The 107,873-nt window shown below is 41.7% G+C and overlaps 1 protein-coding gene and 1 long non-coding RNA gene across 6 annotated transcripts; one reads left to right on the top strand and one right to left on the bottom strand.

Annotated features, from left to right (window-relative positions):
- Positions 1-25,203: 25,203 nt before the first annotated feature.
- On the bottom strand, positions 25,204-97,414 carry USP15 (ubiquitin specific peptidase 15). Of its 4 annotated transcripts, none has more exons than XM_075274326.1 (22): positions 97,315-97,414; positions 85,793-85,920; positions 85,013-85,155; positions 79,523-79,649; positions 78,258-78,403; positions 77,166-77,224; positions 73,522-73,608; positions 63,680-63,824; positions 62,047-62,220; positions 57,293-57,451; positions 55,262-55,486; positions 52,931-53,014; positions 52,754-52,848; positions 46,264-46,455; positions 44,693-44,808; positions 43,875-44,147; positions 43,534-43,604; positions 42,024-42,139; positions 33,962-34,111; positions 33,316-33,419; positions 31,238-31,326; positions 25,204-27,173 (listed from the first exon to the last, which is right to left on the bottom strand). In XM_075274326.1, exons 1-22 carry the CDS (start codon positions 97,401-97,403, stop codon positions 26,988-26,990), a joined length of 2,958 nt encoding a protein of 985 aa, XP_075130427.1. In that variant the 5' UTR covers positions 97,404-97,414; the 3' UTR covers positions 25,204-26,987. The 4 variants fall into 4 exon arrangements, with proteins under 4 accessions (XP_075130427.1, XP_075130428.1, XP_075130429.1 ...); XM_075274327.1 differs by having other exon boundaries at positions 85,013-85,143; XM_075274328.1 differs by lacking the exon at positions 73,522-73,608.
- Positions 96,199-96,827, top strand: LOC142204968 (uncharacterized). Of its 2 annotated transcripts, XR_012716166.1 has the most exons (6): positions 96,199-96,297; positions 96,336-96,429; positions 96,468-96,514; positions 96,553-96,599; positions 96,638-96,731; positions 96,779-96,827. It is a non-coding gene; the product is annotated as an uncharacterized LOC142204968 (long non-coding RNA). The 2 variants fall into 2 exon arrangements; XR_012716165.1 differs by lacking the exons at positions 96,199-96,297; positions 96,336-96,429; positions 96,468-96,514 and having other exon boundaries at positions 96,529-96,599.
- Positions 97,415-107,873: the final 10,459 nt, after the last annotated feature.

The raw sequence follows: 107,873 nt of genomic DNA, 5'->3' as shown, positions 1-107,873 counted from the left end.
ATCTTCAACAATAACTGTTGTATTCTAAGATCATAGGGGGTACAATCTAACAAAGAGAGATGCTACCTAGAATAAAGGAGAAGCCATCTCAGTTTCTGCTGCTACCAAGTTGAAATCTGAAGAGTGCTGGAGTGAGATGTTTAAATTACCAGCAGTTGCCCTGTTCAATTTTCTGAATTTCGCCTCATGAACAGAAGGAACTATAAGGGTATACCAGGTAACATTTGTTAAATGAGGGTTGTAATAGATGCCTAACTGTCATCTGTTGCTCAAGCGGTACACTGGTTTTAACCCTTTGAATTTGAACACCCTGTGGATCTGAACTCATACCTGTAGGACCTGTAGACAGCTTACCCAGGCAGGACAACAGGCCTAGCATGACACCAAATGAATAGATAAAATGAGGTAATTGGATAAGCCAAGGTCAGGACAAGCAGAGTTTGTTCAATCTGATATGAAGTCAGTGGGTTAGGGGAAGCAGAACAGGATCACAGTCAGGTAAACAAGTCAAAGTGAAACACAGGTAGTCAAGAAATATAGCAACAGAAAAAAACAACAACTTCAAAGCACCTAGGAATTTTGGAACCTTTTGCTCAGGTACCCTCTTGTAAGGTAAGGTATATTAAATAGCACACAGGTACTGAACACTGATCTATAGGTCCAAAAGGATAGTAGTGTAGAGGAAAGGTTCAATAGAAGGTTATCTATCAATGGAAGAGATGACCAGAGATCTCTCAAGTTGAATTATGTGTATATTGTGACTAGCATCTACAGATAGATGTAGAACATTATCCTCAGTGCCAGAGTCCAGAAAAGCTTCTTCTGTGAAGTGGAGGTTTCCAAAGCAGAGTCACTGGAAAAGTCAAAACTCAGGATACTCTCTCCCACAAGCCCTAGACACTGGAGTTTTCCAGCTTGACTAGACAATACTGAACATTGTGGACTTAGCCACCACAGTATAGACAATAGTTATTGCTGCCACTGCCTACAGTAACTCATCTGGAGACATTTTTAACCTGTCCACCAGCATAGGTTTCCATGAAGAAACTGATAGAGCTCTAGCCACCTTTGGAAAGGAACCTTCTGTCATTAATAGATTTTCTTTGACGCTCTAGGATGTGTAGGTCAATTTTGGTAGTCAATCCAATTACATCATCCATTGTTGTGGGTAGATCACACCCTTTCAGCTTGTCTTTGATGCAACATGCCAGATCCTCCCAAAATGCTGCTACTGAGGTCTTGTTATTCCAGGAAATTTCTTAGGTAAGAATGTCAACCTGAATGGATTACTAACAATCAAAGTACCCTGGCAGACGCACAGCAGAGCAGATGCAGGAGAAAAGGTTCAGCTGGGTTCTTCAAAATCTCATTGGAATGTGGGCAAGAACTCCTGCAGGTTGCACATCACAGGATCTGTGTACTCCAAAAACAGTGTGTCCCAAGCTAAAGCCTCTCCAGAAAGTAAAGACACTAGGAGGATGGTGCCCTTGGCATGTTCTGTCTGAAACTGGTAGAGTTAAGTTGCCATTCAAAGTGAATTGTACGCTGATTGAGGAAGCCATGACAGGTCTTGGGATCTCTCTCATAGCAAGGCTATAAAAGGCAGATGTAGGCTGATGCCACTGGTATGTGAATGTAACTGTAGCTGAGGTACTTGAGCTATGGGTAGAGGTGGAGTAAGTGCAGGTGTAGCCAGACTGTCCAGAAGTGCAGGAATAGTGTTTATGTACTGGAGCAATGGATTCTGTGGCCTTTCTGTCTGGTAAGCTTCTGCAGGTCTTGTATCTCAAGGTTGTAGGTACCAGCAGGTTTCATGGCCTATGGACCACCATGTCACTGAATGAATTTGGCTTGGAGCTACTCCTGAGGGTATTGTGTGATTCCCTGTTGTTTACTCTTTAATCCCTGGACTTATTCAAGGAACCACAAGTTTGCCACTTCTAGGTATAGTCTCCATTTATTGACAGCTGATCCAAAGGGATCAACAGACATTAGTGTGTGATACCAAAGGGATAGGCAAAGACGAGGTAACTAGAACCAAGAACTTGGCGAGCGATTAAGGGGAGATTTTTGGCAGCCTTTTCTGACCAGTGGTGCTTATGGAGCCACGGTAAGTGGGAGAGAGCAAAGAGTCCTCTCTAGGGCAACCCAAAATTTGGAGTGGGCAGAATGATGCCAATACAATATGCGCGCAGTGACCGCAACCAAGTACTAATGTGTACAATCAGGACCCGAATAAGATATGTTTGGCAATTCTAGGGGGCTTTTGGGGGGATATAAATCTGGATAAAGGTCTTTTGGATTGTGGTGAGAAATTCCGTGGGTAGAACAATGGGGGATCGTTTGAAAGAGATAAAGAAGCCTAGGAAGTATGTTTATTTTCAAAAGGTTTATGTGGCCAAGCCATGAAAAGCCTCTCATATCCCATCGATTAAGGTTAGATTGGAGTGTACAAAATATGGGAAGGAAATTTAAAGAGGACCTTTCATCATATTGGGCACAGGCAGTTTTATATACTGCTGGAAAGCTGACAGTGCGCTGAATTCAGCACACTGTCGGCTTTCCCGATCTGTGCCCGGGGTAAAGCGCTATCGGTCCCTTACCGTAGAGCTTCACAGTCAGAAGGGCGTTTCTGACACTTAGCCAGGGATGCCCTTCTGCCCAGCAGCGCCTATCGTGCTGTACTGTGGAGCGGGGAGGAACTCCCCCCTCCCGCTCCTGATAATACTCGTCTATGGACGAGCTGAGGGAGGGGGCGTTCCTCCCCGCTCACATTGTACAGCGCAATAGGCGCTGCTGGGCAGAAGGGCATCCCTGGCTAACTGTCAGAAACGCCCTTCTGACACTAAAGCGCTACGGTAACGGGACCGATTTACACCGGGCACAGATCGGGAAAGCCGATAGTGCGCTGAATTCAGCGCACTGTCAGCTTTCCAGCAGTATATAAAACTGCCTGTGCTCGATATGATGAAAGGTCCTCTTTAATGAGTAGGTATCTAGAAGAGAGTTTGGGAGATACAGGCCTAGACTGAAAATGCTACAGATTTATCACAGTGTTTGATGCAGAACAATAAATCTTAGACTTACTTTATATCTCCAGTTAATTGTCTTAGTGTAACTTCAGAAAAGGGCACCAACATTTTGCATATTAAGTCACGCATTTTAAGCCACATCCATGATTATTGAGCCATGGCCTTTGATTACTGAGGCACAAAAAGTGTCTAAAAACTAAAACACCTAACAAATAATGAGGTATGTATGCCAAAGTCCACCCGAATTCTGGCACATTCAGCTTAGTAATCCTCCCCCATTGTGCTTCACATCTAACCATGGAATAACATTTGGCGCACTGCATCAGATAATATAGCTCAGCTGTAAATATATATTTAAAAAGTCATCACTGCAAAATGCGGGACCTATTTTCATCTAAAATAAAAAATTACAAGGTGGACAATGACGTGTAGTGTAAGCTGAATAACTATCTGTTAAGTTTTCTTAATAAATGAAAAGCATCTTTGTAATGAATAAGTATTACAGTTATGCTATTAGTACTTATTAATGTCAGGAGCAGGGCTGGACTCTCCACAACACTGTGCAGAGGTTTCCAGTCCTCTCCTGCTTGCACTCCTGCGTCCCCTGCTTCCAAGTCTCAGAAGGCAGGTCGTAACCTCTGCAGGACGTTAGGTTTTCTGCCTAGCGGCGGAGCCTATTTAAGGAGGGCTCTGGCTCCGGACCGCCGCTGGCTATTCAGTTGTACTTGCTAGTCCTGGCAGTAAGCGTTCTCTTGTTCTGTTTGCCTGTGCTCTCTCTCTTTTGCCTTGACCTCTGACCCTGTCGTGATTTTGTACTGTGCCTGTTCCTGTTTATGACCCCTGCTTGCCTTTAGACCTCTGCTTCCTTAATACTGATTTTGTACTGCTCCACCGCTCCTGTTAACGACTTGACTTGCCTGACATTCCCCTTGGATTTCCCACTGTACTGCATTGCCCTTTTGTTGACGACCTGCACCGTATGACTACGATTTGACTCTCTGCTCCCATCTTCTGACCACCTGTCACAGCCTTCTGGATCCTTGGACCTACACCGCTAACTCAAACATCCGCTAGTAAGAGATCTCAGTGTCTGGTTTACTGTGATTTGTGGTGCGCTGTGCGCTTGGCGTTTTCCCGACTTGTACCGCTCTGCCCAGCAGTGCAGCCAAGTCCATCCCCACCATCTGGGGCTCTGGTGAACACCATTGTGGGGTTGGAGTGGGTGCGGTTTCAAGTTAACTATTTTGATCAGTGTATCTAGTACTGGTTCTCACTATTGGCTGAGATATGTATCTGTTATCCTAACAATTAGGTCATGAATCCAATTAGAACAAAGCCAGGATAAGATCTGTTTTCCTGCTTGTTGATAGTTTCAAGTATAGATTTCTTTCTTATACAACATTATGAAAATGTATAAAATAATGGTGTTAGGATTCTATATTACACCTTAGTTAGTTCCATTCTAGGCACATTTAGTGACACGTTGGTATTCAGGTTATTTCATACATTAGCCTGGAGATTCCATTTTGGGTTGCTGACCTGTCCCTGTTTTATTTGGCTTCTCCTTTTGGGCGCACATGATAATACAATGTAGAAATAGAATGTCACAGGCCACATGACTGTGCCACAAAGAGAACACAGTTTTATGATATGAACATGGAATGCCTTTAGGACAGTGTCATTCTCTCCCGACCTTTCTTGCTCACAGAAGGTCATAGTGTTGCTGTGCATTGAAATGTTTATATTCGTGTGAATAATAATGTGGCACAGTTTTAGAAGATCACTCAGTAGTTTACAGCTTGATGTATGAAAAGCTCTTCTTATTGTAGGATATAAAATGATCTATACCTACAGAATGTAAATTGGAGTTCATAATTTTATCTACAAACGTCCCAGCTTGTTAAATGCATAAAGGTTGTATATACCCATTTGCTTTCAAGTAACAGAGATTTACACATAGACCTTTTGGGGGCCAAATTATCATCTAAGCATATTTGGTAACAGGACTTAAAATGTGCCAAGATTTAGGATTTAAAGGTTGTTAGTATACATTTAAAAGGGGCTGTTAGCAAATGATTGGTATGTTCGCATAGAACTGAAATGATACAGAATTTTTCCAGAAAAATGGTGCATTTATTGTTGCAGATTTGCTTCAGATAACAATCTTGTATTACAGTGGGTGAAATCAAGATTAAAAATTCATAGCTTAAGTTGAAATGTATACCAAGGGGTTGTAGACACTACCGTTTTTAATGTCTGTTGCTGTCTTGACATCAGCAGACATTAAACTGTTGCAGAGAATGGACACATTTTGATTCTGTGTACGTTCCCATTGACATTAATGTTATCAATATGATGGAAGCTATTTTATAAAGTTCTGCATGCACAATTTTATCTTCCGTTACAAAAACCTCGTTGACCACCTTTTTGAAGGCCGTCCCTATATATTAATGCATGGTGTGAGAAGGTGACTGACATATGTGGGGTCAGTCCAGTGCGGGTCTTGAGTAGACCTCATCCCTAGGTGTGGGTCCTGGGCTCATTACTGGGCCATAAAAGGTTTCAGAGCCTACACTTCAGGGCAGATCCTAGGAGTGAGAGGAAGCACCTGAGTCTGTCCTGAAATACTGAGAGACTGTTGAGATTGTACTGTGCTATTTTGTTTGTTTGTGTGGCTGGTAGGAAGCCACACATATAGTTAGCGTTATATTGTTTAGTTAGTGCTCAGACGAGCAGCGTTTTGTTTGCCTGAAGTTAAAGCAGTATTTTATTTTTCTTATTCTGTGCCTGAAGTGAAGGTTTATTTATTTATATTTATTTCAAATAAACCTGTTTACACCAGATATTGTGCCCCTGTCTCTGACAGGTTGGGCCCGCACCATTGCTGCTACCGAGCTACCTTCCCAACAATGGTTTTCAAAGAAACCTAAGGGCATAATCTGGGAACAATAGGCAAGCCAGAATAGCTCCATCAAAAGAAATTGGGACCCATCCACAGACAGTTGTCTTAAGGTTTTTGCCTCTCATCAGTGCAGGGCACTATACTATCTGGTGGTGTCAGAGGTCTTGACGTGGGTCAGAATGGGTACTATGTCTCATTAGGAGGAGACGGTACTGGACTTATAAAACATGTATGCACTATAAAGAATTCTGGATAAGGAATATACAAATAAGAGGAACTTGCTCCTAGTATCACCTTTTGAAAGGTAGCTCTCTATAGTTTAATGCTTGTTTTCCAAATTGAAATCTTCCCTATATCCCATTTTAAAGTTTTCTGCTTTCTGCTTGTAAATTAAATGTGAAAGCTGCAAATCTTAATGTGAGAAAATCAAAATGAATGGAGCATATGGAGATATGAATAGTAAAGTTATTTTGAGCATGTATGAATTGAAAGATGTTGTTTCACAACAGTTGGTCAGATATCAACTTAGTTCACTAAAAGGACAAAATGTTAAAGTATTGTCCAGTGGCTTCTTCTGTATCAGATATGAGTAGAACTAAAAGTGATATTTTACTCACCATGTACTGCCACAGTTGACCATTTGCTCCTTTCTGTGTCATGTATAAGCAGCTATAAGGTCTGATGGGCTCTTTCGTGGATTCCATTATTTCAATGGAAAGAATATTGCTGTATTCTGGGATATAGGATTTGAGGGTTTATTTGTAATTGAGGATATATTCCTACACATTTTAAGGAAACTTGCACTGGAAATGCAGAGCAGTTTCCAGCTTCAATATGTCATTTTTACTATTTAGCTCAGATGATGAGCTAATGGGCAAATAAATACAATGTGGATAGCTGTGGTAGTATGGAAAAATGCATCACTGACTGTTCCAAAGAAAGCAAAGGGCAATGGAACCACTTCACTGCCTTTCTTTTCATGCTTCGAGTGCATAACTAAAAATGTTTAAGTCACTTGGAAAAAACAAAAGACAATCTGGTGTCTTGGACTTGTTCCTGGAAATAATGATATCATAGTCAAGTTGTCTTCCTTCTGCTGGCTCTGGAAAAATATCAGACAAGGGAAGGATAAGTGTTCCTTCTACAAGCATGACATTCTGTGTGTTTGATACAGAATATGATGTATGCAAATTCCTGATTGCTATTATTTCACAATGCCATCTACACAATTCAATTACGTCTTCTCATGAGCCTTAGCAGGGCTTACAGTTTAGCACACACTCAAAACCATTGAAAATGTCATTATATTATTAAACTGTGTGAAATGACAAAAATACTAATAGGTGGCTTTGTGATATGGCTAGATCCTGGATGCCGATGCCATGCATTTGGTCCCTTGAGCAGATTGTAACCCTTGTCCACAAGCAGCAGAGCAAACCACTGTGATGCTATTCTGCACTAATATACTGCAAAAATACCATGAAAATGACTTATCTATAATACATGCGGATAACTGCTGAGTCAGCACAATTAATAGGAACGCATGCCTCCAGTCCGCAGTGTACACATGTAATCTAAGTAATGTGTTTACACTATGATCAGTGGTGCAGATGTTAGTAAATATGTGAATAACCTTTTGCTGATGCTATACTATAATACTATGCACATTCGATATACTGCTTGGGAACCTGTCAGAATTTTAAAGAGGTATGTTTAACCACTTCAGTACCGGGCCAATTTGTGGTCCAGGACCAGACACATTTTAGGTTTATTATGTATGTGCGGTTTTGAGGTCTGTAAAATTTTTCTCATATGTCTTAGTCAACTAATTTTTGCGTCTTTTTTCGGGGACACATAGGGCTTTATTTTTATGTTATTTTTATTTTCAAATGTGTTTTAATTTTTTTTTATATCCAGGAAAATATAAACAAAATAGGAGGGAAATTGTGTCTGGTTTTCAATTTATAATTGTTTTTCAAAGTGTCACTGAAAAACTTTATAATATAGTTTTTCCTCTCTGTTACGGTAATTTTTATTTTGTATGGTGTCGTCGGGGGTGGGGCTATAACCTTTAATAACGGCGTTTTATTAGCGTATTATTTATTTATTTTTTTATTATTATTTTATTTACATTTTTTTTTAAAACTTTTTTATTATGTTTTTATTTTATTTTTTTCCCAGATTGTGTCCCCATAAGGTGATAAGAGACCTTTGGGGACATCTGATCACTTTTTTTTTGTACTGGAGGCTGATTTCTCCTATAACTGAGGCTGCTACATTTAATCTCAGTTACAGGAGAAATCCAACCTCTTGCACACTGCTACATGGTATACAGAGCTGATCTGAGTCCTGTAGGACCCAGAAGCTCTGGCAGGACACTGCTCCCGGCAGATCACATGTCTGCCGGGTCAGAGGGCAGCTGATTTATGGCTGCGTCCATAGCTGTGTATACAGCGCTCATTGAGTTACAGCCGGCTCCTAGTGAAAGCAGCTGAACGATCTTGTGCAGCTGCTGTGTTCTGGCTTGGACGTACAGGTACGTCCTGGCAGAACTAGACAACCACTATCCGGACGGACGGATGGGCGGTCCGGAAGTGGTTAAAGAGGACCTCTTCACCACCTCCTCCAGGTTCAGTTCTTTGAATCATTTCATAGGTTCTGCTTCCCTGATTCTGGCATATTTGATTTTTTTTCCTCTGGTTCCCACCCTTCCTGAGCAATCAGTGCAGTTTAGTTTTTGTGCCATACATGCTATTTAAGTAGCGTGTCAGACACTAAAACTAACTGCACTGATTGCGGGGGAGCAGTGAGCTAGAGAAATCATTCCAACTGCGCTGGAATCAACATATGCTAGACTGGGGTAGGTGGAGATGGTGAGACATTATCTATAAACTGTTCTCTGTGTAGTGGCCATGCTGAGTTACTGCAGTTCAGCACGCATTCAGTTGTATAAGAGCTGAGCTGCAGTTATTCTGTACATTCACTACACAGAGCAGTTATTTGCTTCCGAATCTGTTCTCCATATTACCCCGCTTATCTGATAATGATGACCTATTCTATGCATAGGTCAGCAATATCATTTTCCCAGAAAACTCCTTTAGGCCGGGGGCTCACAGGCTGGAAACAACGCGATTTGCCTGGGCGTTTTACAGTACTCGCAAAATGGATGGGATTCATGCGAATCCCATCCCTACTTTGTGGAAGAAATCACAGCGCGGACACGCTGCGATTTCCAAAACCGCCACGGTTTTGAAAATCGCAGCATGTCAATTATATCTACAGAAATGCCGGCGGCTTCCCTGTAGATATAATTGTAACAAAAAGTCCGCGGAGGAAAACTCTGTGAACTTGCTGTTCAAAGTGCTGCGGAAAGAACCGCGATGTGTTCATGCTGCGTTTTTTCCTTAAGGCTAAAGCCCCACGTTGCGGAAACACAGCTTTTTTTGTGGCAGATGACATGTAAATTATATATTGTAGGTGTAGTTCATTATTGTTCAACTTACTGTGATTTTTCTTCATACCATCTCTTGTGACAATAACACCTACATCGCCGGGGTACTGTGTGCTCTGCAACCAACAACTACTTCTACCACCATTGTCCACACCATGTCTATAATCCTTACACCAAGGCCACTATAAAGTATTTACACACTGTAAAATACACAAATAAAATAAACATATGAAACGCATTGAACTATTCTGTATACTGTAGATTAGGCTCTGTTTACTCTATAGTGGAGGTATATGGTTATAGAAAAAAAAGTGCCCTTCAAAAACAGGCAAACTTTTGCTTTTGTACATTGTACAGAGTAGAGTAAGTTTACCCTGTATGTGGCTGCCATATCACTACAGCACTAGCTCTATTATTATCTGTGGTTAATTGACAAAGTTTCAAACGTATACAATACATCCACACACTGTATACATTATATAACTACATAAACTCTCATCTGTGTATACTGTACCATGTGCCCTGTACTTTGTTGGTAGATGGCTGATATAAAACTTTGAGTACTTGGGCCAGGGGCTTTATTAAAGTTTGATTGCCCCTATCATATAGTGTTATTGTATGTCCTGTGTTGGTTAGAAGTGGGAGGGAGATATTGGACTGGGGCTGTTCTGAGGAGGTAGTGTGGCAAATGGGAAGGGAAAGCAATTAGTGAATAGAGAAAAAAAAAATCTTGCTGAGTGGCTAGGATAGTAAAGAAGCATTTCAATGGTTTTTTTTTCTATTTTCTAGCCAGTTAGAAGGGTATGTTGTAAATTGTAGCAAAGGTATTGTTATTGTCAGCATCTGTGAGTTATTCACTCCCTTTTGGTCCTCAGTTGTGTCATGTGATCAGTACCCTAACTTATCACTAACAGAGTATCTTATGTGTGGATGGAAAGTCCCTTTCTCTATCCATTCCAGATTCACAACAAGGCCGTCGTAGAAATGAATAGAGAACTAACTTACTAAAATACTATGTAATTTAGAGAGCCAGACTGTCACATGACACAGCTGAGGACTAGATATGAGCGAATGGCATTCGATCAAATTGATATTCGAATCGAATACCACGAGGCAAACACATCTCTGGTGTAGCAGAGCTCAGCGCACGGCCAGCTCTGCTACATCTCTGGTGTAGCAGAGCTCAGCGCACCCTCAGCTCTGTTACATCTCGGGTGTAGCAGAGCTCAGCGCACAATCAGCTCTGCTACATCTCCGGTGTAGCAGAGCTGTGCACTCAACACTGCTACATCTGAGATCAGACCAGAATGGAGACTGCTGTGGACTGATCTTAGACTCCGCCTCCTCCGGCAGAACCAGCGTTGATTGGGCGAATGCTGTACTCTGTATGCATTCGGGCCAATCAACACTGGTCAATGCATTCCTATGGGAAAAAGTCAGCTCCCGCATATCGCAAGCTGACAGGAATCCCGACGAGACAGTGGCATAATACAGGTACTTGGGCTTGTTAGATGCCCCCAGGCATGCTTCCCCTGCTGTCCCAGTTGCATTCCAGGGCATCATTTCCTGGGGTGTCATAGTGGACTTGGTGACTCTCCTGAGTAGAAGTGTGGCTTCAACTACTGAAACAAAGCATTTTTCCCCATAGACTATAATGGGGTTCGATATTCGTTCAAATAGTCAAATATTGAGGGGCTATTCGAAACGAATATCGAATCTCGAATATTTCACTGTTCGCTCATTTCTACTGAGGACCAGAAGTGAGTGGTTAACTCACAATTTCAGCCTCCAATAACAAGATTACATTCACTGCAACTGACGTCATAACACTTTCTAATGGGCCAGAGAATATATTTTTTGAGAGTGTCCTTCACAGATCAAACACCTCTAAGATTGCCCTGCATATACTGTATATACAACTAAGATAACCTGACAAGTCAACAATACACATCTTGGAATGGGGTACAGTCAAACAATGTGATCAGGGACTGGGGTCAACAAACAACTAAAATCACAGACCTAGACATCAGATACCAGTGAGAACAAACATTCAACAATAGAGACTAGGGGCAATAAACAAAGCAAAAACCAAATGGGACACACAGCTATTTCATCAAATAGATTTGGACCTATTCAATAAAACCATATGACAAGGTTACAGAAAGTCTCTATGGAGAGGTTAAGCCATGTACAGGGACAGCACTGGCATTAAGGGTGGGGGTGATGAAATAGAAGAAATGACCCTATTTCGAATTTTCACTGGGTATGAACACATCAAAGCCATTCATGTTCTAAAATATGTGAAAGTACATAATATACTATGAATACGTGGTCCCAAAGAAAATATTGCCCTGCAGCCATTGTAAATATAATGTAATAATGCACTGCCTATATCCACTCACACAATCTTCTGACCTACCCTTTGAACTACAGCCTGGGAAAGTTTTACTGGCTACTGTACAAGTTTAGTCAGTGAAGTTTTAGAGGAATGGCAGGCAGCTCCTACCAAGGCTGACTGCCAGAAGTTCCTGGAGGACCGAGCTAAGACCTAGAGAGAAACAAGGTGATCCTTGCCAGGGCATGTGTAGTTGCTAATCATGAATATTTTCACATAGATATGACAATTGATATAAATAGCTCTATTTATTAGTATAGATATCAATATATATATATATATATATATATATATTGTAAATATTTATGCTGTTATTGTTACATAATATTGAATTCAGAATTTTATGATACAGAAATATAATTAGGAAGAAACACGTCAACCATAACAGCCAATGGCCAATTGTCACAAGAACAGAGGAACATGGGAAGAATATGCAAATCTGACTTCCATGATGTAATTAGGATACCAGTGCCTCAAGTATGCACACCAATAGAGGGCGCCCACTGAGGATGTGAAAGTCTATCTTCCATGATGTAATTAGGAAGACAGAGTCTCAGTCAAACAAATCTATAGAGGGCGCTCCCTTTAACATCATGCCGACCTTCTCAGAGGCCTTTGTTTGCAATGATGTTTGCAATGATGTTGGGATTATACCAGATACAGTCTTCTCTGGTTATAACATCATTGCAAACAAAGGCCTCTGAGAAGGTCGGCATGATGTTAAAGGGAGCACCCTCTATAGCAGACCTGGGCAAAGTCCGGCCCCCGGGCCATATCCGGCCCTCTGACTGATTCAGTCCGGCCCGCACAGCTCTGTCTAGGGAGGCGTGTCTAGGGGGGCGTGTCTAGGGGGCGTGTCTTAGTGCCGGCCGAAGATGGAGATGTGGAGCGTGTCATAAAGTAGTGAGAGATGTAAGGTGAGCTGCAGGGGGGAGAGAGAGAGAGAGAGTGTGTGTCTGTATGTGTGTGTGTCTATATGTGTGTGTGTCTGTATGTGTGTGTGTCTATATGTGTGTGTGTCTATATGTGTGTGTGTGTCTATATGTGTGTCTGTCTGTCTATGTGTCTGTCTATATGTGTGTGTGTGTCTATATGTGTCTATCTGTATGTGTGTGTCTCAGCAACCTAGAGGCAGAGATGGAAGGGGAATGTTATACTAGGGCAGAGATGGCAGATGGAGGGAGGGGGGGGGGACATGAAATGGGGAAAATAAAGGGGGATATGAAACTGAGGGAGAAATGGAGGGAGGGGGGGGGACATGAAACTGGGGGTTGATGAAGAGGGCACTTAGACTGGGGGGGACATTAAACCATGGAGGTAGCTGGAGGGGGACCTGTCTGCCTCTAGTTGCCCCCAGTTTAATGTCACCCTCCAGCTACCCCTACGGTTTAATGTCTGCTTCCCGATTTTAATGTCCCCCTCTAGTTGCCCCCAGTTTCATGTCCCGCTCCAGCTGTCAATTTATTGCCCTCCTCCAACTACCCCCACTGTTTAATGTCCCCTCTAGTTTCCACCAGTTTATACTGAGGCACCAGGAGGGGGACTTAATACTGTGGGGCAGTTGGAAGGGAACATTACAATGTGGAGACATATAATGTACGGGTGACTGTAGGAGGATTATACTGTGTGGAGGCACATGGAAAGATGATGGGGAATGGGCGGAGTCAACGTAGAAGTGGGTGGAGCTAAATTTGCCGTGACGCGGCCCTCTAGCATAGTTTCAATTTCTTATGCGGCCCCATGGGAAAATTAATTGCCCACCCCTGCTCTATAGGATTGTTTGACTGAGACTCTGTCTTACTAATTACATCATGGAAGATAGACTTGCACAGTCTCAGTCAGCGCCCTCTATTGGTGTGCATACTTGAGGCAGTGGCATCCTAATTACATCATGGAAGTCAGATTTGCATATTCTTCCCATGTTCCTTTGCACAGTGGAGCGCTCATGGCTTAATAAGACTCCACACACCTAAATGGTGGTTCTCTTCTTATGGAGTGACGATATCCCCTCAAGAACAGAGGACTGAAAGTTCCCTTGTTCTCCATACGGATAGAGCGATGGTGCACTTATGTGACCATTCAATGTTATGGGACTGGCCATGTATGTGTGTCACTGCTCCATTTACGTGAAGCAAAGAGGTGAATTTTTGGGCCCCTGATCTCTGTGGTCCCAGTGGTCAGATCTCCAGCAATCGGACACTGAGTATCCCTTTAACTCTTTCCCAATATAATAGAAATAATATGGTGAATCAACATTCAACGTCTTTAAACAAGATGGCCGCTCAGGAGCTGTGAGGCCACCATAGCTGCCGCATCTCTGCTGTAGCAAGACAGGGAGTAAAAAAAACTAAAACTGAAAAATGACTGCACAAGGAAGGGGATAAAGATCATCTATGAGTATTTCAGTTTTTTTTAACCCCTTCCCGCCGATGGCATTTTTTTATTTTCGTTTTTGACTCCCCTCCTTCTAAACCCTATAACTTTTTTATTTCTCCGCTCCCAGAGCCATATTAGGTCCTAATTTTTGCGGGACAAATTTTTCTTCATGATGCTACCATTAATTATTCTATATAATGTACTGGGAAGCAGGGAAAAAATTCAGAATGGGGTGGATTTGAAGAAAAAATGCATTTCTGCGACTTTCTTACGGGCTTTGGTTTTACGGCGCTCACTGTGCAGCCAAAATGACATGTCCCCTATATTCTGTGTTTCGGTACGGTTCCAGGGATACCAAATTTATATGGTTTTATTTACATTTTGACCCCTAAAAAAAATTCCAAAACGGTGTTAAAAATTTTTTTTTCTAAAAGACGCCATATTCCGACGGCCGTAACTTTTTTATACGTAAGTGTACGGGGATGCATAGGGCGTCTTTTTTTGCGGGGTCGGGTGTACTTTTTAGTTCTACCATTTTCGGGAAATGTTATTGCTTTGATCACTTTTTATTCAAATTTTTATCAGAATCAAAACAGTGAAAAAACGGCGGTTTGGCACTTTCGACTATTTTTCCCGCTACGGCGTTTACCGAACAGGAAAAATATTTTTATAGATTTGTAGAGCGGGCGATTTCGGACGCGGGGATACCTAACATGTTATGTTTCACAGTTTTTAACTACTTTTATATGTGTTCTAGGGAAAGGGGGGTGATTTGAACTTTTAATTCTTTTTATATTTTTTTATATTTTTTTTAACTTTTTTAATTTTTTTTTTTTGCATTTATTAGACCCCCTAGGGGTGTTGAACCCCAGGGGTCTGATCACTAATGCAATGCATTACAATGCTAATGCATTGCAATGCATTGCAAAAAAGCATCCTTTCTTTTGCAGGCTGCATAGACCAGCCTGCAAAAGAGAGGCTTTGCAGACAAGCCTGGGAGCCTGTACAAGGCTCCCGGCTGTCATGGCAACGGGACGTCAGCCCTGGAGCATGCTCCAGGAGCCGGCGATCCCGGCCAAAATGGCAGCGCCCATGCGCCGCCGGGAAAATGGCGCCTCCGGCGCCTTTGCCCGCGGTGCCGGAGGGGTTAATGCCTCCGATCGGTCCGGGGACCGATCGGAGGTATTAGAGCCGGTTGTCTACTGCTTAAAGCAGTAGACACCCGGCGGCTATGGCGGCTGCCCGGCTCCCGGGCGGTCGCCATAGTTACAGACCCGACATGCGCCGTACTATTACGGCGCATGTCGGGAAGGGGTTAATGGTTATTTATTATATTTTATGTCCTGTTTGAGTCTTTTTCAGGAATTTTCTTTACTGTGGAGTAAAAGAGTGTAAGGGACTAAAGCCCCTTGTTGCGAAAACACAGCTTTTTTTTGCACCAATTTCAACCAGGGCATAAAACATGCCTCTTTTTTCATATGTGCAACAGGTTGAAAAATCACAGTGACAAATCGCCTTTCATGTTATATCTTTAAAAAAACACTAAGTCTAGGTTCACATCTGCATTCGGGTTTCCATTGAGGGGATCCGCTGAACGGAAACCTAATCTGCATAAAAAAGTGGTTACCTTAGGAAACCTACAGACCCTATAGACTATAATGGGTCCATGTGGTTTCCACCCAATAAGGGCAAAAATGCGCTTTTCTCTCCTGATTTTACATGCAGAGAGGGGAATGGAATCCCCCAACGTAATGCCAGCACTGGTGTGAACCGAGTGTAAAAAGCGCTACAGCTTTATCTATGACCCTATAGTTTCTTTCTATATATCCCTACATAGTTTGTCACTGCCCGATCAGTGCTGTCAGGGACAAGGTGAATGGCACAAAAACACTTTGGCTCAAATAAACACAGCAAAATCGGCAACAAAAAAACGACGTTTCTGTAGTGTGGGGCCTTAGTTGTAATAACATTAAGGAAAGTCCCAAAGCTTCCATAAAGTTTCATGTTGTCTGTTGTGTACTGTCATGTAACATATTATATTGTGTTCTCACACTTGTCTTGCATTTTGTCTTACTGTGCACCTGAAACATAAAGTAATCTTTCCAACACTCATCCAAGAGACAAACGTGAATTTAACATGGTTGTATTTGAGCAATGACTGACTTCAGCTTGCTTTAAATAGAAAGGGGACTGACCAAAATAGATTTTATCCCACTCACTTTTTAAAATAATGTGCCATCTGGCAGGAGATAAAACTTGTCCATCGACTGTCAGCTCCTTCAGGTTATCGCTGGCTTCCACACATCTATTCTGGGAACTGTAGTGTAACCCATTCTGTCCCACTGGTCACTTCATATTTATGGCAGAACATTGAGACAGCAGGTTGTACAACAAATAAAACGACATAACATAACACAACACGATCTTTAACACACAACACTGGAGTTTCTTGATTCTTGGGATTGGCCATGTTCTATGGACTCATAAAGTTATAGATCATTACATGCAAAAATATGGAACCTGCTAATGGCTGTTTGGCATGCTGGGAGTTATTGTAATACAACAGCAGGAGGTCTTATAGGTACAGATCACAAACCACATCGGGGAGCTGGTAAGTATGGAGCAGTTCCCACTCAGATGGACCTGGCCTTTCCATCTATTTCGGGTAGATAAAACTTTCCAGAGATAACAACCATGATAACAGATAAGACCTGGTTCATATCTGCTTTCGGTATTCCGTTTGGGGAGTTCACATGGGGACTCCCCCCTAATGGAATACCAAATGCATTGACAAGCGGTGAGCTTATGAAAGCACATGGACCCCATAGACCAGTGGTTCTCAACCTTTCTAATGCCGCGACCCCGCAATACAGTTCCTCATGTTGCGATGACCCTAAACCAAAAAATAATTTTGGAGGCTACTTCAAAACTGTAATTTTGCTACAGTTATGATTCAGAATGTACCTGGTATGCATTATGTATTCTCATTGCTACAAATCAAACATAAATTAACCCCCCCCACTGTATTATGTACTCTTCAGTACGCCCCCCCCACCCCACTGTATTATATGCACCTCAGTACACCCCACTATATTATATGCTCTTCAGTACGCCCCCCCCACCCCACTGTATTATATGCTCTTCAGTACGACCCCCCACCTCACTGTATTATATGCACCTCAGTATGACCCCCCACCCCACTGTATTATATGCTCCTCAATACGGCCCCACAGCTCACTGTATTATATACTCCTAAGTATCACCCCCCACACTGTATTATATGCTCCTCAGTACGCCCTCCCACCCCACTGTATTATATGCTCCTCAGTACGGCCTCACAGCCCACTGTATTATATACTCCTAAGTATCACCCCCCCACTGTATTATATACTCCTCAGTACCTACACCCCCCCCCACTGTATTATATGCTCCTCAATACCTCCCCCCACACACACTGTATTATATACTCTTCGGTACCACCTCCCTCACTGTATTATATGCTCCTCAGTACAAAACACACACACTCTATCATACATACCCTTGAAGACCCGCCGCCGCTGTGCGTCCTCCTCCTTCAGACTGCAGGAGCGATGACGTCATCGCGCCTGCGTCGAGGGCAGAGGTAACTCTCTATAGTCAGTGTAGGCCACGGTCGCGCGGCCTAAACTGACAACTTTCAGTTGTATGTGCATTTGCACATACAACTGAAATCAGTGATCCGCTCACTAACAGGGAATCGGGTTCCCTGTTAGAGAGCGATCCAGACGACGGATAAATGTCCTCGGCGGGCCGCAGTTTGAGGACCCCTGGGCTAAAGCCATTGGAAATATGTATTTTCCGATGGCTTTAGGCGACCCCTGTGTTTTGGTCGTTCGACCTCCACTTCGGTTGCGACCCACAGGTTGAGAACCGCTGCCATAGACTATAATGGGGTCCAGGTGGTTTCTGCACGGAACATGCGGAGAGAAAAGTACTTCATGAACTACTTTCCTCTCCACACGACTCGTGTGGACACTGCACGGAAAACACAGACCCCATGCAGACTCCCCGAACAGAATACAGAACACAGATTTGAACCAGGCCTAAGTGTAAAGATGCAACAGATTTATTATGCAGGATCAGCCACTTCAGTAAATCTGGTGCAGGGGTGAACCTACCCCTTTTGCCGCCCGAGGCGAACTACAGAAAGCCCCCCCCCCCCCTGGGAGGAGGGGGCGGAGTGAAGGGGGGTGGCCGAGCGAATGGGGGCGTGGCAGAGCGAAGGGGGTGGGGCTTAGCACCGTTTGCAGGCACGGAGATGACCTGCTCTCGCCTGAGTGTGAGGGGAGGCTGCTCCAGTGGCCTCCCCAAACCACCGCTCGGTGCTAAGCCAGTCCAGGACAGCTTGTCCTGGACTGGCTTAGGTAATCAAAAATGCCGCCCTCCTTGGGGTCCTGACATAGTGCCGCCTGAAGCGCTCGCTTCAGGTCGCCTCATGGGAGGTGCGGCGCTGATCTGGTGCTTTTTAAGACTGTCAAAATGTACACTTATTTACTATCCAGGGTCACGCATGTCGAATGACAATGAAGAAATATTATTTCCTTGGTATGATGATTAAAACTAGCAACCATTCACTTCTAGGTGCAGCTACTCTAGGTTCTGATGCTGGCTAGTGCCAGGAACTTTCATACCAGGTTGAGTGGCCCAGGCAGTCATTTTATCTAGCTGGCCTAAATGAACAGCCTACCTAGAATTTGGGGGTCTGGGACTGAATATACATCTGGAGTATATGAGTGCAAATTGTTTTAAACTGTCCTGCGGCACAGAATAATACCGCCATGTGAACCTAGTCTTTTCCTGCACTGCAGAAGGATAGGTTAATAAACAATACATAAATGCAATTTAATGTGACTATTCCAATAAATAGATCAATATTAATTCTGAGAGTCTTAATCTTCTTAGATCATCATGCCAATGAAGAAGAGAGCTCATACTCCTGAAATGAGTTTGCTAATTTCCAAGGATCATTCATGTGGCCATGTAACAGATTCAACACAGAAATGTGAAAAAAAAAATAGATTTCATACCTGTGATATGGACCAGTGGTTTAGTATCCCAAATATGTGCTGTGGTTAGGTCACTGAGACCCTTACACCCATTTTAAGAGCATGTTGCTTGTCACAAGATGGTCACTTATTCTATTTACCATTAGAACCAATTAGTGTTTTTTTTTGTCTTGCTGGGACATTTCATGAGTGACAAGGCCTCAGTAACATGGCTGTGAAAGAAACTTATTGTACGAGATGATTAAAATCTCATTTTATGAAACATTCTTCAGACTTCTAGGGTAGCACGGTTTATTTGCAGTTGTCACTTTGATATGCTTTGCCTTAGTGCTGATACGTTGGTATAATAAATGATAACTCTAATATATGGTCTGCATAGACGGGAAATTTACTCTGGCCTGGGTGCTGACAACAAATCAAAGAGCCGCGCCACCAGTGTACTGGTGTGAACATGAAATGTGTGCTAGGTGAAGATGACCGGCCAGCTGCTAGAAGAGACTGCCGATACAATGATCTCTCACATTCAGATTCCTTTTTTCTTTTATGCTTTGTGAGTCTGCAGTTTTAACACTTGATATTAAACCTGGCCAATTTCAAGTACACAAAGTTGATTTGAGAGGTTAAAAAGGGAAAAACAAGGCTTAGAAGTACAATCTTTGCACTTTATTGCTAATATATATGCTGGTTCCCCGTAGCCTCGATGATTGTCTCTTCAGCGCCCAGCTAGCAAGGCCAAAAATATCAATCCTATTGCCTTACAGCGATACAAAATTTATATAATTTTAACCCCTTCCTACTGCAAGCATATTTCTATTTTTGTTTTGTCGATTTTCAATCTCTTGGTGATTGTTGACTGCTAAACATGCCTCTATGACGCATTCAAATACATGTTACCCAGTTGATAGAAGGGACACATCACTGGACTGAGAGAAGCATGCTGGTCATTTTGATAAATTGCCTGACATCTAGGCTATTGTAACCTAGTTGTTAGGAGATGTTGGGAGCAGAGGTTATGTGAGGGCATGTACACTTGGTGAACAAGATTTTTATGGCCCAAACAGACCACCAATAGAGAGGGTCATTTGATCTGCTGACAAGCATGAGCAGCTCTTAGTTTCCTTATTCCTCATTCAGACACAGGTGGGACCTTCATTGAACACCCCTGTATAGGCCAAGACCATTTCCGAAAGCTTAACAGAAGAAAATTTGGAGTTACCGCACTGATTATGGGACCTGATAGCAACAACCAGTCACCATCTTCATTATTTTGCACTGGTGCCGTGAACAAGAAACCTGGACTTCTACAGAATGGAACTGTATAATATTTAGTGACAATCAGGTTCATATATGGAGGCCTTGTGGTGAGCGCTACAGTCTTTGCTGTGGAACAACCCTCTTCCCCAACTGCTGATGTGACGCTCTAAGCACCCATCACATATGACAATCGGTCACTCCTAGTAGTGATACAAGCGGCCTGCGCTGAGCGACGTACGCAGGGCATCCAGTGAAGCTTCCAAGATCAAGGAAGCAAAGGAAGTGTTAAAAACGGTCAGGGACAATCCTGGGAAACCCTTGCTATGTTGAACCCTGCTGAAAAATGGCAGTTGGGAGTCCTGGCATGAGAGGCAAAACATATTGCTGAACTGAGATTGTCCCTTGTATCACTAGTGGAGTAGAATTACTGCTGTATGCAATTGCTTTTTGGTGGATCTAAGGATCTTCTCTACCGGTGGTCTTCCTGGGCCATCTGGAGCCTATTCATGGTCTCTGTGTTCTTTCATTTCATCATGGCTACCACTATCTCCTATCTTATCGACACGACCACCCTGCTTTATTCAGTCCAACGATACACCCAAAATCTGTCAACTGAACAAAATGTTGATTGCATCATATAGGCATGACTAGCACTTAATAACCCCTCACTAAGAGGTATACTACCCAAAAATAGCCTCAGAGTCCTTTTATATCTTCCCAAGACATCTATCCAGTTTTGCAGCAATCTGACATTTGAATCTGGGTGCATTTCCTTATAGCTTTTACGCAGATCTATTTGTCTCCATGGTGAAAAAAAAAAAAAAAAGTCATGTGGTGTGATCCTTTAGCTATATTGCCATGTATCTGTTTGCTACTTAAGTACCACACATAATTTGGTCACAAATAATAATAGAATAAAGCATGTACGACTGCAGGATCAGGCAACACTAAGGCTTGTCTGTAGTCTGTTACAACGAAAAAACAAATCTTCAAAGGAGATATTGCAAATTTAATTGCTTTTTTATATATATATATATATATATATATATATATATATATTTTAGATACGTTCAAAAAAGGTGAACTGTCCCTTTAAGATGTGTAAACTGTAATCATCACCTACCATAGTTGTGGACACCAAAATACCGTATTTTTCGGACTATAAGACGAACTGGACTATAAGACGCACCTAGGTTTTAGAGGAGGAAAATAAGGAAAAAAAATTTTGAAGCAAAAAAAATGGTAAAATATTTAATATATGGGAGTTGTAGTTTTGCAACAGCTGCAAGGCCACATTGACAGGTGACCCTGCAGCTGTGCGGGGATGCATAGAGTGTTTTTTTTGCGGGGCCAGCTGTACTTTTTAGTTATACCATTTTGGGGAATATCTATTGCTTAGATCACCTTGTATTGAAAAAAACCCCGGTGGTTTATGATATATGATTTTCTACTTTTATATATATATTCTAGGGACAGGAGGTGATTTAGAACTTTTATTTATATTTTTAAAGCTTTTTTTTTTTTTTTTACTATTTTATTCCCTCCCGGGGGCTTGAACCTGCGGTCACTTGATTGCAAGTCCCATAGACGGCAATACAACTGTATTGCCGTCTATGGGACATTCTGTCTATTAGTATTACGGCTGGTCATAGACCCAGCTGCAATACTAATATATAGCAGTGACAGGCCTGGGAGCCTCATTAGTCACCCGAACAGGTCGGCTCCTGCGATATCGCCGCGCAGGAGCCGGCCTGCAACTTCACAGGTATGGGGCCGGTGGGGACCGGCCCCGGGGGAAAAGGGGCCACCGATACTGACCTGGCATCCGCTCTACTAGAGAGGCGGAAGCCGGCAAGTGATAGACGCCGGCACAGGTGCCGGGGCCTGCGACATCGCTACACTCCTCTGCCCTGCATGAAGCCAGCGGGGGGACGGAGGAGCGGAATAGCATCGCCCCTGCCGGCTTCATGCAGGGCAGAGGAGCGCATCGATGTCTCAGGCCCCGGCACCTGCATCTATCCCTTGCCGGCATCCGCCTCTCTATTACAGCGGGTGCCAGGCGTCACATTCGGACTATAAGACGCACCCTTCTTTTCCCCCCAAATTTTGGGGAAAAAAAGTGCGTCTTATAGTCCGAAAAATACGGTAGGTAGTAACAAACGTTGGACAACATTGTTACTAAATTACTTTTTCTTAATATTTTGATGTTTTATTATGTTTATTAAGCAAAATAATAAGCCTGTGTTTCCATTTATGGAATATTTTATTTTCTGTATGTAACTAATACATTTGTGTACAAATAAGGCAATACTAGGACTTTTTCTTTTGTAGTTAAGCCAAACTGAGTAGAAGGTTTCTCCTTATACCTGGTAAGTCAATAGACATGTTATATTACATTCCATGTTAAAGGGAATCTACCCCCTTCCTTAAACATACTCAAATGTCACCTTTGTATTACAGATACGCATCATAGCTTTGTCATATGTCACTTTTGTAAATTTGGAGAAAATTAGGTAGTTGGTGCACTGGAGCCTGGCTTTCAGTTCCCTGTAACACTGCTCTTGCCTACCATCTCCTGTCTGCAATGTGACCCCCAGTCACACAGAAGCTGTGATCGCCATTAATCATGGCATCCAGGGGTGGAAGGGAAGCGTTGAACCAGATTATTATACAGCCGAGATCTAGAAGTAATGCCTCAGGCACAGCCATACCATTGCAGTACTACTGTACACACTCAGCGTGGTGCAATAATATGGCACAGAGCAGGAAGGGGTTAAATAAAAATTCTCAAGATACTCATCATAAATCAGTAAAATACTATAACAACAATAATAATCTACAGAGAGTTTCCAGCATCAGTAACAAAAATTATATAAAACATTTAAAATATCTCGTATGACATATTCTAGCTATTAAATACTGCCACATCCTGGGGAGCATGAAAACGACAGTCACACATTGAATAGGTAAAGTAGGTAATATATTCCCAAACCCTTCAATTTGCATGGAGGATAAAGGGTATGCTCACATGCACCAGAGTCATTGCAGATAACTGTCTTTGGAGAAATCATTACTCTACAATGTCGATATCCTCTCATAAAGCCTTCACGGGACAAATCTTCTTACGTGTTAATAGAATGCATAGTTATCCAGAAAAGTGTTGGAAGTAAGGATATTTTGCCAATACACATGAAAATATGATATTGAACACATATTTTCTAAGTAAATAATGTATGTTGAGTTGTTATTGACATGATAGGTGTAACAACCCATCCGGTCCACAAAAGGTAAAAAAAGCAAATCATAGATGTCCATAAATTAAGTTATTATGTGTGATAATGAGAAATGACACAGGGAAAAAGTATTGAACACATGAAGAAAAAGGTAAAATCCAAGGAAAGTTCTGACACCTACTGAAATGTATCAGGAATTAGAAAGCAATCCTGACACTTGGTGATAAATAATATCAGCGGGTTCAACGAATGGCCAATAAAAGGAGTCTCAATACTAAAGTGCCACATAAGTAGCATCTCATGATGGGTAAAACCAGTGAGCTGTCTCAAGACCTTATTGTTGCAAAACACTCTGATGCCATTGGTTGCAGAAGAATTTCTAAACTACTGAAGGTTCCCGTGAGCGCTGTTAGAGCCATAATACAGAAGTGGAAAGAATATAATTTCACCATAAACCAGCCTCGACCAGAGGCTGCTGGCAAGTTTTAAGACAGAGGAGTGATAAGAATTATCAGAAGACTTGTCCAAGAGACACTGTAAATGGAAGCCACAAGGCTAATGTGAATGGACCCTAAATCAATAGACTTGCTGTAAACGAAATAAAAACACGATTCCAGCGTCTCCAGATTTTCTTATAAAAATTAACTTTTATTCATCCATTAAAAAAGGCTTCAGAGCATACCGTAGGTTGCAAATATACACGTACAGAAAGGTTTTGCTACGTGTTTCGGAACACTAACTTGGTTCCTTCATCATAGTGTTCCGAAACGCGTAGCAAAACCTTTCTGTACGTGTATATTTGCAACCTACGGTATGCTCTGAAGCCTTTTTTAATGGATGAATAAAAGTTAATTTTTATAAGAAAATCTGGAGACGCTGGAATCGTGTTTTTTTTCGTTTATCCAAGCATTGGTGGAGTCGAGTCCGTCCACATCTGAGCAGCCCAGGATTAGGATTGATACAACGAGGGGTGAGCTGGACTTTGTTTGTTTACAAGACTTGCTGTAAGGCTGGTCTTACACGGCCGTCATGATTTTATGGTCCGCAAGTTGCTGATCAGCAAGACTAGTTGCTCATCATCAACATAGACTCCGCAGACACCCATAAACTGCCGCACTCGCCCATAGAGTTCTATGGGCGAGTCTGTGCAGTGTCGCATTTCACGGCCATTTTCTATAAATTGTGGACCACGGTTGCGGCCCAGCATCACCACAGATCAAATATCCGGTGGTGTAAGAGGCCACATTGAATATAATGTGTCCGCAAATGGACCGCAATTGAAAATACTGAATTGCGGACTTACATTAGGGCCGTGTAAGACCAGCCTAATACTAGTTTTTTATGCTGAGACTTTAGAGTCACTTGGCCATCTCCCACACTTGCTTCTACCTCCCTATCACAGCCGCATAGGATAGGGCAGATTAATATGAAAACTGCCAAGAAGAAAAATCTGCAATTTTGCCACAATAAAATGCGCCCTTGGTTGAAAATAAAAACCAACGACATAAGGCCTTCAACAACTTTATTTAAATTTATATAAATAAATTAATCATGCACATCTTAAATGTAAACCCAAGTGAACGTAAAGTGCAGACAAACCTGTAACCTCCGTCATGCAGAAGGTTAACATTTGACATTAAAAAATGAAAAACAAAGCAGCTTTAAAATACCAGGATATAAATCACATCAGCTTTAATATTGAGCTAGGAAGCAAAGCCATACCCTCAAGTCTCCTGGTCTTATACATTTATTTGTATTCTTAATGCTAATGTATAAATAAAATAATTTACCAAAATGTGCACTCACAGAGTGAACTTTTATTTACAATACACAATTTAAAACCTATTGTATTTTTATTACATTGGTTCAAGTGAAGAACGTTACTTTTTTTTGTTGTTGTTTTTTTTTTTTTTTTTTTTACTCTTTTTGTTAATTATTTTTTTTCTCTGCCGGGACAGTAAAGAAATTTCTCAGGTAGTCGATATGTAAAGCATGTCCCACCATTTACATAGTCCTGTCATAGGCAGTGTACAAAACAACGATACATTCTTCAAACAATATCACAGGTAAAGCAGCAAATAAACAACTTTTCTTACAAAATGTTCAATGTTTTCTAGTTTTCTTTTTTTTTGGCATCCTGGACCCTTGAATGCAGTTAGCCAACATTAAATCCAAGGCTTGTTTGCAATACACACAGTACAGGTTCGGATAATTGAACATGCAAATGTCAGTTTTCCTATTTTTAGAACGATTTACCCTTTTGAGATGAGTTGTAAGGCCATGGTGACTTTTAAAGGGAACACACGAAATTCCACAGACCTACCTTGGATAAAGTCAAACATTGTAAAAATTCATAGGAACTAAAAAGATCGTCATCATTAAAGATTATTCCACAGTCATTGTCAGCGGCGCAGAGCGCCATTATAGATGGTCTTTTTTACATTTACAGTGTCACGAGAGCGTCATGCTCCTTAAAAGAAAAATGGGTAAAACAACACAAAGTTAAACGCTTGACTGACAGAAGATCAGAAAATGTACCAGTTCTAAGCAAATATAACAGGAATTCAACAAGTGACAAGGGAAACTTACATTCAGTCCAAACTCATTTTTGACACAGCATTGTGAACTCCAAAATCCTTTACACAGCTTTAAATATATTGAAAACTAGATCATAAAAGGCTAAAACACCTTTGCTATCCCCATGTCATTTTTTTTTTAGATGGTAAGTGGTTTACACTGATTCCAGAGCGAGTCAAAGACATTAAGTAAATACATACTGGAAATAACTGAACTATAGATCAAGCATAACTAAATAAAAACTTCAAAAAGGCTCTAGTTCTGCCTTGGAAATGAAGCGAAAGAAAAAAATCTCTAAAAATAAACACTAGAGTAACTGATAACACAGTATCTGTTGCTCTTTCTACCCTCAAGGGCTCAGCAGATGACATGCCTTACACTTAACATCCAGCACTGCGAGCCTTGGAGGATTTAAGAGATGTCATGTAACAGCAGAAATAGCAAGAGCAGCAAAAAATGACAATTTTTCTATCTCCTTAACTATGAGGAGCTTGCTGAAACAAGTCTACATGGAGCAGTGATTGTTCATAGTTTTCATTGCACCGTCCTGTCATAGAACACTGCAATAAAAAAAAAAAAAAGTTAAAAAAAAAAAAACACAAAAAGTTTACATTCTGCCAGCTGAAATTCACCTTCTTTAATTTGGTAAAGAAAAAATAGTGGCTACTTCATCTTATGAAAGGTGATTGCCATTCCTGGATGTGATGACAGGCCCTTTCAGTTTAGTTGGTATGCATACAGTTCTCATTCTCTATGTCGTTCTCATTCTCATTCGTCTCCTCATCGCTCTCCAGTGGGGCACCAGTGGCAGCTGAAGCACCTTGCTTGATTTCTCTGTCTAGAGGGAAGAAGCCAGTTCCGCTAATAGTGTCTTGCCGTTGATAAAAAAGAACATATGCTGCTTTGGACTGTGCAAAAATAAAAAAATAATAATAAAAAAAAAAAAAAAAAAGTAAATTATCATGTTAAATCATGTAGAACATTTTCAATTAGAGCCATCAAAAAACACTTCTATGCTAGATACTGCTGTTAACGGGGTTGTCCCATCTCAAGGATCCTATCTATACTGCTAGCTTATGTGGATTTAAGACTTTTCCTAAATATATTGCTTCATCAAAACTGCTTTGTTTGGCTGCTGTCTGAGATTATTCACTTAATGGTTTATACTGTGTTCCCATAACCACAGACCTGAGGATGGTCTTATCTCTCCGCCCAGGACAAGTGACTTAGCTCCCTGCTCTCAGGGAGGAGAGCTGAGTGCTCGGGACTCGGGAGCAGCTTGTATTTCTGAGCTGTTTATCTCCCGCTCTTCCAGATATCTGGTCTGCTAATTGAATTTTGCTGATAAGGGCTGAGACAGGGAATCTGTTACCTCTGTATGTAACACAGACCTAAGACCAGAGTTTATTGCAAGCTGACTCTTGGTCCTGTACCATGTAAGTTTGGGATTCTCATCACCTATCAAATCCAGCTCTGCTACATCAGCTTCATATTGTTCATCTTTCAGTGATACTGTGCTAATTTATTTACAACCATCCCTCATTACTGGCTGCAAACATGTACTGCTATAAAGAGAAATAGCAGAGCTGGCTTTGTCTGGGAGACAGCAAATGAAACCCCGCCCACCAATTTACAGAGAAAACCAGGAACTGAACAAAGCATACAGCATGCAAGTTGGTGAACAGGAGAGTTGGGAATACCATTTAAGTATTTATTATTGTTGTTTTTTTTTCCAGAACATCCTCCTGATGTTGTTTATTGGAGGGAAGGAGCAGCTAAATTGTAATCCATCAATTGTTGGAATGGAACATGGATATGTCTGCACAGTAACAAACATGAAACCATTATGTACACACAGGATAACTAAAATATATTTCAAATGAAATTAGAAGGGTGCGTCTTATAGTCCAAATGTGGCCGCAATACAGAACCGGCATCCGCTGTAATAGGCGGATGTCGGGGAGGGTTAGACGCCAGCACATGTGCTGGGGCCTGAGACATCGCTATGCTCCTGCCCTGCATGAAGCCAGCAGCGGCAGGAGCGATGCTGCTATTCCACTCCTCCGCCCCTCCCCGCAATAACTGCATCGCTCCTGCCGCTGCTGGCTTCATGCAGGGCAGGAACATAGCGATGTCTCAGGCCCTGGCACATGTGCCGGCGTCTAACCCTCCTGGATGCCGCGTTTACCCCCCCCCCGGTCCCCACCGGCCTCATACCTGTATAGTTGCAGGCCAGCTCCTGTGTGGCGATATCGCAGGAGCCAACCTGTTCGGGTGACATCTGGGAGCCTAATGAAGGCTCCCAAGTCTTTCATTGCTATATTACCATTGCGGCTAGTCTATTACCAGCCGTAATAGTAATATACAGAATGTCCCATAGACGACAATACAGTTGTATTGCCGTCTATGGGACTTGCAATCAAATGACCGCAGGTTCAAGCCCCCTAGGAACTAATAAAATAGTTTAACCCCTTCCCGACATGCGCCGTAATAGTACGGCGCACGTCGGGTCTGTAACTATGGCGACCGCCCGGGAGTCGGGCGGCCGCCATAGCCGCCGGGTGTCTACTGCTTTAAGCAGTAGACAACCTGCTCTAATGCCTCCGATCGGTCCCCGGCGCATGGGCGCCGCCATTTTGCCAGTGATCACCGGGTCCTGGAGCATGCTCCAGGGCCGACGTCATGTTGGCATGACAACCGGGAGCCTTTACAAGGCTCCCAGGCTTGTCTGCAAATTCTCTCTTTTGCAGGCTGGTCTATGCAGCCTGCAAAAGAAAGGATGATTTTTTGCAATGCATTGCAATGTATTAGCATTGTAATGCATTGCATTAGTGATCAGACCCCCTGGGGTTCAACACCCCTAGGGGGTCTAATAAATGCAAAAAAAAATAGTTTAAAAAAAGTAAAAAAAAATATAAAAAAAAATAAAAAGTATTAAAAATTCAAATCACCCCCCTTTCCCTAGAACACATATAATAGTAGTTAAAAACTGTGAAACACATACATGTTAGGTATCCCCGTGTCCGAAATCGCCCGCTCTACAAATCTATAAAAATATTTTTCCTGTTCGGTAAACGCCGTAGCAGGAAAAATAGTCAAAAGTGCCAAACCGCCGTTTTTTCACTGTTTTGATTCTGATAAAAATTTGAATAAAAAGTGATTAAAGCAATAACATTTCCCGAAAATGGTAGAACTAAAAAGTACACCTGGCCCCGCAAAAAATGACGCCCTATGCATCCCCGTACACTGACGTATAAAAAAGTTACGGCTGTCGGAATATGGCGACTTTTAGAAAAATAATTTTTTAACACAGTTTTGGATTTTTTTTTAAGGGGTCAAAATGTAATTAAAACCATATAAATTTGGTATCCCTGGAACCGTACCGAAACACAGAATACAGGGGACATGTCATTTTGGCTGCACAGTGAACACCGTAAAACCAAAGCCTGTAAGAATGTCGCAGAAATGCATTTTTTCTTCAAATCCACCCCATTCTGAATTTTTTCCCTGCTTCCCAGTACATTATATAGAATAATTAATGGTGGCATCATGAAGAAAAATTTGTCCCGCAAAAATTAAGACCTCATATGGTTCTGGGAGCGGAGAAATAAAAAAGTTATGGGGTTTAGAAGGAGGGGAGTCAAAAACGAAAAACGAAAATCAAAAAATGCCATCAGCGGGAAAGAGTTAAAAAAAAAAAAAAAACTTTAAAAATATATAATAAAAAAATGAAATAAATAAGAGTTCTACATCACCTCCTTTCCCTAGAATACAATGTGGCCTTGCAGCTGTTGCAAAACTACAACTCCCATATATTAAATATTTTACCATTTTTTTGCTTAAAATTTTTTCCCCCCATTTTTCTCCTCTAAAACCTAGGTGCGTCTTATAGTCCGGTATATCTTGCATGATACGTTATATCTTGCATGATTTCTGGATTTTCACACCACATTAGCAGTGTCCATCATAGCTTTTCAGGAAAAGACCTCAAATGTGATGGATATACAAATGTATTTATTTTATTGAAGGTATCTGTATGGAACAGTGGAGTCTACAACTGCACTATTACATATAGTATAAAATGGAAACCCCGACATATCCTGATCTAGACTCAAAGAAGCTTTCCAGTACATATGGTAAATGTACTGCAGACAAAATATGAAAAAAAATATTAAAATGATAGATAATCCACTTAACCATTCTGTAATTCCTCATGCGTGATTTGTCTGAGCATGAGAAATTACCAATACATTTATTATGTCACGAATCTTATAAAATAAAACTCATCAGATCCAGAGTCAAAAGGTGAAGCTGAAAACTACAGACCAGTTCTGGTCCTGTCAGACTAATAAAGTCAGCTGTTATGAGGATGTAAGTTCCAAACTGTACATGAGGGAGCCTGAAGATATAGTGAATATAAATCCTTCCTTCCCCCCATCCCAATAAGTAGACCTTTCAAAGATTTGAAAAACGGTATCAAATTAAAGGTTGCCATATACCATGAGTATACTAGGACTAGGGGAAATAAGTGTAATGGGCTAAGAACTGCCTCCCAGGATGTAGTCATGGCTGTTATCTTGTACAAGTTCAACAGGGGCTATGTCGACTTTCTTGAAATTAAAATGATCACAGGTTAGGAGATGTAGAATTTTTTGGATCTTTACATCTGTCTGTTCATACTTCACAAAATGAAGACGAATTTGAGGCGAAAATCTAACTCCGATTCCTCTTCATTTTCTCTCCCAGTCTCCCCATGGCATTCTGCCATGACTTTCTGCTGTAGATTAGGCTCAGATGAATGGGCCAAATCATTAGGATGCTCTCATATGGAGTAAATGGCATCTGCATTTTTTTTCTTTAACTTTTAACAACAGGGGTTAGAGGTTGGACTTTATGAACTTGTATCTTTAACTGAACGCATCAACTATGTTACTTGACTGCAGAAATCACATTGTACATAGAGAATACTCACCACTATCTGATCTTCAGAGGCAGTGGAAACACTACTGTCATCAAAATAATACCATTTCCCATCATCTTTATTTTTTGCAAAGGCTGTGTCTAAGAGAAAAGCCAAAATGAAGATCCATTAAACATCCCATTCCCATGCCTGTTCTTTTTTAGATTACATGGATAATGTTCCTCCATAGGGAGAAACCACCTATTAGGCGTGTGGAGACTTATACAGCCATATGGTCTCCACACACCTAATAGGTGGTTTCTCCCTAAGGAGGAACATTATCCACGTAATCTGGTCTCTCAGTTTCTCACTTCTACCAAGTCAGTTCTCTCTAGGCTGCGCTGACGAGGTCCAACCAGACCGAAATGGCCGTCTGCAGCTGAGAAATTGACTTGGTAAAAATCCCACATTATGTAGTAAAGGCTTCTGGAAAAGTCTGGCATGATGTTCAGGGTGCTTCCTATAGAGGGCAGCATAACAGAGGCACCGTCTCCCTATTTACATCTTGGGAGACAGATTTGCATATTCCTCCCATGTTCTTTTTTAGTGGAAGAGGATATTTTCCCATCATTCATAGAGTACTGAATGTGGTCGCTGTGTTGTGATGGTGGCTGTCACCATGTGGCATTAAATGGTTAGTGGACTTATTCACATTGATCAATATGTATACTAAGAACAGCTACACTGTGGGTTCTCAAAGGACTCATGACATTTATAAATGAACATCTCAAAAAATCATGGAATGCTGTTTCAAATGCCAGATGGTATTCTACAATGCCATATAGAATAACATCTAGGCACAAGGAATACCTCGGGCAGAGGTCCTCAAACTTTTTTAACAGGGGACCAGTTCGCTGCCCTCAGACCACTGGAGTGCCGAAATATAGTTTAAAAAAAATATTTAAGAATATACGCTCCACAGCAGCCCCCCCACAGTAGAGATGAGCGAACACTGTTCGGATCAGCCAATCCGAACAGCACGCTCCCATAGAAATGAATGGAAGCACCTGTGACGCTGACTTTGCCGGCGGCTAGCCGGCGTCACAGGTGCTTCCATTCATTTCTATGGGAGCGTGCTGTTCGGATTGGCTGATCCGAACAGTGTTCGCTTATCTCTACCCCACAGTATTATATGCTCCTCAGTATGCCCCCACAACTGTATTATATGCTCCTCAATATGATATTTGACTTTGCACATACAACTGAAAGCAGTGATTGCTCACTAATGGGGAATCCTGTACCAGACAACAGCGCGCCCTGGGCCGAAAAAACGCCCTCAGTGGGCCCGCGGGATGTAGTTTGAGGACCTCTGACCTAGGGCTATGTAATAAAGAGCCCACAAAGACTCTATGTACCTGTATCCAACTTTTGAGCAAAGCAGCAAGTGATGCACTGCAAGCAAACCTTTACTTATTTTTTATAAGCTCCATAAAACATACCAATATATTCCATGATATTTATCTGTAGAACACACTCCATTGTATTAACATTGAAATTGCAAAAAGAAGCAGTAAGTGTCTTGGAATTGCTGTGTCTTGCTGTGCACCATGATAGCCTTTGAGACCAGTGGTGTGATTTCAACTGAACACCTGTAGTTGGATGACTGGCTAATAGCCCAACGTTACACAAACACATTCTGATGGTTTGCTGTCCTAGGATTGGGACATGACCTCCGATTTCGCTTCCAGTACAGGATGGGTCAATATGACACCTCTGCTCACCTCTTAGGGTCATTCCAGTTCATTGTTGTTCTCCCAACCAGTAGGACCCACAACGTTGAACAGCGCTGACATCTTTACCTAATGAGGGTTCTGCGCCTCTCAGTTTGCAATAAGTGGTAACAGCGAGGAACAGAAGACATCGCACAATAATCCCACACCACTTGATCTGATATTTGAGGTTCCATGTGACTACCTTTGCTTCCAATCTGGCTTTTAGATCTCTCCTGTAAACCACAGATTGGTGCTTGGTGTTTAGCGATACCAGCTAATTCCTTGATTTGCATGACTTTACAGCTTGTCCTTCTTGGTATTGCAATTTCAATGTTCAGAAGTGTATTAATAAGAGGAAAAGAAAAGTCTGTGACTTACAATGACCACCTCCCATCCCTCCGTAGTGGTTTGACACAGCAATTAAGTTGTAGCAACAAGGCCCAGCATTTGGATTGATGAGGAATTTTGACATATCCAAATCACTGTTGAGAAAAAAACCCCAATAGGAATACAATAAAATACACCTCAAAAATATTTCACACAACATACATTAGGAAACACAAAAGATATTATTTAGGACAGCTAGTGAAAACAGCCAGCACAGTTGCAGAAGTTGGGGGAGATTATATTAACCATTAAAGGGAACCTGTCCCCAGGAAAATACAACCTACTACAAACCTACAGGCAGAATATTATAGAGCAGGAGGAGCAGTGAAGATTGATGTATAGCTTACGCTAGGTTCACACGTGTGTTTGGGTCCACTTGGGGACCCCATGAATGGGAACCTAGTCTGCTTAAAAAGAGGTTACCCGCAGATCCCATAGGCTATAATGAAATGCACCAGGTTTCCACTCAAGAAGGGTGAAAAAGGCAGAGAAAAGCACTGCTCTATAACACGCTAAGTGGATGTGCCTGGATTTTCATGGTGACAAGTTCTCTTTAACAGATAGTGAAACGTGAACTGAATGTTCCTTATAGTTATTAGGAAACTACATCCTAACAGAACATTTCCATATCACTTACCTTACAGGAAAATCAACTAATGTATCCAGTTTATCCCTCATGTATCTGCTATATGAAAAACGTTTCAAGTGCACCACAAGAACTGGAGGCAACGACCAGAGGTCTAATTTTTTGGTTGCTTGCTGATGTTCCTTGCAATTTGGGCAATACCTGTAAAATAAAACACACAATTCAAGTTCTTCCATAATAGTCTATAATAATATAAGGTTATTAATGATGACTGAACATCATCCCTAACTGTTGGCTATGAAACTGGCCCAATGTAGTAGACTGTGATATATACACATCCTTTCTAATGCTAGGATACCAAATAGAGATTACATCTAAATCATCCAGCTAAATTGGGACGTTGACTAAACTCTAGATCAAGGGTAAGTAACCTTTTTGGTATTGATTTTGGAAAAAAAAAAAAAAGGATACTCAGGCTCGGTTCACATCTAAGGAAACCCACGGACTCCATAAACTGTAATGGGGTCCGTGTGGTTTCTGCACAAAAAAATGAGGAGAGAAAAGTGTTGCTTGCAGGACTTTTCTCTCCGCATATTTCATGCGGATAGGGGAACGGAATGGCCCAAACGCAGATGCCATTCCGTTCCCCTATCCGCATGAAATATGCGGCGAGAAAAGTCCTGCAAGCAACACTTTTCTCTCCTCATTTTTCGTGCGGAAACCACGCGGACCCCATTACAGTTTATGGGCTTCAGTGTGCCATGCAATCATTGTAAAAATGCTGACCCTCTACATCAGGGGTCTCAAACTTGCGGCCCGCGGGCCAACTGCGACCCTCGGGACGAAAGTTTGCGGCCCCCGCGCAGCTCCCTGCATGTCCCGCTATAGTCATCTTTCGGCCGGCACACTAAGACACGCCTCCAATAGTCAGGTGACATCTGACGTCACACACAGGTCCTTGAGTCTTAAACTGCAGCAGTACTAGCTTTTCACTGATCACCTATCTGTTATAACAGCAATAAAAGCGATGGGTGATCAGTGGAAAGCTAGTACTGCTGAAGTTTAAGACTCAAGGACCTGTGTGTGATGTCAGACGTCACCTGACTATTGGAGGCGTGTCTTAGTGTGCCGGCCGAAAGATGAAGAGATGTAGTACTGAGAGGAATGCGAGATGGAGAGTGTGTGTGTCAGTAACCTAGGGGCAGAGATGGAGGGGGGGACATGAACCTGGGGTCACAGATGGAAGGGGGACATGAAAATGGGGGCAGATGAAGGGGGTATCTGAAATTGGGGCAGATGGAGGGGAATATGAAACTGGGGGCAGATGGATTGGGCACATGAAACTGGGGCAGATGGAGGGACGACATAAAACTGGGAACAGATGGAGGGGGGGACATACAATGGGGCAAATGAAGGGGGATATCAAACTGGGGGAGAAATGGTGGGGGGAGATGAAACTGAGGGTAGATGAAGGGGGGCACTTAAACTGGGGACAACTGGAGGGGGCATTAAACCGTGGGAGTAGCTGGAGGGGGAGCTGTCTTCCTCTAGTTGTCCCCAGTTTATTGCCACCGTCCACCTACCCCTACAGTTTAATGTCTGCTTCTAGCCTCCTGAGTTTAATGTCCCCCTCTAGTTGCCCCCAGTTTAAACTAGGGCACCAGGAGAGGGACCTAATACTGTGGGGCAGTTGGAAGGGAACATTATAATGTGGGGACATATAGTGTACGGGTGACTGTAGGATTATACTGTGTGGTGGCACATGAAAAATGAATAAGAATGGGTGGAGTCATCATAAATTTGGGTGGGGCTAAATTTGCTGCGGCGAGCATAGCTTGTGGAAAACCTGATGTGGCCCAGGCTCATCCAGACTCTACCTCCAGCGGCTCCCATGTAAATTGAGTTTGAGACCCCTGCTCTATATGAAAGTCATATAACACACACCATATCAGTAACCGATTAGTTAAACTTACATTTCAGTGTGATCCTTGTCATTGACTTTTTATTTTATAGCAAAGATGATCCTTATCAGGTGGACCTTTGGTTGAACATGGGGCTAAGAGTACTCTGCAGTAAGCCTGCTGTGTGGGGGACAGAGGATGCCCCTCAAACAGCCCAGTCTTTTTAAGCCTGGGGTGCCGATGGTTGCTGAACCCTACACAGAGGAAATCAAGAGTGGACTATGAAACACCAGTCTTGACAAATCTCCCCCAGACTGTTCATTCTACTAACAGAGTACACACTGTATTTTTTGTGAAAGTCCTGAAATAGTCCCCTGTCTTGCTCTCATCTTTACAAGCAAAATGATGCATTTTTATGGCTATGTATATCTCAACAGGATTCCACCACATTCCTGCACGTGCATAATAAGAACCACAGGCTGGGGATTCACTGATCTTCACCAGTCCAGAAAGCCTAAGCCTAGAAAGTTCATCTGAGTACCTTTAAAAGCAATGGTTGATTACGCAAATGTATTCAGATGGCAGTACACTACATTGCGAGGTTGCCAATAGTGCAGAGTCATGCGTATAACAACCACAAACAAAGATGTAAAAAGCAACACAGGAATAAGTTAATATCATTCACAGTCTATCCATCGCCAAATATTGCTTAATTAATCCTCAGTGCTCAACTAATGTTCCCTCGGATAATTTATTAATACATTAAAGCTGCCATTCAGTGTCTAAATAATACAACATGCCTTCAGTGCTCACTGTGATCTGACTGGGTCAGACACCCTGTTCTGGCAGCCTCTAGGTCAGTGGTTCTTAACCTTGTTTGAGGTACCGGACCCACCAGTTTCATATGCACATTTACCGAACCCTTCTTTAGTGATGAATCAAATATGATTTTTTTCCAAATTCAAGACATAGGTATATGTTTTTTTACGGCAAAAACAAATTTCTCCGGCAACTCTCCGATGATAAAATATAACTTTTAATCAGAAAACATCATAAAATGACAAAAAATTTGATGTCGATCACAAAATAAAGAAAAGAAATGTAAACCCCCTAAAAAACGCAGACGCGTTGCGGAACCATCGTTCCTTCCTCAGTGCATGCTCTGAATAGAATGACCTGGGTTAATATAGGTTTCTCACCCATCTCAATTTCCGGTGTTAGGGAACCACCCTAGTCATCTTTGTAAATTATTCATCACCTGGACCTGAAGCTCCACTAGTTATAACATATACATATATACCTAAATATATCTATTTTACTCCTGAACCCTAATTTATTATAAGGATACAAAAGAAGAACATTCAACTTTCTCTACATGTCATCCAAAAGAATTTTTTAACCCATCAAGATTGTCAATGGATAAGTATGAATTCACACTGCCTGCGTTTAAAGAAAAAAACCAAAAAAAAAACCTGATTCTAATCCTAGGACATATTTAATGGTGTATGCATCTCATCCAAAGAATCACTTCAACCAGATAAATGGGTAAGTATGAGTGAATTTACTTCTGGTTGAAGTGACTCTTTGGATGATATGTAGACACTACTAAATATGTTTCAGGATTATAATCAGTTTTTTTTTTTTTTTTTTTTTTATAAATGCAGGCAGGGTGAATTCACTCATACTTACCCATTTACCTGGTTGAAATGATTCTTTGGATGATATGCATACACCATTAAATATGTCCTAGGATTAGAATCAGTTTTGTTTTTTTTTGTTTTTTTTTAATTTCTTCTCTAAACGCAGGCAGTGTGAATTCATACTTATCCATTTACAATCTTGATGGGTTAAAAAATTCTTTTGGATGACATGTAGAGAAGGTTGAATATTCTTCTTTTGTATCCTTATAATAAATTAGGGTTCAGGAGTAAAATAGATATATTTAGGTATATATGAATATGTAATAACTAGTGGAGCTTCAGGTCCAGGTGACGAATAATTTACAAAGATGACTAGGGTGGTTCCCTAACACCGGAAATTGAGATGGGTGAGAAACCTATATTAACCCAGGTCATTCTATTCAGAGCATGCACTGAGGAAGGAACGATGGTTCCGCAACGTGTCTGCGTTTTTTAGGGGGTTTACATTTCTTTTCTTTATTTTGTGATCGACATCAAATTTTTTGTCATTTTATGATGTTTTCTGATTAAAAGTTATATTTTATCATCGGAGAGTTGCCGGAGAAATTTGTTTTTGCCGTGGAGATATTACACTCAAGGAATAGAGTGTGTTGCTGTGCACCCCGAAGAATTTAACCATTGAAAAGCCGATGTCTGAAATCAACCTGTGGGGGAGCTGAACCTTTTTTTGATATGTTTTTTTTACTGGTACACAAAATGAACCGTACATAGGGCCTAGGGTTCGATTGAACCCTGGTTAAGAACCACTTCTCTAGGTGCAACGTCTCCCTTATTCAAGTAATAAGAGTAAAGTTGTAATTCCCTGGAACCACCGCTATACAGTACGGTAGAAAGGACTGCTGCACGGCTCCTATTACTTGAGTAGGAGAGGTGCTGCACACATTGCCCATCTACTAGCACACAGCCGAGTGTCAGACAGTTAACATACTGATGACCTATCCTCTGGAAAGGTTATCAGTATAAAAAATGGAGTCAGTCAACCCCTTTAATGCCACAATACACCTGCAGTAGAGGTAGTCCAGTTACACATGGTACAAGTAAAGTACAGGAAATGGCATAATGGAATGGGTGTCTAACCCTGAGACCCCATATATAGCAGAATGTTTGACCACTGACAGGTTCACCATGCATGTGCATGGCAATCCCTATCGAAATGGTGCAGAGTGGTAGAAACACTTGATAAACACTAAAGTCTATATTTATTTCAAACATTTTACAGCACATCGTTCATACAATATCTGTGAGGTAAGACTACAACTGTAAGACATTTATGGCATATATTGTGGATATGCAACCAATTTCTCTGTCATGGGCATTCCCTAGTACAGGTCATATAGGCCCTTCTCTTTTTTCATTGTACCTGCTCAGCTTCGGCTCAGCTCAGCTCTCCCCATCCCTTCTTCCCCTTTCACTGTGTAGTCAGCATAACCATGTTCACACTTCTCTCTGCATACTAGTGGCACTTCTGAACCTTGTGTATGGGTTAACCATCACAACACTGTATGTCGGGTAATAATGGTCTGTGTGTATGCACAGTGATGGCGTGCCAAGCTGTATAAGGTGTCCTATGTCTCCTTAGTGAGACTACACACTGAAAGGCAGAGTCTAACAGACCATGTGCTTTCTACTAGGAAAGGAAAATACAAATACGTTTTCCTGAGTTGTACAAAGCATAGCATGCCTAGCACAGGCTTGTTTAAAGAAGAGAATGGGGAAGTTCCTATCTGTCTAAGGTCTTCTTGGATGGATTTGCTGAGATCATAGATAACTTACAGTATATAGAAACCATTTTTATTAAAACATGTACGCAACAGGTAAAAAAAAAGTTGACAAAAGGTGTCCAAGGCCTTTAAAGGGGCTGTCCCGTTTCAGACAAATATTGTTTGTATAATAAAGAGTTACACAATGTTCCAATATACGGTTTTGTTTGAATCAATTCCTCATTTTATAGATCTCTACTTAGTCATTCATTGTGCTTACTTCTAGAGAATAAGAATCACACCATGGTCATGTGATGGACACATGCACCTGGAATGTATATCACGTGACCATGGACTGTGCGTCACGTGACCATGAACTGATTTTTATCCACTGGAAGTAAGTACAATGAATGACAGCAAGCAAGGATCTAGAAAACCACAAGGAACTGATCCAAAAAGTATATATGGGAAAATTGTAGACTGTTTCACTATACAAACAATAACATTTGACTCAATATCTGAAACTAGACAACCCCTTTAACTACTCTACACAACAGTACTATAAAACCATCTTTACAAAGTCCATTAGACAGGGGTGAAAAAAAGTTTCAAACACATCTCTATAATGTCGCAGTCATCATTTTGTCCATAATGAGGTCACCAATTCTTTCCCTGAGAAGTCCTTATGTTATTCTAGCAATGCTTTTAGACACAGGATGCTGGACATAGTCAGACATCTTGTGACCTTCCTCTAGCATGGGACACATAACCATTATACTAATTAGAAACTTCAAAGACACATTGTTTGAGGCAAGGAAAATCTACTCAAAAAATGAAGGAAAAAAAAAGAAAAATGTTGCATGAAATCTGCCAAAGAATATAGAACATGATGTAATGCTGCCGAGCACAGACGGCTGGTGCCTCTCCCAACAGGCGCTGCTGCCAAGTTACCCTTTCAACACGTACGGCAGGTGTAAGCTACCACCCACAAATCTCATGTCCTAGAGTCTGATATATTCTATACTGCTGCTCCAAGTTGACAACATTGTCTGTTCTTTCTCTTGGTTACAGATATATCAGTGCTGGTAGTTTTGCTACCTCTGTCCTGTTAGAGGGCCGGCACAGTATCATGGCTGAGCAGTAAAGAACGACACCCTTTACAGTACAAGTCTATAGAAGAATAACATTAGGGAACATTTCTTGCCGCCCCGCAATAAGGCTAAACTGTGAGGCTAGCACAATTGACAGGGTCAGGAAATCAGTATCCAAATCTAATGGCACTAATATCTCTAGAACATACCTGCAAAACTGACAGTGCGCTGAGCTCAATGCACTGTTATTTTTATAGCATTATAGGTCACATCCTAGAGGACATGAAAGATCCTCCTTAAAGGGAATCTGTTGCTAGAATCCAGCATATCCACCAAGCCCAGCAAATTGGTATTTAGTAGTTTTTGTCAATATGCAAATAAGCTCTTGGAAGCAATGGCGGTATTATAACTACTTGAAAGAGGTAAGCAGAAACCTTGTTGCTCCAAACAGCTCATTAGCACAGTGATAAAAAGAGCAACAGAGGTGGTCTGATCACATATACAATGCATTGCAAAATATTGGCTTATTACAGGCAGCATCGAGCAGCCTGCAATAGAAGTGCATTGTGAACAAACCTGTAAGCCTTCAATAGGCTCCAAGCTGACATGAAAATGGATCGCCTTTCACGGTTATGCCGTTTAGGCTTAGGCCCGGTTCACATCTGCGTTCGGTATTCCATTCGGGAAGTCTGCTTGGGGACCTCCTGAACGCATTAAAAAGCGGTTAGCAAGGAAACCACACGGACCTCATGGACTATAACGGGGTCCGTGTGTTTTCCCCATGAATCTTGCGGAGAGAAGAGAACTGCAAGCAGCACGTTTCTCTCCATATGATTCGTGCGGACCCCGCGTGGAAAACACCCGGCCCCCATTATAGTCTATGGGGTCCGTGTAGTTTCTTAGCTAATCGCTTTTTAAATGCGTTCTTTATTCTCTTAGGCGGGACTCCACGTTCAGAATACCAAATACCGATGTGAACCAGGCCTTAGGAGGGCAGTGTCAGACAGAAACGGAGGCATGAGGTCTACTATGTCTGCTCCTGCTGACATTGCTCACATGACAGTACAGAGCCTAAATATCATATCAGGCACCAAAACTAACAGTAATTTGTTACTCAAGAATGGGGAGGCTAGAGAAAAAAAAAACTGTGTTGGAATCAGCAGAGCAGCACCTTTCAACAGATACTAACAACTGGAGTTGGTGAAAGGTCCTCTTTAAGATGCATTAGACAATGTATCACTTAAACATGCCATATGCATAAGATGATGATCAGCCAATGATCGTATTTCAAGGTAACCTGTCAGTTCTCCAGAGCTTGCCCGTTTGTTTTAGTGAACACTTGTATTCTCCATGAAATAAGAATTCTGGAGCAATATATCCTATAACTCTGCCATTTTCTGTTAATTGCTGAACAACATTGGCCAGTTTGACGGACTTATCTTCCCATGTATAGGCAGAAGGAAACTTGAGGTGCAATATGGAACCCACACATTAGGAGAGAATGGCCATATTGCAAATTTGAAAATTCCTACAAATCCCATGCAGTTTTTTTTTTCCACTAGATGGGTTTTTGAAAGCAACATTTTTAGCATTATTCAGTTATTTTTTGTTTTCTTCCGGTCATGGGGTTATGTAGTCTTATTTGCAGCACATTAATAAAATTTGCTTGATAATTAAAATGACTAGTCTTCCTTACAGACTTCTACACTTATTAAACTTACCACGGATCCTCAGCACCTAACTTTTCCTTTGTGGTAAACAGTTCAATGCAATCTTTTAATTTCATGAAGGACTTTTTCTGGGGAGTAAAATCAACACTTTCATGCTTTTCAAAGTCCTGAAAAATATAAAAATGATTGTTTTGTTTTTTGTTTTTTACCTTGCAGGCATCAAGAGAAATTATGCAGACACAAACACATTATATATTTAAACATATATTAAAATATACATTATTACTGCTCATAAAAGTAACTGCCCTATCCCTGGGAATCTTACTGAAAGTCCTAAACAATGAGAATAAAACGATAAGCTCAGTTCCAAAAAGGTGTAAAGGGAGCACATTTTTTTTTGCTTTTACCCCATAAGCTTAAATTGAGAATTTTGAACTCTATTTTAAGCACCATAGTGGCCCTTGCCACAGTATTATGCCTCATTGTGGACACCTATGAACAAATATTTTATCTTTTCAGACCCCAGAGTATAATAATCGGAGACCCATGGGGAGATACAAACACAAAAAAACCACTGCTACTTTCCTCTCCCTGGCTCTGGCGTACTCCGCACTGATATCAGCCATTTTCAATGAGGTAGAGGACGTCACGAGAGCAGGGGCTTGTGTCACGATGCATAAGGACACAAACTCCAGCCTATGTCACATCTGGGTCGTCACCAAGTAGGCCTGAAGCTTTCCGAAGCCAGAAGAGATAAGTAACCTTGTTTTTTATGTCCCACACTGCAGGTCAGACAATTTCTTAGTTTATACCGAAACGGTGACATTTTTTAAATTATGCCGGAACAGAGTTCCGGTGCGTTCCAGTCTAATGTAAGCCCTCTTTCTTGGACTTGCACATCCCTTTTTACAGAAGTGAGTAAAGCAGTGAAGACCAAGGCAGGCATAAGCTATATAGAAAATCTATGCCAGTTCCTGACTAGTGGCGTAGATTTCCATTTTGGTATACAGAAGTGCACCTGTATTATTAAGAGTCCAGCGCTTACGCGGGTCCTTCAGTGATCAGGACGAGAAACAAAGTCCTCAAACTAAAATAGTTGTTGAAAACAATGGCATTTTAGTGTGAATACTTTTTGAAGTGATTTTTGGGATGTTAAAAAACAAACAAAAAAAACCCCCTAAACAAACAAACAAAAAAAAAACCAAACACTCAGTGTGAATGTACCTTAGCAGCTATTGAAACAATTTGGATGTCACACTGGTAAAATTGGATTTACTGTCCAATTCTTGAAGGAATGTGGTTTTTAACCTACTAGACTATGCAGCAGAACTCCACGAGGAATTCTTAAAAGAATATCTTCCACTATTTCTGCAGTTATAACCCCATATATTGCAGTACTATTTTAGGAGCAATATACAATAGATGGGGACAGAAAATCTTAGAAAACCATTTTTGACCACATCAACCATTTTCAATTTAACGTTTAGATGTAAAATATTCTAGAGGGCAAGAAGCTACCACAACAATTGTCTGTACTGTACTATACTGGACAAATGCTTACCTCTGCTGCATTTTCGTCAAAGTACTTCTTCTTCATTTTGGGATCCCAGTCCAAGGCAAGGTAGGAGCTTTCTATAAGATAACATTATAGACTATGAGCCTTTTCTTTTACACAGTTAATTCTATAGTTGTAGTGCAGTTTTTACAAATAAAGTAACCAGTAGTGATGCATGTAATTGGCCGAACACCAAGGGGTTAAATGCATCGAATATTCGAAGCGTTTAACCCCTTGGTGCTCGGCTGATTACACACATTCCTATCCGGCGAGGTATTCGATCGAATACTACTCGCTCATCACTAGTAACCACATATCACACGCTTACTATATAGCAACAAACTTACCATCTAGCCTGAGTTGTCTGTCATCAAATCTGATATATCGTGTATCATCTTTGATGTAACTGATGTCAGCGTTGCCCAAATTAGTAAATTGGAATGTAAACAAGCGTTTTTTCTGCCCAGTGACTGATTGTCCTTTGCAGGTTTCTTCGCACAATCCATTTTCCGAGTCATTATCTCCACCAACAGAGTCCTCGGACTGACTGTTCTCATTCTCTGAAGGAAGCTCCTGATCCTGGCTAGACTCATCATCAGGTTCATCAGTTTCCATTTCACCTTAGAAAGCAGTCACAGTTTATCACACTATCCATAAAATGCCACTTTGTACTGAGTACACTATAAAACTCCTTTAAAAGGAAAAAGCTGGCACTGTGTTCAGTTCACGCTCAAGATCTATTTTCCCCCACAAATCACAATGGCTATTCAGTATTGTTTTTTAGTTTAAATTACACTGGTTAAGGGTAAAATGCTACTAAATATATTAAAGGCAATTAATGTTGATCACTTTGTATCATGTAAATATCAGACAAATGTGTGAACACGAGGCTCTCCTAATACGTAATTTGGATGGAAAGCTAGGAGTAGTATCCTTTATATAGAGCTCTGTTTGTCATATCGGCTTATAAATCTGTATACCAACCTGATATAAGCCAAAAGGACACTCTTTTGGCCTCTGTTGGGTGAATGGCACAATACTGATCGCTTATACACCGGGGGCTTCTTCCGGTGTATGTCATAAACATCATGTGAATAGAGCCTAGGTGACCAATTAAGTCATTATTTTTTATGTGAAATCTTTCCCTTTATTTTACACTACTTACTTGGGGAACCCTCTTCATGGATACCATTTGGGCCATTCCCATTTATTGTATGTTCTTTATTACAGTGTAAAGGGCCATCATTTTCTTCACTGTCATTTGTGATTTTTACATAACGGCTACACCAAGCAGAAAAGAAAAAGAGAAGTCACACACAGAAAGTAGTAGGCTGCCATTTTTACATAGACCAACTACAGAACAGCACAACAAGTTGGATTGTAAGAAAATGCTTAATGGGGTTATCCAATACATCTTTAGATCTTTAGTAGAGATGCTAAACAGGCCATGAACATTTAAAAAAAAAAAAATTAAAAAATTACTCATCTCTCCCCAGCACTGGCAGGTCCCCTGGTTGCCGTCAGCAGCATAATATGCCGTCAGCATTTGTATTAGGTCACCCCTGTAGCCAGTCCTAGGCCTCAGCAGTCATCCAGCACATGCAACCAAAATGCTTGTAACAGTGAAGGCTGACCTGCCAGAGCTGGAGAGGGCGGAAAAGTTTAGGAAAGTTTTTTTTTTTTTTTTTTAAAAATGTTCATGACCGCCTCAAAAGCAGTATTATAGAAAACATGTTGGATCAGGGCTGGGCGAATAATCAAATTAATTTGCCTAGTAGATTCTGATATTTAACAGAATTGCCTAATTCAATTTTTCCAACATTAAACACAACTTTACAGTGGATGACGGGCTTTAAACATGGCACCAGCGTCAGGAGCTGTGAGCTGAGTGGGTGCCATAACTGTGAGGTCTCTGCCGTTTCACACAGCAGAAACCAGGCACCAGTGTTATGATCAGAGACATCTCTGGCACCTGAGGGGTTAGGTGTCTGTGATCAGAGTCAGATTTGCTTTCTCACCCCCCACCAACATATCAAAATGGCTCCCACACTTTAAGATCTTGCGGTGGCAACAGGGAACCTTCTGGAGGCTGTTATGCCTTCTGTATTATATAACTATTGAGCCCTGCCTGTAGCAGGCACCAATAGTTATACAAGAATTTTACCACAGTCATATTGCAGTCTATGGTAGAAGTAATCTAATGATTACTGTTTCAAGCTCCTAGAGGGAGCCTGAAAAAAAAAAATTAAAGTCAAATCAGCATCCCTCTTTGCTATTACGCATATAAAAATAAATAAAAACACCTTAGGGATCCCTGTGTCACTAAATTCTCAACTAGAAAAATATAAATGATTTTATCCCATACGGTGATTTATGCCTTAGCGGCAAAGAAGAAAAAAAAAACAAAAAACCTGAATTACAGTTTAACACACCAGTTCAGCTCTCAAGGAAAAAAACACCCCAAAAACAAACTTAAAATGGCTGTGCTAATAAGGGGTTAAAATGGTTAACTGCAAGATGAAGCATTACTACATGGCACCATTTAAAAGGGTTATTCATTTGAGGACACATCCCTATCCACAGGACAGGTGTTGTGTCTGATGGCTAGAGACACAAATACCACCCATATCCATATTGAGATTTTCCATTTTTGGCAAAATAGCCCAGCCCTATGTTGGGTAACCCCTTTAAACACAAGGTGAAATTTATTTGAAGTTCCAGCTTTCAAACACCTACCACATCCTTGCTAAAAGCAAGTTATACAGCTTATCTTCAGTGATGTTTCTAGGCACGGTTAAAAGAAAAGGTTGGCCAAACAACGTTGATCCATGGTGATGGCTGTAACTGGTGTGACGGAACTTCTCTCGCAAATATATAGGAATTATAACTTGCTCTGTATCTTCTGTCCTGTTGATGGATGTTTCAAATCTAAGAACAGAAAGTATATAGGGTAATCAACCGGAGTGTTGCAGTATAGAGGGGATGCAATTCATCATGGCTACAGAGTATGTTACAATGACCAGCCACACTCTAATGAGCAAAAAAACAAAACAAAAGAACCCCTAATAAAGAGACAAAAAAGGTGAAACTGTAAATATGGGGAAAAGGGAAAGTAATTCATGCAAGTACCCCCTGTCCCCAATGTGGGCCTGTCAAGGAAGTTTAACTCAAGGATCAATCAGAGAAGGGGACAGTTTAGTTATAGCATTATAGAGGTGCAATTGTTTGCCTATTGTAGCAGGTAAATAAGGAGATGCACAATCTTTTGTGTTATTGTTATTATAGTTCCTGAAAAAAGTGAATTATTGAGGGAAAAATAAAATGTAAGGAAAAAAAAAATCATTATTTCCATTCACCTAAAGATGCAAAGAAGATCTAGTGCTTCAAAAGCAGTAGAAGGTAAAACACTGTATTTAGTAGTGAAGATAAAAACATTCCAGCCAATTATGTGTTTCAAGTACACAGGCTCTTAGTCATAGCATGCAAGCTTGAAACGCATTAGTGACTGAAATGGTTTTATCTTGAGTGCCGGATTTTCTCAGCTCTTTGAACCAACAGAGGATCTTCCACTTTCATGTTGGAATACTACAGCTGAAGGGTGAGGTGAATACTGGCTGTTCGCTTACAATACTGATTCCTGTTTTTAACTCTGTTAGTCTAAGGTCACACGGTGTAAAAGTAACAAGTAAAACACCCAACATCAGTTCATTGCTCTGGCTGGCCTGCAGATATCCCCTATGTTTTAATCTTTGCATGGCAAAGGCTGAAATCTTCAGATAAAACTGAGCAATAATTGACAAGCCACAGCCCAAGTCATGCCACAATCATATGTACACTGCTGCACCTAGGTAAACAATAGAGGGAATGCACTGATGAAATGTGATGGCCTATCCTATTAAGTGTGTGTATTTATAGTCAGAAATGTTACAATTCCAGGAAAAGACAGAACATGATTAGAGATGAGCGAACAGTGTTCTATCGAACACATGTTCGATCGGATATCAGGGTGTTCGCCATGTTCGAATCGAATCGAACACCACGTGGTAAAGTGCGCCAAAATTCGATTCCCCTCCCACCTTCCCTGGCGCCTTTTTTGCACCAATAACAGCGCAGGGGAGGTGGGACAGGAACTACGACACTGGGGGCATTGAAAAAAATTGGAAAAAGTCATTGGCTGCCGAAATCAGGTGACCTCCATTTTAGACGAATAGTGGATTTCAAATCCGGGTCATATGAGAATGTGAACTTTGTGACTATGAGACAGGGATAGCTGTACAGGCAGGGATAGCTAGGGATAACCTTTATTTAGGGGGGAATGTTATTAAAAATAACTTTTTGGGGCTCTATCGGGTGTGTAATTGTGATTTTTGTGAGATAAACTTTTTCCCATAGGGATGCATTGGCCAGCGCTGATTGGCCGAATTCCGTACTCTGGCCAATCAGTGCTGGCCAATGCATTCTATTAGCTTGATGAAGCAGAGTGTGCACAAGGGTTCAAGCGCACCCTCGGCTCTGATGTAGCAGAGCCGAGGCTGCACAAGGGTTCAAGCGCACCCTCGGCTCTGATGTAGGAGAGCCGAGGGTGCACTTGAACCCTTGTGCACCCTCAGCTCTGCTACATCAGAGCCGAGGGTGCGCTTGAACCCTTGTGCACACTCTGCTTCATCAAGCTAATAGAATGCATTGGCCAGCGCTGATTGGCCAATGTATTCTATTAGCCTGATGAAGTAGAGCTGAATGTGTGTGCTAAGCACACACATTCAGCTCTACTTCATCGGGCTAATAGAATGCATTGGCCAGCGCTGATTGGCCAGAGTACGGAACTCGACCAATCAGCGCTGGCTCTGCTGGAGGAGGCGGAGTCTAAGATCGCTCCACACCAGTCTCCATTCAGGTCCGACCTTAGACTCCGCCTCCTCCGGCAGAGCCAGCGCTGATTGGCCGAAGGCTGGCCAATGCATTCCTATGCGAATGCAGAGACTTAGCAGTGCTGAGTCAGTTTTGCTCAACTACACATCTGATGCACACTCGGCACTACTACATCAGATGTAGCAATCTGATGTAGCAGAGCCGAGGGTGCACTAGAACCCCTGTGCAAACTCAGTTCACGCTAATAGAATGCATTGGCCAGCGCTGATTGGCCAATGCATTCTATTAGCCCGATGAAGTAGAGCTGAATGTGTGTGCTAAGCACACACATTCAGCACTGCTTCATCAAGCCAATACAATGCATTAGCCAGTGCTGATTGGCCAGAGTACGGAATTCGGCCAATCAGCGCTGGCTCTGCTGGAGGAGGCGGAGTCTAAGGTCGCTCCACACCAGTCTCCATTCAGGTCCGACCTTAGACTCCGCCTCCTCCGGCAGAGCCAGCGCTGATTGGCCGAAGGCTGGCCAATGCATTCCTATGCGAATGCATACTTAGCAGTGCTGAGTCAGTTTTGCTCAACTACACATCTGATGCACACTCGGCACTGCTACATCAGATGTAGCAATCTGATGTAGCAGAGCCGAGGGTGCACTAGAACCCCTGTGCAAACTCAGTTCACGCTAATAGAATGCATTGGCCAGCGCTGATTGGCCAATGCATTCTATTAGCCCGATGAAGTAGAGCTGAATGTGTGTGCTAAGCACACACATTCAGCACTGCTTCATCAAGCCAATACAATGCATTAGCCAGTGCTGATTGGCCAGAGTACGGAATTCGGCCAATCAGCGCTGGCTCTGCTGGAGGAGGCGGAGTCTAAGGTCGGACCTGAATGGAGACTGGTGTGGAGCGATCTTAGACTCCGCCTCCTCCAGCAGAGCCAGCGCTGATTGGTCGAGTTCCGTACTCTGGCCAATCAGCGCTGGCCAATGCATTCTATTAGCCCGATGAAGTAGAGCTGAATGTGTGTGCTTAGCACACACATTCAGCTCTACTTCATCAGGCTAATAGAATACATTGGCCAATCAGCGCTGGCCAATGCATTCTATTAGCTTGATGAAGCAGAGTGTGCACAAGGGTTCAAGCGCACCCTCGGCTCTGATGTAGCAGAGCTGAGGGTGCACAAGGGTTCAAGTGCACCCTCGGCTCTCCTACATCAGAGCCGAGGGTGCGCTTGAACCCTTGTGCACACTCTGCTTCATCAAGCTAATAGAATGCATTGGCCAGCACTGATTGGCCAGAGTACGGAATTCGGCCAATCAGCGCTGGCCAATGCATTCTATTAGCCCGATGAAGTAGAGCTGAATGTGTGTGCTAAGCACACACATTCAGCACTGCTTCATCACGCCAATACAATGCATTAGCCAGTGCTGATTGGCCAGAGTACGGAATTCGGCCAATCAGCGCTGGCTCTGCTGGAGGAGGCGGAGTCTAAGATCGCTCCACACCAGTCTCCATTCAGGTCCGACCTTAGACTCCGCCTCCTCCAGCAGAGCCAGCGCTGATTGGTCGAGTTCCGTACTCTGGCCAATCAGCGCTGGCCAATGCATTCTATTAGCCCGATGAAGTAGAGCTGAATGTGTGTGCTTAGCACACACATTCAGCTCTACTTCATCGGGCTAATAGAATGCATTGGCCAGCGCTGATTGGCCGAATTCCGTACTCTGGCCAATCAGCACTGGCTAATGCATTGTATTGGCTTGATGAAGCAGTGCTGAATGTGTGTGCTTAGCACACACATTCAGCTCTACTTCATCGGGCTAATAGAATGCATTGGCCAATCAGCGCTGGCCAATGCATTCTATTAGCGTGAACTGAGTTTGCACAGGGGTTCTAGTGCACCCTCGGCTCTGCTACATCAGATTGCTACATCTGATGTAGCAGTGCCGAGTGTGCATCAGATGTGTAGTTGAGCAAAACTGACTCAGCACTGCTAAGTCTGCATTCGCATAGGAATGCATTGGCCAGCCTTCGGCCAATCAGCGCTGGCTCTGCCGGAGGAGGCGGAGTCTAAGGTCGGACCTGAATGGAGACTGGTGTGGAGCGACCTTAGACTCCGCCTCCTCCAGCAGAGCCAGCGCTGATTGGCCGAATTCCGTACTCTGGCCAATCAGCACTGGCTAATGCATTGTATTGGCTTGATGAAGCAGTGCTGAATGTGTGTGCTTAGCACACACATTCAGCTCTACTTCATCGGGCTAATAGAATGCATTGGCCAGCGCTGATTGGCCGAATTCCGTACTCTGGCCAATCAGCACTGGCTAATGCATTGTATTGGCTTGATGAAGCAGTGCTGAATGTGTGTGCTTAGCACACACATTCAGCTCTACTTCATCGGGCTAATAGAATGCATTGGCCAATCAGCGCTGGCCAATGCATTCTATTAGCGTGAACTGAGTTTGCACAGGGGTTCTAGTGCACCCTCGGCTCTGCTACATCAGATTGCTACATCTGATGTAGCAGTGCCGAGTGTGCATCAGATGTGTAGTTGAGCAAAACTGACTCAGCACTGCTAAGTCTGCATTCGCATAGGAATGCATTGGCCAGCCTTCGGCCAATCAGCGCTGGCTCTGCCGGAGGAGGCGGAGTCTAAGGTCGGACCTGAATGGAGACTGGTGTGGAGCGACCTTAGACTCCGCCTCCTCCAGCAGAGCCAGCGCTGATTGGCCGAATTCCGTACTCTGGCCAATCAGCACTGGCTAATGCATTGTATTGGCTTGATGAAGCAGTGCTGAATGTGTGTGCTTAGCACACACATTCAGCTCTACTTCATCGGGCTAATAGAATGCATTGGCCAGCGCTGATTGGCCGAATTCCGTACTCTGGCCAATCAGCACTGGCTAATGCATTGTATTGGCTTGATGAAGCAGTGCTGAATGTGTGTGCTTAGCACACACATTAAGCTCTACTTCATCGGGCTAATAGAATGCATTGGCCAATCAGCGCTGGCCAATGCATTCTATTAGCGTGAACTGAGTTTGCACAGGGGTTCTAGTGCACCCTCGGCTCTGCTACATCAGATTGCTACATCTGATGTAGCAGTGCCGAGTGTGCATCAGATGTGTAGTTGAGCAAAACTGACTCAGCACTGCTAAGTCTGCATTCGCATAGGAATGCATTGGCCAGCCTTCGGCCAATCAGCGCTGGCTCTGCCGGAGGAGGCGGAGTCTAAGGTCGGACCTGAATGGAGACTGGTGTGGAGCTATCTTAGACTCCGCCTCCTCCAGCAGAGCCAGCGCTGATTGGTCGAGTTCCGTACTCTGGCCAATCAGCACTGGCCAATGCATTTCTATGGGGAAAAGTTAGCTTGCGAAAATCGCAAACTGACAGGGATTTCCATGAAATAAAGTGACTTTTATGCCCCCAGACATGCTTCCCCTGCTGTCCCAGTGTCATTCCAGGGTGTTGGTATCATTTCCTGGGGTGTCATAGTGGACTTGGTGACCCTCCAGACACGAATTTGGGTTTCCCCCTTAACGAGTTTATGTTCCCCATAGACTATAATGGGGTTCGAAACCCATTCGAACACTCGAACAGTGAGCGGCTGTTCGAATCGAATTTCGAACCTCGAACATTTTAGTGTTCGCTCATCTCTAAACATGATGTATTTTCAGTCTGCTGGATCAGTACAACTAGATCTTATACAAGATCTGTATTGTTGTCAGGGATGGGCAAATACGATCTGAATAAAGATTACAATTATTCAGGTATTTTACCTCAATTACCATTGATGGTGATTATTTAGGTCATGCCCCTATCAAACCATACCCCTTTTACCGTACGAGTATGTTTTGATTGAACTTTGCAAGATGTGTCTAGCGAGATTGGCCTGGTTGTTTTGTTCGAACTGAACTCAGCCGGATTGGAATTGCTCTCTTCAGATCCCAGAGTATAATGACCGGAGGCCCAGGGAATGTAATCAAACCTAAAAAACAGTTTTATTTACCTCTCCTAGGCTCTGGAGCAACTCCCTGCTGTTTGTGCGTCTCCTGGCTGACATCTGGGACTGCTGAGGCCAATATTGGGTCTCAGTTGTCACATGGGTCATGTAGTGCTGTGATGGCTGCATTCATGCGTCACGGGACCTGGGTTTCTGACGTCAGTCAGTAGACTGGAGGAGAGTGAGTGACGCTGTAGCCCAGGATAGGGAAGTTACACTGTTTTTTGATTGATCAGACCCCAGAATATAGTAAGTGGAGTACCAGGGGGTAAAGACCAAAACATGTTTGGTCCAAACGAAACTTCAAACGCGTTTATAACCAAACCTAATATGAATACACACAGCATACTTATAAACTTACACATAAATATCATCACGCTCCATAATGCTACTCAAGTTTTCATCCATAGCAAATATTCTGTGAAATCTATGATTGTAAATATCTGTGACCACCATCTGAAAAGCAGAAGTAAAAATGTATAGTCAGATTCATTAGAGTATAAAAATGCACCAGGAGTTAGATCTTTAAAATACATACCTTCTCTGGTGGAATATCAGATAGTGAAGAAAGGGCTGTGCAAAGGTCCATAATATTTCCAATCTTTGGAACGATTACTTTGTACTAAAGGAGAACATGAAATGAACAAATGTAAAGATTTTTTATTTATAATAAATCCCTTAAAGGAACACTCCAAGTAAAATGTATACACCAGGGGGAATTTACATATGGACATGTGCAGGACACTGCTAGAATAATGGAATTTACTAACTCATCTACACCTGTTTTGTGGTGTATATGGGCAAAATGTGGTTCATTTTTGGGGAAATATTAAGAGGCCGCATAATTCAGGTACATCATGTGCCAGCTGAGAGAACGCCAGTCTTCATAAACTCTCCCCATTGTGTTAGGTCTAGTGCAGTGCATGACACAAGGATTTTCACCACAGAAATAAAGCACCACCACCAAAGGCTCTATAGAAAGAGCTTTGTCTGAAATTCATTTAGCACCTGAGGTTTTCAATAATTAATAATAATAATGTCAATCACAGTGGATATGTTAAGGGTTTATCTTTGATTTCTAATAGGTCATCCACATAATTTTCTACCAAGTGTCATTTGAAAAAAAACATAGATCACCATTCACTACTTCACACGTGGCAAGTTGGCAGTGGATATTGACGCGGAATCCGCCTCCAAATCTGCTGCCAAAAATGGCTCTCATTGACTTCAAAGGGAGCCACTCGCTTCTTTTTTCCACTAGCCGCGGATTCCGCAGCTAAAATCAGCCACGACGCGAGGCTCCAGCCCATTAATTTGGGCCTAATCTATCACGGAATGTCGCGATGGGATGCCAGTGCACTTCACCGGCATCCTGTCGCGGCAGCTGCGACTTAATGTGTACATGCGGAACTCCGTGTGAACTAGCCCTACTGCTCCCTAGCTTTAATTTCAATACAGTATGGTAGGAACAAAAAGCATCTGCTGTGTATGGACATATTTATAGTTTAGTGACATCTACTGACACTTCACCACTTCTGACAGGCTATGAAAATCAGCAGATCCAGCTCTAAACTACAAGAATAGCATTTTTTTTTTTCACACTGATCGAAATAAAAATACTATTAAATGTGAAAGTGCAAATCTCTGAAAAATCATTAAAGATAAAAAAAACAAACAAAACAACTGAAAGCATCACCATGAGGGTGTGTACATGGAACTATTGCGATTAACCCCTAGAAGTCTGCCTTTTTACATCACCTTATCTGTTACCGGGTGCTGCAGTCACGTTAAAGTCAAACACCTGTGATCTATAACGGCACCTCTACAAGTGTTAAGTGCTGGTATCTCCATGTTGAAGTTACTGTCCAGGAGTTACACCATGATAAGGGAAGCTTTTAGGACTTTTATCACCCTTTTCAGTGATCATAATGACAGTGAAGCTGCTTTTATTCAAATTGTGCTTAACAGGACCTGCTCCCCTGCCAGCCCTCACCATCACTAGCTCTTGGATGTTTACGCAGTCTCAGTAGGAAGCCTAGCTAGAGAGAACACAAGCAGTTTACAGCCCCCTACTATACTAAACTACTTGGTAATTTACCCGTGGACCAGGGGTCCAGAAAATAAGCCAATTTTTTGTTGAAAACTATTAAGTGTGTAGTCCCTGTGATCAGAAGAACTAGGAAAGCAAATCTTAATATGTTTATGTGCAATACTATATGTAAAAAACGATTTTGTTTTTATGTGAAGGAAGCTAAATTTACATTTTTTTTTCATATTTTATACCATTCTTCTATTTCTAGCGAAAAAAAAATATTTAACTTATTTATCAAATAAGGCTAGTTATCTCAAGCCTTATGTGCCCTGAAAAAAACATGGTAAAAATAGTTGGGATATGCAAAGCCATTAAAAAGATATAGATGTGTAAGGGCTCGTTCACATCTGCGCCCGGTCTCCGTTCTGCAGGTTTCCGTTTCCTGCACAAAACAGAGGCAGGAGACGGAAACCTGCAGGACTCTTTCTCACTCATTCATTTGAATGGGTTTGAAAGCTGTCTGGCTGTGAGCGGCGGTGAGCGTTTTATGCTCTCCGCCGCAAAACCGTTTTTTTAAATCCGGACATGAAGTACTCTGTCCGGTTTAAAAAAAGAACGGTTTAGCGGCGGAGAACATAAAACGCTGACCGCTGCTCACGGCCTGTGGTTTCCGTCTTCTTGCATGCAGAAGACGGAAACCAAAGAACGGAGACCCGAACGCAGGTGTGAACCTAGCGTAAAGCAATGCATACCAAAGTGCTAAATTTTGCCTGGGCATTGGAGCATCAATGACGCTTGGTCCTGAAAGGGTTAAAAGAACTGCATCTCATATCTTACCTGCATAGGTTTGGCAAGGGGATCCAGTCTAACAAGATATACTTCCAGTGTGCGTTCTTTTTTCATCGGAAGTGGAAGTGTTAAGTAACAAAAGGGATCAAATGTCACAGAAATTTTAGCACATTCAGGACAAACTAAGGTGGATTTAAATAAACCATGAAATATATCAACTATAATGGAGTCATTTCTTTTTATATGATTCTCCCAAGCTTCTTCAGCAACTACCTGCAATGCAAAAGCATGTAGTGTAAGAGTAAAGTTTTGTAATGTTTATATGCTATCCATATGTAGGAACAAGTCTATACATATGTTACAAGCTTATAGTGTACGTTCTAACATGTCAATTTATGGTTCTATATTTAGTGTCAATCAGTAAATGTCAAGAATAAAGTACTCAATGGGTTCCTTATTTTGTGTTGGTCATTGTAATACACAACCTACGGTAATTCATTATTCACGATACACCAGATGTGTGGCAAAATAGTCACAAGTTATGTTTTTGTGCCAGCCTTGCTATTCTACCACCACCCACACCATACTCAACATAACGTTTTTTTGCCCATCTGCTAAATAAAAGACATGTACATACACTTATTTGGTTATTGTTTCTAAAACGTCCATCACAAAGCTGTTTTTCACTCTGTAAATAAGGCCTAACTAGTTTTGGTTGATCATTTATTTAGCCAGTACTGGGCTTTATCAGAATATTTCAGGAATACTTCTTTGATAGTATAATTATCCTAGTTAGTTCCACCCTGGTATTCACCACGGTTCCGGGATTTGGATGTGAGAAGATTATCACTATTGTATATGAAGTCTGCATGTTATCTCTGCTATCTGAATACTCACATGCTGATTGATTAAATGCGAGAACAAGAACCATTTTATTTACATATTAGATAGCAGTCCTATGTTTAATGACAATAATACAAGTTCTATTTTCGAGTCTGCCTATTCAGTGTTTTTGGTGTGGATTTTAGTTTCTCAAATTTGTTTTTAGTAAATAAAAATAAAACTCAAAAATCTAAGAATTATTTTGGCAGTCTGACATTTAAAAAGTTAGAGCGGTTAAACCACCATGTGTACAACAGACCTGCCCGGAGCTTTGGGACAAGTGAAAGCACATGGCTGCTCTATAACAACTGTTCAGTAATAAAAGGTACGCGTTCTATCAATAAGCGGCTTCTATTTCCACATACGGATCTCAGTACTATTCTCACAATAAAGGAATTACGTTGAGTTCACAACAGCGCTTGTACTCCGTATTGGGATTCCGCTCCCTCTCCGCATGCGGACAGAAAAGTGCTGCACACTGTGGTTTTCTCTCCGTTTTGGTCAGAAACCAAATGGAAACTAAACGGACCTATTATAGTCTATGGGGTCCACGGGAAACAGCTTTTTATAGCAGATTAGGTTTCTGTTTGGGAAGGGGAGGGGGGAGACACTTGAACACTGATGTGAACCTAGCCTTAAGTTTAATATTTCTTAGACTCCTGTTGTTCTAACAAGCTGTTGTACAAGAAGAATTATGCGCCCTGTGTCATATTATACATTTATCACATCCTGATCTGTTCCTCTAATGCAGCAGTCTTGCGCCACACTTACATGGATAGTGGTGTATGCTTAGTGCTGCACCTGGTACCAGCACACCATTAAAAAGAAGAGAAAGATTATATTGCCTTCTGCACTGGTGCATGATGGAGATCCTGTACAATTGTTTGCTTGAATTATTAAGATACGTTTGATAAACTAAGGCTCCATTCAGATTACTTTTTAACATCTGTTTAGAAGTTTAATAGATGGAAAAAGAAAACCTCACAAACTGAAGCAAACAAATGACTATCTGCTTACTGAAACATTCATGTTAAAAAAAAAAAAAAAAAAAAAAAAAAAAGTTTGTCCATTTTCTGTAAACAGATTGCCATCTTTTTGCGAATGTGCTAAATGGATGTACAAACGTGACCTGAATGGAGCCTAAACTTGATGTCGTAGGGATTTGTAATGGAATCTATAAAAAGATAAAAAGTATACCTTGTCTGGTCTCCCATCTGCATCCTTGAGTTGGATGTAAGGCTTCTTTCGAATTCGATTTAAATCTTCATGCAAGCCATCTAATAAGAAAGCCAGTAGTTCTTGGCAATCCTGCTGTTGGTAACCAGAAAACTGAGGTGCAAATCGGCCTACCTGAGTCTGTAAGATAGACAAGGATTATTTCTGAGTATAGTCTTTCAGCTTTAAAGGGGTTATCTACTTTTTAATATTGATGACCTATGCTTAGGATAGGTCATTATTATCAGATCTGTGAGGGCCCTTCACCCAGGACCCCTGAAGTTCATATGCCCTAGGACAGCACAACTACTGGTAATGTGTACATGCCAGAAGCAGTGATGATCACTGAACCTGTGGCACGGCATTGGCTTTGGGTTCTGCAGCACGGCCTCGTTGAAGTCTATTTCATACGAGTGATTAGCATGGATCCTGGCATGTAAACATTGGAGCTGATCTGTGTGGGGTCTCTGGTGTCAGACTCTCATATCCTCAAGAGTAAGTCATCAGTATTAGAAAGTGGATAATCCTTTTAAGGTTATGCTAAATTCACAATAGAGCTGGCTGGAGACCCAAAAAATGGAGAGATGGACCCACTAAAACAGTGGGTACACACAGAGCCCGGAGAACTTCATATACCAGCAATTCACAACCAGGGCGCTGCGGCACCGAGTGATGCCATGGAGACCTCCCAGGGGTGACAACAATCCAGTGGGGAAATGGCTGCATGCCTCCTTTTACCCACATTGCCATCCTAAGCCAATATAGTTGAATAGAAGGATGCAGCAGGAAGGTTTTAGCTTTCTGCTAGATCAGTCAGGCATCAGCTAATGCTGCCTGCTGAAGACCTGTGGTATCGATCTGCAGAAGAGGAGGATCACAGAGCTCTGCTGACAGAGGATAGGCAAGGTTCACCGGGGGACATTACTAGTTGTCAGGGGGCCACTGGGGGACATTATTAGTTGTGATCAATGCACTGCTCTAATTACTGGTGTGTGATCTTGGTACCATGGTGTATTACAGTTGTTCATGCTTAGTAGTAATACAAGGGATACATACTAACATCTCAGTGATATGTGCAGGACATCCTACGTCCACACATGTTGCCTCTCATGGCAGAGCTTATAACTGGCATTTTTGCAACAGGATAATGCTCACCCACATAAAGCAAGCGTTTTCTAGCAACGTCTCTAATAGATTGGATGGATTGAACACGGCCGTGGCCTGCAGGGTACCAGATTTTTTGCAAACCCAGCATTTATGGGATATCTACAGACTCAGCTGTAAAAATTGGTGGGCAAATGTGCTGGAGGATACAAGACAGAATTTGTATGACTAAATTATAAAGACAAAAACTATGCTGGGAATTCATCAGGGCTGGTATTCTGTATGAAGTCCATAGCCAGTGGGAGACCCCCTAGCCTCTTATAATTCAGGTGCACTTACAAAGCACCAGACCTGAAATTTACACCAGTTGGGAAGTAGTATTGATTTCTTGTAAAACTTTTGGCAGTTTTAAAGCTCAAGTTATAGCAGATTTATTGGGCTTAGGGGCCGTGTGCCAATGATGTGCCAGATTAACACCCAGAAAACTGGCATATACGAGTTGGTACATTTCCCCAATGTGTGTTTGCTCTTCACACCGATTAACAGACTACTGTAAGCAGTTCATACAGTATAGTGTAACACTAGGGCATGGACTAACAATATTATTATTGTTTATATAGCATCATTAATTCAATAGTGCTGGGTTTACATATGGCACACAAAATATACAAAACAAGTACAATACTAAATAGTGACCAACTGGCACAGTGGGATAGAGGGCCCTGTCCACAAGGGAAGAGGGATAGAAACAGAAGGTGAGGGGAGAGACTGTACAGATGGTGGTGTGGTGATCGTGTTATTGGAGGTTTTAGGCCTTCCTGAATAGGGGAGTCTTCAGGGCCTTCTTGAAGCCTGCGAAAGTCAGTCTTGTGTGTCTTGGTAATAAGTTTCCAGAGTATGGGGGATGAAGGGAGGAATCTTGGAGCTCTGCAAAGAGCGGATGAGAGCAGAGCGGAGTAGGAGGTCTTTGGAGGATCGCAGGTTACGTGTGGGCATGTAGCGGGAGATCAGCCATTTGTATGTCAGCGTTAGTAACAAACTCTATTCACTGGGCAATGGGTAGCCAGTGAAGGCATAGGCAGCGGGGAGCGGCAAATGAAGAATGGTGCATTAACCACTTCCGGACCGCCCATAGACTATATACGTCCGGGAAGTGGTTGCCTAGTTCTGACAGGACGTACCTGTACGTCCATCAGAACACAGCAGCTGCACGGAGATCGTGTAGCTGCTTTCACTAGGAGCCGGCTGTAACTTCAGCCGGAGCTCCCAGAGAGAAGACAGCGCAGATTTATTACCTCCCCTGCCTTCTCAATTGCTGTGTATACAACGCTCAATGAGTGCTGTATACACGGCTATGGACGCAGCCATAATTCAGCTGCCCTCTGACCCGGCGGGGACATGATCCGTGGGGAGCAGAGTCTTACAAGAGCTGCTGGGTCCTACAGGACTCAGATCAGCTCAGTAAGCTGTGTATACAGCATGCAGGAGGCTGTATTCCTCCTGTATCTGAGGTTAAATGTAGCAGCCCCAGTTATAGGAGAAATCAGCCTCCAGTACAAAAAAATAAGTGATCAGATGTCCCCAAAGGTCTCTTATCACCTTATGGGGACACAATCTGAAAAATAAAATAAAAATATAATAAAAAAGTTTTAAAAAAATGTAAATAAAATAAAAAATAAATAATACGCTAATAAAACGCCGTTATTAAAGGTTACAGCCCCACCCCCGACGACACCATACAAAATAAAAATTACCGTAACGGAGAGGAAAAACTATATTATAAAGTTTTTCAGTGACACTTTGTGTTATTAAATTTAAAAAAAAATAAAAAATTGAAAACCAGACACAATTTCCCTCCTATTTTGTTTATATTTTCCCAGATATAAAAAAAATTAACACACATTCGAAAATAAAGATAACATAAAAATAAAGCCCTATGTGTCCCCGAAAAAAGACGCAAAAATTAGTTGACTGAGACATACGGGAAAAATGTTACAGCCCTCAAAACCGCACATACAAAATAAACCTAAAATGTGTCTGGTCCTGGACCACAAATTGGCCCGGTACTGAAGTGGTTAAGAGAGCAGCACAGTTTAAGGTGGACTGGAGGGGAGAGGCGAGAGCATTCGTAGGGAGGCCATGGAGAAGGACATTGCATTAATCTAAGCAGGAGATTATGAGGGAATGAACTAGCACCTTTGTAGTTTCAGGGGTGAGGAAGGAGCAGATTCGATGGATCTTCTTGAGTTGGAGGTGGCAGGAGGTGTTGATGGTTTGAATGTAGAGCTTGAAGGATAGGTCAGAGTCCAAGGTTATCCCAAGGCAATGGACCCATGGGACAGGGGTAAGTGTGGTTCCATTAACTATGATAGATGGGTCAGGTAGAGGGGCTGTACGAGGTGGGGCAAAGATGATGAACTCCGTTTTCTCTATGTTGACTGAGAAAACTGAAGGAGAGAAAGGAGGCTACAGCTGCTAGACACTTTGGAACTCTGGACAAAAGAGAGGTAATGTCTGGTCCAGAGAGGTATATGTGAGTGTTGTCAACATAGCAATGGTATTGAAAACCATGAGATTCTATGTTGGCCAAGGGTGTAGGAGGGGTCCTAGGATGGAGCCTTGGGGGACACCTACAGAAAGATGGTGTGGCGAAGAGGTAGTATGCAAGTGGGAAATGGTGAATGTGCGGTTGGTGAGGTATGAGGAGATGCAGAAAATGACCAGGTCTGAGATACCAAGAGATGAGAGCGTTTCTAACAAGAGGGAGTGGTCGACTGTGTCAAAAGCAGAGGAGAGGTCGAGGAGGAGGACGAAAGAGTAGTGATGCTTGGCTTTGGCAGTTAGACGATCATTAGTGACTTTGGTTAGGGCAGTTTCTGTAGAGTGACAGGGCCCGAAGCCTGACTGTAGTCTGTCAAAGAGGACATTGGATGAGAGATAGGAGGAGAGTTCAGAGTGAACGTGTTGCTCAAGCAGTTTTGAGGTGTACGGGAGCTGTGAGATAGGGTGATAGTTGGCTGGAGAGGATGGTTCCTTAAGTATAGGTGTGACGGTGGCATGTTTGAAGGTGGAAGGGACAAATTCATTGGTTAGGAATAGGTTGAAGAGATGGATTAGGGCCGGAGTAATAACTTCAGTGAGTCTGGAGATGAGATGTGACTTAATCAGGTCAAGCACACAGGAGGTAATGTGGGATTTAGACATTAGATTGGAGAGCTTTTCATCAGTGGTGGTGGAGAAACAGGTTAAAGATAAAGAGCACCGAGCAGTTGGGTAGAATGGATGTCGGTGGTGTAGAGTGAGAGTCTCTGATCGTCTCAATTTTGCTTTTAAAATAAAAGGCAAAGTCATCAGCTGAGAAAAGTGACATTGGAGGAGGCACAGGAGGACGAAGAAGGTAGTGAATAGCTGTTTGGGGTTGCGGGATAGGGCAGATACAAAAATATTCAGCCGTGGTACATTCAAAATTGACCAAATGCATTTGTCCATCTAAGAAAACTGGTAGAAAGCTTGCAACCCAGACTATAATGAAAAATTACATACAGTAGAATTATTTGGATTATAGAAAATCCAAAGGATGATGAACATTATCTCAATAGCCATTTATAAATGGTATATTAGAAAAAACAAACCTTAAATGCTCTGGGAGTTACATAGCTGTATTTCCCTGACCACATTTGTTTGATGAGTTCTGCGTAAGACTTGGCAATTTCTCCTCTCATGCCTAAAGGGTTATCCAGGTTCAACTCATCTTGATACTTATCATTAAGGAAGTACTCAGTTAGTGGTGGAGTATTGCTCAAACACTGGAAAAAGAAGAAGTATAATGATATAAATAAACATTGTCCAGTTTTATATAAATCAGTAATAATTCAGTGTATCGGCCTTTAATATTAAATAATAGAAGCATACCTTTGTGGTCACAAACTGATGAAGCAACGCAGAGATACCCCTCTTTTGCACGCATATGTAAATGTGTCTGCAAGTGAACTGCAGGAGGGCCCGATGCCTACAGACAACTGCAATGATCTCCTCTGAAATCATTGCCCATTTAATTATGATTGACATAGTTATGCTCTGCCTGCATCATGGGGGTCTGTGGGCAACTCTGGCAAATTGCACCCACTGTGGTGCACTTTCAGGGTGATCTGTATAAACATGCTTTGTCTTGTGGTCACAAGGCCATTAATAGTTTGGGAGGCCTTTTGGACCCGAAAGACTCACTTCAAAAGGAAGCAAAAATGGCAAATAGCTGCCGCAGGTCTGACTTGTCTAACCCTTGCGATCAGATTTTACTGATGGGGAAGATGTAGAAAATCATATATCCCATCTGAATAATAAGGAGTCCATGTAATATATGGAAAGGTTGGGTCTGTCACAGTTATAGTTGCAGCTAAAGAGTAGCTCTTCATTCTGGCTCGCAGAGGAAGGTCCTGACCCAACAATATAAAGGAATTATGATTTATAAATGTAACTCTAAGTCAAGTGTATTCCAAACATTCACAGTTCCATGTACTTTTAGATAACTGAAGTCCATGCACACATACATCAGTATTATATAGTCTAACTCTACAGAGCTTGTTCTTGACATTACAGTGTAAGGGTGCATGCACACTGAGTAACGCCGGGCGTGTATGAGAGCCGTACACGCCGGCATTACAGCAGACTGCCGAACACTTCCCATTCACTTCAATGGGAGCGCTCGTAACAGCGGCGTTTACGAGCGCTCCCATTGAAGTGAATGGGAAGTGTTCGGCAGCCCTGCTGTAACGCCGGCGTGTACGGCTCTCATACACGCCCGGCGTTACGTAGTGTGCATGCACCCTAACATATAGAAGACCATGCTTAGCTTCCATGAATTCCAGCCTCTATTGATTCCCTGATATCGTCCTACATTCACACACTGCAGATAGCGCATGGATTTTCAGGAAAGTACACTGCATGATACAACAGCATTTAAGTCAATGAGATTTTTGTACTCATGTACATAATTGTTAATTTTTGTTTTACATGTGAAAGTTGACGTGTGATATGGAATTTAAAAAATTGGAGCATGTCAATTCCTTGTGTATATTTTAGCCTACTGAATAGGTGAAACAGCTAAACCATGGTGAACATCTGAGACACTATTGTCCCTTTCCTTCACCTTATTACATTTAGCATCCCTATTCACAAACAGTGGATAGGTCAGCAATCCTAACGTTCAAGGTATTTCTAACCTTACCACTATTGGCAGACAACATGATCAAATGAAGAATATTTTACCTGAATTGCAGAATTCATAAAACAAGTGTTCCCCAGGTTACTTAAGCCACAAAGTCCTGGTTGCTCATTGTGTCTTCCTGGCTCAGAGTACTCATAGTTCTTGTAGGCAGCATATGAAGGTAGGCAATAGTTTGAATTTTTCACACTGGAAGAAGAAAAAAATGTATCGCTAAATGCAAATGTAATCATAGTTACAAGAAAAACTCTCCTAAAACATATATTTGTACCCAGAGACTGTGTGTTCAGGTTCACGGCTCACTTGGTTTTCTATAGGTACCTCCAACTTTAAACATTTAATATTAAAACATAGCCAGCAGCATCTGAGCATTGCACATCCAAGGCTTACTCGGTTTTGGTTTTCTTATTTGTAAGCTTTTAGCATTCGATATTGGCTATTTAATTACAGACAATACAGCGAAATTCCCAAGGCTGCTGATGCATCTCAAAGCCAATGCAATAAGAGAAAGAAAGAACTATTTATAGATGTTCAACAAGGACAGTATGATCTAATGTTCACAAGCCGAAAACAGAGAAGACCAATGAGGGATGTATAACTGTGTTCCATTTAGGTAATCTATACAGCTATGCCCAAGTGGAGAAACTTTCCAGAGTACAACTCACCTTAATCTGCAAGTCAGTAATAGGAAATTCTAAATTACATAATACTGTAAATATATGGAGTACTTCTGTATTGTCCAAACAACAGCAGACCCTGCACAACACACTATGGTATTATCACTATATTCAGAATGGACACAGAAACATGATGAAACATACAGTTATCCTATAACCATATCAGGTTGTAAGAAATAGAAAAGCTACAGCAATTCTCAGAACTAGATAGAACATGTGAATGAATGAATGAATGAACCCGAAATGTGTAGAATATTCCATCTCCAACTGTTAGCAATAGTATGTGACAGCCACAGGACCCTTGTAAGTGACAACTTCAGAGTCCATGAATTGAAAGAATAAAGAAACTGCTTTCACATTCACCATCTCCTTTTTAAGGATTCAGGGTCAGTCCTGTTCTGTAGGTGTCATGACATGTCAGTCCTCAATAATAGCTCTCTGATATGTCATTGCCTACACATCCTTGATCTCTATTAGCAGGATATCACTACTGCTAAACAAATGCAATGACACATCAGAGAGCAGCAAGGGGTTTGACAGCTATCTGAAAAGTGTGGGCCAGTTAAAGCATACCTCCAGTTATACACAACTTTCATAAATCAATAGAACAGGTTAATATATTAAACTTGTAATATACCTTATTAAATAAATGTGTTTTCTTCTCCACTTTTCAGGCAGTTACTTTTCACAAATTAGTCTATGAAGAGGGGAGGGGGATAGAAAAGACACTCAATTTCTGCTACATTGCTGTGCTCTTTAAATGCTGCTAGGTTGTAGATAAGAAGCTAACAGTGGCAGCAGCATCCTACACCATCCATTCCATCTCCACAAATCGGTGTGTGATACTGAATAGGGAGACAAATCTTATGTAAACAAGCAGTCAGACTGACGATAAGGAGCAGGAGAGCAATTTAATAATTATATTCAAATGTACTATTCATTTATGAAAAGTTGTTTATAGCTGGAGAGACACTTTAAGGCGAAGTTCACATATGACAGATTGTCCATCACAAGTCCCATTTTTATCAGGACAGTAAAAGACCTATTGCTGCATGCAACATCACCTTTCCTGTCCAAAAGACAGACACTTTATTGGATCCTGAACCCCTCCCCCCCCTTACCCTACACGGCCACGTCAGTGTTTTGCATCGGTGTTTGTAAAGGCAAGTACCTGTAGTAAAGGGTACACAAACAAGATACACTGGAAAGATCTGCGTTTTTAACCCACACTGCAAAACACTGATGTATGACTAGCGTCTAAATCAATGGGCTATTGTGGATGCAGCCAGGGTCAACGAATAAAGAAATGTGATGTCATTACCATTTAAGATGAGAATCATAATGCAGATGTGAGCAGAGCCTTAAGAAACCAAAAAGAAAATATTGCTCATTTTTATTACTATTTCTTTTGAAGATGTAGAAATATGCTTACATGCATATCATTAAAGAAATTGGCTTCTTTCATATGCATTAAACAATACACAAAACAACCTTTTGAGGAATTTCCTACAGGGAATAGAAAGATATCAATAGAAATCCCAACAAAGAAAATAAAGAATCATCATTCAACATGTAGAACTGTGTTAAATTTCAGGTTGCAGGGAAAAGGTTAAGAAATAAAATGCTGAAATATTTCATTCTTCGCTTCTTTTGAATAAAAATGCCAATTCATCATCTTTACCAAGGCAGTAAAATGACATTTTTCTTCTGTCCATTAAAACACAAATTACCCATTATGCTCAGCGTAAGAGATTCTGGCACAGACACAGATTCGATAATGAGACTTTATAATAACCCATTTATGATGCCACGCTCACTGGCAGCAAGCTTATTATTAGCACAAAGTTCTCTTAAAGACAGCCTGACAACATAAAAATTCAGTCCGGTTTGCAGTCCAGCATGCCATACAGTGGGAGGAGCTGAGCAGTGCAAAGGGGTGGGCCTTTAAATCAATCCATGGTCATGTGATGGACACAGGTGCACAGCTCATCAAGTCACAGCACAGTAATCAGACAACTGCCTGGTAATGAGCAGCACCTGTGTGTACATCACATGACCAGGGACTGAATATCACATGACCATGGACTGAATATCACATGACCATGTAGCAAACTGTTAGGAATTGATACAGAAAGTATATTAGAAATTATATCTTTTTATTATACAAACAATAACATTTTGTATCTCATTATTGGTCTGAAAGTGGCCAACCCGTTTAACATATAGTATTAGGGTAGAACAGTCAATATACCGGACTGGGTGGTATTACTCAGTGATTGACAGTCTTACCAGTTTAAGTGTACACAAAGAGTTAGCTGTCCATCACAGTGTAAGACCGCCCATTATGCTGCCAACCCAAAATGAGAGATTTAAATGAAAGAATTTCAAATATATTGACTCTTCGTCCTCAAAAGTATATATTGATCTATTCAACTCCTCCTTCTCTATAAAATGTTGCCTACAAACTGTACGGTATTTCACAGTGGGAGTTTCCTTTAACCCCTTACATGTATGGGGTATGTTGGAATTTTAGACAAAGCAATCGCTTAGCAGAATTGTCCATGATTGGAGAGAACTTCAATCATGACCATTTAACCTCTCAAATACCAAAGGAGTGGGAAGAGGGAGATAGCTACAAAAACAAAGTAAAGAAAAAAAAAAAAGGTTTTAAAGCAAGCAGGTAAATCAGTAACAACCTAATGAGAGTACCTTATAGGGGTACTTCTACACTAAATTGCAGCTCTATGTTCATGAAAATCAGCATTTTATTCTCATATACATTAGCTAAAAAGGGCTTTAGAGGAATTCCCTCTTCTGCCAGGGCTTCACTTCCTGCTCTAATCACAAAAAACTACCATTTACCAGCGCGGAGACGACGAAGAAAGGTAGGAGACGAATAGCCTTTCTTAAGGCTATTTCGACGTGGTACTTAGAAAAAATGTCGCCTGAATGATAGGATCCCTTTAAAACAAAGACTATATAAACGTGTCATCACTGTAATCGTAATGACCCGGAGATGGAGAATAAAGTTAAAGGGCTTGTCCCATCTTAAGGATCCTAGCTATACTGGTAGCTTATGTAAATTGAAGACTTTTCCTAAATATATTGCTTTAGAAAATCTGCTTTGTTCTCCTGTTATGTGAACTGATTCATCCCATTATTTACACAGTGTTGTTATAACCATGGACCTATAGGACAAGTGACATCACTCACTCACTGCTCTTGCTGGCAGGACAATCATTCAACTAATTGCAGTTTGCAGATAAAGCAAGTCTGTTATCTCTCTATGTAAACACACAGATAACACTGAGTCCACTCTGTACAATCATCTGCATATTATCTGATCTGTAGAAGTGTTGTGAGACTTCTCTGGCTGCAAGAGGGAGGGGAAGGGAGGAGAAATACAGGAAGTGAGATGAAAAGACTGCAGCCAGACTGGTGAAACACTGAGATGGGAAAACCCCTGTAATGAGTCTCTTTTACCGCAGTGTGAACGCAATAAATACAAAACCTAGAAGAAAATTGTATAACTTCATGTTTGTTCCAAGTCCGTTACATTTGGAATTTTTTTCCAGCTTCCCAATATATAATACCGAATATTTAATAGTGCCATTAGAAAGTACAATGGCAGTATTAAAATGGCTCTTTGAATGGAAAAACAAGTTATTGCTTTTAGGAAGGTAGGGAGTAAATAATGTAGCAAACAAAAAAATGTATTTAGTGGGAAGCAGTTAAGGGGATCTGATGGACTTGACATGGCGACAGACTTAGGGCACTTGTAGTTGAACTAATCCATTGAGTTCTACTGTTCTACAGAATGACAGTCCTAAACTTGCATTCAGGAAGATACAAGAGGATGCCTGGATGGGAGTTTTTAGGGACCTGTTTGGAAGATCTGCCAACATGACATTTAACCAATTCTAAGTCACTTATCATATGAATGCATTCAGTTACAGCATCTCAATAAAAGGGTCTCACAGGTAGGGCAGGGGGATTACGACCTTAAATATGCACCCATTGCTACTCCAGCATGGATGGTCCTATGCTCAATGTGTTTATATTACCACATGAATTATATAGTTTACAATCATGAGACAGCAGCAGGGGTATGCCAGCAAATACAGAACAAGAATGTAGCGAGTCATTGTCTGCAGTGGTCACATGTCGGTATTGCTGTGAATTATTGCTGCAGCAATGTAAGCAGACACTACTTTTCAGCTGGTGATTGTGCAATGGCTTGCTAGAGGCAGAAAGAGCTGCATCATTCTATGTCTGGAGACAGAACTGTTCACATGGCTACCTCATAAAGCTCATACTGCAGACTGCTGTCTGTCAGCATGAAATCTGTAGTAACACTAAAAACAGCACCTCAGAGGGATTTTTATACACTTTCCAAATAAGACTTTGCTATGCATCAATGCTGTTCCATTTTCCAGAAAAATGTTTTATGTATGTGAAAATTAGGTAAAAAGGGGCATTTCCTACACTTCCCCGAGCTTCCACTCACTGAATTTATCTACCACTAGATTGCCATCTGGCTCTGCACTCCATGCAGTCATTGACATATTTCCCCCACTGCATTTATCCTGTGCATCACTCGTGGCAGGTGCAGAATGCACTGACCTGTGCATGCCTGATTTCAGGTTACACCTGGTTATTACGAGGAATATGACCAAGGGCAGGAATTCACATGTTACACAGTCTTTGCAGCTGTAGCCTGATGTGAGTACTGCTCATGCAGAGATTGAATCACACGGTGAGCACAGTAGGGGGAGAGTTATCAATGCGTGGAGCGGAGCTAGTGGCAGTTAGGGAAAAGCTCAGGGAGGATAAGACATATCCTCAAAATACTAATCTACATAGGAAAAAAAAAGCGATTTTCTGAAAAAAACAGAACTGCATTGATGCATAAACAAGTCATATTTGGAAAGTGTATCAACAGAGCTACAAGGTACTGTGTTTAGCTTTCTTACAAAACTCATGCTGAAACTCCTTTAAATTGGAAAGATTTCTAATTTTTTACAAAATATTTTAGGTGCAACAATTTTGTTACTTATTTCCATAGTTAAATCACCTTGTAGATATTAAATACTTCATATTATGTTACATTTCAGTAACTCACAAATTTGTTCAAACTTTTGACGCTTTAATGCATCCTTTACCTGGTACTGCATCCAGAGTTTTTCCTCTAGCCCCCACCATTCCTGAGCAAAGGGGAGTGATTCACAGTTCCAATCAGAGGTGGACAGTGTCAGAGATCCTAATCACAACTACTTATTTGCTCTTTTCCAAGACCACCCACTTAGCTGTAGAGGGCCTAAGTAGCATATCAGACACCAAAACTAACTGCACTTATTGCTTGGGAACGCTAGGGGCTAAAGAAAAAATTCCAACTTCGCCAGAATCAGTACATCAGCGCCTATTAAAGGACACAAAGAATTGGAATTGGTGGAGGCGGTAAAAAGCCCTCTTTACAAATGGACAAGTATATGATTAAAACACATATGATGTCATGATTACCCCTAGTTACTGGCATTCTGAGATATATGAGAAGTATATTACTGAAAGAATAACATCTTGAGTGGCATTCTCAGGTTGAAATGACTGTCAAATGCAAGTTGTAACATGCATAAAAATCAGAGCACAGCAAAATAACAATAGACGGGACACCAACTGGGGAAATTCACGCCATTGTCAATTCTTTTGATACAGTAAAATAAAAAAAGTTCATGGACTGCACACACATGCAAAATATTGTTTCAACTTGTCAAATAACACTTATCTGCAAAAGAAAATTAAACAGGAATTTTCTTCTTTTCATTGACTGTAGAACTGAACATAGCTCGCATGCAAGTTAGTAAATGTGTAGGTTTGTTTCTCCTGTAAACAGCTACATTGCTCATGAAATACATTGCTGTAAAGCTCTACCTCTGACCAACACAGACCATTAGAAAGCCAGTACAATATACTACATTTTACACGACCTTTTTTGGCTGGTACAACTTACCTTTGGTTCATTTCTGCCTGCGTCATAAGGAACAAAACGGGTTGGCGTCTAGAAAGCAAGTTATGGGTCGCTCACACTACTGTTAGTGACCATTAGTACTGTCCGCTGTTATTGTCAGTTGCAAGATTTTACCAACAGACGCTAGCAGAACAGTCACAAATCCGTTAAAAATTCCATTGATTTGCAGTAAGATTTTATCTGGTTTCAGTTAGTGTCCGTTTACACCAAATCCCTCACACGTCCATTAATTTTCACAGACAAAAAATCCTTTGTGCAGGACTTTTTTGTCTGTGAAAAATAACAGTTTTCATGATGGACGTCAACTGTCTGTTATTTTTAACATTAAAGTCTATGGGTATTACTGTCAGGTTTTTTTTCTGCACATGCTCAAAGCAAAAAAAAAAAAAAAAAAAGAAAAAAAACAGACCGTATAAAAACGGACACTAACTGAGGTTAATGCGTTTTTTTTTTACGGATACCAACAGATCGGACATCCAACAGTAGTGTGAACCCACCCTTAGTAGCTATATAGTTTTACTGATCGTATCAATATGTTAAAGAGGTTTGCGAGCTGAAAATTGAATTTTCATACTGATTCTAAACAGGGGTGATATAAAAGCTCCAATATAGGCTGGAAACCCCCTTTAATTGTAGTATGATCTATCAAGATCCCTTCATGTTTGATTTGCCCCAAGGAAACGTGGCATGAAAAAAAGTGATCTGGTAAGTTGCTATACGCTATACCTTTATTCCAACCAACATGCCAATGGGCCCATTTAAAGGGGTTGCACATGACTTCGAAAACATGACTGCTTTGTTCTTCTCAAGAAGTGACCTCACGTCCATTGTTCACAGGACAACAATACAGCTTCATTGCACTAAAAATTAATGGGACTGAGGTGCAGATTATCCATGTAACCAACGGACATTATGTCACTTTCTGAAAAGAAGAAAGCAGCCATGTTTTCAAAGCCCTGCACAACCTTTAAAGCACATTCATAGAAGATATGACAGAGCCATTAAAAGCAGCTTCTCAACAGTGTCCAGAAGGCAACAAGAGATTGTACAATCCAAAGATACTGGCACCATCAGCATCATAAAGACAACCCCTTATTTATGCTGTATTTGAGCAGATGAATGTATTAAAGGAGAATTCCCCTTTATAATATTCAATCCTTTTGTTACTTGGAAAAAAATAAACATCATATATCACATATAGTCATCCAATAATCAGAATGGCCAACATTTAAAATTACAATTCTGCTTTGACATGGTAGGGAAATGCAATGATGGCTGCATCTTCCCCCAAAAAATAATGTTGTCATAAGGTGGATTTTCAAGAAAGAAAATTATCCCCCATATTAAAAGGGCAGGGGATAATTTACAGATCATAGGGGTCCAACCTCTTAGACCTCCAGTGGCCAGAAGTTTTGTTCTCCATTCTGAATGAAGTTGTGGATGAGCAAAGCGCATACCACTCCATTTATTTCAATGGGAATGACCAAGACAGCTGAAGTACAATGTTCTGCTAGCACTCCTACAGTCCTATGGACAGGGGATAACTTGCTTTAGTGGGAAACCCCTTTTAAGTTTAAAAAAAAAAAAAAAAGAGTTATTTTCATGATATAAGGAGTCATTGAGCTGATGTATCAGCCCTTTAAAAACATTAACATACCGTATATACTCGAGTATAAGCCGACCCGAATATAAGCCGACCCCCCTAATTTTACCACAAAAAACTGGGAAAACTTATTGACTCGAGTATAAGCCTAGGGGGAAATGCAGCAGCTACTGGAAAATTTCAAAAATTAAAATGGTCGTAGTTTTTGGGTGCAGTAGATGCTGGGGAAGGGGAGGGGGTGTTTTGGTTGTCTGTCTGCCCCTTCCCTGAGCCTGAGGACTGTTTTTTTTTTCCCCCCACTTGGAATTCAGTCTGGCTGAATATATATCTGCAGTGCTCCTATTAACCCCTTCCTGATGGAACAGGAGCACTGCAGATAACCTATATTCAGTAGACAGGGCACTGTCAGACACAGGGATACCTAATGTGTTTGTGTTTCACAGTCATTTTCTACTTTTGTATGTATTCTAGGGAAAGGAGGGATTAAGAACTTTTATTTTTTATTTTTTGCACTATTTTATGAGAGATTCTATACATTGACATTATGGCTGGTCATAAACCCCCCCCCCCCCCCCCCTAAAAAAAAAAAAAAAAAAAAAATATTTTTTTTTTTTGCTGACTCGAGTATAAGCCGAGGGGGGCTTTTTCAGCACAAAAACTGGGCTGAAAAATTCGGCTTATACTCGAGTATATATGGTAGCTTAAAAATATTTGGGAAAAATCATACTATGAGGAAGTAGTGAGCAGTAGGGCAGAGCAAAGGCAACGTAAGGGGATTGGGAAGGGAATGTTATGTTAGCACAAATTTTTAGTTTATGCACCTCTTTAATAAAAGGTAGAGCTTTACTTCAATGAAATATTTCAAGGTCAATATCTATTAAAGGGGCTCTATCACTGGGAAAAGTCATTTTTAACTAACCACATTCTTGCATAGCCTTTAGAAAGTCTATCTACCTACCTTTAGTATGTAAATTGCCTCAGTGGTTTCTGAATAAGCCCATTTTTATTCATATGCAAATGACCTTCCAGCCAGCACAGGAAGTTCCCAGCAGCATTTGTCTCTTCTATTATCTCCTATGTGCTGTCATCATCATCAGCAGAGGCCTGTGCTGTATACACCATAGGAATAGCAAAGGGGGTGCACAATGCACCATGGACCAGTCTAATTAGCATATGAATAAAAACGGACTTATTCAGAAACCACAGAGGCAATTTACATACTAAACGTAGATGTGAAATAGTCTTCCTAAAGCCTATGCAATGATTAGTTAAAAATGACTTCCCAATGATGGAGCCCCTTTTAGTAATAAGGTCACTTTCAAGAGGAAATGGTAAACCCAATATTTATCTATATCTTACAGAAAACATGACCATGCAGATGAATATATAATCCTAATCATCCGGGGCATAGAAAATATGACAGCCTTGGATTTAGTACCAAAAAGCCTAAATGAAAAAAACAAAACAAAAAACAGCTGCAGTAAAGGGAGAATTTTAAAAGGCAAAACTTAATGAGAAGGGAAAGATCAAACCCACTCAATGGAGGACAATGGGTTAAAACACTCAGGACACTGTGCTTACTTTCTGTTGTTGAAGTTGCTATAATTATTTGACAGAGATGGAGGGGAAATCTTTGGTAATGCTGAAAAATGTGATGCACCTGGTGACCTTCAAAACATGAAGACAGTGAGGAAAATGGTGAATTATGATAGAATTAGGAAACAAAAAGTCACACACAAACCCTAAGAAGTCTGTATGATCCCCAGCAGTTGTACAACATACAGAACGCACTTGTCCCCTTTTAAAACAGGATTAGCCATGCCGCTGGTTGTGACATGCTTCCATGGGCTAAACCATTCTACTGAGCAAGCACAGTAATAGAGATATGATATTTTAAACTTATGTATATGACAAAAGTAAGGGAAAGGCCCGGTTCACATCTGCGAATGGGCATCTGTTCGGGAAGTCCGCTTGGGGACCCCCTGAACAGAAACCTAATCCGCATAAAAAAGTGGTTACCTAAGGAAACCCACGGACGCTGCAAGTGCTGCTTGCAGACAAAGTTCAGCACCTCTTTGGAATACAATTCTATATTTAATTAAAATATTGTTGGTGCAACTAATGCTGCTCATTAGTATATAATTAGCATGTAATTTTTTTTTTGATTTAAGAAATATGGGCTCTGCCTTTAATACTTAAGTAGTATCCAAGGCATATAGGCCACAACACTGTGTCTGTGTATCCATCTGGTAATGCATATGAAAGCCAATGCGCACAGGGAAGCATCTGTTTGGGTGAGCTGACTTTACTTGTATTCTTTAGGATATACTCTTATTTATTTATTTTTTGTTAAACTTAAAGCTCCACAATTTTCCAAAGTACTTTTTGTATCAATTCCTCACTGTTTTCTAGATCTCTGCTTGTGTGTCCATCACATGACCATGGACTGTATATCACATGACCATGGGCAGATTTTTATCCAATGAGGGTAAGCAAAATAAATGACAGCACAGAGAGTATACTGGAAAATGATATAACTTTTCATTACACAAACATCTCTCTTAATATTGGTTTTAAACTGGACAACCCATCTAAGCCCCTTTGTGCTGCACACAAGTATCAATCAGTTATCAGACACACAAAATGCAGGAGCCAGCACGTCAACCCACCATGCAGATAGATTGGTTGTTTGGTTCAGGTGACTCTAACCTATGTTTTCCCCTTGTGAATTGTGCCTCAAGATCTTGCTGTTTTAGTCATTATGCAAATGCACTCTTTGGAGCAACTAGGGCGTTCCAGTTGCTTTAATGAAGTAAACCTCCCACTGACTGACAAAGCCAAACAAAGCATACTAAGTCACCCGACTGAGTTGCACTTGCCACTGCTAATATTCTTGGATCATACGTCAAGAATATGTGAGCAGCGAGTGAGACAGAACGCTAGTTGACACTGCCTGGTGCAGTCAGAGTAGAGAGGGGAAGAGGGTGACACAAAGTGGTGGGAGGCTCACCTCTTTGGAGCACTGGTAACGTACTGATTGCTCCAAGGAGCTAATTTGCATAGTGAAAAAAAACAGCGCTCTCTCAGTAACAGAGGCACAGATACAAAAAGAGAAAATGGTATTTGATTCAGACAACCATAATCTATCCATCAGTAGCACTGGGTTGATATGCTGTTTTCTGGTGACAGACTCCCTTTAACATGTGAAATCTTCTGCACCCACTGAAAAAGTTTTTAGTTGGGCTTAAAGGGGGTCTGCTGCAAAGGTTGGACACTAGTATGTCTGTAGTAATACTAGTCCTGTTCATCGCTCCATTCACCTTGCTGGAGAATAGTCAAAGACTCCTCTCCAGCAGTTCCAGTTGCAAAGGACTGTAAACCTTGTTTCATTGTCACCAAGTTTCCTTTAAAAGTATTTTCCAGGCTAAATAACTGATGTCTTATCCTTAGAATAGGCAATCAATTAAAATAGGCAGGGGTCCAACAACCACACCCCTGGCTGATCAGCTGTTGGAAACTACTGCAACGTTCAGGTGAGCGCTGCAGCTTTTCTTAAATACTTATTAACCACAGCCCCATACAATTGTACAGCAGCTATGCCTTGGTATACAGGGAGCAATGCAGCTGATCAAACAGCTGATCCATGGGGGTCCCAGATGTCAGACCCCCAACGATCTTCAATTGATGTCGTATCCAAAGGATAAGTTATCAATTAAGACATACTGGAAAACCCCTTTAATTAGAAAAAAGGTTAATAAAATTATGGTAGATCTCTGACAAGCCCCCCCTCTGAACCCTCCTGAATCTAAAATTTAAAAAAATCCCAAATAAATCATATAGAATTTGGGCGTAGATTAACTTCAGCTGCTTGCTATATAATGGATGGCATGCCAATTACCTTGAAAGGAGTTTTTTCAGGTGTATATGATTGATGACCTATCATTTGGATAGGCCATCAAAGATCAGTGGGAATCTGACATATAGGACCTCTATGGATCAGCTGTGTGAAAAGATGAGAACTGTAACCTCTTCACAAATCACAGCACTATTCATTACACAGTGGCTGTGCTTGGTATTGAAACTGAGCCCCACTGTCCCCATGGAACGGAGATGCAAATAGGCCACAATAATGATGATGAATGTGACATCTCACAGGGCATCACTGTCAGTTTAATCAGCTGATCGGTCGGGAGCCTAGGTATAGAACTATACAGATCTTCGATTGATGGTCTATTCAAAGGATACTCTTTCAATTTTATAAGCCTAGAAAACTCAAATAAATTTACTGATACAATTTTTTTAAACAAACATTTTATTAAGGTTTTCAAATGTTTACAATATGTAGAACAAAGATACATCGTCAGGCCTGGGATCAAGAAGTGAGCAAAAGTACTAGCAGCGGGAAGAATTATGGAGATGAGGGGGGTGAAGGGGAAGGAGAAAACCACACAGACACAGCGCCGCACCTCCCATGAGGCGACCTGAAGCGAGCGCTTCAGGCAGCGCTATGTCAGGACCCCAGGGAGGGCGGCATTTTTGATCACCTGAGCCAGTCCAGGACAAGCTGTCCCGGACTGGCTTAGCACCGAGCGGTGGTTTGGGGAGGCCACAGGAGCAGTGCTGCTCCAGCAGCCTCCCCTCACGCTCAGGCAGAGAGCAGGTCATCTCCGTGCCTGCTCTCTGCCTGCGAACGGCACTAAGCCCCGCCCCTTCATTCCACCACGCCCCTTCGCTCCGCCCCCTCCTCCCGGGGGGGGGGGGGCGGCTTTCTGTAGTTCGCCTCGGGTGGCAAAAGGGGTAGGTTCACCCCTGCACAGACAAATACCGGTCTAGTCAAAAGAGATCCAGATTCTTGGAATGTTTCTCATTTAAAGTATCAATGTTGGTCAGATAAATACTGAACAATGCTGGAAATATCATACTTATGTATGCAAGTAATATTCAAAGCAAAGCAGAGTAATATAATTTAAAATTCAATGTGAACAGATTAAACAAAACTATACAATAATAAAACAGGTAAAAACGATCCTCCCTTCCATAGATTACCACTCATAATATTTTAAAGTGTGTCTTAATATTTGCACTTTTTAAAATTTTAGTTCTGAATGGAAATCCACCTTTATTAAATTATCTATAAAGGCAAGCGCTGTTCAACTCGCACAAACACAGATAAACATTTCTAAAAAAAACAAAAAAAAACAAAACAAAAACAAAAAAACACTTACTTCGGCATTGAACCTCTTGGCCACTGACCATCTTGGTTTCTTTGTTCTATTACCAGCATCTTTGAAAGTAAAAAAAATAAATAAATAAAAAAATTAGGAACAATATTAAACCTCAGAATCACACCTCTTGCCTACTGCTGCCTGACAATGTCCAGTAGTAGAGTAGTAGTAGTAGAGAGGCTAAAGAGCACCAAAACTAAAAGCACCGATTGCTCAGGAACATAATTCCAACTGCACCAGAATCAGTGAAGCAGCACCTGATAAATGATGCAGAGCTGGACTTGGTAGAGGCGATGAAATGTCCTCTTTAACTGCACCCTGCTATTTGGTTTAAAGAGTTTGCCTCATTAAAGATACTTATTCTCTATCTACAGGATAAGCGTCTGGGGGGCTGATAACTAGTAGAATAGGGGACTGATACCTCCTCCAAGTGAATAAAGAACCAGTGTGCTTGTGTGACCAGTACTGTGGGATTTTTGAAGATTGCAGTCCGCCCATCCTTGTAGCAGTGGATGGAACGGCGCTTAGACAAGCACATCATTATTTCACTTGGAGGAGGCATGGATGACTTTCAGTCCTGCATTCTCTTGATCGTTGGGGGACCTAGTGTTCGGACCTCCAGCAATGTGACACTGTGAAAAGAGGATAAGTGTTCTTAGACAAACCCTTAAGGTCGGGGCCTAGGTGGCGTAAACGCTGCAATATGTCTGCGGCAGTAAACACTGCAATTTTTATAGTCAGAGCTAAGTGGGTGGGATTCCGGAGCATCCCATGCCCACTTTGCGGTAAAAACCACGCCGCGATCACCAAACCTGGCGTGGTTTTGGAAATCGCAGCATGTCAAAAATACCTACAGGTGGTTTCCGCATAGGCGTAATTGAAACAAAGTCTGCAGAGGAAAGAACAGCAATGCATTGCTGCTGCAGTTTTTCCTGTAGCGCTTTTTTTGCTGTAGGACGCCACATGAGGCCTTAGCTTTAAGGGGAATTTATACCTTGTAAGATGCCAGAATTTGCCTTCCCTTTAATTAAACAACAGAATATTGTCAAAATTATCATAATACATGGCAGTGCTTTCAGGTGTGTACTTTACCTGTCCTTGGTACAAGCCAGCATCTTGTATAGTGCTCTCAGGTTTATTAAGAGGCTCAAATGTATTGCTCATATATTTGTTCCACAGTCTGGTCTCTTTTTCATCTGGAATAGTGAAGATTTTTCTCATCTCCTTCTCAATCATGTCTAAATGTAGATAACATAGATATTTACAAAAGCATTATGATAAAAAATAATTGACTAATCTGTTAAGGGGTTTTCAATCGCAAGGATCATATCTGTACTACTAGCTCATGAAAGTTCAACAGTTTTCCTGAATATACAGTATATTCAGGGAGATGGAAAAACCCCTTTAAAGAGGACCTTTCATCAGATTGGGGCACATGCAGTTCTATACACTGCTGGAAAGCTGACCGTGCGCTGAATTCAGCGCACTGTCGGCTTTCCCGATCTGTGCTTGGTGTAAAGCGCTATCGGTCCCGGTACCGTAGGGCTTTACAGTCAGAAGGGCGTTTCTGACACTTAGCCAACTTAGCTCCCTTCCCTGTTGCTTCCTGATTGCGGTTCATGTTTCTCTGGTTCGGACCATCGGACTGTGTACCTGGACTTCTCTTTGGATTGCGACACTACTGAATTTATCCTCTCTAGCATTTGACTTTGGCTACGTATATCGACCTCTGCTTTCGTCACTCGCTTATGTACTTCACAGCTATCTCCGGCTTCTTCTCGAGATTAATCAATTTGTGGCACATTTTTCTGTGTTGTCAACTTTGGTCTGGTATTGCCAAGTCCATCCCCACCACTAGGAGCTCTGGTGGAAATGTCCCGAGCCTCGCTTTGGCTCATACTGGGTGTATAGCAGTTCAGTTACGGTTTTTCCACTAGTGATTGTTAGGTTCAGTTCTGCTGCTTCTCTCCATTCAGACTACTCTGGACCCTGCATCTGAGCTCCTAACACATAGATTTTAAAGTAATTTTAGACAAGTTGCTAACCCTATGGAATTGTATATTGTTCCTGTTGAGTAATCTTCTGCGAGCTATATACATACTTTCAACCTATTTAGGTGCCTCAAAGCCTGAAAAATGTGGTATTTTGGTTATTCTGCCTCCCAAAAAGCAAAAGAGTTAGAATAAATAGTAAGCAAAATGCCATGGGCTTTGTTTAAATGGGAGTGGTGAGAAACAGGTTAGATGAGCATCGCCGTTGAGTAAAAATAAATAAATAAAAAATTACCCATTGGAAAAGTTCTTTAAAAATCTCAAAACAGGTCAGTGAAAACAACTACAAAAAAAACAAAAACATACCTATTGTGTCAGCTTTACTAAATCTTCTTGTAACCACATTGTTCATATTGCCATTCTCGCATAGCTTTAATTCAGTTAGGTAAACTTCGACTTTGCAGTGCTTTACAAACATACCCTGTTCAACAACCTAAAAACAGCAAATGTCAGTGTAGAAACAAATGATGTGGAAACTACAAGTCGAAGAGGTGATAAACAGGAAATAAAAGGTTTTATATATTAAATTGTATGTCACTAAGTACAAGCTACAATACTACAAAGTCATGTGAATCTACAGAAGAGTTATTACAACATACACAAACGGAGGTCACAGGCTGAGAACATCTTGGATAATAACATAGTGACCACTTTACATGCAAGAAATTTCATCATGTTTATATTAGCTGTACTAATAATAATAGTAATACATTTTATTTATATACCGCCAACATATTCTGCAGCACTTTACCGAAAATGTACCTCATATTTACAGAAAGTTATATACGCCATTGGGTAAGTGAGGTATACACACGTCACCTCTTAGGGCCAAATATAATTTATTTACAGATACAGTGTGTCATCATTAAGACATGTAATACATACAGAATATTGTATTTATGTGAGAGGTTCCACTTTTACCATGTTTTTAAGATATTAAAGGAACCTGTGAGAACTTCCCCAAATTGTGTCCACATATGCCTTGAAAATCTTTGATGGGAATAGAGTCAGCGCAATATGAATTGCTTTTTTAGTGCTAAAGTTCCAGAAACCTTAATACAACGCAGGCAGACCCCTTTTTATGTCAAAATAGTCCAGTCAGTCGTTGTTTGGGTCAGTTGTACCCAACTGATGACTCACAGAGACACTGCTGTGAACTCCCACTTAGTTTTGTGAAATAAGGTCTCACACATCCCATATCCACCATATACTCTATTACTCTAGTGAGATTTATTTGGTGAAAAGGTTTCTTATATTTTTTCAGAGGTTGTAGGTAGACAAAGTGAAAATATAGGTTGCTAGAAGGTGAGGAAGCTATAGAAGTAATATACCAATGTTTTATCTAGTCACAAGTACTGTTAATTCCCCTAAAGGTCATTATAAATTATGTGTATGGACTAATACAATGCCTCTTAGGGATATGTCATATCACATCTCTTTGACTGCACAGGGCTTTCTCTAGCAGTGACAATGGAGGATTATGTGTTTAATGCAGGGTTCTTCTGTCCGCTTGAGAAGTCGGACATCTTCACTTGCGGACAGGGAAGGACGGGCACGGAGTGCAAAAGAACGCACCCGACGCCCATTGAAATGAATGACAGGTGTCACGGACACAGCTAGTGTCCGCTCCTAATGTCCGTGACAGATTTTGAGCGGACACTAGGAGCGGACACTACCTGTCGGTCACCGACGGTAGTGTGAACGCTCCCTTAGCGCGACAACCTTCACCTGTTACTATTTGTTCACTATTTATCAACACTGGTTGTCACAATAAGACAAGATCTCATATAGTAGAGCTGGATGTAAACAGATACTGACAATGGGGCTTGGTCTGCCAGTTCTGAAAATTACTTTGACCAACTGCGTTTCACCATAGAGATCAGAAATCTCTAAGCAGGTATTCATCTCAGCATTATCCAACACATACAGTATAATATTATAAGATCCATGCGCAGACTGAACTTTTCAGCACTTCCAAATATCTTGAATATTTTAGCATCATACTCTATAAAATGTAAACATTAGAAAAGCCTCTGTGGGATACAGCAATGAAATAGCTAAAAAACGCAAAGTCAGCGACAGGACTAGATAATCGCCAAGTGTAGCTATACAGTATTCTAAGTGCTTTACTGGCAACAGATTCAGTGTGGAACACAGACAAGTAAATGAACAACAATGATTAATATTAATCTGCAAACGTAAAATAGATTTCATGTGCGGGATATAAAAGCCTCAGAAAAATACTCAGACCTGTGACTGTGTTACATCCTATATGAATGTATCCAAAATAACTTGTGTATCCTTATAGTGCTAGTACAGAGGCAGTTACAGCACCAGGCTTCTAAACAATATTTGATTTTTTTTTTCCCTTAATATTGCAATATACTCTATTAAAATATTTGTGGCTTCCTGTTTTACTGTGTATGGGTGGGTGACCGGGCAGGCTCACTGGGTTGTCACTGTGTGTATGCTACGGCTGATACCAGTAGTACTATCCATATCCATTTCATGCTGTCAGTTATTGGGGGGCATTTACTTCCAACAAAATGGCCACACTTACTGCAGACCAAACCCTGCCCTTCTTTTAAACATCCTAGCTTCCATGAAATAGAATAAGAGGGAGGGAAAGGGAATGAGAAAAAATATGGTGGCAGCCATAGGGAAGAATACACTGCTTTGATGTGAGGCGTCATATAGAGAATTATTTATTTATTATTTCAGAAACCTAATCTCAGGACTGGTTCACATCTGTATTCGGTAATCCGTTCGGGGAGTCCGCATGGGGCCCCCCCAAAGTGGAATACCAAACGCATTGACAAGCGGTGAGCACTGAAAGTACACAGACGCCATAGACTATAATGGGATTCGTTTGTTTTCCGCTCGAGTCATGTGGAGAGGAAAGTAGTTCATGGAGTACTTTTCTCTCTCATGTTCTGTGCGGTGTCTCTACAAACTTTCTGTCTAAAGCGCTACGGGAAGAACCACGATACATTGCCACCGCGTTTTTTCCTGGAGCGCTTTTTTGCTGCGGGATGCCACGTGGGGCCTTAGAGTATTATTTTCAAACTGTCTATTACATTCACCTCCATTTCTGTAACTCGGCTACATCACCCAGCTAGCCTAACCATCATGTAGTTCACTTGGGACCTTTCAATGCTGATCTTTATACTACTCAATCAGTCTTTACAAGGTTCACATGCATAATTTATGTACTATATATCTTTTTAACTCAGAGCTGTCATCATACTTTCCTGTGTTATTTAAGAGGAGGATAGTATAGAGAGAATAGAGTACAGCAAAGAAAACAAAGAAAAAAAATCATCCCTTTGACTACAGCTATGAGTCCTAAGTATTGAGAAGAGAAGTTCTTTACCTTGATGGCTGTCATGTATCTGCAGCTATAGACAGCAGCCATTAATCACTTGTAAGAGGGGCGGCGGAAAGCAGGAGAGTGCTCCAGAATAAGAATTGCTTTGTATTATTTGAGAACCACTAAGGCCCGGTTCACATCTACGTTTGGGCCATTCCGTTCACGCGGAGAGAAAAATCCTGCAAGCAGCACTTTTCTTTCTGCATTTTTTGAGTGGAAACTACACTGACCCCATTATAGTCTATGGGGTCCACGGGTTTCTTGGGTAACCACTTTTTTTTTTAATGCAGATTAAGTTTCCGTAAGGGGGGTCCCCAAGGGAAGTCTCTTAACGGAAACCCATGCGCAGATGTGAACCGGGCCCAATTGCCATAAGACTACATGCACATGGCTATTTGTTTTGTCAGTATGTGATCTACGTTTTTAATTGAGACTACAATGATGCATTGATTTCTATGGCCCATTAAGGACCTGTGTGGGGGACCATAAGCCCGGACTCATTTACAAAAATGTATGGGTTCTGGGAAACCTACCATTATGCTTTTTCACAAGCATGTGCATATTACCTCTGGCACAATTTTTTGTGCTATCTGGATTCACAAGAGAGCTGACTGGTCTCCATGTTATGCAGGCTTCTTTAAAAAGCTTTCTTTGTCCTGCAACCTGGGACTCTCCAGATGTTGTGAAGCTACAAGTCCCATCCATGTCACAACATATACATTCCTATTTATATTATCTTGTACTGGCACTGAATACAGTTGTCAGATGAAAGGATAAGGATTAGGAATTTTTTGTCAAGCTTTTTGTTGTTGTTGTAATTTTTAGCTGAAAGTGCACTTTAATGAACAGCAAATGGAAAGTCATGTATTAAAGAGGCCCTCCAGCATGTATCTATTCTACCAATACTTCTAACTTATTTATTCCTCAAAGTCATCATCTTCCCCTAATATGGCTTTCTGGTCTCTCAATGGGTCACCAAGGGATATCAGGCAACAGAACTTTCTGTAGGACTCAAACAGCATAGTTTGTATCTCACAGGCTGTCCATGGGGAAAAAAAACCTGCTACATAATGGAGGAGATCACAGAGCAGCCTCCCTGACTGTATATTTACTGGTCTCTTCGATTATTTGGAAGAATATATAAAGAAAAGGATATTCCCACTGCGCCTCAGCAGCAGTGTTCGCACGATCCTCTAGTTAGTAAGTCCTCAGCTGATCATGGGGTTGGCAGACTGACATGCCAATTCACACAACAGACAGAAGCTATTTTTTTCTCTATAAATCTATGAGGGTCTGTAGGTTACGCTTTCACAGACTTGCTTAGAAACCAGGGACTTTGGGAAGGTCAGTCTGTCAAACATATGACAAGCCGAGGACCCGTTTGAATGTTTTCATTGAAGACGACAGAGGAGTTGGGAAAAATAGCTATTGATCAAACAGTAAGCTTTATGGCTATCTAGATCGTGAAAGATGGCCTGTGTAGGCCAGGACTTGTTTGTCACTCTGTCTAATATGAATCATGGGTGGAATTTAATATAAAAATAGCATGAACTGAAAGCCAATAACCAGGGTTCATGTGAATAAAACACTATCCTGCATCCCTATCGGGGCCTCCACTGCTGAGATATTAGCTTTTTCCTCTAATATATTAATGAACAATTTGGAGCACTGAGGATGTCACTGTTGCTCTCTTCACACCAAAGAATTACCTCCCTGCTATGTCTGATAGGGCCAGGCAGTGTACATGTCAATCACAGCAGGGAGGGAGAGACCGGGTGCATGAAAACATAACTCTTTGGCATGATGAAAGCAACTGTAATGTTCTTGTTGCACCAAACAGCTCATTAGCAATGGAGGCACCAATCGGGAAGCAGGGAAAAAGGCATTTTATTCACAGGAGCAGCAGATATCTGACTGTGCTTATAACTTCAATAGAGACTGCTGTGTTGACAGACTCCCATGAGTACCTCTAACCAGGTGTGACAAGCCCAATGACATAAATGCACCGTCACTTTCTGCATTTTGTTTACTTGTGGTTTATCTGGGGACAGGTTCTCTGTGCTGTATTTTATGCATCAATACATGTACATATGAACCTATACTAAGAGGGCTGATGTCTTTGGAATGGCTGAATGGTTCTGGATAAACAAAACACCAAATTGCTCAGGGTGACAGCATCAGCTGCTGTAGGTCATTGGGCTTTTCAGACCTGGTGACAGTTCCTCTTTAAGCCTGGATTCATGTGTAACTGCACTACAATATTTAATGATATTATATCAGTGAATCATGTCCTCAGGCACTTCTCTAGGCATGGTACAGCTCAACTGTTTTATATGGAGTTCTTCTTTAATAATGTGGAATCTAGCTAAACCAAACTTTTATAAACAGAAATATGGTAAAATATAGGTATGAATGACATACTGTACCTTGCGAGCTATGGGTTCCTGATTCTCCATAACTGTGTACCAGCTAACAAGCTTGTTCCAGCCCTCAGTAGGCAACAGAATGTAATCAAGTTCATCAATAAGATGCTCCTTGAGAGACTGTGTATCAGTATCTGTGAAAGAGACTGTCAGTATTTAAACATGAGAAACCACACCAGTAACAAATATGTACACAGTTTGGCACTTTCTCCAACAAATCGTTGCACATTAAATTTCAGTTCAATTATTTTATTACATCCGTTTATGTCATATGAGCTATGAAAAATTGAACATGATATAATCAGGCATGTGGCAGATATACAAGGCCAAGTTTGTGCAATACAGTCAAGGTTTGTTTTGAGGACAAAAATATACTACAATAAAATGAAAAAAAAAAAAGGAATGCATGTAAGGTATGTTCTTGACTTCCATTACTAGAAGGAAAGGAAAAACAAAAACACGAACAGTACAGTTCTGGAAAACTGAAACCCGCTATGTATGCACTTCTATTCTGTTACAGGAAAATAACAGTATTCAAATTTGTACATTTTTCCTGCCTGACTTAACCTGATGGACAATGAAAGTCAATGACAAAAAGGGTGCTACAGTAAAGTCCTCTGCTGGCATTCATTTTTGTAGAACATTTTAAAAGGAAAAAGAAAAAAACAAAACAAAATAACATATACAGCAGTATAGCAAATACATGGTATGTTAATATACCTGTATATTAAATATATATTACACATAAATAGCTAGACTGAGTCAAAAATGTAAGAGAATGACCTTTAAGGAGTCCAGAATTATCAATGGGACCTGGATACACATTCTGATCTCCCATCTGGTACTTGTCCCAGCTGTCAAACCCCACATATTTCTTCCACTGTTTGAACCAGCGACTGTCAATCAAGTACCTAAAAAACCAAAGAGATTGCAATGAGTAACAAACAAGTCAATAATCAGTTTAGACTGCAGAATCCAGGGAAGCAACTATTGGAGACATGTAATAGTAACAAGCAGGCTCGGTTCATGTCTTAGAATGTACTAAAACAGTAAAGCTGTATCCATCTAATGGGGGACCCCATGCACTATAACCGAGTCTGTTGGGTAGCCCTTACTTTCATCAACATTCTGCTAGAAGAAAAAGTCCTGCATACAGAATTTCCTTATCTGCGCTTTTAAGCAAACTGCATGAAGCAAACTAAACTTTTGACTCAGATATGAAGACATTTAAAAAATGATTAAGCGTGTTGAATTGAATCCTTATTCACAAGGAAGATATGCTGCTTACAGAGATGTCTGGCAGCAGCTTACTGCGCTTTCCCCATTCAAAACCCATACACATTCATCAGAAGAAATAGCGGTTAGCTGAATGAGCTTAGACAGACGAGTTTGGCCTACGGCCCCACGTTGCAGAAGTGCAGCTTATTTTGTTGCAGATTTTGTTGCAGTTTTTTGAGCCAAAGACAGGAGTGGATTGAGCAGAAGGTACAAGTATAAGTACTTTATATATATCTCCCATTCCACTTGTAGCCATTCTTAGATTTGGCTCAAAAAAACGCAACAAAACAAGCTGCTTTTCCGCAAAGCCTCTTGGAGGCCAATATGTAAAGCCATTAGATAGGGAGAGACAATTAATTGAAAGTCAGCTAAATTAATCATTAGGAACTTGCTGACATTGATTATTGGAATTATTTTGCATCCATGTCCTATGGTTTCACAATGACATTAGCTAAAAGATATTGTCGGGGGAATCATAATACCCCAGAGATATGCTGTCTGTAAAGGAAAATTAATTAACAGGCCAAGATCGGCCTCCGCCATCTTTGACCTGGAGAACCACAAGACACATGGTGGTCGTGTATCAAAATGGATTCTGCTTTAATGGTGGCTAGAACAAAGTATATATCACATGGCATAGACAGAACAGGATTGGCTAGTATAATTAGCATACATCCATTGGTGGAGAAGTTTGTAACAATAGCCCTGATGCATATCTATTGGATAAGAAACTGGAGAGAGGTCACACCCCCCTGTAGGCTAGTTTTACTCTAAAATGGAGTCAGTGACCTCATGGTAGCCGCATGGTATCAATCAAAATGGCAGCCATCAGCACATGTCTCAAATACACATCCTAGATGTCTATCTCATGGTATTCTAAAGACAATAGACATCCTTGTTGGAGACAATTATATTTACAATCAGGATTGCTGATGCATGAATAACCAAAATTCAGGGGCACAGTGTGGCATATAAATAAGGGACATGGCATGTAAAAAGGGGAGTATCCTAAAGTTATTCATTAATCTTAATAGAGGTAAAATGCTCAATTAATCGTGGTATTACCCCTTCTTCTTACTCGTGATACCCGTGTCTGGTATTTTAGTCAGTGCTAGAAAATTTCACTGTCTAACATGTAGAAATAAAAACTGCACATGTAGATATAGACACAAGTAAAAAATGACATTTAATAGCAACCGTAGACTCCCACAGTATGCGTTATCAAATTAAAGGAAACTTACTAAGACCCGGTCCACACCTGTATTCGGGGACTCCAAGAATGGAAACCTATCCACATAAAAAATGGTTACATTAGGAAACTGGCGGACCCCATAGACTATAATGGGGTCCGTGTGGTTTCTGCACAAAAAAATGCAGAGAGAAAAGTGCTCCTTGTGCATATTTCATGTGGAGAGGGGAATGGAATAGCCCAAATGCAGATGTGAACCGTGCCAGAGTATATATCTTTGTTAGAACTACACTATCAAAAAGAGGTGCAGTAGAAGATGGAGATTACAGGGGGGGGGGGGGGGTGTGGACTGATAAGTGTTTAGCTGAAATAAGGAACTGCTAAAGATTGATGATGCAAATTCTTAGTAACCAAAGAGAAAACAAAAAGCACAAAAAAAAATGCATGGTTTGACTGTACTTTGGTAAATTCCTATATTACCGGTAATCTCTGTACGCGAGAATAATAAACTGGTCAAACATACTAAGAAATTGCTCCTGTTACTTTCCATTCATTTTTATCTCCTTATAAGTCCTTTAATAGTCTTTAGTGTCCTTAAATAGGTCTCAATAAATATGACAATAATTTACTAACAGTCTTATAATGGCTTTATGACTAAGCTGTATATTTAGTGTCAGGGATGGGAACATGCAGGGCGCACCCTTGGCACTAAATGTACAGGATGACTTATACTTAGGGCAGTGACAACTCTGCATGTACGATACAAAATACTCATGACAGGGACCATCAGATCATTTATGGTAAAGGGAACCAAACATAGAAACGAAAAGTAAAAAGTAAAAACTTCCCCAGGTCACTCTGCAGCATATTTTGCATGTTCCTGAAAAAACTAATTTTGTTGAAATTCTGCAGAATTTCCTAATGAGCGTTATCATTTTTGGCTGGTGAAGTGGCAGCGCTTGACAATCTTTGTACCTTACTATTAAGGGAGCAGAGGAGGAAGACTTCTGCTCCACCAAGCTGTCTTACAGCCAGACACAGGACAGTAAGGAGGAGGAGGAAGGAGGACATGGCTCATGAGACAATCTGTCACTGGGTCTTAAATCCCAATGTCACACCTTATCTGATGGGCAATCTTGTCCTTTGTTTATTCAAATCTGTTCCCCGTTTCAAAAATATAAGCCCTTTTAGTGTTTATTCAAAGTAGGATCTATTAGCCAAGCAGTCAGTAACATGGCATGACATACATCAGAGATGTTGCCCCAAGGGACATCACATTGTTACTGCCCACTTGGCATCAACACTAAAAGGGCTTATGTCTTTGGATTGACTGAATGGATTTGGTTATCCAAAAAATTCTTAGGGCGACAGCGCCTCTAACCGATGACGTATGTCATCTTTAAGGGAGAAAGCACAGTAATATAATTTTTATAAAATTCTCCACGTGTAGTGTTTCTCAAACCAATTTCCATAGCAGGTTCTTCATATCTTTTATTGCTGATGCCACTTTTGCCATTCTGCATGACTTGGCCAAAAGCACATAAAAGTCAGTGAATTTGAAGGCTAAGCCAAGCATGCATGATAGGGCTTAGGGGTGTTAAGTGACAACTGAAACACTGTCAATCAATCTGCAGAAAAATTTTCACATTAATAAATTCCTACAATGCAAACAGTTGACTTTGCTGGAAAAAAACGCAGCTGGACAGGCACGTTTCCTCTGCTGGATGCTACAAGAAAAGCGTAGTATTACATGGCAGCCATTAAAAAGGGTACTCTGGTAATAAGTCGTCACCTATTCATGGGTTATTGGATAACTGTCTGATCAGTGGCGGTCCAACTTCTAGCACCCTTACCAGTCACAAGAACACAAGTCCTATGTGCACCATTTTGTGACACTCAATTTAATTCTAAGGAACTGCTCGGCTTCTATTCGGCAGTCCCACAGAAGAACTACCACTCCATTCATATGGGGCACACAGGGTCCCTGTTCTCATGATTGGTGGGAGCCCTAGCAGGCAGATTTTTATTCCCATCTATGAATGGGGAATAAACTTTAATTACTCGACTACCCCTTTAAGATGAACGGCCTTCTAATACAAGGTAGACTGGAGACCACTAGAATGTAAAAAGGTATTATAAAGGTAGGGTGAAGATTCTAACAAAATAATTCATTATGGGTTTCATGTTCAGTGAAGTGTTTTTTATTACAGTATACAAATTGCTGAGTTCCTTTCTCTGAGGTATTGAAAAGTCCATAAAAAGATTTAGGGGACTTCTGTTTCCAGCAACTACATACAGTCTCATGCTTGTTTGGTCAAATAGCTTTCATATAACAAGCTCATCAGATTTAGATCTTACTTTGGGTGACTCAGTACACATATCCATTACACAAAGTCTTTTGATTTTAATGGGCACCCTGCAATACTATTGTTCCCCTGTAGTGGCGCTGCATATTGGTATAGTGGTATCTAAATAAAGAAGGAGGTGCACATATGGCTATATACTGATATATTTTTGCCTCGCAGAAAGCACTTACTTCCTACAATATAGTTATGTAAGTGGTTGTCGTGAATGGCAAGCATCCTGGCTTTGAGACACGGCTCCCAAATAACAAAACTGCATAAACTATAAAGACTTTGAATGCGCAAAACATTTAACATTTCACTTTCACCAAGAACAGCGTGATACTCTTTGACTTGAGATCCCACAGAGCTGTGTCACCTTACAGCAATAAAACAAGCACGCATTCTACCTAATGAATAATATAACTGACAAAATAGCTCATTTCCATAAGTATAAATCTTTTATACAGCTTACTTTTATCAGTTTCTGAAAACTTTTAGCATATGTCATGCATACTACTGAAATGGGAAAAGGATTGGGAATAAATGCAGACTAGTTTGTAGTATTAGTACCAACAGTTAAGAAAACTAAATATCTGACCCCGGGTTTCCGTCCTATTCCCCAAGGAAACTGGACAGGGGACAGCTTCCCGGCAGTCAGTTTTAAAACCCATTCATTTGGAAGCCGTCCCCTGTGCAGTTTGGCCTGGGATTAGGACGGAAACCCGACGGACTGATACAGGGCATACAGGGACGCAAGTGTGAACGCCCCCAAGGAATACAAATAAAGAAAACCCCTTCAATATATTTTGGAAAACACCTTAAAAAAAAAACCCTTCTAATGATGAGTATCGAGTACAAATAAGACCTCACTGGTGAAACAGAGCAATAGTTGGTAGTACGAACCAATTCCTCTTTTTCACCATTGAGGTCTTATCTGTATTCCTTACCCATTATTACAAGTGGTTATTTAAGGTGTTTTCCGAAATATATTGAAGAGGTTTTCCTGGCTTATCCTTTTTAAAGGGGCTCTATCAGCAAAATTATGCTGTATGAGCCCCACATATGCATGAATAGCCTTTAAAAAGGCTATTCAGGCACCACTAATGTTATTTTAAACCCCCTGCCCGTTTTAAAATAAAACTATAAAAACATATATGTAAATCATACCTGATCGTGCACGCTGGGCGGTTGTGTCCGATCCGACGTCATCTTCGGTCCTCCTTCCTCTTCTTTCTTCTTCCAGCAACATCCTCCTGTCCTGGCTCTTCGCTGCCTTCATCTTCTTTTCTTCCGGATATGAGGACGTTTGCGAGCGTTCTGCGCATACTCACGTAGTTCTAAGGATACTTAGAACTACAACAAAAATGGCGGCGGCGCGTGCGCAGTTGCGCTCCAGCGGGAGCGTTACTGTGCACGCGCGGGATTTGAACACAACCCGCCAGAAAAACAGAAGATGAAGGCGGAGAAGATCCAGAAGAGGAGGACGTCGCTGGAAGAAGAAAGAAGAGGAAGGAGGGACCGAAGAGGACGTCGGATCATGCACGACCGCCCAGCGTGCATGTTCAGGTATCATTTACATATATGTTTTTATAGTTTTATTTTAAAACGGGTGGGGGGTTTAAAATTAGATTAGCAGTGCCTGAATAGCCTTTTTAAAGGCTATTCAGGCATACGTGGGGCTCATACAGCAAAATTTTGCTGATAGAGCCCCTTTAATGTCAAATATAAGTGACTAACATTTTTCCTTTTACTCATATAAGTCTATGTGGTATTACCATAGACAATTCTATCTACGGAAACACTGGCAGTTTCCCTATAGCTAGAATTGAAACAGAAAGTCTGCAGAGAGAACCTTTGCGAATTTTCGGTCTAAAGTGCCGTGTGAAGAACAGCGATGCTTGGGCGCCGCGGTTTTACCTGCATCGCTTTTTCTTCTGTGGGACACCACTTAGAGCCTTGACCCTAAGCAGTAGTTTCTGGATCTTTCTTGCTGAGGGGTCTACTGTGGTAGGCATGCTGCAGTGGATCTAACACTTGTGGCCTTAATCTACATTCACATGACTGTGGTGCAAAATGGCAGTGAAGAAAGGTTGTACGGAGAGATCCATTGTCCTAGGCAAATATACAGCATGACCTATATATTGACGGTCCTTTAAAGCACATCAACACATTGTGGAAAAAATAGCTGCAGAAAAGCTGGTTTGAAAAACGCATGTCAATTTTACCAGTGGAATTGTCAGTGTTTTCCTAGAGATTTAATAAATATCAAAACGAAAGCAGCACTATGTAAATACACACAATGGGAACAAGCCTTCAGTCAGTGGCAAAATGACCTGTACTTTACTTTTATAGATTTAATAAGTGAAGAAAAACTGCAGCGAAAAATGCAGCATTTTATTGCATTTTTTCCCGTAGCTTTTATTGCATTTTTTTCTTTGTGGTTTTTCGTCCCTTCTTAAATCTACAGGGGAAACACAACCATTTCTGTAAGAAAATTTAACATGATGTGTTTTTCAACAGCTGCAGAAAAAAAATGCATTGGATTGCTGCTGCGTTTTTTTTCCCATAGCTTTCTTTGCTGCATTTCACTACGTGGGGCTTTAGCCTAAAGGAGATTTCAATGGCCTAGGAAAGCTATTTCCCACTCCTATAGAATTTTAAAAATATGCAAAACAAAACTTTTTCCATAAAAAGAGTGAAGCCGTTTATCAGTCTGGCACAGAAAACACATAGCACTGTACTAAACAGGACGTTATGTTCTATTCTTGTTGTTTTTGAACTCTTCCCAATATAACAATACCAAGACAAAAAACAGAGCAACTAAGACATAGCAATAGATGTTTAAGTAAACTTTACACGTGTCAATGTTTGCATTTTGTTAGTGGGGTCTGTATTATGTTCTTATGTTTTACATTACACACTTGCCCCCTCCCTCCCTGAGAATAAAAACATGTTTCTAAAAGGAGATGTTGTTATATATGGTAACTACTGTTCTGAAGTACTGGGCTGATAAGCCCTTATCTCGTCTATAAATGACAATGGCTACATGACCAATAGCAGGACACTACATGAACAATGGCAGATGAAGCAAGCCTTCTTCCTTCAATCTGTAATACGAAGCAGTGGGTTGCCTGCAAAAAGCATGGAAAGTTGTCATAGCGGCTTTCTTTACTGGATTGCATCGACTATAGCAGCATATACCAATTAAGGTAAACAGAACTGAACAGTAATACCACGCACAGCCTATGGACAGGTGTGGCAGTGTTTCGGTCATCCCCTGCAAAACAGAAGAATCTCACATCTGGGACAGCCATGCTACAAACTAAATAACTACATACATACAGCAAATATATTCTTTATTCCAGGTACTGGACTAGGAGGAAAGGCCATTAAAAACAATACACTAACATCTACAATATATAATTTACACTAAGTTTCACAATGTCAATCTCCTGGAGCAACAGAAGCAATGATCTAACCATTATACCATGCTGTGTTCTGAAATGCTCAGACCAAGAAAAAAAGATTTCTTCCATATCTTACATACGGTACTTGTCACACTTTATTGTTTCAGATTTTGAAACAAAACTTACCATAAGACAAAACTTGATTTATCAAGGAACATTTAATTTATTGAAAGAAAAGATATCTGGCCCCTACTGGCCCTCTCTGAAAATGTAAAGTTCTACAACGTTGTCGCCACTTTCACATTGGGTGAATTTTAGCAGCCGCCTGCACCTTAACTCTATGGAACTGTAGTATATGCAGCTCTTAGGGAGCCTTTACACGGAGTTTATGCTCCGCTCATTCAGACACGTAAACACGTGTCAAAGTGACCGCTGTAAAACACAATCCCATAGACTTCAATGTGTGCCGCTCCTCCGCGCGCTAAACGTTGAAATCAATGGGAGGCTTTTAAACCCACTGATTTCAATGTGTAGCGTGCGTAAGACCGACACACATTGAAGTCTATGGGATTGTGTTATACAGCGGTCACTTTGACACGTGTTTACGTGTCTGAATGAGCGGAGCGTAAACTCTGTGTGAAAGCTCCCTTACAATCTCAGAGATTTGTCCCCCTGCAGACACAGTACTACTCTTTTTCATGGGCTAATTCCACTGTTACTAGAAAGATGGACTCTGTGTAAAGACTGTAAAGCAAAAATCACTGCTACCCAAGAGGAATATGATACTTCTTACATTAGCTGTAAACATCTTGAATAAATTGCAAGATGCCAAAACTATCATGTAAATGTCTGCTACCTCTGTATGCACTGGAGAGGCTGTCAATCATTAGTAGGATAGCCCCCTGGACTCAGAAGCACAGAAAGAGCGGAGATATACATGAATATAAGACAACTAATGGTACGTTTCTAGCAAAATTACTACATATATCAATCTGCTCAAGAAATCCTGCCTGCAGACTGGACTGCATTTTCAATATGACTTGGAAGTACTATAGTAGATTAATGAAGCTAAACGTACTGAAAACCTGTCTTAAAGGGGTTGTCCAGGATATGTGTTTGTTTTGGAATGTGCCTGGGGAAGGTGAATAAAAGAAAAAAAAAAGCAAACAAAAAAACCCCCATACTTACCGGATGTCTTCTACTGCGGTCCGAGGTCCTGCTGCTCTGGGGTCTTGTATGGACAGAAGTCCCTACTGCACGTGACCGCTAAGTCCAATGAGTGGCCGAAGGAAAGGAGGCAACACAGGTAGTGATGTCCCATGTCCTTTCCTAGGGCTGCTGCTTTGTCTCAACAGTCACGTAAGGCAGGATTTTAACTAGAAGAAGACCCCCCAGGAGCAGCAGGGAATTTTTTTAAACTTTATTTTTTAACCTTCCCCTATCTTGGACAACTCTAATTTGTGCCAAAAACTGGCCTATAGTAGCCTTACCACTTCAAAAAATACATGCTTTACAGTATTACATAACTCAACCATTGTTCTATTAAAGTACAAGTGTGGGTTAGCCTTACAACTGCTGTGAAATAGCTTATTCTATCTGTTCTTAGATCGCTCACATGGACCATTAAAACAACAGCCATGTCAACAGAACAATTAAAAGGGGTTGTGCAGGACTTTTAAAACACAGCTACTTAGTCCCAGGAAATAACTTCATGTCCGTTGGTGACATGGCAATGCTAGCGAGCAGAGAGATTACCAATCTGATTACGTTTCCAATATCATTCTCATGCACATTTGATACAAAAAAAACGCTTTCATTTGTTAATGGTAAGATATAGATGTAGCGAGTGCCACAGTCGTTACAAAGTAATGGCTATAAAAAAGGAGTAGCACACCAAATGTTCGGCGTGTTAAACACAACGTGATAGATGAAGTACTGATGTGCAGGAGTAACACGTGCTGTAGGTTAGCTGCTGTAGTGTGATGAATATGGGTTGTCTGTACTGCTGCAGTGACAGGCGCAGTAAATAAGAGGACAGTAGAGTAGATGTCTGCTAGTTTTACTAATGAAATACCAGGTATAGTTAATATAGTAACTGTGTGGTGAGTATATGCTAGCTGTAGTTATGGGGTGACAGTTTAGAATGAAAGAGGGGTCTTTGTGTCGCTGATGTAGTAGAAACATGTGTATGGTGACAGCTGAGTTGGGGGTGTAACAGATGTAGTACAGGGGTGACACGTCAGAAAGAGACATTGGGGTAGAAATAGGTTAGCTGTAATACTTTGGTGACAAGAGCAGGGGATGCTGTGAGAGCTGTACTACTGTGGTGGGAGTAATATAGATATAGGTTCCCTGTAATGCTGACATTATAGGTGTAGGGTAAGGTGACAGTGGACCAGCTGCAGCACTGGGATGGTAGTACTGTGGTCATAGGGGTAGTATTTGGCGACAGTGGGGTAGGTGTAGTACTGTGGTAATGTTAGGCGACAGTGAGGTAAGTGTAGTACTGTAGTGATAGGGGTAGTATTTGGTGACAGTGGGGCAGGTCTATTACTGTGGTGATAGGGGTAATGTTAGGTGACAGTGATGTAGGTGTAGTACTGTTAGTACTGATAGGGGTAATGTTAGGTGACAGTAAGGTAGGTGTAGTACTGTAGTGATAGGGGTAATGTTAGGTGACAGTGAGGTAGGTGTAGAACTGTAGTGATAAGGGTAACGTTAGGCGACAGTGAGGTAAGTGTTGTACTGTAGTGATAGGGGTAATGCTAGGTGACAGTGGGGCAGGTGTAGTACTGTGGCGATAGGGGTAATGTTTGGTGACAGTGGGGCAGGTCTATTACTGTGGTGATAGGGGAATGTTAGGTGACAGTGGGGCAGGTGTAGTACTGTTAGTACTAATTGGGGTAATGTTTGGTGACCGTGAGGTAGGTGTAGTACTGTAGTGATAGGGGTAACGTTAGGTGACAGTGAGGTAAGTGTTGTACTGTAGTGATAGGGGTAATGCTAGGTGACAGTGGGGCAGGTGTAGTACTGTGGTGATAGGGGTAATGTTAGGTGACAGTGGGGCAGGTGTAGTACTGTGTTAATGTTTGGTGACAGTGGGGCAGGTGTAGTACTGTAGTGATAGGGGTAATGTTTGGTGACAGTGAGGTAGGTGTAGTACTGTAGTGATAGGGGTAATGTTAGGTGACAGTGGGGCAGGTGTAGTACTGTGTTAATGTTTGGTGACAGTGAGGTAGGTGTAGTACTGTGGTGATAGGGGTAATGTTAGGTGACAGTGGGGCAGGTGTAGTACTGTGTTAATGTTTGGTGACAGTGAGGTAGGTGTAGTACTGTGGTGATAGGGGTAATGTTAGGTGACAGTGGGGCAGGTGTAGTACTGTGTTAATGTTTGGTGACAGTGGGGCAGGTGTAGTACTGTAGTGATAGGGGTAATGTTTGGTGACAGTGAGGTAGGTGTAGTACTGTGGTGATAGGGGTAATGTTAGGTGACAGTGGGGCAGGTCTATTACTGTAGTGATAGGGGTAATATTAGGTTACAGTGAGGTAGGTGTAGTACTGTGGTGATAGGGGTAATGTTAGGTGACAGTGGGGCAGGTCTATTACTGTAGTGATAGGGGTAATATTAGGTTACAGTGAGGTAGGTGTAGTACTGTAGTGATAGGTGTAGTAAATATACCGGTAGTGAGATGAGGATAGGTGTGTGCGACCCGCAGTACTGGGGTGACAGGCGCCGTGTATGGTGACAGCAGTGTAGCAGTGGACAGCTGGAGCATACATGTGACAGGTGTAACAGGCAGAGGCTGGCGGGTGGTGACAGCAGTGTGGTCCCGCAGGCCCCTCGGCCGGTACAACTGTAGGCCAGGCACCGGCATTCTCAGGCCTCAGCACTGGATGCGGATGAGTGACAATGAACAGGTGACCCCGGTGCCCGGCTGCAGCGCTCAGTGCCAGGCATGATACAGATGTTTTCACTGTCACTCACGACCCGTCTTCCACATCTACGCCCCCGACAGCGCGCCTGCCTTGATTCTACGCCCTCCTGTCGGTTCCGCCCGGGGCCCTACTAGCCTTTGCACCGCTTACCAGGTGTCCCCTCTCCGAAGAGGGGTTTTCAGCAGCGCTGACACTTCGGATCTCTGAGTCTCCAGATCAACCACTCCGCCCTCCGCCATCTTCCTGCACTGACAGCTGCGCGCTGCATCCTGGGAGTGACGTCACTGCTGGGAAGTAGGGGAAGCGTTGAGAACGGCCGTGTGCGCCCGGGAGACTGAGGAGCCAATGGCTGGGGACGAGACCTGTAACCAGGACACGGGAGGCAGCTCATGGCGAGCCAAAAATATAAGCTGGGGAAGGAGGGGACATGACTGCACTAGGCTGGCGTCTGAGAAAACTGGCCACATGACAGCCGGGGTGCCCTCAGAAGCAGCGCCATGCAGAGTATTGCTCCTGCCTCCAGTATACACAGACCCTTCCAGCAAAGTTCCTTGTAAGCCCTTGTAACTGGAGAGCAGGGCAGATGGGGCCTGGGAGTGATTCGCTCTAAGGTCTTATTCACACCAGAGATTTATTAAATTGTCTAAAAAGAAAATAGTTTTAGCCGCCCTTAGCAACCACGCAAATCTGCATTGTGATTGGTTGCTATGGCCAACTAAGACAGTTTTGCCTTTAGACTATTTGGCTATTGTAATAAGTCTTTCTTACCGGTCTTGATAACTTTGCCCCGGTCTGTGGGGTGGATGTAGTTACATAGCTTAGGTTAGTTTGGTTGTACGGACCAGGTTACCCAGCCTGAATATTGCCACCTGAGTCCGGCAGAACAGAACTAAGAGGCCCCAAAATCCTGCTTCCTTTTTTCTCCGCCGGCTTTTTCACGTTGCTAGCCGCGATGGGATACCGCTGCAGTGCATTGGCATCTCGCTCCTGATTAGGCCTGGATGAATGGGTCTGATAAGGAGGGAATCCTGAGCTGTAGCTGAGTCAGCCGCGGAATCCGCCTGAAGATAGGTCATGTTGCTTATTTTTTCTGCTAGCTGAAAAAAATCATTAGCGGAAAAAAACTGCAAATGTCTCCTATTGAAATGAATGGGAGGCGATTTTTTTCATGTAGATTTTGAGGTTGATTCTGCCTCAAAATCCGCCTGCAAAAAACTCAGTGTGAGCTGATCCTAAAAGAAATATTAACCCCTCCCCCTCTATATTTATATATTCTGAAATCCAGCTTCAGGATTTAGAATTTACAGTCCCTCATTTACTTCAATGGGATTTAAGGATCGAGCATGTCCCTTATTTACAGCACCACATTCCACCGTGTTAACATACCCTGTCAGTGAGCCAAGTGTGATAATATACTAAATAAAACTAGTACGCAGAGAAACAATAAGTATGTTCAGTATTTCTCATTTATTTAATTTCCTCAACTCACTGACATAAATACAGTTTACCGGGGGGGGGGGTATTTACTCTGAGATAGCAAGATTTCAGGTTTGGAAAAAATAACAGGTAAACTTTTTTGTTTGGTTGGATCTGCTAACTTAAAATTGATTGGCATAAATTGGGTTCACCCATGGGTAACTAGCGCACAGTCCACTTCGGGTCTAGGTTTAGGTAAATCACAATCCTGCTAGGCCATCACTTGGTGGTATAGTCCAAACAGCATCAGCATTTTAGGAAGACTTGTTCTAATGGATACAATGTTATCCACCCATTTCCAGAACATTAGGAGCCACTTAGAGGAAAGATGAGCTGAAGCTGTAGACGGTTGTCTTCATCCTGTACCTTTGTTTTTGTTTGTTCCCAATGTTTACTGATAGCATATTTACCCTTGAACAATGAGTTACTATATTATACTCCGGGGACACTTAAGTAACAGGTTTACCATTTTTGGTAAGGGTTGCTAAGCTATAATATAGAATTGTACCCTTGAGTTAATAATTTACAGAATATGATTCCAACTATTAGTATACAGTTTCAAACAAAGAATTGCTGCTGTCCCTTGTCTGGCTTAGGGCCAAGAAGATTAAACTATAGCACTGTAAAGGTTCAGGAGTCTGCCTTTAGTGTAATGGAATTTGCCGTCTAAGAGATGATAAAGTTTAAGAGTGCAGGTCTGCACTCCAATATCGAATCGACTGACATGGGATATGAACAAGTTTATGCGCAGCTTTCTTCACATGGGAGGCATGAAAAACAAGTATCTTTCCTCTCACACTTCACAGCAGTTAGACTGGGTCTGCTCCACATGATTGACGCATAGCAAATGTGGTGCCAATGTTGAAAAAAGGTCTGAAAGTGAGCCTGGAAACTACAGTCATGGCCAAAAGTTTTGAGAATGACACAAATATTATATTTTCACATGATCTGCTGCCCCTTGGTTTTTATGTGTGTTTGTCAGATGTTTTTATCACATACAGAAATATAATTGCAATCATATTATGAGTTACAAAAGCTTATATTGACAGTTAGAATGAGTGAATGCAGCAAGTCAATATTTGCAGTGTTGACCCTTCTTCAGGACCTCTGCAATTCTCCCTGGCATGCGCTAAAATAAACTTCTGGACCAAATCCTGACTGATAGCAGTCCATTCTTGCACAATCAATGCTTGCATTTTGTCAGAATTATGCTAGGTTCACACTAGCGTTCACCTGTCCGTTCTGAGCTTTCCGTCTTCTGCATGCCAGAAGTCGGAAAGCTCAGACCGGGTCCGGCCGTGAGCGGCGGTGAGCGTTTTATGCTCTCCACCGCGAAACCGGATTTTTTAATCCGGACACACAGTACTGCATGTCCGACTCTGTGTCCGGATTAAAAAACCCGGTTTCGCGGCGGAGAGCGCAAAACGCTCACTGCCGCTCACGGCCAGACAGCTTTCTCACCCAAATGAATGGGTGAGAAAGTCTCCTGCAGGTTTCCGTCTCCTGCCTCTGTTTTAGGCAGGAAACGGAAACTTGAACTACGGAGAGGAGAACGCTGATGTGAATGAGCCCTTAGTAGGTTTTTGTTTGTCCACCTGTCTCTTGATGATTGACCACAAGTTCTCAATGGGATTAAGATCTGGGGAGTTTCCAGGCCATGGACCCAAAATCTCTATGTTTTGTTCCCTGAGCCATTTAATTATCACCTTTGCTTTATGGCAAGGTGCTCCATCATGCTGGAAAAGGCATTGTTGATGGCCAAACTGCTCTTGGATGGTTGGGAGAAGTTGATCTTGGAGGACATTCTGGTACCATTCTTTATTCATGGCTGTGTTTTTAGGCAAGACTGTGAGAGAGCCGATTCCCTTGGCTGAGAAGCAACCCCACACATGAATGGTTTCAGGATGCTTTACAGTTGGCATGAGACAAGACTGGTGGTAGCGCTCGCCTCGTCTTCTCCGAATAAGCTGTTTTCCAGATGTCCCAAACAATTGAAAAGGGGATTCATCAGAGAAAATGACCAGGCCTTGCTCCAAGAGTCTCCACCTCATAGTGCGTGCAGATGCACTCACACCTGCCTGCTGCCATTCCTGAGCAAGCTCTGCACTGCTGGTAGCCCGATCCCGCAGCTGAAACACTTTTAAGAGATGGTCCTGGCGCTTGCTGGTCTTTCTTGGGCACCCTGGAGCCTTTTTGCCAACAATGGAACCTCTCTCCTTGAAGTTCTTGATGATGCGATAGATTGTTGACTAAGGTGCAATCTTTCTAGCTGCGATACTCTTCCCTGTTAGGCCATTTTTGTGCAGTGCAATGATGACTGCACGTGTTTCTTTAGAGATAACCATGGTTAGCAGAAGAGAAACAATGATGCCAAGCACCAGCCTCCTTTTAAAGTGTCCAGTGGTGTCATTCTTACTTAATCATGACAGATTGATCTCCAGCCCTGTCCTCATCAACACCTACACCTTTGTTAATGGAGCAATCACTGAAACGATGTTAGCTGGTCCTTTTAAGGCAGGGCTTCAATGATGTTGAAATGTGTTTGGGGGGATAAAGTTCATTTTCTAGGCAAATATTGACTTTGCAAGTAATTGCTGTTAAGCTGATCACTCTTTATAACATTCTGGAGTATATGCAAATTGCCATTAGAAAAACTGAAACAGTAGACTTTGTAAAAATTTATATTTGTATCATTCTCAAAACTTTTGGCCATGACTGTATAGGCCAGTAAGTTTGACCTCTGTGGTGGGTAAGAGATTTCAAGGTTTTCTAAGAGTATCTCAATGTAAATAATCTTATAACACCCATTCAGCATGATCAGACTAATCTGATCAGCTTCTACAGACGTCAGTTCTAAACTGGTGTTTTGGATTGATACATAAATAGTATCTCAGGTTGGTTTCTGGTTTCCTAATTCTGCAGGGACAAGGAACGCGCTCAAAGAAATGACACTCTGCACTCAGTCAGGGTGGACACAACTTCCCCTTTATTTACTACAAACATCATCTTATATAGCATCTTATGGAGGAGTTAACATATATGTGTTGACTTGCTGTTGGCTGAATTGTCTGAGGTTCCTCTTTCTCTCATCCTGCTTTTGCACATGACTACGGGTGTAGTTCAAGATGTAAGCGCCATCTTGCTGAGCTGACATATAGTTACGCGTCACATAGATCACAAGACAATTACAACATCAAACACTTGTTAAAGGGGCTCTATCACTGGGAAAAGTCATTTTTATCTAAACACATGCTTTCATAGCCTTTAGAGATGCTATTCCACACCTACCTTTAGTATGTAAATTGCCTCAATGGTTTCTGAATAAGTCTGTTTTTATTAATATGCTAATGAGCTTTCAGCCAATACAGGAAGTTCCCAGCAGCCTCCTCTCTCCTATTATCTCCTATGTGTGTGTGCAAACAGGAAGCTGAGTCAGCAGCAGCCTCCCATAGGAAACAACAGGAGAGGAGTGCACGCTGTATCGTGCAACAGTCTAATTAGCATATGAATAAAAACGGACTTATTCAGAAAGCACTGAGGCAATCTACATACTAAAGGCAGGTGTGAAATAGCCTTTCTAAAGGCTATGCAAGGATGTGATTAGTTAAAAATGACTTTTCCCAGTGATAGAGCCTCTTTAAGGAAAACAGACACTTGGTTAATAACAGTACTAGCCAATACAAAACAGAACTGTAAATATCGGACATGGGTAATGTGGTAGATGTACTATATCTGACTGATACTGTACCACATAAAAGGTTGGTATGCAAAGTATATGCAAAATATTGGGGATGGGGGGACACATATACAGCTCCTGAATTGACAATAAAGTGGTATCCGCAGACATGTCACCCCATTTTGGACACTAGCCCACTGATGGGATTTATTAAGTGGCGTAGCGAGCATTTTTAATCCTTGAGTGTTGCATTTATTTAGTTTTCAGAAATGAGTGCGCAGCTGATGAGAAGTTAAAAATGAAATTTTTACAGAGATTCGCCATTTCAGTGCCCGATATGTTGTGCCCAACTTCAGCAGAGATACACACTCCAAAAACTGTTAAGCGGGTATCCCGGGCACAAGAGCTTTTAGAGCGTTCATCTCATACAAGTCAGGCACAAAATATTAGGCACTGAAATGACGGATTCCTGGAAAAAATTTCACCTTTCACAATCAACTTCGTATTCATTTATAGATAATAAATTATAGCAACCCTTGGGGGTTAAAATGCTCTATGCACCTCTGAATAAATCCTTCAGGGGTGTAGTTTCCAAAATAAGGTCTCAAATCAGGGGATTCCACTTTACTGGCATTTTAATTCTGCAAAAGTTTCATGGCATCCAAAAACCAAATAACCCTTTTCCCTTCTGTGTCTGGCTGTACCCTAATATCAGTTTATACCTACATATGACATTACATACGTTATCCCGGATACACCAGTGTCATACATGTGGCATAAACAGCAGTTTGGGCACACAGCAGGGCGCAGAAGAGAAAGAGCGCGATGAGGCTTTTGGAGTACAGATTCAGATGTTTGGTATCTGGACGCCATGTTATGTTTGTAGAGCCTGTAAGGTGCCAGAAAAGTGGATTCCCCAAAGGAGTGACCCCATTTTGAAAACTGCACCCCTTAAAGAATTTATCAGGGGGTGTAGTGAGTATTAGTATCCCAGACTTGACTGCACAGTGGATGGTCAAAAGGGAATATACAGTGTTGGCCAAAAGTATTGGTGCCCCTGGAATTCTGTCAGATAATACTCATGTTCTTCCAGAAAATGATTGCAATCACAAATTCTTTGGTATTATTATTTTCATTTAATTTGTCTTCAATGGAGAACCACAAAAAGAATTGTCAAAAAGCCAAATTGGATATAATTCCATATAACACCTGTGGAGAGATCTCTTGATGGCAGTTTGGAGAAGGCACCCTTCACATCTCAGGGACCTGGAGCAGTTTGCCAAAGAAGAATGGTCTAAAATTCCAGCAGAGCCTTGTAAGAAACTCATTGATGGTTACCAGAAGCGGTTGTTCGCAGATATTTTGTCTAAAGGTTGTGCTACCAAGTATTAGGCTGAGGGTGCGAATACTTTTGTCCGGCCCATTTTTGGAGTTTTGTGTAAAATGATCAATGATTTGACTTTTTTTTTCATTCTCTTTTGTGTTTTTTCATTGCAAGCAAAATAAATGAAGATATTAATACCAAAGAGTTTGTGCTTGCAATCATTTTCTGGAGGACAATGAGTATTATCTGACAGAATTGCAGGGGTGCCAATACTTTTGGCCAACACTGTATAAGCTGTGCGGAGAACATTGCAAACACCAAATTCCGTATTATGTCCCAGTAGCTCCTATGATTGGGGAGGGTCACTTTGGGGGTCACTTCTGGTGTCTTTTCCCTCATAAGTAGAGATGAGCGAACACTAAAATGTTCGAGGTTCGAAATCCGATTCGAACAGCCGCTCACTGTTCGAGAACAGGTTTCGAACCCCATTATAGTCTATGGGGAACATATACTCGTTAAGGGGGAAACCCAAATCCGTCTCAGGAGGGTCACCAAGTCCACTATGACACCCCAGGAAATGATGCCAACACCCTGAAATGACACTGTAACAGCAGGGGAAGCATGTCTGGGGGCATAAAAGTCACTTTATTTCATGGAAATCTCTGTCAGCTTGCGATTTTCGCAAGCTAACTTTTTCCCATAGGAATGCATTGGACAGTGCTGATTGGCCAGAGTACAGAATTCGAACAATCAGCGCTGGCTCTGCTGGAGGAGTCGGAGTCTAAGATCGCTCCACACCAGTCTCCATTCAGGTCCGACCTTAGACTCCGCCTCCTCCGGCAGAGCCAGCGCTGATTGGCCGAAGGCTGGCCAATGCATTCCTATGGGTATGCAGAGACTCAGCAGTGTTGAGCCAGCTCTGCTCAACTACACGGTGTGCCGGTCATCCCTGCTGTGCGAGCTCGGCACACACTCAGCTCTGCATCACCGCTGGCGTTGGCCAGCATTGATTGGCCAGTATACAGAATCAGTATACAGAATCAGCAGAACCCTTGTGCACCCTCGGCTCTGCTACATCTGAGCCGAGGGTGCGCTAGAACCCTTGTGCACACTCGGCTCTGCTACATCAGAGCCGAGGGTGCACTAGAACCCTTGTGCACACTCGGCTCTGCTACATCAGATGTAGCAGAGCCGAGGGTGCACTAGAACCCTTGTGCACACTCAGCTCACGCTAATAGAATGCATTGGCCAGCACTGATTGGCCAATGCATTCTATTAGCCTGATGAAGCAGAGCTGAATGTGTGTGCTTAGCTCAACTACTCCACCAGCGTAGTTGAGCTAAGCACACACATTCAGCTCTACTTCATCATGCTAATAGAATGCATTGGCCAGCGCTGATTGGCCAGAGTACGGAATTCGACCAATCAGCGCTGGCTCTGCTGGAGGAGGCGGAGTCTAAGGTCGGACCAGAATGGAGACTGGTGTGGAGCGATCTTATACTCCGCCTCCTCCAGCAGAGCCAGCGCTGATTGGTCAAATTCCGTACTCTGGCCAATCAGCGCTGTCCAATGCATTCCTATGGGAAAAAGTTTATCTCACAAAAATCACAATTACACACCCGATAGAGCCCCAAAAAGTTATTTTTCATAACATTCCTACCGAAATAAAGGTTATCCCTAGCTATCCCTGCCTGTACAGCTATCCCTGTACATCAGATGTAGCAGAGCCGAGGGTGCACTAGAACCCTTGTGCACACTCGGCTCTGCTACATCAGATGTAGCAGAGCCGAGGGTGCACTAGAACCCTTGTGCATACTCGGCTCTGCTACATCAGATGTAGCAGAGCCGAGGGTGCACTAGAACCCTTGTGCACACTCGGCTCTGCTACATCAGATGTAGCAGAACCGAAGGTGCACTAGAACCCTTGAGCACACTCGGCTCTGCTACATCAGAGCCGAGGGTGCACTAGAACCCTTGTGCACACTCGGCTCTGCTACATCAGATGTAGCAGAGCCGAGGGTGCACTAGAACCCTTGTGCACACTCGGCTCTGCTACATCAGAGCCAAGGGTGCACTGGAACCCTTGTGCACACTCAGCTCACGCTAATAGAATGCATTGGCCAGCGCTGATTGGCCAATGCATTCTATTAGCCTGATGAAGCAGAGCTGAATGTGTGTGCTTAGCTCAACTACTCCACCGGCGTAGTTGAGCTAAGCACACACATTCAGTTCTACTTCATCATGCTAATAGAATGCATTGGCCAGCGCTGATTGGCCAGAGTACGGAATTCGACCAATCAGTGCTGGTTCTGCTGGAGGAGGCGGAGTCTAAGGTCGGACCAGAATGGAGACTGGTGTGGAGCGATCTTAGACTCCGCCTCCTCCAGCAGAGCCAGCGCTGATTGGTCGAATTCCGTACTCTGGCCAATCAGCGCTGTCCAATGCATTCCTATGGGAAAAAGTTTATCACACAAAAATCACAATTACACACCCGATAGAGCCCCAAAAAGTTATTTTTAATAACATTCCTACCTAAATAAAGGTTATCCCTAGCTATCCCTGCCTATACAGCTATCCCTGTCTCTTAGTCATAAAGTTCACATTCTCATATGACCCGGATTTGAAATCCACTATTCGTCTAAAATGGAGGTCACCTGATTTCGGCAGCCAATGACTTTTTCCGATTTTTTTCAATGCTCCCGTTGTCGTAGTTCCTGTCCCACCTCCCCTGCGCTGTTATTGGTGCAAAAAAAGCGCCAGGGAAGGTGGGAGGGGAATCAAAATTTTTTGGAGTTTGCCACGTGATGTTCGATTCGATTCGAACACATCGAACAGCCTGATATCCGATCGAACATGTGTTCGATAGAACACTGTTCGCTCATCTCTACTCGTAAGCTGTAAATCTGGGGTGTCCCCTGATATACGCTTGCACAGCTTATATATTCCCTTCCTGATGGAGCCAGTTGTATTCTAATGATTTGACGATTTTGGTTTTTTTGTCTTCACATTACTAGATGCTATATTTTCTTTATATTTCTGATGACGAGGCCATATAAGGGCTTGTTGTTTGCGGGATGCAATTCATTTTGTAATAACACAATTTTTGGGTGTCTACAACTTATTGAATACACTTTATTCACCCTTTTTTGCTGGATTTAAAAAAAAAAATCAATTCTGGCATTGCTTTTTACCTTCTAAATATTTTGCCATGCAGTGTACAGTATCAGTAACATGTGACCTTTATTCTGCGGGTCGGTACGATTATGGCGATACCTCATTTATATTATTTTTTTATGCGATACTAATTCTGCAGAATAAAAACACATTTGGGGACATAAATAAATGTTTTTTTGCATTGCCATATTCTGAGAGGTGTAACGTTTTTATTTTTCGGTTTACAGTGTTGGTTGAGGGCTAATTTTTTGCGGGACAATCTGTGCTTTTTATTGGTACTGTTTTCGGGTGCATATGACTTTTTGATCGCTTTTTATAGTATATTTTATAAGGTAAGATGTCGAAAAATCACTACTTCACGCAGGTTTTTTCCATTTCTTTTTTTTCCGACGTTCACCGTGTACATTAAATATTATTTCAGTTTTATTGTACAGATGGTTATGGATGCGGCAATACCAAATTTGCATTGTTTTTATTAATTTATAGGTTTTTTTTATATAATTCATTTTCTATAGAAAAAAGGGAATTTTTGGTGCTTTCTAACTTTATTTATTTTTATCATATCATGTTTGATCACGGAACTGAAGGGGTTAAAGCAGGGTCTTAGCTGTCATATACAGCTAAGATCAGCTCCAATTACGTTGGCACTGACAGGAATTCCTTCCCTGACTGCCCAACGTAATTCTACTATAGAGCAGTCAGGAAGGACCTGTCAGTGCCCACGTAATTTCACTATGGGCCGGTTGTTAAGGGGTTAATATGTGATCCGATAGAGGATTTACAGAGCAGGGTGTCCATATTTGCTGATGCTACTAAACTCTGCATGTGTCAAGACTCTCTTAATGGGCTACCAGAGACCAATGGTTTGGATCCGTAGTACAACAGCTAGTAGCCCCTCCTGCAGGCAATCCGTGTGCTGTCTCCAGCCTCCCCAGCTTTACCTGACTACTGGACTCCTGCTGACGTACCGCTAACACTGTGACAGGAGTCCAGTAGTCAGGTAAGGTTGGGGAGGCTGGAGACAGCACACAGATTGCCTGCAGGAGGGGCTGAGGTAGC

This window comes from Leptodactylus fuscus, chromosome 5 (assembly GCF_031893055.1).
Source record: "Leptodactylus fuscus isolate aLepFus1 chromosome 5, aLepFus1.hap2, whole genome shotgun sequence".
In the NCBI taxonomy this organism is placed as follows: Eukaryota; Metazoa; Chordata; class Amphibia; order Anura; family Leptodactylidae; genus Leptodactylus; species Leptodactylus fuscus.
Note: the sequence above shows the minus strand (reverse complement) of the source record. Positions and strands in the feature narration are given on the sequence as shown.

Coding starts and splice junctions, on each gene's coding strand:
- USP15 (XM_075274326.1), bottom strand. CDS start 97,403: ATGGCGGAGGGCGGAGTGGTTGATCTGGAGACTCAGAGATCCGAAGTG. Junction 53,015..55,261: donor CCCTTGCCAAACCTATGCAG/GTAAGATATGAG, acceptor GTTCTCCTTTAG/TACAAAGTAATCGTTCCAAA. Junction 43,605..43,874: donor CAGACAACTCAGGCTAGATG/GTAAGTTTGTTG, acceptor GTTATCTTATAG/AAAGCTCCTACCTTGCCTTG.